The sequence below is a fragment of the Anolis carolinensis genome, chromosome 6 (assembly GCF_035594765.1).
Source record: "Anolis carolinensis isolate JA03-04 chromosome 6, rAnoCar3.1.pri, whole genome shotgun sequence".
Taxonomy (NCBI): Eukaryota; Metazoa; Chordata; class Lepidosauria; order Squamata; family Dactyloidae; genus Anolis; species Anolis carolinensis.
Window position 1 is genome coordinate 10483948 of NC_085846.1, and position 140300 is coordinate 10624247.

The 140300-nt window shown below is 41.6% G+C and overlaps 6 protein-coding genes and 1 long non-coding RNA gene across 9 annotated transcripts; 4 read left to right on the forward strand and 3 right to left on the reverse strand.

Annotated features, from left to right (window-relative positions):
- Positions 1-2422: 2422 nt before the first annotated feature.
- On the reverse strand, positions 2423-6438 carry LOC103279575 (vomeronasal type-2 receptor 26-like). The gene is made up of 3 exons (XM_062957087.1): positions 6298-6438; positions 5217-5412; positions 2423-3431 (listed from the first exon to the last, which is right to left on the reverse strand). The coding sequence occupies exons 1-3, from the start codon at positions 6436-6438 to the stop codon at positions 2500-2502; spliced, it is 1269 nt and encodes a 422-aa protein (XP_062813157.1). The 3' UTR covers positions 2423-2499.
- A 5637-nt stretch (positions 6439-12075) lies between these two features.
- On the reverse strand, positions 12076-28197 carry LOC100561967 (vomeronasal type-2 receptor 26). Of its 2 annotated transcripts, XM_062984651.1 has the most exons (5): positions 28057-28197; positions 18586-18703; positions 16417-17265; positions 14372-14498; positions 12076-14286 (listed from the first exon to the last, which is right to left on the reverse strand). In XM_062984651.1, the coding sequence occupies exons 1-5, from the start codon at positions 28095-28097 to the stop codon at positions 13382-13384; spliced, it is 2040 nt and encodes a 679-aa protein (XP_062840721.1). In that variant the 5' UTR covers positions 28098-28197; the 3' UTR covers positions 12076-13381. The 2 variants fall into 2 exon arrangements, with proteins under 2 accessions (XP_062840721.1, XP_016850865.2); XM_016995376.2 differs by lacking the exon at positions 28057-28197 and having other exon boundaries at positions 18586-22638.
- LOC134300029 (uncharacterized) lies at positions 23046-29609 on the forward strand. Its single transcript, XR_010007293.1, has 3 exons — positions 23046-23357; positions 27642-27721; positions 29295-29609. It is a non-coding gene; the product is annotated as an uncharacterized LOC134300029 (long non-coding RNA).
- Positions 29610-29687: 78 nt separating this feature from the next.
- On the forward strand, positions 29688-46542 carry LOC100562370 (vomeronasal type-2 receptor 26). 2 transcript variants are annotated; one of them, XM_062957004.1, is made up of 8 exons: positions 29696-32095; positions 32225-32452; positions 32836-32965; positions 38516-38554; positions 39321-39614; positions 41378-41662; positions 44360-44455; positions 45335-46542. In XM_062957004.1, the coding sequence occupies exons 1-7, from the start codon at positions 31271-31273 to the stop codon at positions 44446-44448; spliced, it is 1890 nt and encodes a 629-aa protein (XP_062813074.1). In that variant the 5' UTR covers positions 29696-31270; the 3' UTR covers positions 44449-44455; positions 45335-46542. The 2 variants fall into 2 exon arrangements, with proteins under 2 accessions (XP_062813073.1, XP_062813074.1); XM_062957003.1 differs by lacking the exons at positions 38516-38554; positions 39321-39614; positions 41378-41662; positions 44360-44455; positions 45335-46542 and adding an exon at positions 33861-36306 and having other exon boundaries at positions 29688-32095.
- Positions 46543-49162: 2620 nt separating this feature from the next.
- On the forward strand, positions 49163-54011 carry LOC103277547 (leukotriene B4 receptor 2). Its single transcript, XM_008115354.3, has 2 exons — positions 49163-49511; positions 51232-54011. Coding segments are annotated over exons 1-2 (1140 nt in total). The 5' UTR covers positions 49163-49509; the 3' UTR covers positions 52370-54011.
- Positions 54012-57024: 3013 nt separating this feature from the next.
- Positions 57025-65981, forward strand: ltb4r (leukotriene B4 receptor). The gene is made up of 2 exons (XM_008115355.3): positions 57025-58346; positions 63352-65981. The coding sequence occupies exon 2, from the start codon at positions 63385-63387 to the stop codon at positions 64516-64518; it is 1134 nt and encodes a 377-aa protein (XP_008113562.2). The 5' UTR covers positions 57025-58346; positions 63352-63384; the 3' UTR covers positions 64519-65981.
- A 1459-nt stretch (positions 65982-67440) lies between these two features.
- On the reverse strand, positions 67441-121257 carry adcy4 (adenylate cyclase 4). The gene is given in 27 exon segments (XM_003223847.4): positions 67441-68695; positions 69851-69975; positions 71566-71680; positions 75466-75573; positions 76093-76239; positions 76982-77140; positions 80954-81038; positions 82429-82613; positions 83385-83492; positions 84644-84781; positions 88404-88488; positions 88909-89006; positions 90676-90745; positions 91339-91425; positions 92798-92841; positions 101905-102087; positions 105296-105428; positions 107175-107333; positions 108067-108194; positions 109117-109228; positions 109914-109991; positions 109993-110063; positions 110665-110814; positions 111868-112029; positions 113334-113531; positions 117019-117509; positions 121127-121257. Coding segments are annotated over 26 exon segments (3249 nt in total). The 5' UTR covers positions 117187-117509; positions 121127-121257; the 3' UTR covers positions 67441-68542.
- Between the last annotated feature and the right edge of the window lie 19043 nt (positions 121258-140300).

Below are 140300 nucleotides of genomic sequence, written 5' to 3' on the forward strand. Positions count from 1 at the left end.
GGCAAGTGAGGAATTTGTTGGACTTTGTACTCTTGTTTTCCAGCAGATATCGGGATAATTGAAATCGCCCATGACTACTATATCTCTTCTTTGTGCCTGTTTGGTCAGCTGTTGACAGAAGGCTTCATCAAGTCCTTCATCCTGACTCGGAGGTCTGTAGTAGACACCCACGACAAGGTCTTTTTGAGTCCCGGTTCCCTTGATTCTTATCCAGATGCTTTCAAGCTGGTTTCCTGGATTACAGTCTTGCATTTCTTCTGCAACGTAACTGTTTTTGACATATAAAGCTACTCCCCCTCCTCTCCCCTTTGTTCTATTTCTGTGAAAGAGGTTATAGCCCTCAATGGTTAAATTCCAGTGATGGGAGTCATCCCACCAGGTTTCAGTGATGCCTATGACATCGTATGTGTGGTGCTGTGCTAGGAGTTGGAGTTCGTCTTGCTTATTTCCCATGCTGTGAGCATTAGTGTAAAGACATGTGACCTCTCCTTGAGCTGTTTATTTGGGATTATTGTGCTCTCTGTACTTGGTCCTTGCTCTGGCGGTTCCCTGTGGTCGTGGGTAATATAGTGTTCGCCAGGCTGTTGTTCCCCTCCCCCAGTGGATCTAGTTTAAAGTGCGCCTGATGAGGTTTGTGAGTCTGTGTGCAAAAAGATGTTTTCCTACTTGTGTGAGATGCACCCCATCGCTTGCCAGTAGTCCATCCTCTTGGAAGAGTAGACCATGGTCAAGGACCTTTCAACCTTAAGGCGTGGATGTTGTATTGTGTGGTGAAATTGCTAGGTTGTGGCATGTTTAGTTTTGTTGTTTTGCTCGGTGCCAGGATTCCATTACCATAATATATATATATATATATATATATATATATATATATATATATATTATATATGAAAAATTAATGTTATGATATTTTGTCTGGAAAAGACACATAAGAAAACAGTACCATGAAAAGGTGGACAGAAGAAGTTTGTACATTGAAACCTCCTCAACCCCTCTGGGTTTCCAATCAAACATCACCCCAGGATTTTCATGCATAGTTAAGGTCTGCTTTACAGACTCTGGGTTTTATTATTTACTTATTATTTTATCCCACCTTTCACCCCATAGGAACTCAAGGTTGCTAAAAATGGCATGACACAAGAAAACTGAATTTAAAAACAAAACAAATACATATACATATGAGTACAAAAATCAAAACACAATTAAATATTTGAGTTAATAAAATACAATGAAAATTACATTTAAAAATTAAACACCTCCCTCCAAAGCAGGGGTCCTCAAACTTTTGAAGCAGAGGGCCGGTCCACAATCCTTCAGACTGTTGAGGGGCCGAATTATCATTTGAAAAAAAATACGATCAAATTCCTATGCACACTGCACATGTCTTATTTTTTGTAGTGCAAAACAGCAACAACAACAATGAAAGAACAATACGATATTTTAAAATGAAAACAATTTTAACCAACATAAACCTATCAGGATTTCAATGGAAAGTGTGGATGAGATAGTCAAGTTAATTAGGGCTGTTGTTGTTGTGTGCCTTCAAGTCATTGCAGACTTTGGCCGAGCCTAAGTCTAAAATGAATTATTTATTTACTGCATTTATTTACTACATTTATATCCCACCCTTCTCACCACAAAGGGGACTCAGAGCAGCTGTATGTACATACAATATATTATATTATTAACATAGCACAATATTAGCATTATATATTACTATATTGAACTATACCACTATACTGTAATATTATATCTATATATATAAAAGAGTGATGGCATCACGGCGACCCACAAAACAACAAAACTACAGGCCCCCCAACCTCGAAATTTGACAACACAACCCATCATCCACGCCTCTAGGTTGATACAACAAAAAGAAAAGAAAAATAAAGTCCTAATTAGAGAGAGAGGAGTAATTGCTTTTATCCAATTCCTGCCTTAGAAGGCTAAGCTCCTCCAACTTGGTCTCCTAGCAACCCAATAAAAAATAATAAAAAACACTTAAAAAATAATACAATAAAATACTATAATAACAGAAAATAACTAAAAATAATACAAGAAAATAATAAAATATAATAAATAAAAATATAACTTACAATAAAATTAATAAAAAAATGCAAATAACGTCAAATAAAAATTACACAACAATTTTTAACCAATACCACCACCACTTTGCCACAGCAACGCGTGGCCGGGCACAGCTAGTGTAATATATAACATATAATTAATATTATTATATGGTATTATTATTAGTATTATATTGTATAACATAATATTATTATCAATATTATATGTATATACAATATATTATATTATTAAAACTGAGGGTGGGGGCCAGGTAAATGACCTTGGAGGGCCGCATCCGGCCCCCAGGCCTTAGTTTGGGGACCCCTGCTCCAAAGAAATCCCACCCACCCACAGTTTTATTAAGAAAGTCTCAGGTACCCCTTTTTGAATTGCATTTAAAGTCCTACTCAGTGGGATGGATGGCAGGTCACATTAGCTGCATTTGAAAGGTAGGTGAGTTCCTTTATTCCTTCTCTTTATTAGTTGCTCCTTGCTGTTCAGCTCAGGCTTCAGCAAAATAATGTAGCATTTTGGTGAAAAGATACAGCCCAATAAACCAAAACTGGAAGCCAAGATAGAGAAAATCTCCACAGCCACCATACTTTTGCCCCTCGTGCTCAAATATGTTGGAATGAAGCACAGCCAAACACTGCAAAAGACCAACATGCTGAAGGTGATAAACTTGGCTTCATTAAAACTGTCAGGTAACTTCCTGGCTAAGAAAGCCAAAGTGAGGCTGACAAGAGCTAGGAAACACAGGAAACCCAAGAGAGCATAAAGCATACTGCCTGAGCCTTCGTTGCATTTGAGTACAATTTTTTTGCTCACTGAGTACATGTCAAGGTCTGGGAATGGAGGAGAGATTGCCAACCATGCAATGCTAACAGCTGCTTGGGTAAGAGAGCAAGAAAGAACTATGGAATATGCCAATCTCTTCCCCATCCACTGCCTTACCCTGGACCCTGGCTTGGTGGCTACGAAAGCCAGAATGACAGTGATGGTTTTGGCCAAAATGGAGGAAAGTGCCACTGAGAAAATCACACCAAAAGCAGTTTGTTGAAGGAGGCATGTCGCCTTTCTAGGTTGGTCAATGAATAGCAAAGCACAAAGGAAGGAAAGCAGGAGGGAGGCCAGGAGAATGTAGGTGAGGTTCTTATTGTTTGCTTTGACAATGGGAGTGTCCCTGTACTTCATGAAGATGCCCAGAATGAAGACTGTGATGAGAGAAAACTTGAGAGCAAACACAGTCAAAATGATCCCTAGGGGCTCTCCAAAGGACAAGAAGGTGATTTCTTTGGGAAGACATCCATCTTTGTCATTGTTTGGATACTGATTTCGAGGGCATTCAAAGCATTCATCAGTGTCTGAAAAACAATGAGTTGCAAGTTGAAAACCAGCACATTCATAAGGTTAAACAAATTGAGTATTAGCTAAAAATTCCTCAAAATTGGAAGTTAACCAGCCTCTTCAGAGGATATTTTGGCTATGAGCTGGGCCCGAGCTGTGGCGCAGGCAGGAGAGCAAGCCAGCTGCAACCAGCTGCAATTAATCACTCTGACCAGGAGGTCATGAGTTCGAGGCCCGCTCGGAACCTATGTTTGTCTTGTCTTTGTTCTATGTTAAAAGGCATTGAATGTTTGCCTATACCCTGTTTCCCCTAAAATAAGACATCCCCAGAAAATAAGACCTAGTAGAGGTTTTGCTGAAATGCTAAATATAAGGCCTTCCCCGAAAGTAAGACCTAGCAAAAATTTTGTTTGGAAGCATGTCCAACGAACAGAACACCAGAGCATGCAGGATCAGTAAATGTACGTACCGTAGAGTGTTGTACATGGAAATATTGGTAGTAACAAGAAATTCTTGATAGGATTCACAGTTTGTCTGGTTATGCTGGTTTGTGATGACAACTAATGTACAGTATATAATAAATGTTCATTTTTTTGTTCAACAATTAATGTCACTTCTTCTTCATGGAAAAATAAGACATCCCCTGAAAATAAGACCTAGAGCATCTTTGGGAGCAAAAATTAATATAAGACACTGTCTTATTTTCGGGGAAACACGGTATGTGTAATGTCCTGAGTCCCCTTCGGGGTGAGAAGGGCGGAATATAAATGCTGTAAATAAATAAATAAATATGAGAAACAATCAGGTTTGCATCTTTTTTCTTTCTTTTTTTGCCAGGGTTAGTTCTACTGTACAACTGAAGCAATCTCAGTCAATGCTGATGTTGCACTGAGGACATACATGGACACAGATGACAGAAGCTACCTTCTCATGTTTCCACATCCACATACTTTTAAATGTACCAAATGAGCAAAACTTGAAAAATCAGAGAATCTGCTGAGGTTTAACCTCCTGCCTACTCACACAGTCCAGAGATCAATTGGTAATCACTCCAGACATAGCTAACTAGTAGTAACTGGAGGGCTTTTTCATATCAGACACCTTTTAACAAATGCAAACATCAGGTTTCAGGAATAAATATATAAGACTTGATTCAACTGATAGATAGAGAATCCTATGTTTCCTACCTGTGTGGTTTGAAATCTTGCCTTCTGGACATGGAATGCAATCATAGCAACAAAATGGCTTTCCTTCCTTTTTTCTTTTATTAAAGCCCAACCAGCATTTATCATTACATCTAGAGAGGGGTAGTGCCTGTCCATTAAAAAAAAGAAAGAAAAGAAAACCCCTGAAAGTCTTGTGAAAATCAGAATCCCAGTGTCTCATCTAAAGAAATATACAATTCTACACAGCTTGATTCTGGAATTGAATAATAGTCTTAAGAGCAAGTGTATGACTGGCTTTGAATGGGATGCAAACTCCCTGCACCCCATTCAAAATCTCCCTACTGTAGAACCACAATCCTTGGGCGGATGCTAAACTACGTATCTGGCTGTATGAAAGAGGTATAAGGAGGTATAAGGCTGTGTGGAGTGATGGGGAAAAGGCAAAAATTAAAAAAAAAAACACTATTACAAATGGCTGCCTCAGATATTCTGCAAAGAGGCTTAAGCAGTGAGCCCTTATTAAAAATGGCTGCTATTCTTGGATAAACACCCCAAATGATGAGTGTGCCATATTATTTACACCTACATATCCTAAAATGTGAGCAGCAAATACCTGGTTGGGCCAGGTGATGTCACCTGCAGAAATTGTTAACAGTATATCTCGAGGAGCCTTGGGGTCTAGTTTGCCGACTTTGACATGAAGAAATGACTGGTTCGGGAATGTGACCCAGTGGATAATGTCAAAACTAGCTTCTATTTGTCCATTCTGATCAAAGGATATCTTTTCACCAGCACTGTTGTTAAATGAGACGGTCCTCAGAATGTGGTGGAGCTAAACAGAAGTGGAAAAAGGCAATTAATATTATTATTATTAAAGTTATTTCCAACTTACAGAGATTCTAAAGCAAGTCATCAAAACCCACTGAACCCTTGAAGCAGGGATGCTATTTAAAACCACTTCTTTCCATCAGAGGGAGTAATAATGCATTTATATAAACAGCTCTCTGCGAAGTACAATATTATAATTGGAACAATATGTTTTAAAGAAATTTGTGAGGGGAAGGAGTTATTATGACCTTCTGTAAAGAGGGATGACAGGTCGCTTCTAAGGACCACCCATTGAAGCACCTCTTTTCACCATGGCAAGCTCTGAAATCAAACGGAGACTGTCACAGACCCCATCACTTGTTTTGAGCCAAAATAATGGGTCCTTAGCACTATTTTGGCTAAATTCATGATTTCCCCCCCGTGATTACAGGTCTGCCCAATTTCACAATTGCTTTGTAGTTCTGTGATGGGGAGCAGGAGCAACAACTAGAAGTCATCTGATGGCAGTAAATTTACTGTGGCTGCCTGTAAAATGAGGGGATGGACTATAAGTGTGATGAGGTGGTAAGACTTGATGGCTGAACAGGGATTCAAATCTTGGTCTCCTGAGCCAAAGTCCAATGTTCAAACCACTACTGCATACTCACTTTTAGCATGACCACAAACATGTATTTACCTTCCTTACTCCTTAGCAACTAGTTGGCCACTGTGGAACTGGGATACAAAAACAGGTAGGATATGAGTTGAATCCTTTATGGCTTTTCTCATGACAAAAAGGAGTGAAAACTCTATATTTACATGGAAATGTTGTAGCAGATAGCATTTATATAACTCTAATTGTACATACAGTTGTAATGCATTATCCTGCATTCATGCACTCAGGGCTTACCTGCCACAACTGTAAATCAAGAAGCATTCTTTTCCCTCCATCTGCCATTCCTCTGTGTTTCAATTTGGATGAAAGCATGGCTTGCAATGCATGTGCCACGGCATAGACAGCATTGTAGACACTGTAGCTCTGGCCTGTCATGCTCATTTCAAAAACAGACCCAGGAAGGGTTTCCAGTCTCTCCTCCCCACTGCAGGTCGTCCCACCATCCTCATCTAAAATAGATTTGGGGAATGAACATTCAAACGCATGTTCCCAAAAGACTCTTATAAAGCCATCTTCTTTTTCTGAAACAGGATTTCGCATCTGGATAAATTTCTGGAATCCTAACACTTCCTTTGAGGGAACTGCTAAGGATATTGCACCATGGAGGAAGTCTATGTTCCAAGTTCTTTGAAAGGGAAGGGATGTGAATTCCATCTGGGCTGTCATAATCCAAATTGTCCCATTTCTCAGTCTTGAAATGTCCTCAAATTCTGAAATCAAAGGCAACGTCCTCAAAAATATCATGATCTGGTTTTCTCCATGTAAGAGGATAACACTGGCAGTGCTCTCCATTATAATCCTATATGTTTTAAACCAATCCGCTACCATTTCAGTGAGATCAGTAGAATATTTTTCTTTGGGTAGCCCTTCTATGAAATCAAAACAGATACCTTCACGAGTAAACATGGGTAATATGTTCTGTGCAAACATCTCTCCGCTCTCACTACTTATGTAAAATAGCCCAATCCAGGTCCAGTTGAAATATAATAGTAACTGGAGAATGCCCAAAGTTTCCTTATCCTCATTTGGAAACATGTGGTGAAAAAAAGCAGCTTGGATGTTGCCGTTCAACACAGGAGCAGAACCATATAAGAACTATGGAAATAAAGAAATGAAGCAAATTAATATATTCCTAAAATACTGTTTTGTATCTCATTTTCATTGTGTGTGGATGGGCATTGGTGCCAAATTTCAACTTTGAGACTGTGTGTTGACTCATCCATAAGCATTCTTGGATTCTAATCCAGTGCATAAGAGCTTAAACTAGGCTAATCCATTAGTATAAAAAAATGCTTCTGGATTCCTTTATGCATTTTAAATTAAATAGATTAACAAAGTCCTCTCTTTACATAAAGGTACAAAATTCTACCATAAGTATTCATGTATTCCAGTGGTTCCCAACCTGTGGTCTGTGGACAACCAGTGGTCCTCAGGAATGAAAATATGGTCCACAGCCTCACCATTACTACACTGTTGCCTTGAAACCATGCGGCAATGAGAGCAACTGGTCTCGCGAAACCTTCTCATAGTGCCAAAGCAATGGGGATATTGAGAAAGGATAGGCAACTACCCACAAAATATTATTACTAGCACATCAGCTTTAGATTGGGTGAGCAGATGGCAACCTCCTGGATGGCATATGTTCTGCATCAGAAATGAGAACTGATGTGGTCTATCCAATGCTATTTTCTGAATCAGCACCCCAAATAACCAAACTGAATCTAAAGTTGACCAAAAACTGATTCGTAACCCTTTTGGTACTAATGTTGGAGAGTGGTCCCTGGTCAAGTGGTCCTTGGTCAAAAAAGGTTGGGAACCACTGCTGTATCCCAGCCCACTTCATGAGACCAGACTGTGAAATCTTAAATAAACTATTTAGTTTCTAACGATACTACTGGTTTAGTTTCTAATGATACCCTAACACAGCTATCTCTTTCAGCATTTGTCCCCAAACATCTGAGATTCCTGACTCACATTCATATCAAGTATCAAATATTAGTATTGATAAGCTAATAATGTGTTTTCTCTTAGAAAAGGAAAAAAGGAGGTAGACAAATGTAATAACATTAGCTTTCTTTGCATCTCGTGAGCCCATCTTGCCTGTGGAATCTTGTAAATGGAAAGAACTGCTGCCATGAAATAACAAGGATTAGGTCCTGCGATAACAGATACTGCCTTGTTCTGGACATCACATTTGTAATTAGGAATGAGTTTATCATGTGTAGAAAGAAGCGCCATTGAAGCAAGATAGATCCATCTTGCCAAGAAATAGCTGCTAGAGATATAGATGCCCAGGCTGGTATTCGGTAAAAGTCCTGGATTTCTATTTATCTCATGGATAGCAAATGCCATGGCCAGGGTGTGCTGGTAATGATGCGTAAAAACTCTGCAAGAAAAGTTGGAAAACTATGTCACAATGCTTCTATTTTAGTAACCGATGCCTGCTACAGTTATTTTCAGAGCATATGTAATTGCAACAATAAAAGAAAACTGCTAAAATTACATGTTCCCTTCTTCAAGAATTCCACTACTACTGTTGCTACTACTCATAATATGGCCAAGAAGAGGTTGCTTGACTTCCTTTTGGTCATTCCCAGACCCAATAAGATAGTAGCCCATCAGCATTCTTATTTTTATTCATCTGTCTAGTCCTGAATATGGTTTACATAAGAGCATCTACTCACATGAAATCATCAACCAGTTCTTCAGAGGGACGTCTTTTGAACATTATCAGGTTAGGGAGCATGTAGAGCTGAGAAATAATCGCACCAATAAGGAGATCTCCAGAATGATAGTACTTGTGCTTGATAGGAAATGGATTACCAATGGCACATTTGGCAATAGGAGTATAGCACACCACTTCTGGCAGTACCACTGACACCAGTGCGATGAAAGATAGCATCTTGAGTCAAAATACACAAAATATGAATACACACTTTCAACACTGTTCCTAAGGACAGCATAGCAAGTATGACCATACATGCATTTGTCTGGAAGCCAGTAAGCAGCGTAGAATGTGCAGAACTAAGCTGAGGGATGTCTGCCAATCTCTAACTCCACAACAAAGAGAATATTAATAGTATTTCTTTCCCCATAGTTTATTGTTTTGTCATGTTCATTGGAACCTCTTAGGGATTTGTGAGTGCATAGAATTATTCATGGTTATTATGATAATTGCAGGGCAGACAAGCATGGAGTTATAACTTCTCCATTACATTTTTAAAATAATGTATATGGCATTTGGATCCATATTTAGTGATACTTTGGGTTCCCTCTCTGAAATGAATGAGAATTCTGTTCACAATAATTAATTGGTATACCATTCCTTTCTAATTGAATTATTTGCTTCTAGACCTATCTCTTTAATTGCACTGAAATAAAGCCATGATACATGTTGCTTACTAATGACTCTGTCAATGATTTTGTGGTATGAATGTAGGTAGGACTAAAATTGACTTTACACTGAAACAATCCACATTAAGTGCCTTCAACACATTGACCTCAACTAAGTCATGAGTTCCCCCTGCAAAGGATCGTTACCTTGACATGGTGCTGGGGCTTGAGCGCCTCGATGATGCCATGAGCTATACCGTGCAGGGCCACCCAAGACGGGAAGGTCATGGCAGAGAGGTCAGACTAAATATGATCCCTGGGGAAGGTAATGGCAACCCACCCCATGAAAACTACATGGATCATTACAACCAGAGAAATGTCAGTATACCATTGGAAGATAGGACTCCCAGGTCAGAAGATAGTCAAAATGCTACTGGGGAGGAGCAGAGGTCCAACTAGCCCCAGATGTGATGACGCAGTTAGGTCAAAGCTGAAAGGAAGGCTAACGGCTGATGGTGCTGAAGGTGAACGACAAATCCAATGTTCTCAACACACTATAGGAACCTGGAATGTAAGATCTATGAGCCAGGGCAAACTGGACATGGTTATTGGTGAGATGTCAAGATTAAAGATAGACATTCTGGGAGTCAGTGAACTGAAATGGACTGGAATGGGCCACTTCACAAAAGATGACCATCAGATCTACTGCGGACAAGAGGAACACCAAAGAAATGGAGTAGCCTTCATAGTTAATAATAAAGTTGCGAAAGCAGTGATTGGATACAACCCAAAAAATGAAGATAGAAGCTTTTAAACTTTGGTGTTGAAGGAAAATCTATGATTCTATGATTCTATGATTCTATCCTAAGAGTGCCTTGGACCGCAAGAAGATCCAACCAGTCCATCATCCAGGAAATAATGCCCGGCTGCTCACTGGAGGGAAGGATATTAGAGACAAAGTTGAAGTATTTTGGCCACATCATGAGAAGACAGGAAAGCTTGGAAAAGATAATGATGCTGGGGAAAATGGAAGGAAAAAGGAAGAGAGGCCAACCAAGGCGAGATGGATGGATGGTATCCTTGAAGTGACTGGCTTGACCTTGAACTAGGGGCAGCGAAGGCCAACAAGAAGCTCTGGTGTGGACTGATCCATGAAGACACGAAGAATCGGAAACGACTATGTGACTGAGCAGCAGCAGCAAGTCATGAGTTGTTGTTGCTGCTGCTGCTTATTCATTGTCGCTTCCAACTCTTCATGACCTCATTTTACAAAGAGTAAAGGTAAAGGTAAAGGTTTTCCCCTGACGTTAAGTCCAGTCGTGACCAACTCTGGGGGTTGGTGCTCATCAATTTCTAAGCCAAAGAGCCGGCGTTGTTCATAGACACCTCCAAGGTCATGTGGCCGGCATGACTGCATGGTGCGCCATTACCTTCCCGCTGGAGCGGTACCTATTGATCTACTCACATTGGCATGTTTTCGAACTGCTAGGTTGGCAGGAGCTGGGGCTAACAGCGGGCGCTCATTCCGCTCCCGGAATTTGAACCTGGAACCTTTTGGTCTGCAACTTCAGGAGTTCAGCGCTTTAACACACTGTGCCACCATTGGCCCCCATTACAAAGAGTATCTGTAATATAATAAACTGTTTAATTGCTAGCTCATCCTACGGACTGATACAAATGAGCTGATCATACAGGCTGCCAGAATTTCCACAGATGGTGGCAACTCCAGCAGCTCCCATCAGTGGGCATGGGGAATCCATCATCCCATGCCACACATCGCCCAACTCACAAATATCCCCATCCCATGGAGGGAAGGGTCAGCCGCTCAGCTTCCCCCAATGTTGTTGGTGCTACCCGTGCTGCTGCGGGGGTAACATACACCAGTTCCACTATAGTTTAGCCACAAATCCCCACTGAAAGTAGTATTACATTGTGGGATGGGAGCCATCAGGTTATTTAGCTAAACTGTAACAGAACCGGCATATGCCACCAAAACAAGCCCCATCCAATGAAGCCATTAAGCACAAAGTAGAAAGCAGAGACCTGAAAACCTAGTGGTTTCAACAGGCCTTTGAAAGTGATTAATCTCAGACCCTAGACTCTATCCTGGCCACCAGATAGGTCCCCGTCTTGCACTTTACCCACTTCCACAGCTCTTCAATATGTCATTGCACTAGCCTTAGCCGGGCTTTGGCACAGCTGGCTAGTAAACAGCTGCAATAAATCACTATGACCAAGAGGCCATGAGTTCGAAGCCCAGGTCGGGTTAAGCCCCCGACCATTAAATAGCCCAGCTTGCGTTTTACCTAAGCAGCCCGAAAGATAGTTGCATCTGTCAACTAGGAAATTTAGGTATGCTTTATGCAGGAGGCTAATTTAACTAATTTACAACACCATAAAACTGCCAGCAGCATGCATAAAGGAATGAGAAAGTACAGTACTCGGTGTAACTAATGTCCCCCTGTTATTGCACTTACAGGACAGAATTTAGTTGGGGACATTTGCATATGTAGGTGGATTGGTTGATTGATTGATATTGTGGAGTTGATATTCCTTTCCTTCCTTAGCAGCATCCCTGTCCTCCCAAAGCTACTGCAAAACCACAAAGCTGTCTTGCATGGCTATTTCATACTCCAAGTTTGAAGGAAATTTGAAAAAAAAGATGCCACAGTGCTTCCATTTTAGAATCTGAAACCTGATACATTTATTTTCTCTTTATATGTCATAAACTTGTTTATTTCTGATTGAAACTTTCCCTTCAATATAATCATTCCCAAATAAAAGCAATATAATACTAGAAGAAAGAAAATAAATTCAGTATATTCTTGTTAGTAACATTGCACAAAATAGATTACATGACTCAGGGAAATATGAAGTATCATTTGCATTCTCTCTTGAACTTTACATTTCACAGAAAACAGCATGTTGCGTGTAGTACATACATATTATTCCTTGCTTGGAAAATGCCTTGTTCTGAGTAAAACAACCATGTGTGAATTTTGTACTATTTCTGTGATGCTTTCCCCTCGGTCTACAGAGGAGGAAATTTCAGGCGGTCACATGGCCGGAAAAGCAGGCAAGGAAACAGCACCTTTATTTTGTTTCAAGCTTCTTTTCATTTTGGGGAAGGGGTTCCCGTTAACGTGCTCCCAACCAAAATGAAAGGAACAAAAGAACGGGTGAAACAGGACAAATGGGTACTGCTCACACACATCTCTAGTTTACATTGCACAATTTCAACACTATGATTCCATTTTTAATTTCCAGAGTTGCATCCTACAGAATACTGAGCTTCGTTGTTTGGTGGGATGATATAACTGTCTGGTTGCAAATTCAAAAGTACTCCTTCATAAACAGCAAAACCAAGGTTTCCCTAAGATGTAAGTATGACAATTAAACTGGAACCATGCAACTATATCTGGACACAAAATGGAGAACACATTTCAAAATGCCCTAATGTGAAAGAATCCAATCTCTCTCAAATCTTGGAAAGCCATTCATTGCAGATAAAGTTGTCATTACTCATTTTTGGTATTTCTAGGATGTATTTAGGGATAACGCATTCACGTGATAGTTGAACATGTCAGATTTTAAAATGATAAAACATAGCAAAATTAATTACAGCAATAGCAAAGAATATTGAAAACAACAGTAGTAAAACTCCATAATACAGTAAATCAAATCTTGAGAGTACTTGATCCAACAGGACCAACCAGAACTGATTCTATTTAGGTTCAAAGATAAGGAAAGGATCCCATGTGTTTGGGGTATTATTTATCCTATATGAACATAACTACTTATTCCACATTTCTTAAAACTTAACAGCAGCAAATTTGGTCAATTTTTGTGTAAACATGCTGTAAAAATATTATCTCAACTGGTGTTCGTTTTTAGACTAAAACAACTCTTTATTGCCTATTAACTACATCAAGCAGTCAGTAACCCAAGTCATGTCTTTAGAATGGGACATGACTTGGATTGAACCTCACTTTTTTTTCTGTATTACCAGCTGTCCTTGCTTGTTTAATGTGGGGTGCACCAATATAATGAAACATTTTGGAGAAAAAATGCAACCCAGTAAACCAACACTTGAGGCTAAGATGGAGAAGATCTCCATAGCCACTGTGTATTTTCCCTTGGTGCTCAAATAGGCTGGAACAAAGCATAACCAAACACTACAGAAGAGCAGCATGCTGAAGGTGATACATTTAGCTTCATTAAAACTGTCTGGCAATTTTCTGGCTAAGAAGGCCACGGTGAAGCTGATGAAGGCTAGCATCCCCATGAAGCCCAGGACACAGTAGAACAGAACGGTGGACCCTTCGTTACATTCCAGCACAATTTCTGTAGCCATGGAGCGTGTGTCCAAATCTGGGAATGGGGGAGAGATTGCCAGCCACACCAGGCAAATAATGGTTTGAATAAAGGAAGAGAAAATGACAATGGAGCTGGCCAGTCTTCTCCCTATCCATTTCCTCATCCTAGACCCTGGTTTGGTGGCCAGGAAAGCTAGAACCACAATGGTGGTTTTGGCCAAAATGCAAGAAACAGCCACCGAGAAGATGACCCCAAAAACAGTCTGTCGAAGGAGACAGGTCACCTTCTGAGGTTCACCAATGAAAAGGAAAGTGGAAAGGAAGGAGAGCAGGAGGGCAAGGAGGAGAGTGTAGCTGAGACTGCGATTGTTGGCTTTGACGATGGGGGTATCTGAGTATTTAAGGAAGACCGCAAGCACCAAGATGGTAATGAAAGAAAAGGAGACTGCAAGAGTGGTCAAAGCAATTCCCAAAGGCTCTTCATAACTCAAGAAGCTTCTGCTTTTCTGAATGCAAAAGTCCCTGACATCGTTTGAATATTGATCTTCTTGGCATTCAATACAGTCATCCATATCTGGAAAAGAAACCAAAGTGTATTTACAAGAGGAAATCCTATCCGTGACAGATAACATAAAATGTTTTTATATTGTACATCTCACCTTTCTGATTTGAAATCTTTCCTTCTGGACATGGAAGGCAGCTATAGCAACAAAATGGCATCCCTTCCACCTTAATCTTACTATAGCCTTCTTGACACTTTTCATTACACACGGAAATGGGCTGCACCTATGAATAAATGGAAGTAACATATTTTGTCTAAAAATAATATTTGATTATTATTATTATTATTATTATTATTATTATTATTATTATTATTATTAAAGTGAAGGATAGCAGCAGAGAAACGTGAAATGTGGTTTTTTGACCCCACCCCCTTTTTCTGTTTTGGAGTATTTTTGATGTACAGAACTTTTGAAAAGGCCTTCAAATCTGAGAGTTATAAAACTTATTTTATTTAATGCAGTGGTTCCCAACCTTTGGGCCTCCAGGTGTTTTGGACTTCATTTCCCATAGTTCCTAATAGCTGGTAAGATGGCTGGGATTTCTGGGATTTGAAGTCCAAAACATCTGGAGGTCCAAAGGTTGGGAACCACTGATTTAATGTCTACGGTCTTTAAAGAAATTTGACATTCTTATTTCAAAAATGATTTAGTGTATCATGTACTTTTTCACAACTTGATTTGCCATTTCTATTTTGTAATAAGTGACTCACAAAAGAATAAAGAAGTAAGGGCTTAAGTTCCTCTAAGGACTTTCAAAATACTTTAATTCATGGATACAAAACACAAAAATGTGTTCAAAACATTAAAAGAAATCACACTGGGACATCAGCATCTGTGCCTAATCAAAATGGAGTAACAATTGAATTTTGTTAAAAATAATGAAAAAAAACTACACATGGTATGACATTTTAAATGTGTGTTTTTAGCTTCAGTAATCGAAAATACATTAAAGATAGCTTCAATATTGAAAAAAATGCTTTTTTTAATTACAGGCCTGTGTATTAAAAATTTCAGGACCATGAGAAGTAAGATATGGTTTGAAAAGCAAAGATATTCTCAATTCATCCCAAAATATGTACAAGACCTACCTGGTTGAACATGCTGGGCCAGGTAATATCACTGGAAGTAATGCTTAACCTTTTCTCGACTGGAGCATAAGGATCAATCTTTCCAATTTTTACTTTGACAATGGACAGATTTAGGACTACGACCCAGTTGATAATATCAAAACCAGCTTCTATTTCTCCATTTTGATTAAAGGAAACTTTCCCCCCAGAACTATTGTTAAATGAAACACTTCTCAAATAGTGGTGGAGCTATACAGGGTGACAGAATGACAATAAGGTAGATGATAAAGATAGCAAAACGTGCAAAGATCTAAAATAAAGAAGATCCATCTGAAGATCTGGAGAGATTCTTCACTAGTCACAAAATCAAGGGCTTCAGATATGTTCCAGAAGCAGCTAGTCACATATGGCCAAACTTGCTATGGTATTGTCTACACAATCCTGCTGGGCTGAGACCACATTGACCAAATTGGATCTTTACCTTCATGTTACTGCATTTACTCACAGAAAACCAAAGCTCTAGGTCATTGTGGGTACCCTGTTCCGAATCTACTGATCTGCATGCCTAGCAAGAAGGTCAAGGGCAATGTCTACTCTTTCTTGCTGGTTGCAAGGGTACCCTAGCCCGACATCACAACCCTTGAAAGGCTATGGTTAGACTATGGCAAGGTGCTCAGATAGAACACTGTAACCGTCTAATAGCAATGACATTGCTGCCAACATAAACAAAAGTGCCTACCCTTTATTTGCATTGATCGAGGGTGGCAACCAGGGAATTGGGTTGAATGGGAGCTGATCCAGGTGTCTAGACTGCCCCAAAGTTCCAGGATACCCCAGAATTTGAACTCTGGAATCTCCTCCATCTTTGCAACACTCAGCAATGATACTGTGAAGGTGACAGTCCAGCAGGTTGGATGTGGTCTTTGGCTATCTGCACAACAGTCCTGGATCTGCCATGTAAACCTCCTGGTATACGAGTCCCTAGTTGAACATCCAGATAACTCATCAGACCCTTTGAACAAAGTACAAGATGGGGGAAACCTAAATACCACACACAAATGCACAGGACCCTACCTGCCACAGCTGCTGCTGCATCTGTCTCCTCCCATCATGCATTCCACCGTGTTTAACTTTGTATGAGTGCATAGCTTGCAAAGCATGGGCCACCACATAGACAGCATTGTAGACACTGTAGCTGTGAGCAGTCATAGTCATTTCAAACAAAGACCCAGGAAGGGTTTCTAATTTCTCCTCTCCAGTGCAGATGTTTCCTATGTCCTCATTTGAGGCAGTGCTTGGGAAAGAACACTGAAACGTCAGTTCCCAAAATACCCTCATCAAGCTCTCCTGATTTTCCAAAGCAGGGTTCATGTTCTGAAGGAATTGCTGGAATCCTGAGACCTCATTTGCTGAAACTGCAAAAGATATTGTACCGTGGAAGGAGCGTAGGCTAAAATATCTTTGAAAAGGAATTGATGTAAATTCCATCTGGGCTGTCATGATCCAGACTTTGCTCTTGGGTGGTCTCTCCTCAAATTCTGCATCATGGAAGACCATTCTCAAAACCACTGTGCATTGATTCTCACAATATAAGATGACAACGTTGGCGGTGCTTCTTGCAATAACCTCATACATTTCATAATACTTCAACACGAGATTCTCAATGTTGGTAGAAAAAGTTTCTCGAGGCAAGTTTCTTACAAAATCAAAGCAGATACCTTTCTGATGGAACATGGGAAGTATGTCATATACAAAATTTTCACCGCTTTCATGACTTATATAAAGCACCCCAACCCATGTCCACTTGAAATTCAAGAGCAAACGGAGAATGCCTTCATTCTGATGGTACTCATTTGGGAACATCCAGTGGAGTGAAGCAGCTTGGGCATTGATATTCATCACAGGGGCAGATCCATATATGAGCTTAGGAAAGAAAACAGAAATCGAATAATTAAAAATATATAAATGTTCACATCTTTATTTCCCAGTTTACATGCATTATTACATAGACAAGCAGCAACATTTCCACCCAGTCATCATAAGATGTCCCATGGTCAGCCAAACAGATTTCCCTTCAAAATTGTAGAAGAAAAATGCCACATTCCCCCATTATAATATGAGACAAAGGTAAAACGTTTTCCTCTGACATTAAGTCCAGTTATATCTGACTCCAAGTTGGTGCTCATCTCCACTTTTAAGCCAAAGAGCCGGCGTTGTCAGTAGACATCTCCAAAGTCATGTGGCCAGCATGACTGCATGGAGCGCCGTTACCTTCCCACTGGAGCAGTACCTATTGATCTACCCACATTTGCATGTTTTCGAACTGCTAGGTTGTTAGACGCTGATGCTCCTTTTTTGTCAGCAAGTTCAGCAGCTCAGTGGTTTAATCTGCTGCACCACCGGAGGCTCCGATTATAATACAATCTGACTCTTAATCAAATATTTTGTTTTTCAGTATTGGCTAGGGGATAAGATCCCTCTTTTCATATATCCAGATCCTTCTAGAACCCTCTCCGAACCCTTGAGAACAAAATACAGCTTGAACATTCCTTATCTAGAATTCTGAAATCCAAAATATTCCAAAATTCTAAATTGTCCTTATGGATGACTGAGCTAGTGACACCTTTGATTTCTGATCATTCAATGTTTCATGCACAAAATTATTCAAAATATTGTATAACATTATCTTCGGGTAATATAAGTTGTAGATGAAACATAAATAAATTTAATGCTTAGACTTGGGTCGCATCTACAAGATATCTCATTATACATTTATATGCAAATATACATATTCAAAATCCAAAATCCCAAACACTTCTGATCCCAAATATTTGAAATAATGAATACTCAATCTATAATTGGTTAAAGCTGAAGAGCACACGGTTTTCTTCATAAGAAACATACTGCTGCCTCTCAACATATTTAACTGTAAAATATCGTTATTCTGAGACAGATATATTATTTTTCTCTTTTTTTCATTTCTCACCATACATTACTGGAGGCAAATGCTTCATTCTGCATAATGATAGGACTGACCCTGGTAAAACCCAACAGATTGCATTTGAGTTTGCTACCATTTCCATTTTTACAAAACAGCAGGAATGAATAAAGGAGCTGCACATTTAAAATCCTAAACATAGCCCAATGCTTTACTGATAAGCAGCCCAACTGGTTGCCTGATCTAAACCACAAAGATGGAGTGAATGATTTCTTGGAGTTCAAAGTTTCATGAGTATGTCTTACCTGTGGGACCTTGTAGAGGTTCAAAATGTTGGCAACATATCGACAGAACTGGGAGTTAGGGCCCACAATAAAAGAAACTGTATTGTCCTTGTCATCACATCTGTAGTTTGCGATGAATCTGTCATGGGTGGAGAGAAGTGCCATTGAAGCAAGATAGGTCCACCCTGCCATGAAATAGTTGTTGAAAACATGGATCCCCAGTGTGATATTAGCTAAGATATTGGGATTTTCATTGATCTCCTGTACAGCAAACTCCAAAGCCAGGATGTGCTGGTAATTTTGACTAAAGAACCTATAAAGAGAGTTAAATCCTTTTTCATGGTTTGCATATTTGTTTATTTTAAATTGTGTAATACTTTTAATGTAAGCTGCTTTGAGTGTTCTTCAGGAGAGAAAAAGCAGGGTATAAAAAAACATAAGAATAAGAACAATAGTGCATCTCCTTCGGAATATGATCTCTGATACCATTTCAATGTGATGTGATTGATATTGCATAAAAATTAGAGTTGTGCGTGGAACCCGTTTTCCTTTATTACATTCATTCTTTCACTAATTTCATTTCTTCAGGAGCATTAACAGGAAGCCCCCTCCCTGCACAAAAGCAATCAAGAGCTGATCCCGGCTCCTCGCCTGCTTTTCGTGAGCAGCCTCCTTGCCTTGGAGAGTGCATGTGTGGCATGCAGCCTGCCTGCAGCTGAGCGCCTCCTCTAGAGTAAGAAACAGAACTTACCTCCTTGCCTTGGAAAGTGCATGTATGGCGTGCAGCCTGCCTGCAGCTGAGCGCCTCCTCTAGAGTAAGAAACAGAACTTACCTCCTTGCCTTGCAGAGTGCATGTATGGCGTGCAGCCTGCCTGTAGCTGAGTGCCTCCTCTAGAGTAAGAAACAGAACTTGCCTTAGAGAGTACGTGTGTGGTATGGAGTGAGCACTTCCCCTCTAGAGTAGAGAAACAGGTAAAAGGCCTCCTTAAAGTGCACACCAGTGCCTGCAGCTGAATGTCTGAGTCGAAACAGTTTAAATGCCTATGGTGGGAAGGGGAGTCTGGTTAGCCTCCTCTCCATGGGCCGATAGAAAACAGGGAAAACAGATATCTGCCCTCCTGATTTCAGGAGGCTCCCAAAAACATGAATGAGAGCCCCCAACAAAATCGAAGGCACAAAACGGGTCAGGGTTTACCCTGAAAGTATAACCCTAATAAAAATACTGAACATAGTAAAGAGAATCAGGTAATGGATGCTGGAACCAGGACTTCTGTGAATATAGCAGACAGATTTGGGGGCCATAAACACAGACATGGCATCACGTTAAATTAGAACACATACTGCTTTATTTGACATTTTAATGTCTATGTAATCTCTCTTTTGTCTGATGGATTTCTGAACTGGACAAATTATTAAATGAGGGACTAACAGTCATATTTCAACATGAGTATGTACAAAGATAAAGCCAGAAATTGCATTATTGCAAGGAAGTAATGGAAATACAACATTGATGAAAGCCAGCAGAAAATACAAGGAGATATGGGTGCCAGGGAGGGTAAAAAATAGCAACAACAATAACAGTGAGATTGCATGAAAAGCAACATTTGCTGAAATTCTTTTAACTTTCATTAAAGGGCAAGATCCTTATCCCTTATTTACTTGGAAAACCCTAGACTATATAAAGAAGGTCTGCTTTCCTCACACAAAAATGAACTTCATTAGACTAGTAACAAGAATATACTTTAAGGTACCAATTCTGTAGCTTGAGAGAATTAATGTTCAAAAGAGGTGGAAGTTTAGATGGAGGGTCTTTTCAGGTACTCCTATGCACACCCAAAGAATATCCTGCAAAATTGGCTTTGGTATAACTGTATCAGTGTTATGATTATATATACAATAGCCCCCTACTCACAATAAGCCTCAAAATGATCCCTTTCCATACTTGCCATTCTAATATAGGAATTTATAAAGCAATCATTGTTCCAGCTTCAGGAAAAAGAGTTGGGGTATATCTACACTGTTGAATGAATGCAGTTTGAGACCATAGCTCACTGCTATGGAATCGTTGTAGCTATAGTTTTACAAGGTCTTCAACTTCCTCTGCCAAAGGGTTCTGGTGCCTCACGAAACTACAACTCCCAGTACTCCATAGCACTGAGCCATGGCAGCTAGTGGTGTCAAACTGCATTAATTTTACCCTTGAATAGCAAATATAAAGTCAACAACTGTAATAGTAATAAAAAGCATCAGCAGTTTAAATGACAACAACCATACAATCCCAAAGCAGAATATATATAGAATGCATTTCCCCCCTCTAATTACTCACACACATAAACTAAAATTATACCAGTCCAGCTTGCTTAAAGCTTTTTTTTATGATCTTAAGGGGTGGATACAAATAGCTACCCCATACATGAGCTCATCAAGTGGTTCTGCAGAAGGGTGTCTTCTAAATGTCATCAGCTCAGAGAACGAGTACATCTGAGAAATAATGCCAGCAATGAGCAGATCTCCTGAACGGTATTGCTGATGCTTTATAGAGAGAGGATTACCAGCACCACATTTAGCCACAGGCTTATTGCACAAGACGTATGACAGGACTATGGATACAGATACTGTGAGGAGGAACATCTTTTATGCAAATACACCTCCTACTCATGAATTTATTCCTCTGACATTGTCAGTGGGTTCTATATGCCTGATCACAAGAACTGCAAAGAATCCAGCAAACTGAACTGTGTCTGTCTCTACTCTGAATATTAATACTAGGAGTATTAATACCAACCGTCAGTCTGAGCACATTGTTTTCCATTTTTCTCTGATCTTTCTAGAGCCCTGAAAGGTAGTTATTTTCATAATTATAGGGTAGTAATCATTTTTTTTCCTTTGCGTGCAATGGTGAAGGAGAAATCATGTTGGTCCCTATCTCAGAAGAAGTCAGCAGGGGTTAACTAAGAAATAGCAAGAGAAACAAATGGGTTTCCAGTGAAAAACAAGACAGGGTCAAGAAGATGAATGGCCTATCAAGAAGAAGAGGAAAAAGTTCCCTGTGTTTGCAACTGTTGAGATCATGCACATTTTGTTCAAGTTGTGAACTAGGGCAGATTTGCAAGATGAGAAAGCTTAAGTTGCGATTATCAGAGATGTGGTTGCTTCCATAGCATTTTTTCACACCTTCGTAATGAAGCTGCCTCTCTTTCCTCCCCCTCCTCTTCCTCCACTACTATCAACAGCAACACCATTCATCCAAGCTTCAGTTATAGACAGGCCTGTCTGGCACAAGAGGAAGAAGGGTTCCTCTATTTGTTTAATATACCACCATATTTCTCTCAGAGTGGTATCCAAGTTGGCTTCCAGAAAAAGTAAATTCAAAACTGTTTAGAATGAAATGTAAAAACAATTAGAATTGCACTCATGAAACATTTTGAAATAAATTGAAAACATACAAAAGTTTAAAAGATCAATTAAACATCCAAATGACAGCCTTAGTTATAAATTAAAAGCTTGTTTGAACAAAAACATCTTTGCCTACTAATGAAAGAAAAGCAGGGAGGGGAGAGCTTAGAATAGAAAACTCCTAAGCACAGGGATAACGCTGACACACTAAAAAAACAAACAAACAAAAAAAAACAGCTGGCCAGAAGGAAAACTAGTATCTCACCCCAAGAGGAAACTACATTGTTCTGCATCCGTGTCCTATGCCCTGCCATGGCCTAGCACTGATATCGAACAGCCATGGCAATGTACTCACTATATCCTGGCAGAATGGGTAGCGGAAAAAAAAGTTCCTATCAGCACCCGGTGCATACTGTAGCCACCATCCCAGCCTTGAACTGGTTCTTGGGAGAATTGTGTAGTAGAGGTGTGCACGAAATTTGTCTCATATGTTTCAGTCATGCTTGTGTTTCATATCATCCATTAGGATAGCGCAAAACAGAAAGACCCCCAATGAAATAAAAACCGCCTTGAAACAAAAGGCAGGCAGGACGAATATCGGTTCCAAGCCTGCCTTTCGGATCAATCAGCTGTAGGCTCTGTGGGGCCTGGGTCTATAGGCCCAAAACCTGCACCCATAGGCCCGGACGCTCGGGTCTACGGGTGCAGGCTTTGGACCGGGCCTAGCCGGGCCTCGCAAGACTTACAGTCAAGTGCTGAGTAAGGATCGCGCCTTATTCAGCACTCGACTGTAAGTACTGCAAGGCACAGGTGCCTAGCCCCAAAGCCTGCACCTGTAGGCCTGGGAGCTTTGGGCCTACAGGAGCAGGCTTTGGGCCTACGCGCTCGGGTCTCGCAGGACTGGGTGCTTAGGCCCAAAGCCTGCACCTGTAGGCCCAAAACTCCCAGGCCTAAAGGTGCAGGCTCTGGGCCTAGGCGCCCGGGCCTCGGAGGACTTACAGCTGAATGCCGAATAAGGAATGATCCTTACTCAGCACTTGACTGTAGGTCCTGCAAGACCTGGCTAGGCCCAGTCCAAAGCCTGCACCCGTAGGCCCAGACGTCTGGGTCTATGGGTGCAGGCTTTGGGCCTAGTCGCACAGGCCTGGCTGGGGGGAGGAGATTGGGGGTGGCTGAGTTATCCTGCGCCTCCCCTCCTCCCTTGGCCTGCTCCTTACCGGGCATTTGAGCGGTGATGGCTGTTGCTGTGGCCTTGTCCGGCACCTTCCCCCCCTCAGACAAACAAAAAAAGAGAAACAAAACAAAAACATAACTAATGTCTGACCTCCCAGTTTTGTGGGGTCGGATGAAAACAGATCAGGGCCTCGACGAAAGCCGGGACATGAAACAGAACAAGGTAAGTCCCGAAAGCCCATCTCTATTGTGTAGGCACTCCACAGTGGAACTGGTTCCTTTAAATCTACTTCTTAAATCAGTTTAAGTAACTGTTCAAAACCACCCTTAGGCCCCTTCTACACTGCCATATAAAATCTAGATTATCTGCTTTGAACTGGATTATATGGCAGTGTAAACTCATATAATCCAGTTCAAAGCAGATAATGTGGATTATCTGCTTTGATAATCTGAATTACATGGCAGTGTCAAAGGGGTTTATATCTCCTGCAGAGAGGCATTCCAGAAGGTAGGAGAAGTCATTGAGTAAGCTCTCTCCTATGTCCTCACTAAGAGTCCCTGTGATGAGGGTGGGACTGAGAGAAAGGCTTTACCTGTAGATCTTAAAACACCAGCAGATTTGTATTTAGAGATATAACTTTCTGATCATTCAGACCAAAGCATAAAGGGTTTAGGACATGACCAAAATTTTGAATTGTGCCCAGAAATGAACTGTAGCCAATCACTGCCAGTTGGGGTATGCAGGAAATGCTTCAGGTGCTCAAGCCTAGTCTCTATCCCATTTGTCTGCCCACTTTATGGAAACCCACTATCTGGACTGAAGAGCTTCCAGTTGGGCTACCTGTCAAAACTGGATCTTGCCCAATATATGGCCCCCACATCTTGAAATGGGCCTTCAGGTCAGAATCTTTAATGTAGCCCTTTACCAACCACTAAAGTTAAGGACAGAGAAGTGTTCTACAGGTTTTAGAATAAAATAAGTCAGTGGTTGTGGTCCACAAAAACTAAAATATGTCCCACCGTTACTTCACTGTTGCAACAAGAGCAACTGGTTTCACAAAACCCTCTTATAGTGCCAAGGCATTGGGGATGTAGGGAGGGGAGAGACTGACTACCCATGAAAAGCATGACAACAAGCCTCCTGGCTGCTGCTTCTCCTTTTCCTCCCTCCCCTGAGTGGAGCCCTTCCATGTGGTGCCTGGAAGCGGGGGCACCTTGGTGTCTTCATTTTTAGGCCTGTTCCTGGGGTTATCTGGAGTGGTGATTCAGAAAATTGCATTTGATAGACCACATCAGCTCTAGATTGATAAATATGGTTTTCTATAAGAAAGCAGATGTGACTAATGGATGGCATATGTTCTGTATCAGAAACTAGAGCTGATGTGGTCTATCCAATACAATTTTCTGAATCAGCACTCCAGATAACCAAACCGAATCTAAAATTGACCAAAAACTGATTTGTAACCCTTTTGGTACTTATGTTGTAGAGTGGTCCCTGGTCAAAGTGGTCCCTGGTCAAAAAAAGATTGTGAACCACTGGTTTAAATGATGACATGATTTTTTTTATTTATTAATGTAATATATTTATAATGTTTACATTTATTATGTTACACACACACATGGTTTACTCAACTTTAACTCACCACAATAAACCAACTCAGGTCTTATAGAATAAGTCTATTCTATATATTCAACCATGGCAATGAAATGTACTTTCAAGAGAAGATGCTAGATAGTAGATACCTGTGTCACAGTCTAAATAAACTGTGTGCCCAGCATAGAGTTCAATTTGCCTTGTCCACCTATCATGAGGCTGCCTTGTTCATGCTCAAACAGAGATTCAATATCCAAGCCCAAAAGTCATACACAGAAAGTTCTGAAATCAAAGCCTAAACCCACAGTCTGAATGCCAGTAGTCAGTGTCCAGGTTTCGAGGTCAAACAAGTTGGTGAGTAAAAGCATAACAAAGTGCAAGATAAAATCCTATGTACTTAAGTCCAAGTCCAGTCCAGGGTTCACAAAGCCAGTCACAAAACGGGTTCATGATAACACCATCCAGCATGACGTTGCTTCCAGCAACAAGAATGCAACTTTGAAAGTCTTTTACGCTAAGGCCACCAGTGTTGATGTTGGTAGCCTGTAGCTCAGCTAACCTGGCAGGCCTGAGTAATTGGGCTTGCTCTCTGTGAAATTCCACATGAGAAGGATCACTTGACCCTTCAGTAGCCTGCCCTGAAGTGTTGTGTCTGCATTCTCCTCCTGCTGAGACTTGGTGGCTCCTTCTGCAGGCGGCTGAAAGCTGTTGGTCTGCAGCTCCAACCACTCATCCTTGCTGTCAGAGCTAACCAGAGGACACTGCCTTTGCAAGCCTGTGCCCACAAAGCTCAAAGATTTCAACCAGTAATCACTTTCCTATGCATACCAAAATTTTAATTGTGCTTGCAAATTTGTGTTTTATATATAAAAAACTGATAGATTTTTTTAAAAAAATGTAGCAGAACAGGAACATGTTGTCTATTGGCATCAATAAAGCTATGAATGGTAGTAAATCTTAAAGGCAAATGAAAAAGTTGGTATGATGAGAAAATAATGTAACAGTTGATTATTAAATGGTGCGGCTAACATAGACACAAGCACACACATTAAGTGTAACTCTTGGTTTACAGACCGGTTTGATGTAGATTAATTTGGGTGTGTTTTCTTCCCTTGTATCTATTTGTCTAGATACTGTGTGCACAAACACAAGCATCCAAGTCTTCATGCACAAGGACCACATATACATCACTGATATTAACCCAGTGGGAGGAAAACATAATTTCAAAGAGATTTTTTTTTTGGGCCTAACTAGCCAGTCACAGCATCTGGTACTCACTCCTCAGAAAGACTTATTCTGGTTAATACATGGAAAACTTATTCCAATATGACAAAGTTTATCCACCATCCAAGTACTGTTGGATCGTTTCAATTTTCCATGGAAGATTATGGACAATGTGAATACTCAAATTTCAGTTTGTATTCAGAAAAAAGTGCAACAATTCCAAATCATTGCTTCAAAACCCAATTCAAATTGATTGTAAATTCAGCTTCACCACTTCCATAAATATACAGTAGAGTCTCACTTATCCAACACCCGATTATCCAATGTTCTGGATTATCCAACGCATTTTTGAAGTCAATGTTTTCAATACATCGTGATATTTTGGTGCTAAATTCGTAAATACAGTAATTACTACATAGAATTATTGCGTATTGAACTACTCTTCCTGTCAAATTTGTTGATGTTTTGGTGCTTAATTTGTAAAATCATAACCTAATTTGATGTTTAATAGGCTTTTCCTTAATCCCTCCTTATTATCCAACATATTCGCTTATCCAACATTCTGCCGGCCCGTTTATGTTGGATAAGTGAGATTCTAATGTACTATAGTAACATGTTTATTCTTAGATTAAGCCCACTGAGTGGATAGATATTAGATAGACAGACAGCTAGGTGATAGATGATAGATAGATAGATAGATAGATAGATAGATAGATAGATAGATAGATAGATAGATATTCTACCTTCCCCTTCTTATTAGCTGTGCTGGCTTATTTAATTCAGGGTATACCAAAATAATGAAATATTTTGGGAGAAAAATTAAGTTCAGTAAACCAGCACCTGAAGCTCCACAGCCACGGTGTATTTCCCCTTGATGCTCAAATAGGCTGGAACCAAGGTCACCCAAAACACTGCAGAAGACCAACATGCTGAAGGTAATAAATTTAGCTTCATTAAAATGACTAGGCAAGTTTCTAGCTAGGAAAGCCATGGTGAAGTTGACAATAGCTAGTAGACTTGTGAAGCTCAAGACACAGTAGAAGAGGACAACTGAACCTTCATTACATTCCAGTACAATTTCTTCCCTCATTGAGTACATGTCAACATCTGGGAAAGGCGGAAATGTTGTCAGTCACACAATGCAAAGAGTGGTTTGAGATAGAGAGCATGAAAGAACAATGGAACTGGCCAGTCTATTCCCCACCCATTTCCTTATTCTAGACCCTGGTTTGGTGGCCAGGAAAGCTAAAACAACAATGGTAGTCTTGGCCAATATGCAAGAAACAGCCACTGAGAAGACAATCCCGAAAACAATTTGTTGAAGGAGACAGGTGACCTTCTGAGGTTCACCAATGAATAGGAAAGTGGAAAGGAATGAAAGTAGGAGAGCAATGAGTAACGTATAGCTGAGGTTGCAGTTGTTGGCTTTGACTATGGGAGTGTCTGAATACTTAGCAAAGATCCAAAGCACGAAAGCTGTAATGAAAGAAAAGACAATTGCAAGGGTGGTCAGACTGATCCCCAAAGGTTCTTCATAGCTCAAGAAGCTTATTTCTTTGAGGATGCATCCATTAATGCCACTGTTGGGAAATGCATCCTCCTGACACTGAAGGCAGTTGATCATATCTAGGGGGAAAACACAAATATATGCTCATAAAATGCCTATCTAGAGTTGTTTTATACCTTCAGGTTAACTCTTGATGTTACATGGATAGATGAAGGACAAGCCAGGAGAAGATAATGAAAAGTTATAACCACACAATGCTCAGGTAACTTCTCCAAACAACCTCCCAATTTCAGGTATAAGAAGGGGGGAGAAGCAAGGAGTCATTGAAACCTGTTTAAAAATGCATTTTCAACTATTCTATAGCTGGAAAGAAAATGGATTAAATGGTTTGTTTGGACTTTTGACATATTTAACACGATATCCCAACCACACCCCCAATCCTTCAAAACATAGGAAAAAATAAGCCTATATATTTTGTTATAAATCATGTGCAGTTTAGTTAGATATTTTTGTACAACGAATAACAAGTGTGTACCTGCTGCTTATGTACATATTGTACAGCACAGCTAAGGTGTTCTCTTTGGCATATCATCTTACCTACTCGATCTGAAATCTTTCCATCCTGACATGGAAGGCATCTGTAGCAACAAAATGGCTTCCCTTCAATCTTCACTTTGCTATAGCCTGCTTTACACTTGTTGCACCTGGAAATAGGTCGTGTCTGTCAAGAAATTGAAGAATATTTTAACATAAGTAATTACATCAGGATGACACTGTTGTTTTGTTTCTTTCTTTCTGTGCCTTCTGAATGGACAGTACGAAACAGATACACAAATGAAACAAATTGAACAAATACCGCTCACAACACTACCTCTCAAGTGTTACTCATGCTTGCCTAAAGCTGGAGTAGAGCCAGACAATTTTAGCCTTTTCTTTTGGGCCTTCTTCATAATTCTTTTGCGTGTTCAACTCAAGCTTCAGCACAATGATAACGCATTCAAAGAAGAGGATATGGTAGGGATACAGGGAGGGGTAGAAGTGTTAAGATTATTGTCAGTAAATTAATAAATCTTAACAAATATCTAATAAATCATCAAGAGAGGAGAGTGATATGGAAGGTAAGGGAAAAACATTGTATGATGTTCCATCTATTTTTTAATCCTCCCACTTTGGGAGGAATGTGAACGGGGCCTGCCGTGCATGTGTGATGGCTCACAACAGGCCCTGTCCTTGCCGAGATTAAAAGCAGCAAAATAGGGCAAAAGTGCCCCGTGTGAAGAGATCCTGAGTACTTCATTCTTAAATGCCCAGAAGTTTCCCAAGCTGAAGCCAGCTAAAAATTGACTGACACAAATACGAATTTTTATTTCAATGTGATTTTTTTCTTGGGAACTTTGTCCCATTATTGGAAAATTCTTGGTATTCTGGATGATGACAAAATGGAGGGAAATGTGGTAGAACAAAGTTCAACTGACATAATGTTCTATCCCTTGTGGTACTACATTGTATGCGTGTTTGCTTCAGTGCTCCAAAACTTCAGGATTATCTCTCCCTTATAATTATGATAATTGCTGTCATCATAAATTCATTACCCCAGAGCATTATTGGCTCCAAAGAAAAAAGAGTAGCAACCACAAATATGGTTATGCTGTTTTATGAAACTCAGTTTCATCAGATCAAGCTCATGGACTAAAGATGACAGGGAATCTGTCCTTCCTGGGCTCTTACACTTTCCCCTTTAGGATAAGTTTTTACTCAGTATCATTGCTTTAAGATCAGTATCTGATGCACAACCTTCTGATGCTAAAAAGAAACTGAATATTTATCCTTTTTAGATTGTCTTTGGCAGCTTGTTTCAACCAGACCTGTGCTGGCAAGACTGGAGAAACTAGATCTCAAAGGAACACATTGCCATCAGGAAACAAAGAGTTTTTCAGTCATGTTATTGCTGCTCCTGCTGTTCCTTCTCTCTTGTACAGTATGTCAAGGATATTCTGCAAAATGCTGTGGGAATGATCCCATTCTTATCCCACAGGAATGGTACCAACCAGGTGAAATTCTTATAGGAGGGATTATGTCTCACATCCATTTTATGGTGTTAGGAATTTCCTTCAAGAAGCATCCTTCTCAAGACTGGGTTATTGTTCCAATGTAAGGTATTCTTTATTATTATTATTATTATTATTATTATTATTATTATTATTATTATTATTATTATTATTCCCACTCTGTGGAACAAATTACGTCCAGTGAGGCAGATCCATCAATCAGACTGAGTTTGATTGTGTTGGAGCAGTCAGGAAACATCACAGAAGATATGAAGCTTCCAAAAGTGACATTAAAACCAATACAACCAGATTCCATGTATCCTGACATTCCTCCCATCCAACTTTTGCTTTCTCTTATCACTTTTTCAGGTCTCCAGGGACTTATGAACATTCATAAATCTTCCAGACTCACTTTCTCTCACAATCAGATTTTGTGAATTTTTGGTGAATTCAGATTAAACCTAAACTGAAATGAGATTTTTAGTGTGGACTATGGACTTCATCCCACTACTGGGGGAGAGCGGAGAAAATACATGTTGAGAAACGCTTGGAAAAACACAGCGGGATGAAGTCCTATGATTACATCCCAAATCATTACACAGAATTATTATATCTGTCAGTATATGGTAATAATAATATTACAGATGTTTATTACTTTGTCAACATATTCTACTCATCTATAGATTACCACACTATATTGTTAGTGCTGCTTTCCCACTTTAAATCCTATGGATGTCTCCTGTGGCATTTTGGAGTTTGTAGTTTAGTGTGAGACACAATACGTCTCTGGCTGAGATTTTTTAAGGGTCCAATTTAAAACACAAATCCCAGGATTCCACAGGAAGTAGACATAGGATTTAAATATAATGTGTAGTGTGATGATCTCCTATGGAAACAATTAGTCAGAAGGCAGTTCTTGAACGTCTTCCTGGATGGTGTCTTTTTGTTCATTAATGTATGAATAAACCATGACACAATTATTTTCTATGTATTAGATGGCATCCACCTTCATACAATCCGCTGCTTTTCCCCCCAGAGTGACAACAAAGTTCTACCAGCATGTCCTGGCCTTGGTGTTTGCCATCAATGAGATCAATGACAATCCAAAGATCTTGCCCAATGTCACTCTTGGATTCCACATCTACGACAGCTACTCCAATGCAAAGATGACTTATCGTACCACTTTGGATTTAATCTATAAATCACAACAGTTTCTTCCCAACTACCAATGTGGCATCCAGAAAAATCTAGTAGCTGCTATTGGAGGACTTGATTCTGATACCTCCTTATATATGGCAGAAGTATTGGTCCCTTACAAGATACCTCAGGTAGAATCTGTAGATGTGATTTAATTGCACTTATAGAATTTGCTCTTCCTGATTCTCTTTGGAAGCAAGTTCATAGATACATTTATTTGCAAATAGCCATAAAAGCAAAGGTGGGATGGAATAAAGAAAGGGAAAATGAGGGTAAAACAGATCTTGCAGCAGACGTTACTCTATATGGGGGTCCAGAGTATGGTACAAATGCATGAGATGTTTCTTGACTGTAGTGTCACAATTGAGTGAAATTTGCAGCTCTAATGCTTCTTTAAGCATTATATATGATGCAGGGTTTCTGATAACTCCTACTAATGTCTCAAAAGGTGTTCAGATATTAATTGTATTTCTGCTTTGAAATGGTTGCCTTTCTCCTTCTAGATTTCCTATGGCTCTTTTGAACCATCAGGGAGGTATGAGACCGATTTGCCGCCCTTTTATCGCATGGTTCCCAATGAAGGCCTTCAGTATCAAGGAATTGTCCAGCTCCTTCTGCATTTCAATTGGAAATGGATTGGGCTCATAGTTATTGAGTATGAGAGTGGAGAACACTCCTTGATGACTCTGGAATCCATGCTTTCCCAAAATCAAATCTGCTTAGCTTTCACCGAAAGATATCCTCAAAATCCCCGGGTTTACCTTGGAATAAATGATATGATCAATGACATTCTCAATTATAGTCCACTTTTCATGGGCAGCACAGCCAATGCAGTGGTTATCGATGGGGACAGTGTGACCATAAGGACCCTGGCATATATCATATGGGGTAGAGCAGTGCTTTATTATCTTCTAGATCCTTGGAACAAGATGAAGACATCCTCTGGGAAGGTGTGGATTACAACAGCCCAGATTGATTTCACATTTAATACCTTGCAAAAAGGCCTCAATATGCAAATGTTCCATGGTGCTATTTCCTTCGTAATTCACAGAAAAGAGGTTCAAGACTTCCAAGAATTTCTTCGGACTCTTGACCCAAACATGGCAAATGGAGATGGCTTCATCAGTGATTTCTGGGAACAAGCATTCAATTGTTTGGTTTCTGGCACTACTGATCCTACAGGTTCAGATGATACATGTACTGGAGATGAGATGCTGGAGGACCTCACTGAACCATTCTTTGAAATGAGCATGACTGGCCACAGCTATAGCATCTATAACGCGGTCTATGCGGTGGCACATGCCTTGCACATCATATACTCATCTAGATCAATTCATAGAGTGATGGGTGATGGAGATAGGGGGAGACCTCTAAAAGTGGAGCCCTGGCAGGTAATGTCTTCTCGAAAACCATATGCTGATGTGGTGTGAAGTGGTCAAGCCATCGGTATGCCATTTCCCAAACCTATTTGAATTATCTCAGTTGGAGTTTATAAACCTCTTTCTCTTTTTTCTACCAAGCTCCACTCTTGGCTTCAGAGGGTTTCATTCAATAACAGTGTGGGAGATGAAATTACACTCAATGAAAAAAGAGAATTAGCAGCAGGATTTGATGTCACAAACTTGGTCACCTTCCAAAACGATTCCTACCAGAGAGTCACAGTTGGAAAGTTGGATCCCAAGGCTCCTCCAGGGAACGAGCTCATCATTGACGAAAAGAAGATCCATTGGCATAGAGACCTGACGCAGGTAGGGAAATGGCCATGCTTTGTTTTATAAACTATGGCCACCCCCTAAAGTGGCAAGAAACTGCATTAATTCTACAGTGTAGATGCCTTTAAAAATGTGCACACACACGCTTTGGTCAAGTTGAATCATTGTGGGATTTTTTTTGGTTATGTGTCTTCACGTTGTTTCTGAGCTATGGCACGATTTCATCGAAGGGGGCTGGAAGAGTATGACTTGTTCAAGGTCATCCAGTGTGTTTCAATGGCTGAGTGAGGATTTGAACTCTGGTCTCTAGCATCATAATTCAAATACTAAAAGCAATAAACCACACTGGTCATAATCATTGCTCCTGTATCTATCAATCCTAAAACCCTAAATGTAAAGTATTTTTTGTTTATGGATAGGTGCCCCCCATTTCTCTGTGTAATGACTTCTGCCGACCTGGTTATCAAAAGATCAAGAAGGAGAATGAACAACACTTTTGCTGCTATGATTGTATTCCATGTGAGGAAGGGAAGATCTCAAATCTGAATGGTAAGTGAAATAATATATGGTCAACAACTTTAGAAAGGCAAGGAAAATGTACCTAGGAAACTGAGTTGAGCTTTGAAAGGATGGGTGCATCTACACTATAGAATTGACACCACTTTAACTGGCACTGCTCAAAGCTATGCAATACTTGCAGTTATGCTTTATCCTTCTCTGTTGCATTATGGGATTTGTAGTTTGATGAAATCATGCTATTTGTAGCTTGGTGAGGCTCTTCTTTGGCATAGAAAGCTAAAAACCTTGCAAAACTACAACTTCCAGGAATCCAAAGCATTGAGCCATAGCAACTAAAGTGGTGACAGACCTGCATTCATTCTACAGTGTAGATTCACTCGATATCAAACACCAGCTCTACATTAGTGATATGAATTTCAAAACTATTATTTTGAGATCAATACTATACGGTACATGACCCTATACAAATTACCTTAGCATGTCATGACATTTTTATTGTTTTCTGGGTAACTGTCATTATTGTTTACACTGGAAGTTTTAGAATCATTACCAAAAAGCTCTGTTTTTAAATCTGTCTGCAGCTGGCTGACAAAAGGAGATTTCCTTTCTCCTTTCCGCTAACCCCAAAATAATACTAATAATATATGAGATTTTTCCAAAATTGAAAAGCACGTCTCAGCCTGAAAAAAATAATCCCCTCAGTCCATAACACTAGTCTGTGATGTCAGTATTAACATCTAATATTACTAATATGGGTGTCAAAATATCTACCATTAGCTTGCCACAGTTCCTTGTCCCCACGCCACCTTGCATCTCAAAGTTAAGGTAAAGCCTCTACTTCCTATTTGACACCAGGAACAATAGCCTCCAATTGAGCAAGAGCAACAAAAATTGCACTGAGACACTTAAGTTCTTCATTCCACAGATATGGATGCTTGTATTAAATGTGCAGAAGATCAGTACCCAAACCTGGATCAGAATGGATGCATTGCCAAGGGAGTAAGCTTTCTGTCTTATGAAGATCCTCTGGGGATCACTATCACTTTGTGTGCCCTCTTGTTTTCCTTTATCACCTCTTTGGTACTTGGAACTTTTATTAAGCACAAAGATACTCCCATCGTCAAAGCCAACAACCGAAGTCTCAGCTACACGCTCCTCATCTGCCTACTCCTCTGTTTCCTCTGTCCATTGCTCTTCCTTGGCCAACCTGGGAAAGTGACCTGCCTTCTGAGACAAGTATCCTTTGGTATCACCTTCTCCGTGGCACTTTCTTGCATCTTGGCTAAAACTATCCTAGTGGTTCTGGCATTTTTAGTCACCAAGCCAGGATCCAGGAAGAGCAAATGGGTAGGGAAAAGGCTGGCAGCGATCATTGTCCTTTCCTGCTCCTTTATTCAAACAGGTATTTCTGCAGTTTGGTTGGGATTCTCGCCTCCTTTCCCAGAGGTGGACATGAGATCCTTCAAAGAGGCGATCATATTGGAATGCAACGAAGGATCTGTTCTTATGTTTTATTGTGTCTTGGGTTTGATGGGCTGTTTATCGGCGGTCAGCTTCACTGTAGCCTTCCTGTCTAGAAAGTTACCTGACAGTTTCAACGAAGCCAAGTTCATCGCCTTCAGCATGTTGGTTTTCTGCAGTGTTTGGGTGTCCTTTATTCCAACCTACTTGAGCACCAAGGGCAAATACATGGTGGCTGTGGAGATCTTCTCCATCCTAGCCTCCAGCGCTGGGTTGCTAGCTTGCATCTTTTTCCCCAAATGCTACATCATATTGTTGAAACCTGAGATGAATCACAAGGAGTATCTAATTAAGGGGAAGAAACGAAGAAGCTATAAGTCCACTTGATACTCCTCTTGTAAACATTTTTATCATTGTTTAACTATCATTTCAACGTCAATCTCTCTGAGTCGCCAAGACATTTGTTACCAAACTTTTTTGGCCATGAAACTCTTCAGAAGACATTTATTCTCCACAAACCCTAATTCTCTTCCTGAATCGTTTAATCAAAAATATATTCTAGATTATTTTACACTAATGTAAATGTGTCTCCCATTTTCTTAAATAATGTCTAGTCTTTGAATAAATCTTCTTCTGGTATTTTACAAATAATTCCAAATATGTTTTATCCCAAAAAAACTATACAAGAAAATAAATTTTAAAAAGAAACATGAATGTGAAAGACTCACTGCATATGAATAACATTTGTCCAAATTGCAAATAAAATGTTGAAAATGCATAGCAGGCAACTACATACCTGATAGTGATAGTTGTAGTGCAAAAGAGCAGTTATGAAGACTGTAAATCAAATAGTTGGACTTGTGTGGTTTTATTTTAAAATCCATTTCAAATTTAAGATTTTGTGCAGAACCCCTATAATGCTTTAACACAATTTGGGAACCTCTGAAATTGGGAGATCTCTCCTTCATAGTGTCACCATGAGGTGGAGTCGACATGACATTAGTTCACAAAAGCAACAACAATACTGAATAAAATTCTCATAAATCCATTGCTGTTGCCACTCTTGATTTACAAACCTCATAAATTCATTAATAATTGGGGATGCTTGTAAACCTGATCAGAACAGGTTTTATGGTTTTCCTGGGAATAAAAGGAAATCCACTTCCAGGACAGAGGGTGGGTTAGAAATAAAGATTATTATTATTATTATTATTATTATTATTATTATTATTATTATTATTGACACCACGACACAGTATGACACAGCAAACAAGATAGATATGCTGGATTTCATATCACAAAATCACAAGTCGAACACTTCCCAAGCGTTTAGGACTGTGTAATGTATTTTCGGATGATGCGTGCAGATCCCAGTAAGGTGGCCTTTTGCAGTTGACAGATCGTAATTTTGTCAATGTTTATTGTTTCCAAATGCCAGCTGAGATCTTTTGGCTCGACACCCAGTGTGCCAATCACCACTGGGACCACCTGTACTGGTTTATGCCAGAGCCTTTGCAGTTCGATCTTGAGGTCCCGATAATGGCTGAGTTTTTCCTGTTGTTTTTCATCAATCCAACTGTCACCTGGGATGGTGACATCAATAATCCAAACTTTTTTCTTTTCCACAACCGTGATGTCTGGTGTGTTGTGTTCCAGAACTTTGTCAGTCTGGATTCGGAAGTCCCACAGTATCTTTGCATGTTCATTTTCCAATACTTTTGCAGGTTTGTGATCCCACCAGTTCTTTGCTGCTGGAAGGTGGTACTTGAGGCATAAGTTCTAATGAATCATTTGGGCCACGTAGTTGTGCCTCTGTTTGTAGTCTGTCTGTGCAATTATTATTATTATTATTATTATTATTATTATTATTATTATTATTATTATTATTCAAGGAGAGAAAATAAAACCAATTCTGGGGAAAACCGTGTGAGCATTCCTTTCTGATTCTATGCATTTATAGTAAAATTAATGTACCCATAAAATAAGATGTAGCAGGATTTCTAAGCATTTGTGCACTATATGCCATACCCTGAAAATAAGTGATAGGCATGGCTATGCAGCATACAATGACCTGTCAAGTCCCTGTCATTCTGTGTGTGCTGCAAGCTGAGGCATAGAGGGAGACATAGAAAATAAAAGTCTCCGTGAAGTGAAGAGCAGGACGCTTTACTTATTGTGTGTCCTCAGGGGGGAGAAGTAAAGCTGTGGCTACCATTTTACTCTGCACTGTGGCTCTCTCTCCCCCAGCACCAACCAGCAAAAGTCTGAGGGTCTCTCTCATCTCCCACAAACACCAATAAAGCTGCTGCTCCCCAGCACTGACCAACAACAGTGGGTCTCTCTCACCCCACACAAACACCAGGGGATAGGGGGAAAACTTCAGCAAGCAGTCTGCTACTGAACCCAGAGAGATCATTTCATAAATGCATATTGTTGTACCATACTTAATAAAAATAAGACATCCCCTGAAAATATGCCATAGTGTGTCTTCTTGAGGAAAAATAAATAAGTCAGTGTCTTATTTGGGGGGAAACGCGATAGTTCAACACCACTTTGATTACCATCACTCAATGCTGTGGGATCCTGGGAGTTGTAGTTTGGTGGGGCATTAGATCTATTTAGCAGAGAAGCTGAATACCTTTTAAAACAACAACTGCTGTGATTCCATAGCATTGAGTCATGGTAGTGAAAGTGGTGTCAAACTGCATTCATTCTTCACTGTAGATGCACCCCTGATAATTCCAGTCTATATCCAGCATTATTATCTTCTTTTTTGGTTATATCACAGCAACACTCCATGGGGACAAAACACCACTCCTGGCTTGATTACTTGATCTCACAATTTATTCCTACCTTCCTATGTATTAACATCCATATTTTACAATATTCATATACCCTGTATCTCTAGCTGAAATGAAAACTCCTGTCATCAGCAAACTTTTTTCTTGCTAACCAGAAGCAGGCTGGAGGCTGATGTAAGGAACATAGCAACAAAAGAGGAATTGCTGATGTGATCTACATCTGTTGATGCTTCCAGTCAGCTGTCCCCAAATACTTTCTTTTTCAAGCACTGGGGTCCATCAGATCCGTGGCTGGCTTCCCTTTCAGACAGGCCTTTCCCAGCAGTGTGATTTTGTAAATCTGTACTTCGTGACTAGTCTCAGAAGTCATTTAATAGCAGTGTGATCTGTTTTGGAAAGGATACACTGAAGGGCAGCCTCTGAGAAATCGTAGCCGGAGAGAAACTTCAAATCTTACAATGGACATTAGTCTTGTGCTTTCCATCCTAGGTATGTTGATGTTTGTTTGAAATTGTCCCTTTCGTTTCTTCTTACTAACTTCTTACTAATCTTTTTCTATCATCTCTGTATTATGAAAACAGGTTTAAAAAAAACACCATAAAGACATAAAAATGTCCTTAGATGTAGCAAGTAGCATAGAAATTAATGAAAATATGGTGGTGGAGGAGATGAAGGTGGTAATGGAGAAGGGGTTAAAAATAATAATCAAAACTTCATCTTGTCCATTTTTTAATATTTAGCATATAAAGTATTTATATGCATAGGCAGATACTTTAGGTTAATCGTTCTCTCTGCTTTCTTGTTAGTACCTGGAAACCTGCTGATTGCTTATTCTGTCATAAGGGTCACCTTTGAGCTATTCAACAGTGGAACTCAGTGATCCTTCCTTGGAGGTTTTTAAACAGAGACTGGATAGCCATCTGTTTGGGGTGCTTTGATTGTGCTTTTCCTGCATGGCTGAAGGTTGGACTAGATCGCCCATGTAGTCTCTTCCAACTCTAGGATTCTATGATCCTATGATTCTATGTAGGCGTGAATCACTTACATAGAGTGTCGAGGCTAGTCCAGCCCCCTGCCATGTAAGAAAATCACATTCAAAGTACTCCTGAGAGATGGCTATCCAGCCTCTGTTTAAAAGCCTCCAAAGAAGGAGCCCATACAATTAATGATAAAAAGTGTTATCAACTGAACTGTGCTAGGAGCTGGCCCTTTGAAAACAAAATACCCCGTCTGGAACATCTGGAAAGTTATCTTTGCAGCTTAAGCTTTTAGTCTTTGCAAATAAACTCTTCTTCTCCAGTTTCTTTCTATCTTCCAGCTGTGATGCACATTGTGGTCCTGCAAGGAGCATCTTCAGGTAACCAGATGTCTTCTCATTATTCTTTTTGCCATTTCTGGTTAAATTTAGAGAAGTGATGCCCTCTTTGACGAGGAACTTTGTTGGGTTTGGTTCAGCCATGGGCTTAGAAACTCAGACCTGCCCATGCCTGGACGACCATAAGAAGCCACATTGTATTAGATCACCCTATTTGTCACCGGATCTCTTCCTATTTTCTACTTTGACTGGCAGTAGTTTTTAGGTTCTCAGGCAGAGAGTCTTTTGTCTTCAGCGGCTATTTGAACCTTCCAGGGACTAAATTGTCCAAGAGTTGAAACTGTGATCTTCTATATACCAGACATTTTTTCTTTCACTGACTTCCAGTCCCTTCTCATATACAGAACTCTGTATAGAAGTTACATCTTAATAAGTGAACTTCAGTATTCAGGGATTAGAATTGAGTAGATTCATAATGTTCATATCCAGTAGATGTCTGCTGTCACATGTTTCAAAGCCAACAAAGTGACAGTTACACAGCAAAACACATGGGACTATTGTGTATTGGGCACCAGTGCTTATCAAAGCTCACAGGCACTTTTGCAAATATCCTAATGCATGTTTTTGCAATTAATTAACAGGATTTCTTAGCACATGGTAGTAAAAGTTACCGGGCTCCCATGTATACCAAAATACACATATGCTTGAGCCATGGAAGTTGGGGTGCTGTCAGAAAGGGATTTCCAGAATGTAGAACATGTACTGAAGCTGGATGTGAAACCTAACTTTGTTGCCTTCCTTTCTGAAGCTCTGCACCCCCCAAAAATCACTGTCAAGCCCCAATATCCTGAATATTTTGAAGGCGAGAAGGTTAAGTTCAGGTGCTCAGGATTGAAAAATAGGACTGTTGAAGAGTATAGGTTCTTCCATAATGATGGGCAACAAATCCACAGAATGCCCCCTGATCCTTATCGAGAGGGCAGCATGGCTTTCAACGTTCAATTGACCAGCACTGGAAATTACACCTGTGACTACTGGATGAAGAAAGATGGTACAAGGGTCATATCAGCATCAAGTGACACCATCTCCCTACATGTAACAGGTAGGTTTCTCTTTCTAAGGTTATTGATGGCCCATGCCATCATACAGTAATGTAAGCAAATTCCTGTTTTAACCCCCCCCCCCTCCCTTTATCACAGCTTATTGAAGGCCAAAGGTGGGACTATCTATGACTTCATTTGTTGTTGGACTACACCTCTTATCACTATTGGTTATTGGTAATTCTGGTGGAGTCAGAGCCCCAAAATGTGAGGGAGGATCCTGGTTTTCTAATTGTCATCCTTGTGGTCTACTCATTAGGTATGTGAAGAATAGTCACACATTTTCAACTCCTCAACTAAAAATCATCCCTCAATATGTTGGGACACTGACCAGTGCAGGAAACCTTTAGTGTAGCACACATATGTGGACCTATGGTATGCTAAGCCATATAGCTCCCACCGTACTGTAAGACTCACACAGCCATGCCATGTTTCAGTAGGAGGTGAGAAGCACTTCTCCATCATAAAATGAACAAAAGAATGTTGAGATCCCTAGATGACCCAGAGAGATCTCAGCACTGATATTATCAATGTGCACCTGGCTGTAGGAATGAAACCAGACATTCTCCGCTCTTGCTTTCTCACCACAAAGCAAGTCATGGTCATGTGGGAGTTAGTAATTCATTGCCAACCTATGGTGACCCGAAGGTGAACCTATCATAGTTTTCTGGGGCTAAGATTTTATGATTTACCCAAAGTCAATCAGCTGAGCAGAATTCATAGTCCAATGCTCAACAAATATGCAATACGGGGCGCAGAAATAACAGGCACAGGTTTAACTCCACTATAGCAAAAATCACATTTTAACCAAGATATTGCAACATGATAAATACATTTATTAGGGAAAAATTCAGGAAAAACCCATACCGTTTTCAGTGCTGATTTTCAGACAGCCTCCATTCCATTTTTTTGGGACCTTCCAATAATTTGGAGGGGGAAAATACTGTTTCTCATTCAGCATGTGCTCCATTTCATCCAAGTCAATTCAAGCCCCGTCGCCCGTCCCATTTCCCGAGGTTCAGATTTAGGAACTGCTGGTATTCCCAGATCCCATTTTGAAAAATGGTACCGTGCACACCCCTAACGTGGAGGCTGCACCTCCACATTTATGTCAACCAATGCTACCCAAAAAAAAAAAAACCTTGTAAGTAGCAACATGCAATGTCCAACATGGTCATTTATGTGTTTTTTGGAGAATGGAGAGATGAATCTTTACAATGAACATCTGTGCCCTTTTAACACTTTTGTTATGTTGAGGGACAACCCAAAATGCTAAATGTCCCCTTTTCTCTCACGCTCCCCTTTTCCCAATGTTATATTGCACATTCTTGCAAAAGATTAGCTCATGATGCATTTTGTCAAAGTAAAATTCCCCAGCAACCCAAAATGAAAAATTAGCTGACCTGTGCTTTCATTTTTAACAATCCAGAAACAGCAACAAGTCGTTTCCTTTTAAAACCACAACAAAGTAAACATGTTACTGGGAACTAATAAAAATAATGCAAGAATGTAGCAGCACAGGCTGACCACTAGATGACGAGCGAAACAGCATAGGGGAAAATTATGGAGCCCTTCTGGCTTTTCTGGCAGTTTTCCTCGCCAAAGCTAGCAATTTAAATTCCAATCAATGTGAATGCACACAACAATAACAACAACAACAACAATGTGGCCACTGTTGCACACATATTTAGAATAGAAAAGTGAAGCCTCTTGGTGTCTCTGGAAATGTCAGTTTGAGGCTTTTATCTTCCCTGTTTAACTCCAGCGGCCCCTGTATTTCCATCTCTCTCTCTGAAACCCTTGGGAGACTGGGTCAACCTAGAATGTACCGTTCCACCTGAAGCAAAGGATGTCAAAGAATTCCAGTACTGTGGTGGAAGGACATGCATCTTATCCATGATGGTGAATGGAAGCAGCCACACGCATGGCATAAACATCACAGAACCAAAAGATATGGGGGAATGCCGCTGCCGTTATGTCCTACAACTTGCTGGGAGGAGAGTAGCTTCTAAGTGGAGTAATCCTGTCTCCATTGATGTTGCAGAACTACGTAAGTTTTGGGTTGTTTCAAACAACCTCCTTCCTGTATATTAGAGATTTTCCAGAGTGGAATAGCCTGACTTGGAGGATGGTGGGGTCTCTTTCTTTGGAGGCCTTTGAACAAAGGTTGGATGTCCATATTTCAGGAGTGCTGTAGGATATGACTACATGGAGCAAGTTAATCCAAACAGTACCCACTGAATCCGGAGCCATGTCTACAAATTGCCCCCTTACTGGACTTTCCCTTTGTCCCAGTGCTGCTGCCACTGCTCCCCACTGGCCGTGGAGCTCCCTACAAGCAGCTGGCCATCATCTGGTCTAGTGCCTTGAAACCATGTATTAGGATACTGCTTTCTAAACATCAGAGATGTCCAAGAATGAGATAGGCTGACTTGGAAGACGGTGGAGTCTCTTTCTTTGAAGATCTTTAAATGAGATTGGATGTAAGTGCTTTAGGGAACATCTATGTGTGATGCACCCAAATCCAGGAAATTTGGGGCCTGAAGCTTCACCATATCCAGAGCATATCTCTTGAATCTGGCCATGTGTCTAAGTGGTCCAGACGATTCCTTTGTTGGCCCATCCCTATGTTGCTGCTGCCATTCCCAGTGGGCATGGAGCTCTCTGCAATCACCTGACCACCATTTCACCATGTGCCTTGAGCCCCTATATCAGGAGGAAATTAAGTAAATAATAAATCAACCGTCTTTTGTCAGATCTGCTGAGATCATAATGAGACACCTGTGTGATCAGCAAACAGAGGATAGAGTGACCCCCTTCCTTCTTGCTGGTAACATGGGTACCCCATTCTGACAACATCAGGCATGACCGCAATGGCCAAGTGCTCACAAGGAGCCTTATGGCCCACAGACATTGGCAGTGGCAACACAGGGACAATCTGCCTTCTTTTCCTATACTGATCAGCACAAAGAAAGGGTGATGGCTGCAATATCCATCTGGATGGTAGACCTGTCAAAACAAACCCAATATTGCTATCCAGACAGCTGGATCCTCCAACTTTCCCAGAAGCAGAGCAGAAAATCCAAGATACACTCCAGTAGTAGCTGGGCATTGTATAGTCTGCCAGTGCTGTATTTGAGGTGAGTTCAGGGGTTTTTATTTGTGCAGATAAGCCTTTAGTTTGTATTCTTGCATAGCAGGGGGTTGGACCTGGTATGCTTTTCAGTCCAACTCTAAGATTCTATGATTCATTTAAAACGGTTAATAGCTTTCTAAAGTATGGTTGCAAAAAAAAAGAAACCACCCAAATGAAGGCCCAAACAAGGGGGAAATACATGATCATATACAGTAATACAAGCTGACTGTATTACCAAAAATGCATTTTTTTAAAAAAAATGGCATCTATAAAAATGCACATTCATATGCAGTGAAAGCCATTGAATAATACATGGAGTATGTTTATCTTTCCAACCTTGCAGTCAGTGTTTTTGCAGAAGGAAAAGGAGGTTTTTTTAAAAAAAAAAATTGTACATCAACAAATGCCAAAAATAATTATGATCAAAATTAGTATGTAGTAATACATTCACCATGGTGTAGTGGTTTGAGCATGAGACAACAACTCTGGAAATCATATACCTTGGACAAGTCATACCCTCTCAGCCTGGAGGAAGACAAGGGTAAACCCTTTCTGGACAGATTTTGCCAAGAAAACCCCATAATGGGGTTATTTTAGGGTTGCCGTAAACCAAAAAGACCAAAAGGATATTGGCAAGAATGACAAGAAACAATATGTCCAATCCAAAAGGAGTAACCACTGATGTGCTAACAATCTTTCTCATGCCAAGTCAATATGGAATCATATAGACTACCAAAAAGGAGTAACTGGTGAACCCATCTAAATCATATGTTACCAAAAGCATTATCAGTATTACATTCCCAACGTTTAGATGAAGGCAATTTATTTCAATTAAAAACTCATAATGGTATACAATGCACTTGAAACATCACCTGGATCCAACATAGCTTTAGGTGGATAGAGACTTTGGTACGCAAAGGTATCTTACAGCACCTTTGAGATTATTTAAGGGCACATCTATACAGACTACTTATTTCAAAATGTGGGAGAATAATGCTGGAATTTGTAGTTTGGTGAAGCATCAGCAATTTGGTGAAGATTAAAGTGACACTTTCATGATTCCATAACATCGAATCATGGCAGTTAAATTGGTGTCAAACTGTATTAATTCTGCAGTGTAGGTGCATCTTCAATCTATGAAAGCTTATACTGTACTTTCATAGGTGCTGTAAGATCCCTTTGCATACTGATATTACCAATGAATATACATAGTCATTTATTTGAATTCACCTCCTGTAGAGACTTTAGATATTGCAGCTAGAGAGGCTTTTGTTTCATTGTCAGCACAGTTTGCTTGAAAATCAGTGTCCTTCCACCACCACCAGTGTGCCAATTCTTGCTTTGCCAATTTTTCAAGTAGTCTTGGATGTGATCTGAATGAAAGCCTCTCTCTCAAATAATTTATCTTAGAGGTGACTGAAAATATGGATGTGATAGACTAGCTAATCTTGCCAAAGGAGCCTGAAAAATCAAGATGACAAACAAACATTGGGTTGACCAAACCAGAATCGATAAGTCTTATATGATTCCGAGCAGGAATGTTCTGACTTCCTCATGGATGTGCGAACTATTCATTACACTATATAACTGAGAAACTCTCTTTCTGTTTAGATATTGGATGGGAACGGATGTTGGCTGTCGGAGGCTCCTTCTTCGCCATCAATGGTCTTATCTTTTCGATCTCCCATTTCTTTTTTTAAGATTCAGGTAAATGTCATTTCCTGTACAAGTCAAATGCCTAAGGGATTTGGGGATTTCCTTCATTGTGTACCTTATGGAGAGTACAATGTTTTACTTAGGAATGGCCTGAGGACATTTATGTGGTTGAAGGATCATTTGGAGTGGTGTTGTCATCAGTATCACTCCAACACACACCTACACTTGGCAGCTATCCCTTATGCCTTAGTCACATCTAGATTAGATTCCTATCAAGTGTACAATATTCTCTGGAAAAGTGCACTGAGTTTCCAAGTGTGTGGAAATGCAGTGGTAGCATTACTATCTGATATGGGTTATATGACTTGGGCTGAATCTATGCTGCCATTTGAAACTGCATTATATGGTCAAGTTCGATTCATATAATGTACTTCAATGCAGTTAAATTATATGGGTCTACACCAACTGAATTATATGGGTCTATGGCAGGGGCAAACTTCGACTCTCCGGGTGTTTTGGACTTCAATTCCCACAATTTCTAACAGTTTACCAGCAGTTAGGAATTCTGGGAGTTGAAGTCCAGAACACCTAGAGGGCTGAAGTTTGCCCATGTGGTCTACAATGATCACATAATGCAGTTCCAAACTGCATTATATGTCTGTGTGGATCCAGTCTTATGGGCAGGGGGTATAAAATGATAGCATCGCTCCTCTCAAATAAGAATGCTGTCCCCACCCCCATGTACTTGCCTTTCAATCCCCAAATGTATAGCATTGCAATGACTTAAAAATGGAGTTGAGCATTTGGGAATATAGTTTTGGTATTTAAAAAAAGCGAATTCAACCATGCCGCAGCAGTAGAGAGGTAGAGATTCCATCCAAAATGAGCTTTAATTTTTTTTTCTGTTGCTATTTTTAACTTCATTTTCAGATCTCCTCTTCAGATAAGCCAAATAACACATGATGGTCTAGCCTGGCTGCTTTTTTGTCATCTGGAGCGTCAACCTTTCGAATCCATTCACTGGAAGAACCAGTCTTTATCTGAAACCACTAGTGAAAACAAATAACAACTTAATAAAATCAATCAAACATCTCTAGGGAAACAATGACCAAATATAGAGTTTGGAAAAATGTCCACTTTGGATTACAGCTCCCAGAATCCCCAATATGGCAAGAGTCACTCATTGGCCATGCTTGCTGAAAGATTCCTAGCTGCCTTCTTTTTTTTTAAAAAAAGTAAAATACTCTGAATTAAAATCTCAGCTAAGTTTCCACTGATTCTCACAATCTCTGAAGGGGTGGATGTATTAAACTGAATGTTTTCCCTTTCAACATCATCCTGTTTCTCTTACTACTAGTATGTTTCACCAATCCACTTCTCCACGCCCAAAACAACATGGTTGCATAAATATATTACATCAATCCAGCATGCAAAATCATTTCAATCAGGTAATTTATTAATACTAGGGCTAAGTTGAAATTTTGCATGTTTCCCTTTGCAAGAATAATAGAAAATAATAAAACTTTATTTATATCCTGCCCCATCTCTCTGAGGAGACTTGGAGACTTAGATGAGAAACTGTTTTTTCTATATTTTTTTCCCTGTTCCCTCAACCCACCTATAGTCATAGGTGACTATGAGTGTATCTATACTGTAGTAAAGGCATGGGCAAACTTTGGCCCTCCAGGTTTTTTGGACTTCAACTCCCACAATTCCTAACAGCCAGTAGGCTGTTAAAAACTGTGGGAGTTGAAGTCCAAAACAGCTGGAGAGCCAAAGTTTGCCCATGCCTTCTGTAGTAGAATGTATGCAGTTTGACACTACTTTAACAGCCATGGCTTACTGCTAGAGAATCCTGGGAGTTATAGTTTTGCAAGGCCTTTGACCTTTGCCAAAGAGTGCCATAATTTCTATGCCTGCAAATAGCGTGAAGAAATATATGTGGACAGCTTTAAATACCACTATGGTTTTGAATCAGATTTGCTTCAAGCTTCAGTGCAAAGCAACATTAGAACACTCTGTACAAACATCACTCTCACATCTTTTGATCTGAAATTGATTATTTATATGTTCTACTTTGTATGCTTTTAAGTATGATGTACTTTTATGTACTAATAAATTCATTTTGTATTCTGAAACCACACACGTCTTTATACCTAACTCTACATTCCTGCCTCTCAATATGTGATAAGAGCATTCCTGAAAATGTGCTTTTTGGCTGGGCTTCATACTTGTGTTCTACATATGCAATAGAGTTGTGCGCACAACCCATTTTCCTTTGTTACATTCGTTCTTTTGTTACTTTTGTTCCTTTGGGAGCACATAACGAGAAGCCCCCTCCCTGCACGAAAATCAGCTCAACACGAAAGCAAGCGGGACCGGATTCCCAGCTCCTTGCCTGCTTTTCATGGGCAGCCTCCTTGCCTTAGAGAGTGCGTGTGAGGCGTTCAGCCTGCCTGCAGCTGAGCACCTCCTTTGGAGTAAGAAACAGATCTTGGATACTTGCCTTGGAGAAGGTGTGTCTGGTACGTCTGTGTGTGTGTGTGTGTGGCATCTTAGTATCTACTCTAGAGGAGTGCCTCTCCTCTAGAGTAGAGAAACGGGTAAGAAGCCTCCTTAATGTGTGTGCCAGTGCCTGCAGCTGAGCACCTCTCCTCTAGAGTAGAAACATGCCTATGACGAGAAGGGGAGCCTAGGAAGCCCTCTGCCCTGATAGAAAACAGATCTTTCGGCACCCATAGTGAAAACAGATATCTGCCCTCCCAATTTCAGGAGGCTCCCAAAAAAACAGATCAGGGACCCCCCACTGACAGCCAGGACAAGAAATGGGTCAAGGTTTACCCCAAAAGCACAACCCTAATATCCACTGAAAAATATTTAGCCTTGTACAGCCTTTTAAAGAATACTGTATTTCTTCAATCCACCAAAGATTCTGGAATGAAACAGCAGATACCAAAGGCCCATTACAATTTAAAACAGTTAGAAACATATTCAAAGCACAGTTAAAAAACAAAACAAACAAAGTCCACAACACACTAAAAATACTTTAGGGAATGAGAAGCATTTCCCTTGACAGAATGAGAGAGAATGGTCTCTGAGTGGTTTTAGTAGGACACTTTATCCCAGGGATAAAATATTTTTAAAAAATACTAAAATAAACTATAATAAACAATTCCCACCCTACCCTGAATGGCAAGACCTTAGTGGTAAACAGAAGAACCCTTTCCCTATATTATACAAAGAGGCATTTTAACTATTACCACCCAGAATATAGCCCCCGACTCCCCTAAGTTGGCAGGAACGGTCCCAGTGAAAAATTTGCTATCCCACTTTCTCAGCTATTTCTAAAATGTCCAACATACTCCATCTTCACCCCACTTCTCCCCTTTGTCCTCAGATTCCTTCAAGTAAACAAAGCAATTTACATTCCATTAGGTCGGCATTAGGAGAGAAAACAAGGGGGAAGCATATATCCTTGATTGCCAACTTAGGCAAAAGCAAACTGCTGCAGCATCTTCTAGTTTTGTCTGCCCTTCCTTGTTAATAGCCTTTGTCATTTTTGCTACACTGTGGTGTTGCCTGGCCACATGTGTTGGTTTTCATCTGTAAAATATTGGAGATTATGAGAAAATCTAGCTTCAAGGGTTAGTTGTTTGGGCTGTAACCCACAGCATCCTACATCCAGACAGGAACTGTTTCTAGCTTGCTTTGGCGATTCTGGACATTGGGACTAGATCTTTCTATGCTTGTGCCCTGTCCTTCTCACCTCAAAGGAGATTCGGCCTTGCAAAGGCAATGATTAGATGCCACACATATACATAAACAACACATTAAAAACCAAACAATTAAAAACATCAGCATTAAAACCTCCATTAAAACATCAGTTAAAATCACGCAATCCAAGTCATAATCCAGGGCCATTCCATTCGTCATTGTGCTATTTCATAATTTCTTTTTGCACTGTTAAGGAGCCCCCAGTGGTGCAATGGGTTAAACCCTTGTGCCGGCAGGACTGTTGACCAAAAGGTCGGCAGTTCGAATCCGGGGAGCAAGGGGAGCTCCCATCTGTCAGCTCCAACTTCCCATGTGGGAACATGAGAGAAGCCTCCCACAGGATGGCAAAATATCCGGGCATCCCCTGGGCAAAGTCCATGCAGATGGCCAATTCTCTCACATCAGAAGCGACCTGCAGTTTCTCAAATCACTCCTAACTATATATAGTTAAATTTACTGACCAAAGGCTTGGTCCCAAAGCCACATTTTTAGCTTTTTCCTGAAGGTCAGGAGGGAGGAGGCTGATCTAATCTCACTGGGGAGGGAGTTCCATCTATCTATCTATCTATCTATCTATCTATCTATCTATCTATCTATCTATCTATCTATCTATCTATCTATCCAACCACCCATCCCATTTCCTTTACATGGGTCTGTCTGTCTATCTAGCTGTCTATGTATATATCTATCTACCTTCCTATTCACATATCCCTTTTCCTTGTCTTTGGAAACTTGTAACTTTCTCAGCTTCTGACAAAAGTTGGAAAAACTACCCATTGCCTAATGATCAAGGCTCAGTTTTCTTCTTCAAAGGACGCATCGGGTGACTTTTTGTCCAGTAGGCTTGGGGAGGTCTCCTATCAGCCCTTTGCAGGCATCCTCCTGTGGTCTTGCCTCTTCCCTTTTTGTATCAGCACAGACGCTTTTTGTGAATGAAAGGATGAGACAAGAATCAAAGGATGACTATTGCAGCCCAAGCAAGAACAAGGGAACAGGGAAGGAACAGGCTCTCCTAAACTGCCATCCTCCAGTCTTGGAGATGGCTGGGTGTGTCCTTCCTTTCCGAGCAAGTCCCAACTTGGAGATCATGAGGAGAAACCCAAGGAAGAGCGTGCTGAGAGCCAGCCCAGCAGCCACTCCCTGCCTCTTCCATTACTCAACCTCATTCCAGCTTCCAGTCTCGGCGTGCATCAGAGCAGTTAATTGTCGTAGCAATCCACAGTCTCTGCAAAGAGATCGAGAGCATTCGTTTCCCAAAGGAGGATATGAAGGGACAGAGACAGCAGAATCAGGAGACAGTTTCCCTGGCCTGAGCTGCACACAACTCTCCCATGTAAGTGATTCTGGATCATGGAAACTATAGGGGTGTCTACATTGGCTTGACCCCACTTTAACTGCTGTGGTTCAGTGCTATGGGATCCTTGGAATTTACTGCGTCTTTCACCTTCTCTGTCCAGAGTGCTGGTGCCTCACCAAACGCTTACTCCAAGGATTCCACATCATTGAGCCATGGCTGTTAAAGTAGTGTCAAACTGCATTAATGCTACAGTATAGATGTAGTCCAAGCCAAACTGGAAGACCAAGTGGCAATGGTCCAGGTTGGAAGTGGTGGTGGTATTGGGGGGATAAAAGGAGATATACTAGAAGCGTCCTAGCTTTGGGTTGGACTGGAACCAGCTTGAAGATTTTGAAATAAGAGGTTCAGAAGAACAGAGAGGACTCAAGAAACGTGCTTGATCCCCTACTCCCTCCTTCCTTCCTTCATTGGTATTCTGCTTCTACATTTGTCTTTTTTCTTCCATCGCTAACTTCTCTTGCTTAGCTACTTCCCTGTCTATCCATCTATTATATGAACTTCACAAAACAAATGCACTGGCACTACTTTGCTGGCATCTTCCTCCTCCTCCTCCTTTTCCTCCTCCTTATTCTTTACCTTTATCACCACTGCAATAATTTCTCACTGTTTCTGCAAAATGCACTATTGTCTGATTCAAGTCCACATAGTAACCATGCCTATTCGATGCAATGCTTACACCAGGTATCCAAATATACTGGATAGTCATCATTGACTCCAAGGTAACAAAAAGACCAGACTATGTTTTTCTTATGGACTTCTATGCACCCCTTGCAGAAATTTTAAAAAATGTGAATGTTCAAGTCCCTATGAAAATGCTGTGGGGCAGCACACCTGCTTTTATATTATGAAGGATCCCCACTGCCTCAAAGGCAAAAGCAGGCAGGTGGTGTGCTCCCCACTGGAGATTCAGATATACATTTGGATTCACAGTGGGTTAAATCCATTGATCAAGAGCCTGTGGATACAGCAGGCTCACCGTAACAATAAAAACCACAAATAGCATTTTATGGACTCACATGGTTAGTTTCACCTTTTTTAGCCTCTGCCCAGAAAACTAGCAACATACATTTCAGCTGTGAGTGAGGGATCGAGCGAGGGAGAATGGGAAGAAATGCAAAGTCTTGAACTAGTCAGCTAGATCAATATTTCAGATCATTTGAAACCAAGAAGTGAGTCATTAAGGCCTATTGCTCTTGATGTACTCTAGACATGACTAAGTCTTGACTGGGATATATTCTACTTAAAACACTGTGTCGACTCAGGGATTTGGCCAGATTTTGATACAATTGGCCCTCCACATTTCCAGGTTTGACTTTTGTGGGTTTGATTATTTATGGATTCGACTGGAATGCTATCTCAAGGTATCTCTAGATCCCCCAATGTGACTCTGTGGTCAGCCTCCACTGGAAGTCAACCATCAAGTCATGTTGGAGGAACTAGAGATTCTTAGAGAGAAACCCTGTCTAGGAATCTCCAGGTTCTCCAGTGCAATTCTGTGTTCAATTTCTAGTGGAATATGACTACAGAGTTGTTTTGGGGGACCTACAGATTCCTAGGCAGGTGTTCTCTCAGATTTAAAAAAGGCATTTCCCACAGTTTTTCACTTTTGTAAGGGTGCTATACCTCTAAACCAGTGAATATAGAGGGTTGATTATAGTATTGATCTCATGGTCCTCTTCTTCCTTCCCCCTGGCAGGGCATCCTCATCATCTCTGGTCAACACAACCACCAATGATTGCACCCGAACTTCAGGAAACAGCACTCTCCTTAGCTCCTCGACCTCCAGCGGTACTGGTGTTGTCTTTCTTCTCCTGGCTGCTGCCATAGGACTTCCTGGGAACCTTTTTGTTATCTGGAGCATCCTATGGAAAATGAAGCCAAGTCAACGTTCAGTCACCTGCCTTCTGGTGGTTAATTTGGCCATGGCTGATGCGGCAGTGCTGCTCCTCACTCCTTTCTTTGTTATCTTCCTCATTTTCAGGGATTGGATATTTGGGCTGGCCATTTGCAAAGTGGTGTACTACTTGTGTTGCATCAACATGTTTGCCAGTATCTTCATCATCACCCTCATGAGTGTGGATCGGTGCCTTGCAGTCAACCAGCCCTACTTCTCCCAAGCCATTCGCAAGAAGCACTTGGTGGTCAAGCTCCTATCTGGGATTTGGCTGGGAGCTATCTTGCTGTCTATCCCGGCCTTCTTATTCCGACAGGTTGTGACGGACCCTTCAAAAATGCGTCATATCTGTGAACCTTGCCACTCTAGGCCAAACCTAGCCATTTTCCACTTCACCTTAGAAACAGTGGTGGCCTTTGTCATACCATTCACTATCATCGTTGGGTGTTATTCTGCCATTTTGATACGGCTCAGGGGAGTGAGGATGAGGCAAGGGGCTCGGACTGAGAAGCTCATTGTCTCCATTGTGATCTGCTTTGCTGTCCTCTGGGTGCCCTACCACATTGTCAACATGCTCCAGGTGGCTTCGAACGTGGCATCAGGAAGGACTGCAGAAAAGCTTGGTCAGGCTTGGAAGAGTGGGCGGGCAGGGGCCACCGCGCTGGCATTCATCAGCAGTAGCATCAACCCGGTGCTTTACGTCTTTGCAGCTGGGAACCTCATCAAGACTTCGGGGACCAACTTCATTGCCCAGTTCTTTGAAGGAGCTTCTGATGGGCTTGGACGGAGGAGCCAGTCTCAGAAAAACCTGGCAAAAGACTTGATCGCTGTGGCAGGAGTTCCTGTGGCCGAAGAACAGCAACCCCTGGAAACCTATCACAGGGTCAACCAGGACATTGAGTGTAGGCTGGGTGATGGCACAAAAGAGCAGCTCTCATAATCTGAATATTAACACTCCTAGATTGAATCACGGCAAATTTCAACATGAGACAGTTTCTGAGAAAATGAGGCTGCATTTGGTTGAGTCAGTCTGTCTAGCTCTGCCTTGTCTACCTTGACTGACAGAGAGTCTCCAGCATCAAAAAGAGATGATGCTAAGATCTGAGACCTCCAACACACAAAATGTATACTCTATCACTGAGTTATGGTCTGCCGTCCACTCAGCAGTATTATGTACTCTGCTGTTGAGCTATGATCTTCCTGCCTTATATTATTTCACTTGGAAACTTAACTTCCATTAGAAAGCACTAAGGAACAATTCTACACTACAGCACTACTGAATTACTTCCATTGTTGCTCCCACCCACTAAAAACTTGAGATGAAAGACATTGTACTGAACTTAATCTATTCCAAATCTGCTTTTAAGGCAAACCTTCAGATTTGAGATAGCTCCTGGTGGCGCAGTGGGTTAAACCCTTGTGCCGGCAGGACTGATGACTTGAAGTTTGCGTTTCTGACCTGAAGGTTATCAGTTCAAATCCAACCCAGAGGGAGCACAGATTAGCTCCGTCTATCAGCACCAGCTCCATGTGGAGACGTGAGAGAAGCCTCCCACAAGGATGGTAAAAACATCAAAACGTCCGGGCATCCTCTTGGCAATGTCCTTGCAGACGGCAAATTCTCTCACATCAGAAGCGACTTGCAGTTTCTCAAGTTGCTCCTGACATGACAAAAAAAAAGATTTGAAATTTCTGAGTGTAATATAAATGGATTGACTTTGGAGATTGACTATGGTTTCCCCATATCTCAGCACAGAATGCTTAAAGATGGGGGGCTTCTGTCTCTCACACATTTTTATGGGCATGTGCATATTTGCCTTTTGAGGAACCCTGGATGTTTCAGTATTAAAATGAGGAAGCTGCCTAAAAAATTCCTAGACATCTGAAAAGGAAAGAAATGAAATCCTTTGGAACTGTTGGAAGAGGTCACAATGAGTGGGAATGGTTCAGTGTGTAATGCAGGACAACCAAAGTTAGGAACAATAAGGGATGACTAAGGATGACTGTTTGATTTGATGTTTTTAAATCTCCAGAGTAATTAATATTTATATTATGTGGACTTCTTTTCCATTTCTCCATATGCAAAAAGTGTAACACACTGTGGAGTGTTTCAAATCTTGTTTTTTCATATAGAAACGTATTTATAAGCTAAAATGGCCTGAGGATGTGTCCAGCTTCAATGGGTGTTTTTCCATATCAGTGGAGCAGAGGGGGAGGAAAGGGGTTTGGTATCTTGGATAACTTAAATTGTTGATTAAAATTCAGGGTGGGTGTGCCTATGTAGAAAAGCTTTGCAAAATTCTTGATGGATTCCTTCATTATCTGCCTGCAGCAATAATCCCTACAACTGCCTGGCATTTTGGGGAAGAGATTTAGAGCAACAAATCTAGTCTTGCCCAATGAGAAGAAAAGATTCCTGCATTCCACGCTGCAAGCATGGGGAAAAAACAATATTCTTCCCTACTTTTTCCCATGCAAAAGAGGATTAGTAGATTGGAGTCGTGATATCTGGAAGTTGATAGCATGTAAATAAAGAACGTATGTTTTTTGTTCTTTTTGATATAAAATAATAAGATGTATCATTTCACTGTTGGTTTTATTGTTTTCGTGAGAAATCAATGATGATTTCAGCAGTCTTTGCCCAAAGGCTAGCAAAATGCTGGAGTTTGGAGATGTGTGGTTTCTCCATCAGATGTGCTCAGGATATAAGGGAATTCTTATTAAAAGGGACTTGGGTAAGTCAGCCTTTTCAAAACAGATGATGGGTTTGCCTTTGGGTTGTCATAAGTCAGAAATGACATGAAGGCAGACAACAAGATGAATACATCAATCAGTGACTATTTACCTCGCGGTGGCACAATGGGTTAAACCCTTGTGCCGGCTGAACTGCTGACTTGGAGGTTGGCAGTTCAAATCTGCGACATGGGGTGAGCTCCTGTCTGTCAGCTCTAGCTTCTCATGTGGGGACATGAGAAAAGCCCTACGCAAGATGATAACATATCTGGGGATCCCCTGTCCAATGTCTCTGAAGATGGTTGACTCTCTCACACCGGAAACTACTTGCAATATATTCTCAATTCACTTCTGACACTATTAAAAAAAAACCTGTCTCACAGTGATATAAATCACCAATATTCTTCAACACCAAAATTTAAACCATTTTACAATCATGATTAAAATCTACAACAGAATGGCTAACTCAAACCTCTGGGAACAGAAGCACTCTGTTATTCTGTGCTGAAGACAATGAGAAAGCAGGACAGACAATCTTGGGTGTTAGGAGATTACACCGTAAACTAGAAGAGGTTGGAAGGTTACAACTCCTGGTTTTAGGGGTGGAACTTTTGTAGAATTAATGCAGTTTGACACCGCTTTAACTGCCATGGCTCAATGCTGCAAAATCCTTAGAGTTGTAATTTTACAAGGTCTTTAGCCTTCTCAGTGAAAGAGTACCGGTGCCTCCCCAAACTACAGATCCCAAGATTCCATAGCATTGAGCCATGGCAGTTAAAGCAGTGTCCAATTCCATTAATTCAACAGATTTTTCTTTAGAAAACCATATTCCAGACAAATACCTCATATTGAAAGAAGCCCCAGGGCAAAGCATGCTTTTCTCTTTGCTTATCTAAGAGACTTTTTTTCCAAGGAATCATTCTTTCTTATCTATGATTACAGCAGTGACTCACTTAAGAATCTGCCATTAGACTAGGGCTGCCAAAAACAGTGCCTCTGAAGTCTGAAGCCCTATGAGTTTTTATCATGTCTGGAACATACACATAATCCTCGAATATTTTTAAAACCTTGAGAGGGTTATTCCGATGCCTTCGTGCTATTATAACATCCTGTCCCAGTACTTTACCCCAATACATACCATGCACTTGTTTGCCTTCCTTCTTTCCAAGTGCACATTCTTTATTTTTCCATCTGCACAGCTTTACTGTGCAAATGGAATGTGTCCAGAGGAGGGCAACTAAAATGATCAAGGGTCAATATCCACCAAACCCTTCTAGTGTTTTCTGTTGGTCATGGAAGTTTTGTGTGCCAAGTTTGGTTCAATTCCTTCATTGAGGGAGTTCAGAATGCTCTTTGATAGTAGGTGAATTATAAATCTCGGCAACTACAACTTCCAAGTGACAAAATCAATCCCACAAACCCACCAGTATTCAAATTTCGGCATATCAGGTATTCGTGCCAAATGTGGTCCAGATCCATAGTCGTTTGTGTTCACAGTGCTCTCTGGATGTAGGTGAACTACAACTCCAAAACACAATGTCAATACCCACCAAATCCTTCTAGTATTTTCTGTTGGTCATGAAAATTCTGAGTGCCAAGTTTGGTTCAATTCTATCATTGGTGGAGTTCAGAATGCTCTTTGATTGTAGGTGAACTATACATCCTAGCAACTACAACTCCCAAATGGCAAATCAATCCCCCCCCCCAACCCCACCAGTATTCAAATTTGGGTGTATCGGGTATTTGTGCCAAATTTGGTCCAGTGAATGAAAATACATCAGCATATCAGATATTTACATTAAGATTCATAACAGTAGCAAAATTACAGTTATGAAGTAGCAATTAAAATAATTGTATGGTTGGGGTCACCACAACATAAGGAACTGCATCAAGGGGTCACAGCATTAGGAAGGTTGAGAACCACTGCTCTATGGGATTGCAGTTTAACTCATGGGGATTGCAGTTTAACAAGGTCTTTAGCTTTCTCTGCCAAAGAGTGCTAGTGTGTCACCAAACTACAACTCTGTGATTCTATTACACTGGATTATGGCAGTTAAAGTGGCGTCAAACCACATTAATTCTAACGTATAGATATGCCCTAGGTTATGAGTCTATAAACTGCCAGCCACAATGCTGAAAATAACTCACTACTTTTGAGATAGCTCAGAGCTATAGCTTGAAGCAATTTTAAAACAATGCTCCGGATTCTGAATTCTGCTATATGAATGCCGGGGAATTTTCTCTAGCAATTAACAAGCCTAATGTATTTGTCTCTAAGATAGCAAACTGTTCTTTTATTATGGTTTCTGTAACCCAGACTGACTCAGCTATCCCTCTTGAAAGAGGAAATGAACCAGCCTTACTCTGGCTGTTTCTCTGGTCAGAGCTCTGATGCAACATCAAGGGATGCTGCAAAACCGTTGTGAGGCAAATGTATGTACACAATAACAATGGAGGGATTTCAAGGTTGGGTCACTCTAGGGACAACGTTTCATAATTTGTATTGCCTGAAGACCCGTGTAATGAAAAGAGGAATTAAATTCACACCGTTGAATAACTTGGGTGGCCTGAACAAGCAAAAATCTTTCACAGGTAGCATAAATAAGAGAAAGGAATCCTAGTACTAACAAGTACTAACAGTGACAATTAAATTATTGTCATGGGCCACTTCTCTGTAGGAGATAACACCAATAATTTGGATATCAACATAAGCAATTAATACATTATGCTATTGTAAACCTTAGCCAGAATTCTTTTGGACAGTTATGAACCTTGGGCACATCTACACTCTAGAATTAATTCAGTTTTACACCACTTTAACTGCTTCAGAATTATGGAATGGTAGTTTCTGACTTGTGACAACCCAGAAGCAAGCCTTATCACAAGGTTCTTTGGAGCAGATTGTGTGACTCTCCCATACACTCCATGGCTACATGGGGAATCAAACCTTTGCCTCCAGTGTCATAGTCCAAATAAAACATCACACTACATTATTTTATACTACACATGCAAATGTGAGGAGATCAATAGGTACTGCTTCAATGGGAAGGTAATGGCACTTTTTGTTCCTTGTGTGCATTGCAATTGTCTTCTGACCATGCAATGACCAAAAGTTCCCTTCAGAGCCCACTTTGAAAGCCCTATATTATGGCCATTTTGAGTTATTGTTGAGTGAAGGGATCAGTAATATCACATCCTACTATTTTTCCTTTGGCAGGATATGCCACATAGACATTGCCTGTATGGACACCTCAAGGAGGTGTCTGCTTATGCCCACCATGGTGTCTCCAGGTATAGGAAAATAGCAGGATGCATCAACTCATGGCTTACAAGGTGGGTTAGAGTGGGCAACCTCGACAAAAGTATCTACAGAGACTTAGCAATGTACGACACATACATCACAAGCCTGGGGGCCGGGCTGTGGCGCAGGCTGGTGAGCAGCCTGCTGCAATAAATCACTCTGACCATGAGGTCATGAGTTTGAGGCCAGCCTGTGGCGAGGTGAGCACCCGTCAATTAAAAAATAAAAAAATAGCCCCTGCTTGTTGCTGACCTAGCAATCCGAAAGATAGTTGCATCTATCAAGTAGGAAATAAGGTACCACTTATAAAGTGGGGAGGCAAATTTAACTAATTTACGACGTTGCAATGAGGAAATGCTGTCACAGTTGATGATGAAGCAGCTGCTCCTCCCTGTGACCAGAATCGAACATCCCCTCAGGAGAAGGTTAAATTACCTCTGTGTCTGTCTCTGTCTCGGTTCTATGCGTATATGGGCATTGAATGTTTGCCCTATGTGTATATAATGTGATCCGCTCTGAGTCCCCTTTGGGGTGAGAAGGAGGGAATATAAATACTGTAAATGATTAAATAAATAAATATATTTGCATCCCAACTACTTGCTAATACCATTTCTGTTAGTGCATTACTACTTTCTTACCACTGTTTACTCAATGCCTTACAAAGTTACAGTCACTTCCTCTTGGAGCTCAATGGAAGAGAGCAAAAGAGGGGGTGTTTCCTAATGCTGTTGTGAGAGTGCGAGAAGCAGCAGCCCACAAACCAAACCACTTCCACTCAACCAACTCCTCAAGGGGTGGTGCAAAACTAGGAACGGGATAAGTCTCAGGGTGCAGAAGGTTGGAGAACTAAGCACCAGGCAGACTATTTTGGAAGACCAGAAAGGTAAGCAAGTGAGTGGATATCTCCACAGTTTCAAGATGATATTTGGGGTGGCAAGTTGAGTTTCTGACAGATGGGACCACAAAGAGAGTGGAAAGGAGAAGTGAAACCAAAGAGAGCTTAGCAAAGAACCTAGCAAAGATTCCCTGTGCCAAGAGTCCAGTCTAGAAGATGTGATGGGATAACAAAGGAGAAATAGTCTTCTGAGCACATTATCATTTTGTTGCTGCTGCCCAAGTTAACCTTATGAATGAGAGATGCCCAACATCCCTGCTCTGGTCTTGCAAATTCAGGCATGTGGATTCCATGGTTAAGTTCATATCCTGGAATGGGGTCTTCATCTTTTCCTAATGCATTCACATTATCATCTTATCTAGGGAGTCATGTCTTCTCATGATATGGCTAAAGTATGCAGTCTGAGTTTAGTCATCTTGGCTTCCAGGATGAGTTCTGGTTCAGTTTCCTTTAGGACCCATTCATTTGTCTTTTTAACAGTCCATGGTTTCTGCAGAATTCTTCTCCAGCACCACAGGTCAAATGAGTTGACTCTCTTCCTATCTATTTTAGTTTTTGTTTTGTTTTTTCGTGTCAGGAGCAACCGGGGTTGCTTCTGGAGTGAGAGAATTGGCCGTCTGCAAGGACGTTGCCCAGGGGACGCCCGGATGTTTTGATGTTTTTACCATCCTTGTGGGAGGCTTCTCTCATGTCCCCGCATGGAGCTGGAGCTGATAGAGGGAGCTCATCCACACTCTCCCCAGGTGGGATTCGAATCTGGCAGCTTTCAGGTCAGCAACCCAACCTTCAAGTCACTTAGTCCACTATGCCATCTGGGGACTCCATCTATTTTAGTCACTGTCCTACTTTCATAAACATATGAAGATACGGGGAAGACAATGGCATGGGCAATCCTAACTTGAGTATTCAATTATAGATCTTTGCATGTCAGGATCTTGATCCATCATAGTTTTTCCTTCAAAGTTCTTGTCTTCCAATTTCTTGACTCTCATCTCCATCTGATTAATGACTGAGCCAGAGAAACAAAAATCTATTTCAATGCCTTCATCGTCAGCTTTAGAGTCATTGTTTTCTTACTGTTCAGCTGTAAACATGCCTTTGCATTTTCTGTTTGTAGCCACTTCTATCTATCTTTCCAGGTCTGTCATTAGTCTACTAGTTCCCCTTGAGGTGAGATAGAGCGCGATAAAATATAGTTAATAAAGTAAATATTAATTATACAAGTGAATCATTTGGAAAAGGAATTTGTCTTTTTTCTCCAGCTTGTCCATGTCTTACAATCATAAAAGAAGTCTTGATTCCAATTAACCATGATGCATTATGTAAGAATAACCTGTGCTATGCCATTCTGACAACTTCGGCAGTGGAAGCATGATCAATGCAAACCTTATATTCTTTTCTGGCTTCATCTTCTGAATCTGTTCTGATTTGTATGCAACTTGGGTACCAGGTCTTTAAGTCTGTAGTGACAGAAGGAGATAATCTATCCCTTAGTAAGCCTAAGGTTTCAATTATCTAGCTATCTAGAAGAGATGTCCAAGTACCTTGTTATGTGTCTTCAAGTTATTTCCAACATGGCAGCCCTAAAGCAAACCTATTATTGCAGTTTATGAGTCTGAGGGTATGTGGCTCATCAAACTTTTCAATGGATGAGTGGGAAATCAAACCTTGCTCTCCAGAGTCATAGTCCAATGCTCAAACCCAAACTACAAATCCCAGGATCACTGCCAAAGGGGCTATGACTTTTAAAGATGTGTAATCACTGACTAGGGCAGATACATTCAATATAATCATTATCTCTATAAGTTCAAACATAGTAGTTTTTTTATTCTGCAGTGGCAATAACACTGCATATGTCATTGCTACTGCAGAATCACTTTTGAAAAAGTCTTACTAACTTATATTGGAACATGGAGCCAATAAATATGTAGACTGGATGTAACAGTATTATTCACAGCTGAGCAGTTAGTCTTATCTTCCAATGTCTTAATTTCAAACTTAATGGAAAGTCTTCTGGGACCTGAGGGCAGGTCCCAAAACTCAACTTGCTTCAATTTCAGTTTGAATAACTAAGCTTGGTGGTTAATGTGGGCAGAAGCTGCTTTGAAGGTCTGGTTACATGGGGAAACACAGGAAATGCATCCATTTGCCCACACTTTCTTTAGAGGGCCACAGATGTACTAAGAACTTTAGAACATGATGCACCCTTAACATCAAAAAATCTGGGTGACCCAAATAATGCCCCTTCTCCGCAAGTCGTGCAAAGCATTTGACTAATGAAGCTGAGAAGATAGAATTTAGAAGCAGGAGAAAAGGCTGAAATCACAGGCACCAGCATGTCCCCTTTGACAACCTTCCTCAGCTGGTGTCCTTAACTTTTCCTGTGGCCAACTTCAGCCTTATCTGGTGAATTTTATGGATGTTGTAGAAAAGTTGAATTCTAGGCATTACCCAAAAGTCAAACTAGATGTGCCACAGTAATGCTACGTGATGTTTCCTCTAGGATGTGCCTCCAACCATTTGTGGAAAAGGAAAGGGCTGCATAAACCTTTCCTTGTAGGATATCCAAGCAATACCAGTGCTTCTCCAGCAACTTTTCCCATGTAAGAAATAAGGTTGTGTGCCTTCAAACCATTTTTGATTTATGGTGACTCTAAACCAGATCTGTCACAAAACATTCTTGGCAAAATCTCTTCAGAGGAGGTTTGCCTTTGCCTTCCTTTGAGGCTGAGAAAGTATGACTTCTATGAGGAAGGCTTTGACTGTGGATTCCTGCATTTCAGGGGGTTGACTGGATGGCCCTTCCCACTCTGTGACTTGTCCGAGGTCACTTGCATGCTTCCTGAAGAAGAATTTGAACCCCAGAAATCCTAGTCCAACTGTCAACCAATGACACCATGTTGGTCCTATTGGTTGAAAAAGTAAGGAAAGATCCTGACCTCATCTCTGAACAGACACAGTTCATCTCAAATAGATATGTGCATGTCCTTATGCAGAACTCACATCTCTAGGCACTGCCCTTGTTTCCCCATCATTAAACAATTGCCCCACCATTTCTCTGAGAGCTGAAAGGAAATTGCTTCATATGCTTAAAGAACTAGAAGTCTTTGTGCCTTTAGACCAAGTCAGCATCAAGCATCACTTCTGTTTCAATGGGACAACCTCTGTTGCAATTTGACTGGCAGTGACAGGGAAATTCTTTACCCTTTTTGACAGGCCTCCTGATTTTTAGGACTACAACTCCCATCAGTCCAACCAGCATGGTCAAGGATGATCGTATTGTAGTACAAAGCATCTGGATAGTGCCAGGTTGTGATTGGGTGGAGGTTAGGTTTGCAATAGGCATTCACATTTTCTTGAATTTGAAATCTAATACAGTAGAGTCTCACTTATCCAACACTCGCTTATCCAACGTTCTGGATTATCCAACGCATTTTTGTAGTCAATGTTTTCAATACATCGTGATATTTTGGTGCTAAATTCGTATAGTAATTAATACATAGCATTACTGCATATTGAACTACTTTTTCTTTCAAATTTGTTGTATAACATGATGTTTTGGTGCTTAATTTGTAAAATCATAACCTAATTTGATGTTTAATAGGCTTTTCCTTAATCCCTCCTTATTATCCAACGTATTCGCTTATCCAACATTCTGCTGGCCCGTTTATGTTGGATAAGTGAGACTCTACTGTATCACATCTGAGAATGAATCTGATATTCTTAAAGCTTGTCCTCTAATGGCAAGTCTCCATGAGCAAGAAAAGCCCGACTTACCCCAAATACACTCCTGGCTGTTCTCATGACATTTGACTACTTTGTGTGGCTGTCACAGATTTTCCAGAGTTAAAACAGCTTTTCCTCTTCAGGCATAAAAGGATGAGGTCTTGATCCAGCTGGACAATGTAGACATCAACGTGGCACCACAGAGTGTTTAGTCTGGAACATTTATGCTCTGAACTGGCTGCAAACGTATTGGTTTGTGTAAGCTCAACCCTAAGTTAAATGCATTATACACACATACACACCCCTTAGTGATTTGTTTTGTAAACTTTATGCTACCTATTCATCTAGAATTATTTTGAGAGCGTTATCACGATGTACTTTATATTACACTAGCTGTGCCCAGCGTTGCTGTGGCAAAGTGGTGGTGGTATTGGTTAAAAATTGTTGTGTAATTTTTATTTGATGTTATTTGTATTTTTAAATTAATTTTATTGTAAGTTATATTTTTATTTATTATATTTTATTTTTTTCTTGTATTATTTTTAGTTATTTTCTGTTATTATAGTATTTTATTGTATTAATCTTTTAGTGTTTTTAATTATTTTTAGTGTTTTTATTATTTTTTATTGGGTTGCTAGGAGACCAAATTGGAGGAGCTTAGCCTTCTAACTGGCAGCAATTGGATAAAAGCAATTATTCCTCTCCCTCTAATTAGGACTTTATTTTTCTATTCTTTTTGTTGTATTAACCTAGAGGCGTGGATGATGGGTTGTGTTGTCAAATTTCAAGATTGGGGGGCCTGTAGTTTTGTTGTTTTGTGGGTCGCCGTGATGCCATCACTCTTTTATATATATAGATTGAGGTTGCCTTTGTAAAGGGCTGATGTTCATTACACTGTTCCCAAACTGTAACCAAGTGGAAAGGGAAGAACGTAGGTCAGAATCTGGTTGGTGTCTTACACAACTGGGTCTTTTTTTTGTCCAATAGTTGTGTTCTGCGATCTAGTTCAGGATCACAGAAGCCGAGTTGTACATCTGATTCTGTTTTGCATATGGCTCCACATTCAGATGTCTATTTAATTGCACATTTGATGCAGTATGGGGTTGTATAGTCAACTGTGTCGCTGAATTCACTTGCACATTTGCTTTTACACAACGTTGCCTTCAACGCAAGGGTCTCAGAGCACAATTACACTATGCAAATACACGTAGGGTCCTAGTCATGACATTCTATTGACATCTCTCTCGCTTTTCTCTTCCCCACACAGTTCCTCTGTCACCAAGCAACATTCAATTGGACCATGAATATTTCTAATAATACAGCCCAGAATAAAACCAGTTTGATGGGTCCTCTCCCAGGAGCAACCGTCGGCCAGGTTGTCCTCTCACTCGCCTTCATCCTGGGTCTCCCTGGCAACACCTTCGTTGTGTGGAGTGCAGGTTGCCTTGTCCACAAGCGCACCGTCACCTGCCTTCTCATCCTCCACTTGGCCATAGCTGACTTGATTGTACTCCTCACGGCACCTATCTTCCTGCGTTTTCTAAGTGTTGGCCAATGGGAAATGGGTGAAGTCATCTGCCAGGCTTGCTATTACATCTGCGGAGTTAGCATGTACGCCAGTGTTTCCCTCATTGCTCTCATGAGCCTTGACCGCTGCTTGGCTATCTCCTGGCCATTTGTCTCCCAGAAGATCCGCACAAGAAGTACCATACGCATTTTGGTTTTTGCTATCTGGGTGGCTGGCTTTTTCTTGGCCATCCCTGTGCTCATCTACCGAAGGGAGAAAATTATAGGTGGACGGCTCTACTGTCAACTCAGCTACCCTCCACCTGGATCCAAGCGCTTGGTTTTCCACAATCTCTTTGAAACCATCACTGGGTTTGTTCTGCCTTTCATTGCCATAATCTACAGCTACGGGACCATAAGCCGACGGCTGAAGGAGACACGGTTCCGCCGGAAGCGACGGACAAACCACCTCATCAGTCTCATTGTGATAGCTTTTGCTCTTTTTTGGCTCCCGTACCATGTGGTTAACCTTTTGGATGTGGTGGGTATATGGAGCAATTCCGAGGTGGTGAAAAAAGCAGGAATGATAGGTAGACCTACATTGATTGCCTTAGCCTTCTTTAGCAGTAGCGTCAACCCCATCCTTTATGCTTTCAGCGGTGGCTCCTTTATCCGGTCAGCTGGCTTTGGCTTCATGGCCAAGCTCTTTGAAGGGACAGCCTCAGAAATGTCCAGCAGCAGGCATGGCACCATGCAAGGAAATCAACACATTGGAAATTCTAAGATCAAACACTTAAATCAGGAGAATCCTGAATTTCTGACTATGTCTACTAACCCAACAACTGGTGGATCATGTCAAGAAGGTGGGGATGCTTCCAAGCCCCTCCAGTCACCTTACAAACCCACTGAAGAGCAATGTGAGCTTTGAACTCTCACAATGGTTTCTGTATGGTGAAATGCTAGCTCTCTCTCGCCATATATCCTCTTTACATCAATATTATGTGAGAAAGGCCAGTTCCGTTTTCTCAACAAGCCCTGAAGTACCATTTCATTCAAAAGAAAGGGTTCCTTCCAATAAAGAAGAGTTCGCTGAGCATGAACAGTAGCTTCCACTGCCAAGTGTTCAAATCTTAGAGCAGCAATTCTGTGTCATATTTTCTAAACCAAAGCTTGCAAACTAGTCCATGAACATTGGTGGTTCAGTCCTAGAATTCTAGCCTGAGACATGAGAGGCTTGGATTCAATTCCTCATCAATGCAACCGTGTGTGTGTGTGTGTGTGTGTGTGTGTGTGTATTGTGTGCATATGGGAGAGTTGGACTGGACTGGGCCTTATGGTATCTTCCAACTCTATGATTCTATGATTTTAAATTGATCTTTTGGAACTACAGTTGCAGGATCAGGTTACCATGCTTTTTGAGGATTTTGAAGTGATAGTCACCCGTTCTATTATTTCCCTTCATTCCTTTCTAAAATTCACCCACAAGCTCTGACTTAACTGGAGTGTTTAGATATCTTTTGCTGTTTCATTTTAGTTTTTAAACACCACTTTGGGCCCCAATCCTGGGAGAAAAGTGTTAAAAAGAAATAATAATCTCTTATTCTAGAAGAAAACAAACTGTATTTTTGGATAAGGCAAAGAGAAGATAAGAGCATCCACCTACCATCCACCCTCACACACCTTCATTTCCTTTCAGCTCTTTCCTTTTTATTCATTTTTTGGATCTGTTTTATTCTCCAGAAGTTTTTAATATTAATGGCTATTGATAACATACACAGTTATAAAAAGAAGCCTGGAAGGTTATCTGGAGGAGAGAAGTTAGTGAGCATTTGTGGGAGACAGTAAAGACTGACAAAGAAAAAATGTGTTATCTCCATTCTCTTCCATCCCTTCTCATTTCAACGTACTTTGCTCAAAAGATACATATAGAGATGACTTCACCACTAGGTAATGTGAGATAGTCACTTTAGGCTGCAGGTATTTGAAGGTGGAATCAAGGTATTTGGGAAGAAAGTTGTGTGAAGGTTTCGCTGTTGGTACAGTTGGCTTCAGAAAGAGGATATCATTTTGTTCCTTAGCCAACAAAGTGCCTTGGGTTTGCCCAAAGTGTTTAGCAATGGGAAAAGGATAATTGGAACCTTAGATCCAAATTCAGCTATTGGCCTTACCTGAGTAAAACTTACTGATTCAATGCTGATGTAAATTTCATTGCTTTGGTGGGTCTGCTCCAGTTGAGAGCAACCATTGGAATCTTCAGAAATCCATTCTATCAAACTTAGATGATAAAAATAATCTAGAGTGCTTTTTATCAATGTTATTTACTTTGTATTTTAATAGAAAAATAAATACATTATTTACATGTCACCAATAATAAAAACATGCATGTTACAAGAGACACTGAAAATGTGTGTTGATTATAGTGTGTGTAAGAGACTCTGGATGTATCCTGACCATTGGAATTTGGTGACTTCATAGACAGCAGAGTAATGAAACTGCTCTGAGTTTTGGTCTGAATTTTAAATATGCTGGGCCTATTTGGAGAATTGGGCTCTGTATCCTTGGATAATTCCGGTCCCTTCCACACAACTACAGTATATAAAATCCACATCGAAGTGGACTGTATGACAGTGTGGATTCAGATAATCCAGTTCAAAGACGATGTTGTGGATTATCTGCCTTGATATTCTGGGTTATATGGCTGTGTGGAAGGGCCCTCCTTTAACATTCAGACTAAAACTCATAGTGGATTTGCCATCGTACTGATATGGAAATGGTAACTATTCCTGAAGGACTTTACTGTATGGTCCCACTGTGGAATTCACTGCATTTGGAGACATCTTCTCACTTGAACTGAGATTGGAGAAATTTTTCAGTATATATTACCTGTGTTCTTGGTTCTTTGAGTAGCTGAACAGAAGCAACCATAAACAAGAAACAAGTTTCAATAAGTTTTGAGGAACCTCAAGAACTGTATTGGCTATATTGTTGTGTGCCTTCAAGTTGTTTCTAAACCCATCCCAGGTCTTCTGAGTGTCCTACTCACAATACACAAACCATTACACCACACTGGATCTTTAGCCTGCCTTGTACCCTCTACTCAATTATTTATTTATGATATCTGCAACCTGTTTCACAATTCGAACTTTTCTGGATAATAGGTGCTACCTTCAGTGGATAATGAAAGACATTGTCTTCTTAGCTGTGTTGAAGTAAAATTCATAAATTACTGGTACCCATTCACGCTGCACCGTTATAGCATTATGATCCATTTTAAGTACCACCTTTCCATCCTAGTGAATAATGGGATTGCCAGTCCAGGGAGAAGTATTTAGGATCCTCAGCCACTGAACTCCAAACTACAGCTTCCAGGTCCGAGAGGATGCAAGCAAGGCAGTGCCTCTCTCAGCCTCAGAAGACAGCTAGGACAATCCCTCTCTGAACAAATCAAAGAACTGAGACCACAACTAACGTACATAGGTTAGGTTTCTCTGAGCAAATCTTGCCTACGAAAACTTATGATAAGTTCATCTTTGGTTTGCCATAGGTTGGAAACCACTTAAAGGTACACAACAACAAGAGCAACAAATTGATTCATAACTCTCTGGTTTCTCTGTTGCCTACCACTGAGGAAATAAGCACCGACTTAATGGGATCTCCAGGTTTTTACTGAGCTGCACAATTCCTACCATTCTTTTCTGCACTAAATGGGCAATAGAAACGATAGGAAGGATGAAATATTCACATCGCAAGCATCGCTGTGTCTGAAAAGCAAATGCTGGCAGTTTCCCAAGTATCGATGAAGTCAGAGCAAAGTCAAACCAAAACCACCAGAATAAACACATGCAACATATTATTATCTACAAATAAAATAGGTAAAACCATTTAATCCTTCACAAAATTATATACACCAGCTGTAGTTTCTGTAGATCCAGCTTGGCTCCTTTTCTTTCTCCTCCTGTCAAGCAAAGGCGGGGGGAGATCTCAATTCGATGACTGATTTTGGTAATGAATCCCATCTTTTGCCTCCTCACATAGAAATATTTGGTCCTGGGTATGTTGTGCTAGAATCAGTAAAGTATATCCAGCTGTTTCAGCATTACAGAAAATGTGTTGTCGAAGGCTTTCATGCCTGCAATCACTGGGTTGCTGTGAGTTTTCCGGGCTGTATGGCCACGTCCCAGAAGCATTCTCTCCTGACATTTCACCTGCATCTATGGCAGGCATCCTCAGAGATTGTGAGGCATCCTTTGAGGATGCCTGCCATAGATGTGGGTGGAACATCAGGAGAGAATGCTTCTGGAACATGGCCATACAGCCCGGAAAACTCACAGCAATACATTACAGAAAACGTAATTGGGAATTTATTCTGCATAAAATTCATACATAATTGATTTGCACAGAAAATAGCTTTTTGTGCAGGAATAAATATTTTTGTGTTCAAGTATTATTTTCCATGAAGAAAATGCTTTATCCTGCACAGAAAATGCTGCTTTCTGTTCAGAATAAAATCTGAAGACACCTTTCAGTCTAGGATTCTTCTCGTTTGTTTCTCCTCACTCGGAAAAAAGTTTTTCAGGCATTTTTTTATATTTACAAATATTATTTTCAAACCTATTCTTGTAACAGGGAAAAAAAACATGGAGGCACACTGGCCAAGGCTTCCACTGGTGGTAAGGTTGTCCTCAGAAGAGGCAATTTCTTCTTTAGTTCCACTGTCACTTATGTTAGGTATGAAATGCATCTTGACATGTCTTCATTGCCTCCTTGCATTTCATAATGATAGTGACCGCAAACCAAGTATGGAATACAAAGGCTTTCATGAAATCGCAGGCGAGAGAGGTCATTCAAGTCCTGTGCTGCCCTCAAGTGCCATGAGGAAGGGCTGCAGTCATTCACAAGACATTTCTAGCCCACAAGAGTTTGGTGCAGGCCACAGTTTCACTCAATGGGAGTCAGCTCAGCATTGGCCCTTGAGATCCAGGTCGAGCCATGTCTGTATTCACAAAGTATGTCCGCAGTTGACCTTTGCCCTTCACCTTGATAACGCCACGCAAACAGCAAGCGTATCCCAGGGTCTCCAAAGATTTGGCTGTTTCTTCTGTGACCTATGAGAACAAAAAGGGAGACCATAGAAGTGAATGGGATGCTAGAGAAAGACAGAGTAATCCAGCCAAATCTTGGTTCCTCTTAGAAACTTGACACAGAAGAGCCCTTTTGGATCCAGCTTAAAACAATCTAGAGTAGTCCATTTTATCCAGCTGTTGTCAGTCCTATAACTTTGGGAATTATGCATGCGAGTCAGTCAATGGTTAGGCCTCATCTACACTTCCATATAAAATCAAGATTATCTGATTTGAACTGGATTATATTAATCTAAGGTAAAAGTAAAGGTTTCCCCTGGCGTTAAGTCCAGTCGTGTCCGACTCTAGGGGTTGGTGCTCATCTCCATTTCTAAGCCAAAGAGCCGGCGTTGTCCGTAGACCCCTCCAAGATCATGTGGCCGGCGTGACTGCATGGAGCATGGAGCGGTACCTATTGATCTACTCACATTGGCATGTTTTCGAACTGCTAGGTTGGCAGGAGCTGGAGCTAAAAGCAGCCGCTCACGCCGCTCCCGGGGTTTGAACCTGGGACCTTTCGGTCTCCAGCTCAGTGCTTTAATGCACTTCGCCACCAGGGCTCCTATTATATTAATCTACATTGCTTTATAATCCAGTTTAAAGCAGATGATCTGAATTTTGTATGGCCGTGTAGATGGGGCGTTAGTTTGCCCCTTCCAGTGGTTCTGACTATTATTTATTTACAGCATTTATATTCCGCCCTTCTCACCCCGAAGAGGACTCAGGGAGGATCACATTGCACACATAAAGGCAAACATTCAATGCCATGACATAGAACAGAGACAGAGACAAGACGCAGGCACCGGGCTGGCCTCGAACTCATGACCTCTTGGTCACAGTGATTTGTTGATTTGTTGCAGCTGGCTTGTTTTCCAGCCTGTGCCACAGCCCGGTCCTACATTTTGCTATCACCCTTTGAAATGAAAGTATCAGATGATTAAGTTATGTGACATCGCAAAGATGTAAAAATTAAAGGGAAATCTAATTAAAGAGTTTTAATGAAAATTGGGAAGTTGCAATAGTTTTCTCAAGGGAATATTGGTGAAGAATATTGGGGCTTGCCGTACAGGAAAAGTACAATCAAAGCACCAACAGTAACTAAGCCACTCAGTTCCCAAATGCTTGTTTTAAAGACCTTACCTGAATCTTCCCCAGCACACCTGTGCTCTCCATCCGGCTGGCCACGTTCACCGTATTCCCCCAAATATCATACTGGGGTTTCTGAGCTCCAATCACTCCAGCTACAACTGGCCCATGATTCATGCCTGGGGGAAAATACCATAGAGATAGAGCACAGCTGTGTGTTATACAGCTATATGGTCAAAATATATTTATTTTTAATGGGCTACTATTCAAACCAAACAAATGGTAAGTCAAATAAATAAAACTTCAATAAAGATTATATATTTTTAAAAAGTTCTACCCAAAAATACCAATCTGTTTCACCTTCTCCTCCACTGATAAGTTCACAGATGAACTCACAGAGACCTACACCGATGAATCAGACAAAGCTATCAGTTTGAGTCCTACAACCATGCTTCAGGAGGCCTAAAGACTAGCATATTATTAGACCTCAAGATTGCTGAGTGAACGGTACATGGAAAGATAACTGTGAAAAGTCAAAAGAAACAATTGCTTGGTTTCTGACCATACATTAAGGCTACCAGATTGACTATGGGGCTGCTTAATCAGGTGGAACTAGAGCAGGCTTTCACAATCATCCAACCAAACCCACCTCTGAGCTCCTGAACTCCTACTCTCCTCTCTCCCATGGATTCTGGTGTCTGGAGGAGAGCCCAACTGTGTTCCTCTAGCACAGTGCTTCTCAACCTGTGGGTCTCCAGATGTTTTGGCCTTCAACTCCCAGAAATCTAAACAGCTGGTAAATTGGCTGGGATTTCTGGAAGCTGTAGGCCAAAACACCTGGGGAACCACAGATTGGGAACCACTGCTCTAGCAGAATACCGTGCAGGAGATTTTAGAGCAGTGGCTCCCAACCTTTGGTCCTCCAGGCGTTTTGGACTTCAACTCTCAGAAATCTCAGCCAGTTTACCAGCTGTTAGGAATTGTGGGAGCTGAAGTCCAAAACATCTGGAAAACCAAAGGTTGGGAACCACTGCTTTAGAGGCTCCAAGAAGCTGGAACCTTCAGGATCACTGCTTGAAGGTGATGGGGCTTAAGTACATTTATCAACCTTCTGGATTCAGTGATGGCTCTTCTCAGTCTAATTTGTGATCTTCATGAAGGAGTGACCTATGGTCCGCATCCAGCTACAGGAACAGAGCTGGACCTTTCTCTGCAAAGCCCTTTCATTTATTTATTGGAGCATTCATACCCCCATCCTCCAGCCAAAAATAAGTTCCAGTGTGGTTTTGAGGGAGTGTTTTCCATTTAATTGGGGAAAGGCCATTGCTGGATAGTTCCAGGAGCAGAAAATGGTTTATTTAAAGGGACATTAAGGGGGTCTATATGGCTACTGTATGTGTGTACCTTCATGTAGCTCGTGTATTGCCCTTTGCGTACTCAACATTAGATGTCGATTAATCATATCTTATTTTTTTTAAAAAAAACTGCTTGAAATACATGTGAAGCCAAGAACCAGGGAAATACCATACATGGTTAACTTCTATTACAAATGTAAAAGGTCAGCATTTTTTCAGAGCTCAGTATCAGCCTAAAATATGTTTGGACTGATGCCAGTAACACCCCAAAAGTGCTCCATTTCCTCCTGCTTCCCTCCCTCAAAAATAGAATCTTATCTATTTGCATTGCATTGTGAGGAAGGATGCAAAGACCCACATGAAAGATGAGATTTGTATCTTTTCATGGCTCACTTTCGGTTCACCCACACTCACCCACACGAAGCTTGAAACTGTTGAAAGAGTGCTTGTTGATGATGTCCAGCTTAGCCACCAAAGCCATGGCAAACTCCACCATAGTTCCCAGGTGGGTGTAGCTCCGATCCACATTCTGCAAAGACCACCCACAAATACATGAATTAGTTATTTTCCTATCAACAGATCACAAAAATAAGCTACACAGAGATACTGGGAGATCTCTAGAAAAAAAAAATATGATGACATGAGTGCTGATATAGAAAAATGTGTGGGTAACAATAATTAGAATAATGACCAAATAATGTCATGAATTAATACTGCTGCAAAGATCAGATCTAAGCCCACACATGTAGATCCCAACTATCTAGATATGAATATGGTCATAATTAGTCATGACTTTTTGAAGATTCAGAACTCCTAAGAGCTGCAAAAAGTTAGTTCTTTCCAAAATGTTAACTATTGTTGGAAATCAAATGCATCTGAGGCCTTCTGAGCCATTTTCGATGGTAATCCATTCTTTCCATATTACATAAACAGAAAACTGCAGCTTACATTATTAGATGCCTATCTGTATTTTATGTGTTTTTAGGAATGCCTGATGTAATTTAATAACTTTTTAATTGATTCACAATGTATTGTACAATTTTATATATGTGTTTTATTGTAAGCCGCCCTGAGTCCCCTATTGGGTGAGAAGGGCGAGATATAAATATTGTAATAATAAATAAATAAATAAAATAAGATATACATTCCTATGGGGTGAATCTTCAGTGCAGAATTAGTGCAGCTTGATATCAGTTTAATGATATGGATTCATGGGATTTGTAGCTTGGTGAGGTACCAGCAATCTGAGGCAACTCCAAGGAATTCACAGCATTGACTCATGGCAGTTAACGTTGTATCAAACTGTATTAATTCTATAGTGTACTCCAATTAATGGATATCAGTCTAAACCATCAGATAAGACAGGTGTGGGGGACTATAATTCACTGCTTGTGGTGATATGAAAATAATCAAACAAACTCAATATATATCCAAAAATCTAAATATATATCCAAAAAACAGGACTGTCCCAATCGTATATGAGTAGAAATAAGCGGTTCTTCTCTTGAAGTATAAGGACAAGTTTTTCATGTGAGTAAATGTCTGGTTTGCAAGTATATATTTATGATGTGTATTATTTGTAGACCCAACCGCCGGATGAAGACTCCTGTGAGTCGAAACCGGTTGCAGGTTTGAGTCAAGTTATATGGAAACTGGAGTCTACTCATATAATAAAGAACAGGACATTTACTCACATGAAAAACTTGTCCTTATACTTCAAGAGAAGAACCGCTTATTTCTACTCATATATGATTGGGACAGTCCTGTTTTTTGGATATATATTGAGATTTTTGGATATATATTGAGTTTGTTTGATTATTTTCATATCACCACAAGCAGTGGATTTTGGTCTTCATAGTTTAGAGAAACCCATTGTACTTTTGGGGACTATAATTCCCCAGTTTTTGCTGAATTCCAGCTCCCATGGCTCTAACCAAGACAGCCTACAGTCTGTGATGATGGGACTTGTCATTCTGGAAGGACCACAAGGATCCCTCCCCCAAACTAAAGGTTAGCGTACAACTGAGCTGCTTGGGAAATGACTGTGAAATTGCTGATAAGCAACTCACAGGAAATATAAGCATTCATAGCAAAGAAGAAACATTTTCTTGGTAACAAGAACAAATGATGCATCACCACCGTGCTATGTACAAAAACCACTGATGACATTGTGTGCAAATGCTGAAACAGACAAAGATGCAATCAGTGCTTCAAGGTCTGAAGCCCTCATTTCGCATTAGAGAGAAATTTGTAGAATGAAGAAGCAGCCACATGTATGGCCACGTGAGAAACAAAATACGAGAAGTAAGAATGTAGCCACAAATTAACATGCATCTGTCATATGAAAATACCATGAACGGCTATGGCGTTATTGTTTCAGAGCTGGTTAAAAATGTGTATATCAGAAAATATCAGGGCTCAAATGGAAGCTTTGAAGTTTGAATGGGAACTACCATGGGAGATGAACTGAACTATATGTTGCATGTCCACCTATTCCAGAACCATTGGTGAACATGATAGTTCACCATCAGCCAAGTCATTGATTTGGGTTGATGGGAATAAGGTTTCAAAATATCTGGAGAAACAACAGTTCCCCACCGATGACCTAGACCAGAGATGCAGAAAAGTGTGGTCCTCATGGGTCATTTTATAAAAAAGGAAAATCCACAGAAATAATTTCTGGAGGTTGTGTAAGGAAATTGACTTGTTTTAGTCTTTATCGGGCATTTGAGGTCTCTGGGATGCTATTTTTCTTGTAGGAAGTAACCCAAAAGCCAATCTTTGGGTCGTTCTTGTTGGGAAAAGGGTGTCTCATTGGGCTGAAATGACCAAGAGAAGGTCAAGAACATGGACACGTGCCACAACATCACAGGGGACATGGAAAGGGTAAAAAATGGCATTTAAGGGATGTTAGGATCAAAGACCTCCAAGGTCCCCTGAGGAGGCAATGCAACCTCTTGAACCCTGCCTGTTGGCCAGCCATGCCCTAGCTTTATATTATCAAGATCTGGATCTATTCTACTGTCTGGGCTGGCTAAGTGTTTCCTCTTGGACAGGAAGAAGTGTAATAAGGTTTCCTGTTCCAGCTCATGATTTCTACAAGTTCACGTTTAATGATGTAATTCTTACTTAATTTTACTCTTCAAGGAAATGGCATGTAATTTTGGCATTTTCTTTCCTGAATAACTTCACAGTTTGGGATTTATTCTGTGCAAAACTTCATGGGTATAGGAAAAAAGCACAGTCAATTTGAACAAATTGGTGAGTAGTTTTCACTTTTAAAGATGTATGGATGGAAATCCATCCCTTTAAAAACGTACTCAGTGTCAAGAATGCTATTACAGTAGAGTCTCACTTATCCAAACTTTGCTTATCCAAGCTTCTGGATTATCCAAGCCATTTTGGAAGTCAATGTTTTCAATATATCACAATATTTTGGTGCTAAATTCATAAATACAGTAATTACAACATAACATTACTGTGTATTGAACTACTTTTTCTGTCAAATTTGTTGTATAACATGATGTTTGGTGCTTAATTTGTAAAATCATAACCTAATTTGATGTTTAATAGGCTTTTCCTTAATCCCTCCTTATTATCCAAGATATTTGCTTATCCAAGCATCTGCCGGCCCGTTTAGCTTGGATAAGTGCGACTCTACTGTATTTTCAAAGTGATGCAGTTTCTACAACAAAGGCAAGAAATAAAAATTATCTTTCAGCGAAATGTATTGCATCTTGAGACTTTCTATGACGATATCCTCAGAAACTGCTACATACTCGTAACGCAAGGGAAAAGTTGTAATGCTTATTGGTATGCTTTTTACAAGACCACAGAAGTGAACACACTTCTTTCCCATGAAGGGTTTGATATTGTGATGAACCCCAATTTATAATCTGAAAACATTAAGACAACACCCCTAGCCTCATGCCCACCCCTGCCATTAGTCCACTTTTAAACATTCTTTAATTCCTCTGGACATTCCTTTTTGTTAAAGCTGTGTGTGATGAATGTGAAAGACTTTTCTGGACTTCATATCAATATGCCAAACCACAGGTAACACTGAACCATATTGAAATCAAGGACATCTGTTTCGGGAGTACCCTAGAATTGAACTGGAAAACCTAGAAAATACCTAGAGAGGCCATGTTTTGTTGGAAGTGGCTAACTGGGGGTCGTACCAAATATGAAGAAATTTTAATTGATGGTATAATTGGTCCTGCTGAAGCTAATGTGGGCAGCCACCAGAGGAGAGCAGTTTTAGCAATCCTGAATCCTACAACACTAGGACCTTGAAAGAGGAAAGATTATTACCTGTTGGTTATCCTGGCCAGCTGCCATATTCAAGCCAGTAGCTGCCATGTATGTGCTTCCAATGGTCTTGATCTTCTCAACTCCACTGAACTTGGGCTTCAGGAGAAGCTGTTTAAACAAAATATAGTCCATTGGTTATCCACTTTAGAATATTCTTGATGGACCCTGAGTAACAGTGCAATTTTTCTTCAAAGGTGGCTCATCCAAAAAGCTATGATATACATTAGATCTTCACAAGGTAGATATTATATTGGTAACCATTTTCTGGATAATTAGGTAATTTGGTAAGTAGTATTGGTGTACCCAATGACTGCTGGTGCCTGACATACCCTGGCCTGTATCCCATTGTTAATGCCAATGAAGAGAATGACATCAGAGTGAAAGGGGGGGGGGGAATCACAAACATTATACCTTCTACCACCATTTAGGTTCAGATCATCACCCTCTCCCATTGTACTGGAGTTAACCATTGCAAAGACCGAGAATACCCTCCTTTTAAATGGCCATTAGCTAGTAATGGCCTGCTCCAAATGCCTAGATACCAGGTGGATATCTGTAACAAACCAGGGGTTTTAATTTGAAGGGCATTTTTTAAAAAAAATCAAGAAATAATTGAACTCCCAGTACCTCATCAAAGTCAGCAATGATCTCATTAAGCAGACGAAGGCACTCAAGTCCTTCGTGGTTGACATTGGATTCCGAGTAGAATTCTTTGAAATCCGGTATGGAAGCGAAGAGAACGCAGACACAATCGTAAGACTGGTGATACAGATCCTGCTGGCAGAGAAAGGGCAAGAGAGGCAAGTTCAGACCTCTGCATGGGCAAAGTCCATCAAAAGTACTGTAGTTCCTCAGAGGATTCCACATCCAAAATTAGAGAGTAGAAAAAATTATTTAAACCTCTAGCCAACTACTTCTATGAGGAAGAATCATTGAGTGTTATGGGGAGATGCTGTGACCTGCAGCCCAGGGGTAACTGCAGTAGGTCAGGGGTCCAATTTTGTGGGGACCAAAAACACTCCCTAGGTGAGCTTGGGCTATTCCCTCTCTTAGTCTCAGAGCAAGATAGAGTAAGGCAATGTCAACCCCCTCTGAACAAATCTTGCCAAGAAGATTCCATGTTAGCGTCATCGTAGGGTCATAATAAGTCAGAATTTATTTATTTATTTATTTATTTATTTATTTATTTATTTATTTATTTGCAGTATTTATATTACGCCCTTCTCACCCCGAAGGGGACTCAGGGCGGATCACATTGCACACATATAAGGCAAACATTCAATGCCATAACATAGAACAGAGACAGAGACAGACGCAGGCACGGGCTGGTCTCGAACTCATGACTTCTTGGTCAGGGTGATTTGTTGCAGCTGACTGCTAACCAGCCTGCGCCACAGCACCATAGAAACAACTGAAAGGCACCCAACAGCAGAACCAGACTAAATGAAGGAGATACATCCCATGTGGTGCCAAGCCTCCACCACCAGGCTTTAGCGACCAAAGCTCCAAGGCTCACCTCATTGCGCCGGTTTTGGCGGATGAACTGCTGTGCAACATCAGCTGGCAGCACATTCTCCAGCAAGACACGGTTGAGGTTCTCCATGGTTTCAATCTCCTCACGTTCTTTCTTGAACTTCTTTTTCCAAAGGAAATCTAAGCGGCAATAATACTCATTCTGAGATAGAGAAAGAGGGAGAGAATGTTAAACTGTGAATTCTTACAGACCGGGATATTTCCTTTCATAAAGCACTGAATAAATAATAAATATGGCTTTTGTATATAGGTATTTCTTCTGCATTGTTTGCTGCTTTACCTTTTAAGGCTTCTCCCTATGGAATTCTGAGATTTGTAGTTCAATGAGATTTGCAATGGCCCCTATCTACTGGGAAATGATTCTAGAACCCCAGTGGATATCAGAATGGTCCAGAAATCAGCTCCATAGCTATGCCAATTGGTTACCACAATCTCTTTCGTTCCTGGAAGCTCTCCTTCAATGAGCAGCAGATGACTCGGGAACTGATTCTACCAGCATCACCACCAGATTCGACCATGGTGGAACATGCCTTGGGGCTGCCTTTGGAGAGTGTTCAGAAACATCAGCTGAGACAAAGAGCTGCAGCCAGATTGTCAACTGGGACTGGACAAAAGGAACAGGCAACTCCCTGGGGCTGCTGGGGTGCAAATATTGGGCCAGAAAGTGACCCCCAGCTTCTCCACAGTTGCTTACCATGAGATTTCCCTATCTAGTTTTCCTGGTCTCTAGCAGAAGATGTCTCTCAAGACCTGATCCTTTCTTAAACAGAGATACAAGAGCTGGGGTGACAACTTTTTGCATTGTTCCTTCTGCTGAGATGTTCCTTTCCCCGAAACCAGCAATAACCAAGATAACAATCCACACCACAAAGAAGAAGAAAAAAGAGAACTCGTATCTCCTTAACCACTCAGGTACATCAATCTCAATAAATTTGCTGGGCTAATGCTTGCCAGAATGTCAACTGTTCAAAACCACAGTCAAAAGGGTGGGGGGAGGAGAGGAGATCTGTCCTAGAAAGAGGGCAGGAAACTATGTTTTATTGCATTGCATGCAAAAGCAAATAGACATCCCACCCACACAGGCAATAGTATTCAAAGACACAGCTGCATAATTCTGGAATAGACCTGGTCAGTCTGTAGCACTCCAGGTGTTTGGGCCTCCAACTCCCAGAAATCTCAGGCAGTTTACCGGCTGTTAGGAATTGTGGAAGTTGAGGTCCAAAACACCTGGAGTGCCACAGATTGGCCAGACCTGGTGTGGAATATCAATACTGGAAGCACCTTTGAGAAAAAGAGTTCATCTACACCGGGCAGTTTGCCGAGAGTAAATATGCCCAGGAGTGTATTTTTTCAGACAGCCCAAGAGTGCATCTGTTCCATTGGCACAGCCTGAATGTCACTACCATTACCAGAAACCTCTCATCTTTCTTGCTCTATTGATGTCAGAATGGAGTACCCACATAACCAGGAAGAAGGGGGGAGATGATCATCCCTTTCCTTCTTGCCAGTTGTGAACCTGCCCCATTCCAATCTTAGCAGAGGAGCCCACAACAGCCAGGGGCTCAAGACAACCCAGTCACTCTAACCATCACACTACACTAGCTCCCATCACTACCAGGGCTGTGCAATTCGGCTAAATCCCGTACCATTTTTAATGTCCAAATTTCGGTCCCCACACCCTGATCCATTTTTTGGGAGCCTTCCAAGTCCTGGTGGGCAAAATTCCATTTTTTGATCCAGCAGCTGAATGATCCACAAAGATCTAGCCAATTGGCGGCAATGGGGGAACTTCCCAGGCTCCCCTTTCTGTCATTTTTTCCTTTAACTAGACCTGGGTTAAACTACCTCTTCACAGGGGGCTAAAATTGGTGGCATGCATCAGTTTAGCCCAGGTGACCCATGCAGGCCCAGCCAAACACGGGAAGCTGACCACGAGACCTGGCCCCGCCTCCTGCACCCTGGCCCTGCCTCCCACGCAGCATGAGAGGCGGGGTCAGGGTGCGGAGCGCAGGAGGTGGGGGCAGGGCATGCCGCGCACCCTGGCCTGGCTGGCCTGGCCCAGCCAAACTGGCCCAGCCAGGCTGCAGCGGGAGTCTTTCCAGGCCGAAGCGAAGGCCCAGCCAGCCTGGCTGGGCCTTCGCCATGGCCTGGAAGGACTTTCCCGCTGTGCCCTGGCCCCACCTCCTGTGCAGCACAAGAGGCGTGGCGATAGGCATGGAAGGCTGGGCTGGGCCTTCGTCGCAGCCTGGAAGGACCCCGCCGCTGCGGGAGGTGTGGCCACATGACACGGGAGGCGGGGTCAGGGCACGTGGCATGGGAGGCGGGGCCAGGTCTGGCCCCACCTCCTGCATTGCACGGCCCCGCCTCCCACAGTGCAGGGGATGTGCAAAAAAAATTTTTTTGCATACCCTTTTTAATATCCTCGGGACGGTTCTGCACCCATGGATCCCTTTCTGGGATCTTTTCTCTGTATATCCTTCAATAAGACCTGGGTTTAAGGCATCAGACTTAAGGAACCATCCTTTCTGGGATCCTTTCTTCTTATATCCTTCAATAAGATCTGGGTTTAAGACTAAGACTTAAGAAACCACCCTTTCTGGAATCCTTTCTTCTCATATCCTTCAATAAGGCCTGGATTTAAGTCATCAGGCTTAAGAAACCACCCTTTCTGGGATCCTTTCACCTTATATCCTTCAATGAGACCTGGATTTAATGCATTGGACCTAAGAAACCACCTTTTCTGGCATCATTTCTCCTCAACGCCCTTTCAATCAAGCTGAGTTAAGACACCCTTTAAAAAGACTAATTTCAGTGGGGGGCACACCACCTGAAAGAGCATTAGCTAGCCATTCTTTTAAAAAATATAAATTATGTCTTCATTTTATGGCGGCTTTAGAAATGGCAAGATACCTCTACCCCACATTTGAAGCTTGTGAAGGACACCATCAGTGGCAGGTTATTAAATGTGTAGAAAATAAATGTTTATTCATTGCTATTTGAGTCAAAAAGCAAGGCAAGCGATGCAGAGCTGAGAATTTAGATCACCAGCGGACTGGAGCACGATCTGTCTCTCCCAGAAGCCTGCTCACAACAGAAAAATGGAGACCCAGCTTGGCTAAAGGACATGTAATTGCTTTCCTCTGTTCTGACTGGTTTAACAGGGTTCACAGGGAAGCCCCGTGCAGGCATGCGGCTGCCTCTCTGCACTCTGAAACCAAAAGTAGCTGTGGTTGGCAGCTGCATGGACTGTTGCGGCTGAAACAAAGATGGTAGCAGAGCCTCTGCTATTACGGCTGTCCGAAACAAATGAAATAGCCAGAGACAATTTTTTAAAAAAGATCCATACACAGCCCAAATCACTACCACATAACCATGGGGATAATGATCACTTTGGATGCACTTTTCTGCACCATGTGATCCACCAAAATGGGAGTCAATTTAGTTCAGTGATCGGAAAACATTAATGGAGGCAATGGCAGCAATACGGGCATGATCAAGCCACTTTGGCTGCACTGGTGAGCGCAGGGACAGGGCGATGGCACAATTGTCCAGTCTGGACAAGAGATCGGGCCAAATTAAGCCCAGTCCTGATGTCCAGGTTGCCCTGAAGTTCCAGGATACTCCGGAGTTTACATGAAACTCCAGCTCATCCCTCTACTTTGCCCTAGAATGCAATGGAGGCCATTGCGCACCATGGGAGCAGCCAGCCTTGCATTTGAGTTGAGTTTGTTTGTGTTTTTGATATAATTGAAAGAAAGAGGATAGGATCATGATATTTTCTAGACTTAATGTGCAGAAAACTTGTTTTCTGCAGAGAAACGTTTTCTACACAAAAAATAGGGCTTTTCATACAGATGTTGTATTCTGCCCCCCCCCCCCAATGCTTTTTTGTACACACACACACACGAATTTTTATGCAGAATATGTCCCAAATTGGGAGAGGAAATGAATTTACCTGCCTCGCCAAAGCCAAGAGTGTGAAGAAGAAGACAAAGAACGAGAATGCTCCCATCACCTTGGGTTCCTTCAGCACGCCGGGCCTGAATGTGGAGGATTAAAGAGAGGAGAACATCACACCTGGGGTCTCACACCTGGACCATCATACATCATTCAGATCTCTCCAGAGAGAAACACACAACAACACAAAGCCTGTGGTCATCATTATCGCTTTGTGTGGCAGTGTGTTCCATAAATTCTCTCATTTTGAAATGAGCTCAGTAATTTCCTGAGAGAATGATATGTTTCAAAACAAATAAGATATGATCTTGTTTGGTTTTGATCTGTCCTGGTTAGCAATAAAGAAACAGTGCCTCAAAGTTCTCAAGTCCTAGATAATTTTTGCTGCACAACCCAAATCTAGAGATGCTACATGGAAACGCTTAGGTAAAGCATCAAAACATTAACCACATGTGTTTTCTCAGACCTCTGCATAACCATCAGATTTCATAGCCATGGGTTTCCCTTGCCTTGCCTCCTCCATGAATGTATCAAACTTTATAAAACCATCAAAGCTAACAGTCATCATCACAACAGCAAAAAGTGTATATATTTGTAAACATTCGTCATATTCTGACCTTTCATAATTTTTAAACTTACATTTATAACATTTATATCCCTGTTTTCACGCAGGTAATACACATGTACCTTCACTACTTGATTTTCTTCTTGTAACAACAACTTTTTAAAGGTAGGTCAGGCTGACCCAATTGTCATGTCAAGACTATCGCAGGACCTAGGATTTTAGAGTCAAACTCTAATGCTATAAAAGGCAGTATTCTGGTTCAACAGTTGTATCCCCACATCAACCATTCATGGCTTGGAAATATATATTATTAATAATCCAAAAAGCAAACCTTGATTTTACCTTTTTACATCAGGGATGCTTCATTGTATATAATGGGACTTGAGAATCTACAGATTTTATATCTACAAGGAGGTCTTGGGATCAAACCCAGTGGATACCAGTATACCATAGCATGGTAACCAAGCACTTATTGCACAGATTTTGCCATGTAAATAAAGATGACCAAGCCTAGCAACTCTCACTGTGAGATTCCTTTTTCCTGAGGACTGGGGAAGAGTATTTCCAGCCCTAAAATCTATCACACAATGTGTTTAATGATTTGGTGGTGACTTGAACTAGAATCTGATAAGTTCCAGTTCAGGACTTTAACCACCACCCTACATTAGCTTTCATCTCTACAAATATAACCACAAGGATGATGATGCTTTGCTTTTCTTTGTAAGGTCAAGCCCCTGGATCATCTTTTGGCTGCTCTTTTCTGCACCATGCTTACTGTGGTCCATCAAAATGAGAGTCAATAAGGTTCAGTGACTGAAAACCCTTAAGGCAATAGACCTTTGGCAGCCTGAACTTCATTTCTCTCCTTCCACAGGGAGTAGGCTATAGGCTTCAGGAGAAGTCCTTACCTGAGACCGGTCTGATTGGGATACAGGAAGGAAACATAGCAGTCAGAGAGCCACGAGTGAGTCTGAAGGAACAACACATTGTAGATGATGAGGCAGAGCACCAACATGGTCAGCTTGAGCTCAAAGTTCATGTGCAGGAAGAGGGAACATGAGAGGAACCCCAAGATACAACAGTAGATGTAGTACTAGGGGGAAAAGAGAACAGTACAGGTAGGAAAAAATACAGTTGGTCATTAGAAGTATTGTCCATCAGCAATACCAATTTGCCAATATAGTTACCTCTTTATAATTATGGAATCAACATTTGTGGATGTGGTTATTCACAGATTTTATTAAGATGCTTGCTCTAAAGACATCTAGATCCTCCAGGCTAACTCTATGCTCAACTTCCACTAAAAAATAAGAACTCTCCAGGAATCTCTAAGGCCCCTTCTACACTGCCATATAATCTAGTACAAAACAGATAATCTGGATCTATATGGCAGTGTAGAAGGGGTTTATGTATTCCATTGCAATTCTCTGGACAACGTTTGGCAAAGTTGACTATAAGGTGGCCCTGGAGGGTCTAGAGCAGGATTAGAGAGCCAGTTCACAGTCCCTCAGACTGTTGGGGGGGGAAGGCACACTATAGTTTGAAAAAATGAATTACTATGCACACCAACTTACCAGAATTCTGGTAAACTTACCAGAATTTCAGTGGGAATTGTGGGCCTGCTTTTGGCTGATAAGATAGGATAGTTGTTGTTGTTGTTGTGTGCCTTCAAGTCATTTCATACTTAAGTCTAAAGTTTAGGGCATGTGCCAGGTAAATTACCTTGGAGGACAGCGTCCGACCTGCAACCATAGTTTGGGCACCCCTGACCTAGAGAGGTGTTTCCTCAGGGGGTAGGAGGATAACTTTTATTCCAAAGTTTTTGCACTGTTGCTGCTGTATTTCCAGAAGGACACATACTTACTGGAACACAGAAGAGGTTGTCAACGGGAATAAACTCTTGGGTGATGTTCACACCAACCATGGTGGAATTTTGAGGTCTTGAATGACACAAGGCCTCTGGCATAAAGAACTAAGAAAAAGTGTTAGAAAAAAAAGTATCAGAAGAGATGCTACAAGGCACACAAGTGAGCAGAAGAGTATACTGTGGCTTAGATCCATACTGGGATGGTACCTACACTACATAAGCCCTTTGTTAGGTCTACAAAATCCTGGGATTTGTACTTTGTGAGATTGTTAAATCTCTCTTCTGAGGAACTTGAGTGAAATAGCTCATTATAAGGGCTTAGGACAGTGGTGCTCAACCTGTGGGTCCCCAGGTGTTTTGGTCTACAACTCCTGGAAACCCCAGTTTACCAGTTGTTAGGATTTCTGGGAGTTGAAGGCCAAAACACCTGGGGACCCACAGTCTAGAACCTTCCAGTAGGGAATTCTAAGTAATCACTGACATTTACAGGTATCACTTTTGCAGATTTGATTATTCACCCATTTGATTAACATTTTCTCTATAGGAACATCTAATCCTACAGAGTGATTTTATGGTCAATATCTGCTGGAGGTTGAGCAACCAGTCACTATGAAGAACCTGGGCATATCTAGAGGGAATGCTTCTCTAGCAATTTCTAGATCCTCCAGGTCAATTCTGTGGTCAACTTCTGGCAAAAGACCAAAGTCCCATCTATGCTGCCATATAATGCTGGTTCAAACTGCATTATATGGTCAATTTACCTGCATTGAACTGCATTCTATGGCAGCGAGTGATTCCTAAAGAGGTATTATTCACCCAGGTTTTTTAAAAGGTATGTTTTTATCCACATTTCCATCCTTTTATGGGGTTCTTGTGCTTCAGCCTCCATTAAAGTGGAGGGGTTAGTGTACTCTTTGAAGTTTTCCGACTTGTCTTCTCCTATTCTAAATTTTCACATGTAAGCTAGTTATTACTTCTGTGGCCCAAAAAAGCTGTTACTAATGCTTTTTAAAAGTATTGACTCAGTTCCCACACAGTGAAATTATTGGTTTTGGAATCCAAAGTGCAAATTAACTTTCATGCTTCCAAGTTACAGTCTGCTTCCAGAAAGAGCCAATAAATTCATTTTATACTTGTCCCTGAAATGAAAAATGTCATAAAATTTAGTTTTCTTCCCATGTATTCCCTCACAGTTCAGCCATCCCCCAGATTTCCACTGTCCTGTCTTTCACAATCTCCCTATCTCGACCACGTACCAGATTCAGAACAGCCATGGTGAGGACCACAAGGATGGTGACGATGCCCAGAGAGACCCGCAGCCACGGCTGAGTGCAGACACTGGCCGAAATGGATGGAACCCAGTAGAAGATCTTCGGGCCTTTCAATAAACACTTCTGGCCCAAAAAAGGAGACATAAAAAAGAAGAAGATCCAGAATCCTGTTTTAATTCTAAGTTCCTCTTATTGCTCCCTCAATTCTAACATTTTTCAGATCACATTTTCTATTTCAGGACATAACTCTCTTTGATTATAAAGAACTAGCTGTGCCCGGCCACGCGTTGCTGTGGCGAAGTCTGGTGGTATGGGAAATAAAGTATTGAGGAATTGGTGGTAGTTAAGGTAAAGGGTAAAGGTTTTCCCCTGACATTAAGTCCAGTCATGTCTGACTCTGGGGGTTGGTGCTCATCTCCATTTCTAAGCTGAAGAGCCGGCGTTGTCCGTAGACTCCTCCAAGGTCATGTGGGATGACTGCATGGAGCGGCGTTACCTTCCCACTGGAGCAGTACCTATTGATGCACTCACATTTGTATGTTTTTGAACTTCTGGGTTGGCAGAAGCTGGGGCTAACAGTGGGGGCTCTCTCCGCTCCCCCAATTCAAACCTGTGGCCTTTCGGTCCAGAAGTTCAGCAGCTCAGCGCTTTAACACATTGCGCCATCAGGGGATATTATTTCCTAAAGGTTGTGAATATACAGTATTTCTGAATGTTTTTTTTTTCCTGTTGGACACAAGTATGAATGCTGCAATTAGGAAGATGATTAGGATGTAATGGCCTTGCAGCTTTAAAGCCTGGCTGTTTCCTCCCTGAGTGAATTTTTTGTTGGGAGGTGTTAGCTGGCCCTGATTGTTTCCTGTCTGGAATTCCCTTGTTTTCAGAGTGGTGTTGTTTGCGATATTTTATGTGCTTCTACTGTCTGTGGCCCTGAGAAAACAGAGGATTTGCCAGACTTTGATGATGGGAATAGTTTGTTGTGAGGTGTTAGCTGGCCCTGATTGTTTCCTGTGTGGAATTCCCCTGTTTATTTACTGTCCTGGTTTTAGAGATTATATTGTTCTGCATTATTCTATCCCAGTAATTATTTCATATTAAAGTAGAATCTCACTTATCCAACATTCGCTTATACAATGTTCTGGATTATCCAACGCAGTCTGCCTTTTCATAATCAATGTTTTTGTAGTCAGTGTTTTAAATTCATTGTGATAATTTAGTGGTAAATTTGTAAATACAGTACAGTAGAGTCCCACTTATCCAACATAAACGGGCTGGCAGAATATTGGATAAGTGAATATGTTGGATAATAAGGACATTAAGGAAAAGCCTATTAAACATCAAATTAGGTTATGATTTTACAAATGAAGCACCAAAATATCATGTTAGACAACAAATTTGGCAGAAAAAGTAGTTCAATACACAGTAATGCTATGTAGTAATTACTGTATTTATGAATTTAGCACCAAAATATCACGATATATTGAAAACATTGACTACAAAAATGCATTGGATAATCCAGAACATTGGATAAGCGAGTGCTGGATAAGTGAGACTCTACTGTAATTACTACATAGCATTACTGCGCATGGAATTACATTTTCTGTCAAATTTGTTGTATAATATGATGTTTTGGTGCTTAATTTGTATAACGATTACCTAATTTGATGTTTAATAGGCTTTTCCTTAATCCCTTCTTATTATCCAACATATTCACTTATTCTGCCGGCCTGTTTATGTTGGATAAGTGAGAGTCTACTGTTTATTGATAATCTTATATTATCTGCTTAGAACTGGATTATATGAGGACCCTTCTTCACAGCTGTATAAAATGCCCACTGAAGTGGATTATATGGCAGTGTGGAGTCAACATAATCCAGTGCAAAGCAGATAATATAAGATTATAAATGGGTTATATAGCTGTGTTGAAGGGCCTTGAGTCTACACTGCTATATAATCCAAATTAGATAGCCTAAGTCTGCCTGTCCCCTAACTGAACCCTGGCTGTCTCTTGGCTTGCTAGGAGTTGGTTGCTAGGAGACGAAGTGGGCAGAGATTAGCCCTCTAAACTGGCAGCAATTGGATAAAAAAAATATTGCTCTCCCTCTAATTAGGACATTGTTTTTCTTTTCTTTTTGTTGTATCAACCTGGAGGCATGGATGATGGGTTGTGTTGTCAAATTTCGAGGTTGCGGGGCCTGTACTTTTGTTGTTTTGTGAGTCGCCGTGATGCCATCACTCTTTTATATAGATAGATAGGATATAAAGATTCATCTATTTCATTCTGACATGCAGAAATGAAACATTTCAAACATTTCTTCACACTGGTCAGCTTTATGAGAGCTTTACAATAATTCTGAGTGATCTTTCACATACAGGAATTTTTACTAAAATTTTGCAAAAGTTTTCTTGCACGACAAACATGTCTTTTTCAGGAAAAAAGCTTAGTGCAAAATACTTGTTTTTGGTACAAAATGCATATTTTAACAATATTGCTGGCTGCTTCTAATAGAGAAAAGTGCTGGTCTTTTAGACAAGGAGGAAATAATATGCGGCGATGGAGATGTGGTGGAGGCTCCTTCTTTGGAGGCTTTTAAGCAAAGGCTGGATGGCCATCTGTCGGGGGTGCTTTGAATGCGATTTCCTGCTTCTTAGCGGGGGGTTGGACTAGAGGCCCATGAGGTCTCTTCCAACTCTACTATTCTATGATTCTATGATTCTATGTCCTTCAGTTGCCTGTTGCAAGGCATCCCTTTCTGTTCAAGAATGAAAATATTTGTGCAGATTCTTTACATCCTTAATAGCAGTGGTTTGTGCCAAATTGGACTGTGACTACGCAATTTCAATATATTCCACCACATTTTGCACTTTTATTCACTGCCCCCTTTCTCTTTCTAGTGGTGGTCCCAATTAAATATCTGACACCTTACATTTAGAGCTGCTTTTAAAATGTCCCAGTTTCTTTCTCCTCCTCCTCCTCCTACCTTTTCCTTTGGCCTTTAATTCAATTGCTGCAAACTGAATTAAAAATCCAAAAGTAATTTGCATTGAATTTAGTCCGTAGCAATGAACAAGAAGGTAACAAGCCATGCCATATTTTCCCCTTCTGGAGAAGGACCCCTTCCCTTGTGCCTCTCAAGAAAAAGCAAGCCATTTTATTTCCTTTCGCCATCTGCTTTGCAGAGCATATATATGCCTTTGATCATCAGCCACATAAAAATAGGCAGCTGGGACTTTCAATATTATTATTAGTTCCCTATAAATGTAGGACACAGAGAACTTCCTCTAGTAAACCCCTGGCCACAGATTTTCACAAGAAAACTACATAAGGAGAAATGCCCTTAATGCCCTCTAGGTTCTTGAATAGCAATAGGTAAAGGTAAAAGTTTTCCCCTGACATTGTCTAGTCATATTCAACTTTGGGGGTTGGTGCTCATCTCAATTTCTAAGCCGAAGAGCCGGCATTGTCCATAAACACCTCCAAAGTCATGTGGCCGGCATGACTGCATGGAGCACTGTAACCTTCCCGCTGGAGCGGTACCTATTGATCCACTCACATTTGCATTTTTTCGAACTACTAGGTTGGCAGAAACTGCGGCTAACAGCGGGAGCTCACCTGCTCCCCGGATTTGAACCGCCGACCTTTCAGTCAGCAAATTCAGCAACTCAGCGGTTTAACCTGCTGCACCATCGGAGGCTCCAGAATAGAAATATCTAGCAGTAAAATGACAAAAACAAGATGACTTACTGCCAAGTGTCCAGAAAAGCAGGTAAGGAGAAGGAGGAGAAAGATGAAGAAGGAAATTCCATAGGAGATCCCCAAGGCTTCTGTCCTGGATGAGGAGAAAGCAGACAAAACATCAGAAGTTTAATTCTGCAAATGGGATCCTGTATAATATTCAAGTACATTGTCCTAGAAGGAAAACACTAGACAGACTTGTACTGCTCACTCCATTGGGGTGTGAGACCAATTTCTCAGTAAATCTGAATTGTTATTTTTAATGGTGCCGGACCTTGGGAGTCAATAAGATGAATAAATAAGGAACAGTTCCTTGGAACAAGGAAGACGTTGACTAGCAGAATTCAGGAATAATGAGTCCATTCTACCTGCTGTTTTTATGAATGAGGCCTTGTGAATGAGGCATTGTAAAAAAAATTAAGGGTTAGGGAACAGGACTATACACTGTTGTTTTTATGCAAAACGTATTTTCCATGCACCCTTTGAGAACCCCCAGGCCCACATTTCTCCTTACTTATAAACCACGAGGATCTGGATGACAAAGTTGGAGATGAAAACCAGGAAGGTGCAAACGGTGTAGTAATTGAAAGACGGGAGTGCCGAGAACCGGTACTAGAGCAGAGGAAGAAGAGAAATGAAGGAAGGATTATCATGAGCAGACAGGAATATAGGATCAACAAAAAGAACATATCTTTTCTTTACAAGCCTTCTGTCTCATTTTATTCCATTCTGATTTGCACCAGGGTAGTTTCCACCATGTAACCTGTGCCATTTCATCACCCAAGATGGGAGGAAGTCAACTGTTGCTCTCAACTTCCTGGGATACTACAGCTTCCATCACTCCTGAATCTGAGCCATGTTGTCTGGGGTTGATGCAAATTCTAGTCCAACACATTTGGAGGCTTATAGATTGTCTTCCCCTAGCCAAAAGATCTTCTGCAGCTAACAAAACCAAGAATTGCTAGGTCAATCTAAGCTGTGCTTTTTCTCTCCAATTAAATAAATTATTAAATGAAATACATTTTAGTATTAAATTTTAGCCTGGAAGACTCCTGAATTGCAAACGAAATAGGAAGACAATGAGTTTTGTCCCCTAGTTTGCCTCTGCCACCTGATATTCAGAAGTATAACTAGGGGAAGATGCATCTCAATGGCAGAGCATGGGCTGCATCTAACAAAGCTCAGAAAAATGACATTGGGAGAGACTGTGGCTTTCAAAAGTCCTTTTTTATTAAACAGCTAAAAACACAGTTTTTCAAATGTGCATTCAAACAATCAATGACATGCTAGACCCCTCTCATTGACATACTGCTTCCTCGCACTTTATTTTCCTCCTACCTATCCTAACCCAAATTATCTCAGGATATGCTTTGACATTTGTCCAGGCACTTTATTAATGGTCTTGAAATCATGCACTTTTTGACCTGATTGCCCCCATTTTATCCATTGATGGTGATGTTCGTTTTTATTACCGTCCCCATCTGGCCACTACGGTGTTTTTGTATTTTGTGTTTTTAATTTGTTTATTATAGCTGAATGTTATGTTGATGTTGTTTTTACTTACTTATATTGGTTTTAATTGTCATATTTTGTTTTGTTTTGGGCTTGGCCCCATGTTAGCAACCCCGAGTCCCTTCGGGGAGATGGTGGCAGGATAGAAAAATAATGTATTATTATTATTATTATTATTATTATTATTATTATTATTATTATTATTATTATTATTACTCAGCCAGATCAGCGAACATATTGGTCCCAAGAGAGGGATTATTGGCATGATGGACAACAGAAGTATCTTTTCTGATGCAGAACCTGTTACCAGCATCTCTATATAAACATAGTATAAACTTCTTGGAGATTTGATGGGGTGAACAACAGGGGTTTATACCCATGGATCACACATGACATACTATAGCCCAGGCATGGGCCTACTGGCTGTTAGGAATTGTGGGAGTTGAAGTCCAAAACACCTGGAGGGCCAAAGTTTGCCCATGCCTGGGCTACAGCCTCTCACAAATTATGGTGATGCTATTACCAAAAACATCACATTTTACTCCTGCTAAATATGGCAATGTCACAATGGTAATATCACTGGTATCACCTTGTATGCTAACTTATGGTGTCATCCTCATTAACCTCTTGTGGACAATTCTGAGATCCTTCCGATTTTGGAATTCTGCATCAGGGATGCTCAAACTGTATATGGATGTGTGTGTATCCACACTTACATGGACTTGATTATTATTACCAAGGATCTTCAGATGGGGCTTAACCAAGTTACCTCCTTCTCAAGAGACTGCTCCTTGAAGTACAGCGTGATACGGTTCAAATCTTCCGACCTCTTCCATTGCCTAAGGAGAGCAGCACAGAAAAGGAAGATTTCACTCTGGATAAAGTCTCTACCTGCTTTCAATCATTTCCTTACCCATGAAATGTAGACATAGCCAAGGATTCATTTGCAATGGCCAAATGTGCAGACAAAACAGAAACTTTAACTTTGTTTTGCAGAAAAAGTTACAGTTTAATAAGCATTGTTCCTTTCTAGGCTGCTCCTTCTTTGTTGTTCCCCAGTGGTGCAATGGATTAAACCCTTGTGCCAGCAGGACTGCTGACTTGAAGGTTGGGTTGCTGACCTGAAGGTTGACAGTTCAAATCCAACCCAGGGAGAGCGCAGATGAGCACTCTCTGTCAGCTCCAGCTCCCCATGCAGGGACATGAGAGAAGCCTCCCACAAGGATGGTAAAAACATCAAAATATCCGGATATCCCCTGGGCAATGTCCTTGCAATTCTCTCACACCAGAAGCAACTTGCAGTTTCTCAAGTCGCTCCTAACATGAAAAAATTAAAACCAGAAATAGGTTGCTGTTGGTCTTTCTACTTTTTAAATTCCATCGTCAATCTCAGCTCTTTCCACCACACTTTCTCTTTGACCACACAACTTACTTCTGTGAGTTCAGCTGTTCAATGAGTTGGAAGAACTTTTCATCCACCCCTTCCAGCTCTTCATCTGGGCTTCTGGGGGCACGGACCCTGAAATAATATTCCAATCGGAAGAAGAAAGGCCCATTAGAAAAATAAGGAGCAGAACAATAATCCAACCATTACAATGTCCAATACAAAAAAATTAAAATATTAAATATCTTCCATTCTAAGACATACTTTTTTCTCATATAAACATCTCTAAAAATGGGGTGCACGTTAGAATCACAGGCACTTTTACATGTATATAAAGAGAAAGAGACCGAGGGTTGTTGTGTGTTTTCCGGGCTGTATGGCCATGTTCCAGAAGCATTCTCTCCTGATGTTTCGCCCACATCTATGGCAGGCATCCTCAGAGGTTGTGAGAGAGCAAGCTTTTTTCTGTTTGGGGTACTGAAAGTTCTGTGCATCTTACAATCTATGGCATCTTAGAATAGAAGAAATACTGTATCTGGGTTGCTGTGAATTTTCCGGACTGTATGGCCATGTTCCAGAAGCATTCTCTACTGACATTTCGCCTACATCTATGACCGGCATCCTAAGAGGTTTATTCAGAAGTCTGTCTAATATATTTAGCAGAGTTCTTTCTCCCATCTTGAACATTCCACAGGTATATAAACCCCACTTGCCTAGTTTCTAGCAGACCTCACAACCTCTGAGGATGCCTGCCATAGATGTGGGCAAAACATCAGGAGAGAATGCTTCTGGAACATGGCCATACAGCCTGAAAAACTCACAGCAACCCAGTGATTCCAGCCATGAAAACTTTTGACAATACTATATCTGTTATGTGCCAAATGGCCAGCAGAGGGCATATCAAAACAACACACATCTTTCTTGTTGGCTTGCTGTGAGTTATTCTGTCTGTATGGTCATGTTCCAGTAGCATTCTCTCCTGATGTTTCACCTGCATCTATGGCAGGCATTCTCAGAAGTTTGTTCTGTTGGAAATGCAGTAAGTGGAGTAAATATATATATCTGTAGAATGTCCAGGGTGTGAGAAAGAACTCTTGTCTGACGCAAGTGTGAATGTTGCATTGAATAGCCTTGCTGCTGCAAAGCCTGGCTGTTGCTGCCTTGGGGCATCCTTTGTTTGGGAGGTGTTAACTGGCACTTAATTGTTTGCTATCTGGAATTCCTCTGTTTCTGAGTGGTATTTTTAATTTACTGTCCTGATTCTGGTGTTTTTAAATATTGGCAACCAGATTTTGCTCATTTTTCTTGTTGTATTCAGTTTTGTGGTACAAACAAGAACAAACTTTTTTGCACTTATACAGAGGTAGTGGGGTACCTGATAGTGGGGTACCTGGGAGTATACGACAGGGCTGATATTCCAGTCCAACCCAACAATCTCTGGTGCAAAATAACTCAACAACCAAGTATTTATTATTTCTTCCCTCTCAATATAGATCTCAGTTCTTACCTTTCCATAGTCCTCTGCTGGTTCAAGGACCCCAAAGAAATCTCCTTAAAAAAAAGGGGGGGGGAGAGAGCATGAAATACAATTTGCAAATTTAACTTCTGTCATAAATTGACCATAGAGTCACCCTAGATGACCTAAATATTCTGAAAGAAGTATTTTCCCTGCTTTTTCATTCATTCACAGTTTTTACACTTCCACGAGTGTCGTGTGCCCCTAACCCTGCAAAAGTGAAGACCGTGCTATATATTCTTGATGTTATTCCATAATATTGATGCAAGAATTTGGCTTTCCGGATGAATAAATTGCCGTTCTTATCTTGCAGTCTCAAGATCTTTTCTCTTGTCCTTCTACTTTCCAAATATTTACAAAATTTTCTTATTCAAACCCAAAATCACAATAAGGTAAAGGTTTTCCCCTGACATTAGGTCTAGTAGTGTCCGACTCTGGGCGTTGGTGCTCATCTCCATTTCTAAGAAAAATAGCCGGTGTTGTCTGTAGATGTCTCCAAGGTCATGTAGCTAGCATGAATGCATGGAGCACCATTACCTTCCCGCTGGAGCGGTACCTATTTATCTACTCACATTTGCATCTTTTCAAACTGCTAGGTTGGCAGAAGCTGGGGGTAACAGCAGGAGCTCACCCCAATCCCTGGATTCGAATCACCAACCTATTGGTCAACAAGTTCATCAGCTCAGTGGTTTAACCCACGGTGCCACTGGAGGCCTGAAAAATCACAATATAGCTTGTCTAATTATATTCTTTGTCAGCTGTTTAATGCTTGTGTGTGTTTAATTAAAATGTATCTTGCCTTCCAATTAAAAAATGTAAATTAATTCCAAGAACTATTTCACAACATTTGTTTTTCTCAGAATAGGGGAGAGATGCAACTGGAGTTTCTTGTGTGTATGTTATGATTGAGCCTCATGGCTCTGTTACTGACAGACGTGGGCGTAAGACTCCTCGAGAGTCAGATACTCTCGAGGAGCGAGAAAGAAAAAGACTGCGAGACATTTTTGCAGCACCATCTGACGAAGAGTCTTTTGAGGGGTTTACGGAGAGAATGGAGGAGGGGCTGGTTAGCTCGGAGGAGGATGAGATGGATTGGACTCGGGTGAGGGAGGAATTGGGTGCCACTGGCCATGATGGGATAGAAGATGAATGGGGACCTTCAGGATTAGACCCATGGTATAGCTGGAGGGATGGGACGGGATCCACAGCTGGAGATGCTGTGGGGCGTAGTCAGAGGTGTTCCAGCTCTGATGAGGAAAGTGATGAGGAAACGCCCGGGTTAAGGAGGACAGCTGACAGTGATGAGGATTTGTAACTGGCATAAAATGGGGCTTGGGAGCAATTGCAAATTGCGTTGGGCAAGGTAATCTGGACGAACGCTTGGGATCTGTGTGGGACGCTTTCCTGAAGACTGGTGTGTTTTCGTGTGCTGATACGTAAGTTGTTTTGGAATTCAGGGTCAGACGGCGGGAGGAATTGTGTGGGCATTTGTTTGTGCAAACCTGTGCTTACTCTTATTAGCTTGACCTTCCGTCGTCTTCTTGACGGACGCCATCTCCTGCTTTGAAAACTCGGACTGAACTGACCACGGCTTGTCTTCCCCCTTCTTGGATTTGGAAACTACAAACGTCTGCTTCTGGCTTTGATCTACGGAAAGGAACTGGGTCTACTCTACTGCTACAATCCTTGGCTGATCTGTTCGTGTTGGAAATCCTGTCTGCTGTGTGTGTGGGAGCGACGCAAGTTACTCTAAGCACAGTGTTGGCAGCAGAGAGGAATCTGCTGCCAATTGGTTGCATTCTTTTGTATCTTTTGTTCCTCGGCTTTTGTTTTGTTTATCCCCAGGCTGAAGCAAGCAGTTTGTTTTTACCCGGATTAAACTCCGGTTTAATCCGGTTTATCTTTTGAACGTTTTTCCTTGTCCCTTTTTGCTCCTAAAGGCTAATACTGCCTGGCCCTTGTATTTTACGGGCATTTTGAGTTCTGTAATCCAATAAACTCTGTTATCTTGAACCTTGTGGCGTTCTGTCCTTGACAGATTGCCCAACGCCCATAAAAAGTTTATTGCAGTAATAAACCCGTCAGGAAGACGATGGAGGAGTTAAGGGCCAAATTTGACCAATTACAAACGGCTTTTACCGTCAGCCAAGCAGCTCATGCTGTGAAAGGACATGTTTTGACTCCTGAACGCTTTGACGGAACCAGGTGCAAGTTGCCAACCTTTTTGGCACAAGTGGAGCTTTATTTTTCCCAGCTCAGTGCTCATGCTTTTCCTACAGACACTAGCAAGGTGGCATTTATTTTGAGTTTGTTGACCAGTCCCGCAGGACAATGGGCCACTAATTTAATTTTGGGAAATGACCCAGTCAAGGACAATTTGAATGATTTCAAAAAGTTATTAACTGACACTTTTGGGGATCCTCTCCGCACGGAGAATGCTGGGTGGGCTCTGTATCGTTTGAAACAGGGAAAGGGGACTGTTTTGGATTATTTAAATAAGTTTAACTTGTATCGCCACCAGCTGGATTGGGGGGAAAATGCATTCATGCTTTTATTTACTGCTGGGTTAAGTGATATGCTCCAGGATGAATTAGCACGCTTGGAGCCGGCTGAAAATTGGGACGCCTTAGTAGCTAAGGTGCTGCGTTTGGACGCAAGGTTAGAGGCTCGTAAACACTCGAAAGCAATGTGTGCGCCACCCATGCATGTTACCAGGGCACCTGTGGTGATGGGGGAAGAGCCTATGGAGCTTGGGGTCTTTAAAAAGCTGTCTACAGAGGAAAAGAGCCGTAGGAGGCAGCTGGGGTTGTGTTTGTACTGTGGGAATGCTGGGCATTTTGCCAAAAACTGTAATGTGAAACCTTCTCAGCTTTCGGGAAAAGGCCAGCCCTAGTGCGACGTGAGTCCAACGCACTAGGGCTCCTCAAGCAGTCGACTGAGGGGAGGAAGCATGTTTTCGTACCCATTACATTATCTGTTGGGGGAAGGGAACTTGTTTCTACTTTGGCACTGCTGGACTCAGGGGCTACGGTCTCTTATGTAGATATTGAGTTTGCTAAGAAGCATGGCATTCCTAGAGTGCGCAAGGCATGCGACGTGTGGGTGGAAGGAGCAGATGGGAGACTGCTGGAGACTGGGGTGGTTAACCATGAAACCTCAGCAGTAATGTGGGAAGTGCAGGGAGTAACGGGAACGTTTGTGTGGGATATTACGAGCTTGCCTAGATATGATGTGATCCTGGGGATGGATTGGCTAGCTGTAGTAAACCCACAAGTAGATTGGGCGACACGTAAATTGACCTTAAAGAGGCAGGATTGTTGCACTCTGAATGTTACTCAATCTGATATGGAGGGAGTGCCTGCTGAGTATGGGGAGTTCTCTGATGTATTTTGTAAAAGAGAAGCGGACAAATTACCACCGCACAGGCCATATGATTGCGCCATTAAGCTAGCAGAAGGTGCGAAATTGCCAGCAGGAAGGCTGTATGCCTTGACTGTACCGGAAAGGCAAGCTTTGCGGGAGTTTCTAGATGAAAATTTAGCCAAGGGGTTTATTCGCCCATCTAGCTCTCCAACTGCGGCACCAGTATTCTTTGTAGCCAAAAAGACTGGGGAACTTAGGCTGGTCTGCGACTATCGGATCCTAAACAAATATACCATTCGGGATAGGTACCCGCTACCTTTAATATCGGAACTGTTATCAAGGGTGCAAGGGGCCAAGGTCTTTACCAAGCTTGACCTGCGGGGGGCATACAACTTAATCCGTATACGGGAAGGGGATGAATGGAAGACGGCATTTAACACGTGTTTCGGATGCCACGAGTTCCGAGTCATGCCTTTCGGACTTTGCAATGCTCCTGCGGTCTTCCAGAGGTTCATGAACGATGTGTTCAGGGACCTAATTGACCAATTTTTAGTGATTTATTTGGATGATATCTTGATTTTTTCTAAGGACGAGAAAGAACATCGTCAACATGTCAAGCAGGTTCTGCACCGTCTGCGGGCTAATGGGCTTTTCGCCAAGGCTTCCAAGTGCGTCTTTCATGTGCCTGAAGTGGAGTTCCTAGGTCATGTAGTGTCAGGTAGGGAACTTAAAATGGACCCACATAAGGTTGACGCCGTCAACTCATGGCAGGAGCTTAAGACTAAGAAGGATGTACAAAGGTTCTTAGGTTTCGCTAATTACTACCGGGAGTTTATTCCGAATTTTGCAAAGCTCACGGTACCTCTGACGCAGCTCCTGCGTAAGAAACAGCCATTTGTGTGGGGGCGGGAAGCTCACGATGCGTTTCTACAACTTAAGTCTAGTTTTCAATCGGACAACATACTAACACATCCTGATGTTGACAAACCGTTCGTGGTAGAAGCGGACGCTTCTAGCTACGCGTTGGGGGCTGTATTGTCTCAGAAGGATTCCTCAGGGACCTTGCGTCCCTGTGGATTTTACTCGCGGCAACTAACACCCTTTGAGCAGAACTATACCATATGGGAGAAGGAGTTGTTGGCGATTAAGGTGGCGTTTGAGGTGTGGCGGCACTGGCTTGAAGGGGCGCGGCACCAGATCGTGGTCAGATCTGATCACAAGAATTTAGAACACTTGCAAACAGCAAAGAAGTTAAACCAGCGTCAAATCCGATGGGCTTTGTTTTTCTCCAGGTTTAACTTCAAGGTGCAGTTCGTGGAGGGGAAGGCAAACTTGCGGGCCGATGCTTTATCCCGTAAGCCGGAGTTTAAGACCAATGAGCAGGTAGTATGTCAGACCATCTTGCCTACTGCCTCTCTATGTGTTGTAGATAATGAGCTCGGGTTACATGACCAGATCCTTGAGGCTCAGAGGGATGATGTGTGGACTCAGGAGCAACTGATGCTGCTATCAGCAGGTAACCGTACAATACTGCCGCATCTACAAGATCAAGACGGAGTATTGGTACGCAGGGGGCAGGTCTACGTACCAGTGGGGGCCCTCAGGTTGGAGGTGATTAGAGCCCACCATGACGAACCCATGGCTGGGCACTTTGGCAGGTTCAAGACCGTACAGCTTATCACCAGGAGCTACTGGTGGCCAAAGATGCGGCAAGACATTCTGCGCTTTTGTGACAGCTGCGCTGTTTGCCAGCAGAGTAAGACGCCTGTTGGGCGCCCTAGAGGGTTGTTGTCGTCTCTACCTGTTCCTGAGAGGCCATGGCAAATCATTTCCATGGATTTTATTTCGGATTTGCCTAAGTCTGGGGGTTATACTTGTATTTGGGTGGTGGTGGATTTATTTAGCAAACTGGCTCATTTTATTCCTTGTTCAACCATTCCGGCGGCCCCTACGTTGGCCTTACTATTTACCAAGCACATCTATCGTTTGCACGGAGCACCCGAGGTGATTATTTCAGATAGGGCTCCGCAATTCGTGTCACGCTTTTGGAAACACTTCCATGAGTGCTTAGGGACTAAGTTAAACGTTTCTTCAGCCTTTCATCCGCAAACGGATGGACAGTCGGAACGGGTTAATGGGCTCTTAGAGCAGTATTTGCGTTGTTTTTGTTTAGATCAACCCACGGCTTGGGTGAAGTGGTTACCGGTGGCGGAGTTCGCTTACAACAATGCGGTGCACACGTCTAGTCAGCATACGCCATTTGAGCTAACTTATGGTTTTCACCCACGGGGAGGTGTGGCGCCGTCGACCAATGTGGTCTCTTCGGACCCTGTGTACCGCTCTTCGGAAATGGCTGCATTGCATGATGTTGCCCGTCGCTTACTGTTGGAAGCTAAGGCAACGCAAGAGACTCAGGCTGACCGCCACAGGCAGGCAGGGGAGGAGTTGGAAGAAGGGGATTTGGTGTGGTTATCTTCCAAACATATTAAACAGGCTGGGGGAAAGTTTGCGCCTCGGTATTTGGGTCCCTTTCCTATCGTTAAAAAGATTTCTTCCGTTGCGTTTCGTTTGCATTTACCGTCTAGTTTAAAGGTCCATCCAGTCTTTCATCGTTCGCTGTTGAAACTCGATACCTCCAGTCGTCGTGGTGCTATAGCGGAGGGTATCACTGCCACTTCTCCGCCATCGGGGGAGGAGGCCTTTGTGAGAGGGGATAGTGTTATGATTGAGCCTCATGGCTCTGTTACTGACAGACGTGGGCGTAAGACTCCTCGAGAGTCAGATACTCTCGAGGAGCGAGAAAGAAAAAGACTGCGAGACATTTTTGCAGCACCATCTGACGAAGAGTCTTTTGAGGGGTTTACGGAGAGAATGGAGGAGGGGCTGGTTAGCTCGGAGGAGGATGAGATGGATTGGACTCGGGTGAGGGAGGAATTGGGTGCCACTGGCCATGATGGGATAGAAGATGAATGGGGACCTTCAGGATTAGACCCATGGTATAGCTGGAGGGATGGGACGGGATCCACAGCTGGAGATGCTGTGGGGCGTAGTCAGAGGTGTTCCAGCTCTGATGAGGAAAGTGATGAGGAAACGCCCGGGTTAAGGAGGACAGCTGACAGTGATGAGGATTTGTAACTGGCATAAAATGGGGCTTGGGAGCAATTGCAAATTGCGTTGGGCAAGGTAATCTGGACGAACGCTTGGGATCTGTGTGGGACGCTTTCCTGAAGACTGGTGTGTTTTCGTGTGCTGATACGTAAGTTGTTTTGGAATTCAGGGTCAGACGGCGGGAGGAATTGTGTGGGCATTTGTTTGTGCAAACCTGTGCTTACTCTTATTAGCTTGACCTTCCGTCGTCTTCTTGACGGACGCCATCTCCTGCTTTGAAAACTCGGACTGAACTGACCACGGCTTGTCTTCCCCCTTCTTGGACTTGGAAACTACAAACGTCTGCTTCTGGCTTTGATCTACGGAAAGGAACTGGGTCTACTCTACTGCTACAATCCTTGGCTGATCTGTTCGTGTTGGAAATCCTGTCTGCTGTGTGTGTGGGAGCGACGCAAGTTACTCTAAGCACAGTGTTGGCAGCAGAGAGGAATCTGCTGCCAATTAGTTGCATTCTTTTGTATCTTTTGTTCCTCGGCTTTTGTTTTGTTTATCCCCAGGCTGAAGCAAGCAGTTTGTTTTTACCCGGATTAAACTCCGGTTTAATCCGGTTTATCTTTTGAACGTTTTTCCTTGTCCCTTTTTGCTCCTAAAGGCTAATACTGCCTGGCCCTTGTATTTTACGGGCATTTTGAGTTCTGTAATCCAATAAACTCTGTTATCTTGAACCTTGTGGCGTTCTGTCCTTGACAGTGTATGTCTTCAAGGCATCCATCTACAAATTTCATAGGGATTTTTAACTGAGAGGTGTTATTCCAGTGTCTTCCTCTGAAATATAGCTTACAGAACCTGGGATTTGTTGGTGGCCTCCCATCCGAGTATGAAGCAGGGCTGGCGCTGCTTAGTTTCCAAGATCGGATGGAATCTAGTGCCTTTCGTGTATTTAGGTCATATCATACCTGGAGCATCATTGTTTCTTAAACATGTACTGTATATACTCGAGTATAAGCCTAGTTTTTCAGACCTTTTTTAGGGCTGAAAAAGCTCCCCTCGGCTTATACTCGAGTGAGGGTCCTGGCCGGTTTCTATTCAGGTCAGCTTATACTTGAGTATATAGGTATTCAGAGTTGGACAGTCTTATCTTATTAAAGTCTTATTATTATCTTATATAAATATTCAAAAACATTTAACCTACTGATGCCTCAAATAATGTAATTTTATTAATATCCATTTTATTTTTGAAATTGACCCATAGCTGCTGCATTTCCCACCCTCGTCTTATACTCAATAAGTATTCCCAGTTTTTGTGGTTAAATTAGGGGCCTCAGCTTACCATATATACTCGAATATAAACCGACCCGAATATAAGCCGAGGCATCTAATTTTACCACAAAAAAACTGGGAAATCATTGACTCAGGTACAGGCTGAGGGTGGTAAATTTCAGAAATAAAAATAGATACCAAAAAATTACATTAATTGAGGCATCAGTAGGTTAAATGTTTTTGAATATTTACATCAAGCTCTAATTTGAGATAAGACTGTCTCTCTGATTAAATCATTATTCTCATCTTCTTCAATGTAAATATGTTTATAATAAAATAATAATAAAACTTTATTTATACCCCGCCACCATCTCCCCAACGGGGACTCGGGGCGGCTTACATGGGGCCATGCCCAGAACAGTACAATATAGCAAAATATAAAACAACATATCATAATACAATTAAACAATACAATAAATAATCATATACAATGCAACACAATATATATATATATATATATATATATATATATATATACATACATACATACATACATACATATCAGGGCGGGCCGCATGAGACACTTAATGAAAACTTGGGGTAAGAAAAGGATAAGAATACAATCACGGAGACCAGGGACATAAGATAAAAACAATCTAGAGGGTAGATGATGGGGGAGTAACAAAAGAAGTGTATAATAGTTACTCTCCGAAAGCACATCGGAAAAGCCAGGTTTTTAAATCTTTCCTGAAGGCTAAAAGAGTGGGGGCTTGCCTAATTTCGATGGGCAGTGAGTTCCATAAACGGGGGGCCACAGCAGAGAAGGCCCTCTCCCTTGTTCCCACCAGGCGGGTCTGGGATCAGGCAGTGGCGACAGTAAAATAATACATGTAATAATAATAATAATAAATAGAGTAAAATAATACATATAATAATAAATAGAGTAGAATAATAAATGTAATAATAATAATAATAATAGAGTAAAATAAATGTAATAGTAGCAACAACAGAGTACATTAATAAATGTAATAATAATAGAGTAAAATAATAAATGTAATAATACCAATAAAAATAGAGAAAATAATAAATGTACCATATATTCTCGAGTATAAGCTGACCCAAATATAAGCCAACCAGGATCTTCACCCGAGTATAAGCCGAGGGGGGCTTTTTTAGTCCTAAAAAAAGGACTGTAAAATTAGGCTTATACTTGAGTATATACAGTATATTCGGGTCGGCTTATACTCGAGTATATATGGTAATTTTGGCAAATGAATAACATGAAGCCACAGGGAGCAGAGTCAAACTGGGTCTAGATTGGATGGCTAATGAATGACGATGGCAAGGGCTCCCCCTGCTGGACATACCGAGTGGTTGTTCCGAACGAATCCTGTTGACTCTGGTGGAAGGTTGTCCCTCTGCTTGAGGTTGGCAAAGGGCTTGGCTGCACCCCAGGACTCCAGGTAGCGGGTCATCCGGACCGAGGCCCTCATCTTGTAGCACTCACCTGGGCCAGGTGAAAGTGTTCCAGAGCAGCTTACTTCTTCAGCCTAAAGGGAAGAGGAACCAGAGTATGAGGAAGATTTGTGAGTCCGAAACCAAAACCAACAAATCTAGGCCACCCCATCCCTTGTTCCAGAATTGCATCTCAAAATCACACCATGCGCAGATACAGACTTCCATACTGTTCTTTCCTGATGGCAGTAGTGTTAGAGTGTGTGTTCAACTATCAGAGATCTTGATTTAAGGAGCAATCAATCTAACGGCTTGGAGAAAGGAAACTAAGCTACCAGTATTTTAAAAACTCTAAAATCAGGACCGTAAATAAAAGAACAACACTCAGAAAAACAGGAGAATTCCAGAAATGAAACAATCAGGGCCAGTTAACACCATCCAACAAAGGATTCCCTCAGGGTGAAAGCAGGTAGGCTTTGAAGCTGCAATACCATTCAACGCTAATCAAGGTGGCTAATTGCAATATTCACATCTGCCTTCAACAGACAATTCTTTCTCTCATCCTGGACATTATTCCACAGATATATAAACCTCACTTGCCTAGTTTCCAACAGACTTCCCAACCTCTGAGGATGCCTGCCATAGATGTGGGCAAAACGTCAGGAAAGAATACTTCTGGAACATGGCCATACTGCAACCCAGAAACTAAGCTTTATTGTAGGAATTCCATTCTAAGACAGGAAAGTTACTCAGGATGCTAATATAACCTAGCTGCATCTTGGAAGGTTGAAAACTCATAGGAGAAGGTGGAGAAACATCTCTAAGAGTATCAGTTTCCATCACAGAGAGGTCAGGATAGGTAGATATACAAGGATGATGTGTTAGGTCCCTCAAACTAGCTATAGCTAAAGCTCTCCTGAAGCGCTCTCCAGTGTTTCACGTTGTTGCATTTCCAACAAGTAGCATGCTCAAAGAATTGTTCCTCCAGCGTTTTTCAAATATGAAAATTCTTTTCATCCCTATGGAAAATCCATCTATTCTCATTCCATCCCTACCTCTGAGCTTCAGCTGTTTTGGATTACAACTTCCATAGTCTTTCACAATTATCCTTGGTTAGTGAGGCTAATTGGAGTTATAAGTTCAATTTCTCAATTTAAAGGCAGCCTTGGGGCATCATGCAATCCCATGACTGGCTTTGTGACACTTCACCCCACCAAATTCCCCTGTCTTCTGCCTTCCCACACAGTTAATTGCTTTCTCTGAAAGCCAGTAGAAGAACGATATGAAATTGTCTTCCATTGAGTCACAAACCATGGTTCAACCTAGGCAAAATGCACCCCATTGCTACATGCAGTATTTGGAGGCCCTCCCAGAATCCCAGAATGGCTTCCGCCCCTCCAGAGGAACAGTGGACATGATCTTCACTGCTCGACAGCTCCAAGAAAAATGCAGAGAACAAAACCAACCTCTGTACATGGCATTCATTGACCTTGCAAAGGCATTCGACACAGTGAATCGCACGCTCTCTGGACCATCCTCCGAAAAATCAAGTGCCCTGACAAATTTGTGAACATCCTGCGGCTCCTCCATGATGACATGATGGCAACAGTCTTGGACAGCAACGGCTCCCAAAGTGACCCATTTAAGGTGGAATCAGGTGTCAAGCAGGGATGTGTTATTGCCCCCACCTTATTTTCCATCTTCATCGCTATGATACTTCACCTTGTTGATGGGAAGCTTCCCACCGGAGTGGAAATCATCTATCGGACAGATGGCAAGCTATTTAACCTCAGCAGACTGAAAGCTAAAACCAAGGTCACCACAACATCTGTTAAAGAACTCCAATATGCCGACGACAACGTAGTCTGTGCACATTCAGACGAACACCTACAAGCCACTCTAAACACCTTCGCAGAAGCATACGAGAAGCTCGGCCTCTCACTGAACATCGAGAAAACCAAAGTGCTCTTCCAACAGGCACCAGCGAATCCCTCTGCAAATCCAGGAATAAAGCTTAACGGTGTAACATTAAAAAATGTCGACCATTTCTGCTACCTTGGCAGCCACCTCTCCACAAAAGTCAACATCGACACTGAAATACAACACTGCCTGAGCTCTGCGAGTGCAGCATTTTTCAGAATGAAGCAGAGAGTGTTTGATGACCGGGACATCCATAGAGATACCAAGGTGCTTGTTTATAAAGCCATTGTCCTCCCAACCCTGCTCTACACCTGCGAAACGTGGACTGTCTACAGACATCACACCAAACTCCTGGAGCGTTTCCATCAGCGTTGCCTCAGAAAAATCCTGCAAATCTCTTGGGAAGACAGGCGGACAAATGTCAGCGTGCTGGAAGAAGCAAAGACCACCAGCATTGAAGCAATGCTCCGCTGGACTGGCCACGTTGTCCGAATGCCTGATCACCGGCTCCCAAAGCAGTTGCTCTACTCCGAACTCAAGAATGGGAAACGGAATGTTGGTGGGCAGGAAAAGAGATTTAAAGATGGGCTCAAAGCCAACCTTAAAAACTGTGGCATAGACACTGAGAACTGGGAAGCCCTGGCTCTTGAGCGCTCTAATTGGAGGTCAGCTGTGACCAGCAGTGCTGTGAAGTTCGAAGAGACACGAATGGAGGGAGAAAGGGAGAAACGTGCCAAGAGGAAGGAGCGTCAAGCCTACTCTGACCAGGACCACCTTCCACCTGGAAACCGATGTCCTCACTGCGGGAGAACATGCAGATCAAGAATAGGTCTCTTCAGCCATCTACGGACACACCCCCAAGATGGAAGACAATCATCCTCAAACTACGAGGGATCGCCTAAGTAAGTAAGTATTTGGAGCCCACCTTTGCGCCATCATCTCAAATTCCCCCAACCACCCCATTAAAAAGGTGTGATTTGGAGGAATTTTCTTGCCCCAGTACCACACAGAAACCAACCAAATACATGAAAACACTTGGAAAAATTCCATCCTGCTCCCACAATCACTCCAGAACTGCCTAATATTCCCAAATGCATCTGTTTTCCTCTACAGTCCTTCTCAAAAGGATAATAAAAAGCAGCATCACTTTCTAAGAAATGGATGTTGCTGTGTGGAAGTGTCCCACCCACTGGGAGGAGAGGATCTGGGAGAAAAGTTGCCCCTCCATCCAAGTCCAGCAAGTGTACGACCGGCATGGAAGTCCTTCCACCATCTCTATTCCCAAAGATCATCTGCATACAAAGAGGGCTCTTCAATGGACTTCCAGAGAACCGTCAGAGATAACAATTCTGCAGATCTCAGCCATTGTGGAGAATTCCTCACCCTGGGATCAATGACCAAAAAAGTTCTGATCTTGTTCTCCCTTAGGTACGAATCCCGTTGCCAGCAACACACTTTCTCCACGGCATACACACCACCCAGGTGTGACAAAGTGGCCTCTGTGATGTGGACCCTCCTAGAAAGAAAAGACACTGGTGTGAAGTTCTTGCATGCAGTCAGTCATCACAAGACACAGGGCCTTTCCAGGCAGCCATATAAGCCAGAATATCAAGGCAGATAATCCACAATATCTGCTTTGAACTGGGTTATCTGAGTCCACACTGCCATATAATCTAGTTCAATGTAGATTTTATATAGCTGTGTGGAAGGGACCTTAGAATGCATCAAGTAGAATTATCTACATCAAATAATGCATTTAAAAACAAATTAATCATGACTTGTTTAATTTGTTTTTAAATGCATTCTTTGATGTTTCAACTGTTGATTTTATGATATTATATTATTGTACTAGCTGTGGCTGGCCATATGTTGCTGTGGCGAAGTATGGTGGTATGGGAAATAGTCAAGATAATCCAGTTCAAAGCAGATAAAATAAGATTATAAATGGGTTATATAGCTGTGTGGAAGGGCCTTGAGTCTACATTGCCATATAATCCAGTTAAAATCAGATAATCTGTATCTTATAGGCAGTGTGGAAGAGGCCTAAGTGAGGCCTAACTCTGCCTGTCCCCTGGGCTGAGTGGGTTGCTAGGAGACCAAGTGGGCGGAGCTTAACCTTCTAACTGGCAGCAACTGGATAAAAACAATTATTCCTCTCCCTCTAATTAGGACTTTATTTTTCTTTTCTTTTTGTTATATGAACGTAGAGGCATGGATGAGGGGTTGTGCTGCCAAGTTTAGTGTTTCTGGGATGTGTAGTTTTTTTGTTTTGTCCTAGGCCGAAATTTCATTACCCTTTTATATATATAGATTGGGCTTGCCCCCATGTGAGCCGCTCCGAGTCCCTATTGGGGAGATAGAGGCAGCATACAAAAAATAAAATTATTATTATTATTATTATTATTATTATTATTATTATTATTATTATTATTATTATTACATGACCCTGTCATTGTTTTGTTAAGGTATATATTGGATAAATCTAAAGATGGAGCCCCCGGTGGAGCAGTGGATTAAAGCCTTGTGACTTGAAGGTTGGGTTACTGACCTGAAGGTTGCCAGGTTCGAATCCCACCCGGGGAGAGCACGGATGAGCTCCCTCTATCAGCTCCAGCTCCATGCGGGGATATGAAAGAAGCCTCCCATAAGGATGGTAAAAACATCAAAACATCAGGGCGTCCCCTGGGCAACGTCCTTGCAGACGGCCAATTCTCTCACTCCAGAAGCAACTCAAGTTGCTCCTGACACGGAAAAAAAAATCTAAAGATACAGACAGTTGGTGGAGAAAACGGGAAACTGATAGCTGATTTAAATAAGCAGCAATTAAAGCTATAACTAGCACCAACTGTGAGCTAATTAAAAGTGGCATCCCAGTCAGCAATAGATGTGCAACCATAACATCTGATTTAGACCTCATTAAATCTCAACAGCAGCTAATCTACTTTGGATATGAGGCCACACTTATAGAAAACAACCCAGGGATCTCTTTTGGGATCAGGATTCAACACCTTCGATACCTCTTGCAAATTTTGGATTGACGTATGGAACCGAAGACATATCAGCCACAAGTCACAAATAATAATGACAGCAATGCAATAAAGGCAGAGCCATCTTTTTCTTCCCGTGTAGTCTGAAGAGCTGTCTCAAAATATTTCCATTGCAATTTGTTCTGCAGCCACTAGATGGCAGTTTTATAAGCCTAAAGATAAGCCTTTTCTGTGCCATGCAGGAGCATCCTGGCTCACCATCATGTTTTTCTCACCCTGGCACACCTCCGGCTTCCATGTGATTGGCTAACGTCACATCATCAGACCAGACATCGTACTGCCATTTCTGGAGACCGATCACCCCACACAGCACATTTCCCGAATGGACTCCAACTCTCATGTTGATATCCACCCCAGTGGCATCACGCAGCTTTCTGGGAGAAAGCATAATAATTTTGCTTTATTATCCTCCAGATTAGTAAAGTAACTTTAAACCTATGCCTACCTGTCTTGATAGAAATACAGTTAAAAACAAATACATGGCAATGGTACATTTCCCTACTGGATATAACTGTGGCTATTTGGGCACATTCAGCTAAGCCACAATTTACGCTTGCTTGCTTGTTGCTTTAGCTGAGAATCGTCCAACAAACCACCCAAAAGACCCACAAGTTTTTTTCTCCCATTTCTAGTTGATTTTTCCTTCATTCCTGTTTCAGCATAAGCAGTTATAGAAATAAACTAGAGACAAGCCATAGTTCCAAGCTTCATGACAAGACATGGTTTTGGCAAGCCAGAGTTCACATGCCAATAACAGCCAACCATGATTTATAATCATGGCTTGTGGCTGGTCATAAGCCAAATTTAACAAAGTGTCTTACACATGATTGGGATCGATTTGTAATACTGCTAAACTGATTTGAAGAAACTCAGCTATGAAGATACAGGAGTATTTTAAATGAAGATATGGGGACAAATGCCTCCCAATCATTAGATGTCCATGATCTCCAACACTGACCAATATTTTACTCCATCTAATAATAGGGCTGGTGGTCATTAATACATGCAAAGCAAAATACCTGGATGCCAATACCCTTTTTACTTAAATATTGTAGTTTTCCCCCATAAACATCTTGCAAACACCCCCCAGGAACTCGCTCCACTCACTTGATGGCCTGGCACATATCAAGGCCCATCTTGACACAGTTTCGGGCATGGTTAGGAAGTGACACGGGCAGCCCAGAGACACAGTAGTAGCAGTCACCCAAGATCTTGATCCTCATGCATTCATTATCCTGGAGAGAAAGTAATTGGAACTAGCCATTGCCTCATTGAGTCTTTATTTCAATGGTAATGGAGTAGCAACAAGATAACCAGTTGTGGCTGCATGGATTGGGTACCATGTCCTTCAGCAGGGAAGAGTAGATGTTTCTAAAAGTAGAACATGGTTTGTTGTTGTTATTGTTGAGTACCTTAAAGGCATTCCCAACCCTAAGGCGAAACTGCTGTGGGGCTTTCTTGACAAGATTTGTTCAGGGTGGGTTGTCCTCTTCGGAGGTTAAGAGAATATGACCTGTTCAAGGTCCCCCAGTGGGTTTCCAGAGCCGGGTGGGGATTTCATACCCATTCTCCAGAGTCTTTGATGCATCTACACTGTATAATTAATGCAGTTGACACCACTTTAATTGTCATGCCTCCGTGCCATGAAATCATGGGAGTTACATGAGGAGGAGGATTAGTACATCTTAATTGTATACTGTCGTTTAGATACTGGATATCTACCTCCACCCTATTGGTCGCAGTAACCTACTCCATATTTTTAGTGCATTTTAGCTGTTCCGTTTTTTATTATGTTAGCAAATGTGTGCAATGTGATATATTATGTTTATTTAAGTTCTTACTTTTTTGTTATTATTGGTTAGTTATTATAAATTTATATTGATGCTGTTTTATTTATTGTGTTGATTGATTTGTTGTTTGTCTGTTTTATTATGCCATTGAATGTTTGCCACTTTTGATGGAAACTGCCCTGCATCCCCTTGGGGAGATAGAGCAGGTTACAAATAAAGTATTATTATTACTACTACTACTACTACTACCACCACCACCACTACTACTGTTTGGTGGGGCACCAGCATTCTTTGGCAGAGAAAGCTAAAGACATTGTAAAACTGCAACATAAAGGTTTTCTGATTGAGCAAAGGAACTGTTACTCACCTTAGCGATCTGATCAAACTTGCCAAACAGTTCATTGAGCATAAGGACTAGCTCTTTGGGGGAGCATTCACTGGCCAAAAGAGTGAAGCCAACAATGTCAGCGTAAAGAATACTGTAGAAGGGAGAGAACGAGAAAGTGAGTAGTAGTAAGTAGACTTATTGTTTATAACACAAACACATTTTCACATTCCCATCTTGCCTCTGGTTCAGCCACAAACGTAGAGTTGGGTAACCTCAAGCAGTATATCCTTAGAATTGATGTCACCCAATGAAGTAAATCCCTTTAACTTCCTCCCCTACCACACTATACAGGATATTGTATCCACAATATTGGATCTAAAATAACAGAGAATTTGACAAAATTGGTAACTATAAAAGAAGTAGGCAACAATGCATGCCTGTAGAATGTGCAGACAGTGCTGTGTGATACAAAGCATAATTATAATTGAGTATTAATGACAGCTCTGACCAGCGAATAGATGCATTATAAAGTTTTAAAAATAAATTATTGGTAATTTTTGCCTTGTAAGTATGTTGATATAGTACAGGTGAGCTTACTAAAATATTTTTGAAGTTATATCTATCAAAGTATAGGAACATTTTTATAATAACTGATAAATCTCTGCTAAAACGCCACACGAAACTTTTACAACCATTTTGATATCACCCCTTTGATGGCATCACCTGGTTGCTGGCACCCCTCAAACTAACCTCAGGCCCTTATATAGTGGAGTATGTGGAAATCCAATGTTCTGCAGTTACAAATGGCCAAACCATATGGCCTTACAAGCAAATACCTGACATTCTGGTGGCGCTTCACATAGAGGTTATGGAAGTTATTAGTGCTCTCGTGTTGGCGCTGAGCCTGGCCCCCGCAGCCTCTCAATGATCTCAGCCTTCATCTCCAAGGCAATGTAGGCAGGAAGTATGGAGAGGAGAAGGTGTTCCTGGAATTATCAGCAGGGTAAAGAGAGAAAGGAACTGAGTGAGTTTACACAAGATCCTTCCAATCATGGATTAAGTAATATCATTGCAACTCCAATTATTATTATTTATTATTTACAGCATTTATATTCCGCCCTTCTCACCCCGAAGGGGACTCAGGGCAGATCACATTACACATATAAGGCAAACATTCAATGCCTTTAACATAGAACAAAGACAAGACAAACATAGGCTCCGAGCTGGCCTCGAACTCATGACCTCTTGGTCAGAGTAATTTGTTACAGCTGGCTGCAGCTGGCTGGCTGCTCACCAATCTGTGCCACAGCCCGGGCCCAACTTTTGCTGTTGTTCCTGTTTATATGCTACCTGATCCTGTGAGCTTCCCGTGGTATGAATCTGAAGTTTAAGTTTTGGTGGCTACATGGAAAGGCTACATGGAATGGACAGGCATCAGAAGGATCAATTTGGTTCTTTGAATATATGTGGAAACACTTATACTTGTCTGATTTCTGGTCAGTATTGTCTAAACTGAGTGGTAGGGTTTCATATTCTCAAAGATCTGGGAAATCCGTAGGAAAAGTTTCTTATCTATTCCATACTAACCTGATGCTGTTTCTCTGATTCCAGCTTGACTCGGGATTGGATGAGATTGAAGGTCTCATGAAACGTCTCTCCCAAGGCCACTTCCATTAAATGCTTGTGGTACGCACCCACTAAATTGCCACAGACAAAAATGACTAGATTGGCCAGGAGCTGGAAACATACAAAAATGAAAACAAACAATTAAGTCAGATGAGAAGGAAAAGAGGTTGTGATAAAGCAGAAGAAAGTTGGAAAGAGAGATGTGCTGGCTGGTGACATCAACTAAAGACAATTCCGTGAAACTACTCTCCCTGTTCTCTGATATCCTGGAGGACAGACCTAATTGGTTTAAGTTACAGGAAAACAGATGGACCTGGAAACTTCTCCAGATGCTAGGAACAACCCAACAATGTAACTAAATAACTACAGGATGATTGTCTCTTACATGGCGATCTTCTAGGCATAGTGATTTTCTATCTTAAGGATACTCTAGATCAGTGGTTCTCAACCTATGGGTCCTCAGATGTTTTGGCCTTCAACTCCCAGAAATCCTACCAGCTGGTAAACTGGCTGGGATTTGTGAGTTGTAGGCCAAAATACCTGGGGACCCACAGGTTGAGGACCACTGCTCTACATTACCTGCATTCAGAAAGGGCTAGACCAGGTAGTCTACAAGGCTCTGCCCAACTCTATGTCTGGTCCAGTCCAAAAGCAGATAATAAAAAATGGGAGCAAGATGTGTCAATGGATGGAGAGATTGAGGGGTGGAGATAGTTGTGAAAGAATGGAAAGATGGACCACGAGAAACAGACAGGATAAAAGAGAGGTGGCAAATGCAGAGAGAGTTGTTGAAAAATAATTATATAAATCCCAAGGTTTGGATCAGAAAAGGTACGGAGATAAAATGAAAATGGATCTTGAGCTCAGATCAACTAAGAGGTGGTCACAGCTAGGTGAGGTTGTGCCAAATGGTATCATTCAATTGACCATGTGTTTCCATTCTTTTTGATTACAAGTTTCCTTAAAGAGACAAGGAAGCATTTGCTCCCAAGGATGACACCTATGGATCATGATACCAATTGAAAAGAAGTTATCACAAAGAAGCAGGAAATAGCATAACGACTGAAAATGAAACATAGCAATTGGCTTCGTGACACAATAAGAGAAATATATATGGCAGCACACCAAAAGATATTCTGGTTGAGAAGGGTAAATAGAACTTACTTGCAGTGCCAAGTCCAACTGTGAGCCAGGCTCCATTGAGAGATAGACAGTCAGGACTATGATGTGGGAGAGAGAAGAGACCATCCCAGCAGCCACGGCATCCTCCATGCCCACAGGCAACATGGTATAAACAATGAAGATGATAAACAAGAAGAAGGAAACCTTGAAGGAAAGGAATTTGCACCAGAAATAAAATACAAAAATTTCAGGGGGGGGGGTCACCTCAAGTCACGGGAATTTACTCAAGGTATTTCCCATAGCATTAATTCAAGCTTTGGAACAAACATCTCAGGCTCCATCAGACAGGCCAAAGAGACTGTCCAAATCCCAGGACTTCATCACACTATAGTATCTATCCACTTTAAATCCAGTTGCTGCCTCCTGCAGAATTCTGGGGTTTGTAGTTTGCTGAGGCCCAGGACCTCCTCCCTAAACTACAAACCCCATAACTCTGCAAGAGGAAGCAACTGGATTTAAAGTTGATAGATGCTCGAGTATGATGAGAACTCTAGTTCTTCTGTACACATGGTGTCCAGTTCAAGAATATCCCGTACCCTGAGGTTTCTGGGCCAAAACTTAAAACCCATGGATGGCCCTTGGACATGCCATTAAACTGTGGCTGGTCCTTAATGCACCAGCCCCAGTGACTTTTAAGATGTTTTGTATTACAACTACCACAAACCCCTTATCTGTGGCCATGATAGCCAGGCTCCTAGGAACTAAAATTGTTTCCTACTTCTGACCCAGAGCCAACCATGTTAACTAGCAGTAATTCTACAGTATCCCTGGGATAATAATAATAATAATAATAATAATAATAATAATAATAATAATAATAATAGGCCCTCCACTTTCATGGGAGTTAGGAAGTGCAAATCCCTTGTGAAAGTGGGGAAACCGTGAATATTAAAAAATGTTTTTTTAAAACCTGAGAAAACATCTCTCTAGGAATATCTAGGTCCTCCAGCTCAACTTCTGCTGGAAATTGTCCATAGAAGCATTCTCTCTAGGAAGTCTAGGTCCTCCAAGGGACAGGATAGAGCAATCAAATTTGAAAAGAATCAAATCCACAAAATATACTGACTCTAAGAAATAATTAGCCACTGCTTTGCCCTGAGGAGGATGACTCCATGTGCCTAACAATATGGCCGTCCTCTTTGATCTTTCTCAACCCTCAGGAGATTCCCATTCTACATTTCCATATGCAGATACACCATGAAAGTCCAGCTATCCCTCCACATTTATGGGTTTGATTTTGTGGACTTGATTAATGACAGATTTTATTAAAACCTTTTTCTCTAGGAATTTCTAGGTCCTGCAGTGTGGCTCTATGGCAGGCCAGAGAGCAAGCATCCTCAAACTCTGGCTCTCCCGCTGTTTGAGCTTCTGATTCCCAGAAGCCTTCGCCAGCTTGTTCAATAGTCAGGAATTCTGGACAGTCACCCTCCACAGCTCCATCATCCTACCTGGTCCCAGGCTCTAACTACCCCGCCTGTAAAGACAAAGACGTAGCCCATGGTGATCAGGCAGGTCCAAATGATGGCCGAGAAGATCCTGGTACATCGCTGGAAGATGTTTTCAATGCACACAAGGACCAGGATGAGAATGAAGACCACGAGAGCGACAAATAAGGTCACCAGGAAGTCCAGGTTGGAGGAGAATTCCTGGGGAGGTGGAAGGAAAAGGGAAGAGCATCATTCCTCTCATCTGCAGCACTTCCTGAATGAATGAATTGGTTTATTTTGTTAAAATCAGCATCATTTAAATAATGGACACACAACATAAAATTTACAGTCAGCCCATCACATACATTGTGGTGAGGAACCCCATGAAAGCAGGGAAACGTCAAAGAGAACACCTGTCTACAAATCTCTAGGTCATCTTACCTAGACTATGCTTCTTGTTCCAGAACATTCCAATTGACATCAAGGAAAAAGAATTTACGAATTGGAATGCTGAACTTACGAAATTTATTTGGAGAGGGAAGAAACCGAGAATAAAGATGAAACATTTACAAGACACTAAACAAAGAGGAGGACTGGCTCTTCCAAATCTAAAATTATACAGGGAAGCAGCTATATTGATTTGGTTAAGAGAATGGATCCATCTTGATAATCAGAGTCTCATAACTCTGGAAGGAGATAGTTTAAAATTTGGCTTACATGCATACTTAATTTATGGGAAAGTGGCAGAAGACTCTAACTTTAATAAACACCCAATTAGGAAAACTCTGATGAATACTTGGAACAAATATAAAAAATTCTTTTACAGAAAATTACCACAATGGACCTCGATCCAAGAAGCTTTCAAACAAAGTGGAAATTCAAAGGGCAATAAAAGATGGCCAACATATGCGGAAATACTCAAGAAAACACAAGATAACCTCCAACTGAAATCATTGATAGAAATAAACCAGCAGGGCTATAACATGAACTGGTTTGAATATGCACAAATACACCAACAATATCAAAAAGATGTGCATACAGGATTTGAAGAAGAAAAGACAGACCTTGATAAGATACTTCAATCAAGAAATAAACAACTATCTAAGCTTTACAGTCTCCTGTTAAAATTGCACACAGGAGATGAATATATCAAGGAGTGTATGGTAAAATGGGCTAAAAACATTGGTCGCTCGATTAGCATAGATGAATGGGAATACCTCTGGAGAGTAAAAATAAAAATTTTCAGAAGTTATTCCCTTCTAGAAAATTTCTACAAAATGTTTTATCAAGCTTATATGACACCTGTTAAATTAGCCAAAATACAGCCACAATTAAAAAACACTTGCTGGAAATGTAAACAAGCAACAGGATCATTTTTCCACATGTGGTGGACTTGTAAGAAGGCAAAAAACTTTTGGATTAAGATTCATAAAACCACTGAAAAAATACTAAAGTTAAAAATACCCATGCACCCAGAAATATTCCTACTAGGAATAACAGATACATCACTGCTGAAGCCACATGATAAACTCTTCACTTTGATGACAACGGCTGCGAGAATAGTTTATGCACGAGCCTGGAAATTGGAGGAAACACCAGAAATGGAGGAATGGATCGTGAAAGTGACGGAGGTGGCTGAGATGGACATTCTGACAGGGTATCTCCAGTCAAAAGACCCTTCTGAGTTTAGGAAAGTCTGGGATCCCTTCAAAAGGTTTTTAGAAGGAAAGACCATTTCAACGTGGGGGTTTCAAATTTGACTATTATAAATTTTAATTTTCACCACTCGTTTAACTTCCTTCTGTGAAAAAAAAAGGTCATGATGAAGAAGAAAAAAAGAACTACAGTTCACAATTGCTGGTGGCTTGTGAACAGGTTGTGAAACTGAGCTTTTTGCTTTTGCTTTTTGGTGTATTTCTTTGCCAAGTACTTTGCATTTTTATATCGCCATTTGTTCAGATTTTTTTTCTTTTTTATATAAATATGGACATTTTAGCTTTGTTTTTGGTTTTTGGTTTTCTCTCTCTCCCTTTTTGATCCTTTTTAAATCTCAGTTTTCCCACTTTCTATACAATCAAATGTTCTCACTCTTTCAATGTTAATTTACTCTATCTTATAAGGTAAAACTTCAATAAAAATATATATTAAAAAAAAAATCTCTAGGTCATCCAGCATAACTCTATGGACAATTTTTGCCAGAAGTTGACCACAGGGTTGTGCTGGAGGGCCTACAGGTGCCCCTCACCTGACTACAAATCCAAGGATTTCAGAGTGAAGCCACTGCGGTTAAGGTGGTTGCAGATTGCTATAATTATGCAATGTGGACACAACTGAGCTAAAACATCACTTGCAGTCATTGTCAGACCCAATCAGTGGGATCTGTCAAAGGTTGAGAGATGACCAAATCTGCACTCAATTTGTTTCCATCCCTGGTGTTGAGTAACCACTTTCAACATGTATTTCAAAGAGCATTTATCAAAGCATTCCAAGATGAATTTTTCAAACTTTATACCCTCTAAGTATAGAATCATAGATTTAGAAGAGATCATATGGCCATCTAGTCCAACCCCCTGCCATGCAGGAAAAGCACAATCAAAGCACCCCCAACAGATGGCCATCCAGTTTCCACTACATTTCAACTGCGGTGCCCAGAACTGGACACAGTATTCCAGGTGTGGTCTGACCAAGGCAGAATAGAGGGCTAGCATGACTTCCCTGGATCTAGACACTAGATTCCTATTGATGCAGGCCAAAATCCCATTGGCTTTTTTAGCTGCCGCATCACATTGTCGGTCCATGTTTAGCTTGTTGTCCACGAGTAGTAAGTAAGTAAGTAAGTAAGTACCGGTAACTTTATTTTTCTATCCCGCCACCATCTCCCGGCTGGGACTCGGGGCGGCTAACACAGGACAAAGGCCCGAAAACAATAACCAAAGTACAACAATTAAAACATTACAAAGAGTAAAAACACAATAAAACGACATTATGCAGAACAATATATCAATCTATAAGAGCTCATTTAAAACATAAAATGAGTAACAATATAATAAAATAAGATGGACCACCAAGGTCTTTTTCACACGTACTGCTGTCGAGCCAGAATCTCCTTTTCTGTATCTTTGCATTCCATTTTTTCTGCCGAATCAGGACAGAAAATAAAGAACAACATTCAGAAAACAGGGGAATTCCACACAAGAACTAATCATGGCTAGCTAACACCTCCCAACAAAGATTTTCCTCAGGAAAAAAGCAACCAGGCTTTGGATCTGCAAGGCCACTAAATGCTAATCAAGATGGCAAAAGTTATTTCTCCCAAACTGAACTTTCCACCTATATATAAACTCCACTTGCCTAGTTTCCAACAGACCTCACAACCTCTGAGAATGCCTGCCATAGATGCAGATGAAACGTCAGGAGAGAATTCTTCTGGAACATGGCCATACAGCCTGGAAAATTCACAACAACCTATACTTTGTTTCCCTTAATTTTCTCTTAACTCAGCCTGAAAGAGGTGTTTGTGTTTGTTTTTTAATTCAAACGCCTCAATTGTTTTAAGCAGTATAATGAAGGGTATGTGTGCCAAGTCTGGTCCAGATCCATCAAGTCATGAAGGAGCCTTTGTGATACAAGCCAATAAACCAACTAACATTTGTACATATATGCGTAGCTTGAGACCCAAAGTAGCTTCCCAACCTCTGATACTTACCCTCCCACTGGCAAAAGAAGTGGCGATAAGAGCCACACAGATGCCCAAGACGATAACTAGGAGGAGGAGGATCAGGGGGTATTGTTGGCTCAGGCTATAATACGTTTGATAGAAGAGGTCCTCTCTCGGCGTGTCGCTGGTTGACCACGGCCGCCGTTGGCAGGGCATGGCTCCCCTACTCCTGGGGAAACCACTTTGGGTTGGAAATCATTCACTCCTCATGGTCCACAGCAGACAAAAATAGCATATCAGCACCCTTTGCAGAAGCTTCAGGGGCGACCCCATTGCAAAGACAGCATTCCCTTGAGGTTGCAGAGTGGCCCCTTGTTGGCAATTAGATTACATCCAAACCAAATGGAAAATTAATCCAGCTGCAGAAAGCTTCAACCCTGGGCTCCAGCGAACTGTCTTCCAAGCAGCGTTTCCATCAAAATCATCCAAAGTCAAGTGAATTTGGTCCTGTTGGCGCTGGATGTTGGAAGCAAAAGGACCTGGAGAAAGAAATATGTATTTCACTCATGAATGTATTGATCCAAGAGCATTTGTCTTATTATTATCAAGCCTAGTCACCATAATAAAACGGATCTGTTTACATTACAGCTTGACCTATCATTGCCTTGTTCTGTACTTTTCACATCCTTGCAATTTTTCAACTGCTTATTACACAACTGGCTTAGCATAGCACTTCATGCATCTCAGGAAGTAGATGCAAATTTCACAAAGCAAAGCTCTTTTGTTTCTAAAGCATCCCCAGACCGACTCCTAATTTTTTACAAAGTCAGACTGATGCAGCTTATTATTATTATTATTATTATTATTATTATTATTATTATTATTATTATTATTTTATTATGACACAGCAAACAAGATAGATATGCTGGATTTCGTATCACAAAATCACAAGTCGAACACTTCCCAAGTGTCTAGGACTGTGTGATGTATTTTCGGATGATGCGTGCAGATCCCAGTAGGGTGGCCTTTTGCAGATGGCAGATTGTGATTTGTCAATGTCTATTGTTTCCAAATGCCGGCTGAGATCTTTTGGCACGGCACCCAATGTGCCCATCACCACCGGGACCACCTGCACTGGTTTCTGCCAGAGTCTTTGAAGTTCAATCTTTGAGGTCCTGATAGCGGCTGAATTTTTCCTGTTGTTTTTCGTCACTGCGACTGTCACCTAGGATGGCGACATCAATGATCCAAACCTTGTTCTTTTCCACAACTGTGATGTCTGGTGTCTTGTGTTCCAGAACTTTGTCAGTCTGGATTCGGAAGTCCCACAGTATCTTTGCGTGCTCATTTTCCAATATTTTTGCAGGTTTGTGATCCCACCAGTTCTTTGCTGCTGGAAGGTGGTACTTGAGGCATAAGTTCCAATGAATTATTTGGGCCACATAGTTGTGCCTCTGTTTGTTTGTATTATTAGCTGCATAATAATAATAATAATAATAATAATAATAATAATAATAATAATAACAACAACTCTGGCAGAAACCAGTGCAGGTGGTCCCGGAGGTGATCGGCACATTGGGTGCCGTGCCAAAAGATCTCAGCTGGCATTTGGAAACAATAAGCATTGACAAAATTACGATCTGCCAACTGCAAAAGGCCACCCTACTGGGATCTGCACGCATCATCCGAAAATACATCAAACAGTCCTAGACACTTGGGAAGTGTTCGACTTGTGATTTTGTGATACGAAATCCAGCATATCTATCTTGTTTGCTGTGTCATAATAATAAAATAATAATAATAATAATAATAATAATAATAATAATTTTATTTATATTCTGCCCTATCTCCTCAAGGGGACTCAGAGCGGATTACAACACACACAAAAACACATAGAGACAAACATTCAACGCCTCACCCCAAAAGCAGACAAGGATACAATGAACAACCCATCTAATCCCAACACCAATCAACATCAAACAACCAGTTACTTTGCTGGAATTTGTCCTTATCCACACTAGTTTGCTTCCAAATATAAGGGAATATTATATATAATATAATATTATATATAAAATATATATAATATATTGTATATACATATAATATTGATTATAATATTATGATGGAATACAATATTATACTAATAATGCAATATAATAATATTAATTATATATTATATATTAAATGTAATATTACTAATAATATTACCATATAATGATATAGTACAATATAGTAATTTAATGCTTATATTGTACTGTTCTAATAATATATTGTATGTTCATTTGATTTGTAAGCCGCTCTGAGTCCCCTTCGGGGTGAGAAGAGCGGGATATAAATGTAGTAAATAAATATATAAAATAATATTACATTTTCCCCCATGTAGACACCATGAGAAATAAGAGAGCAACCCATTAGCTGAATTCCTCATCTTATGCAAGGGATTATTATTATTATTATTATTATTATTATTATTATTTCATTTCTATCCCGCTTTTCTCCCATGGGTGGGATTCAAAGCGGCGTACAACATATAAAATTCATACAAAAACATCAGACAGCAATACGTAATCAATTAAAACATCATATTCCGATATAAAAACCCAATTAACATATCAAATAAAACAATTTTAAAAACTTACAGTAAGGAGCATTTAAAGATATCCATAACCTCCAGACACTGAAGTTATTTGTCAAGTATTATTAAAAAAAATCATACTGGCAATGCCTATTTTCATTGGTCTGGGAAGGCGAATAGATGGATTAGATGACCTCAAGATACTTCATAGTTTATGAATATTGAGTTTGGTCTGATTTAAGGAAATTCTGACTTATACCTTTGCCAATTGTATTCTCCTTTTTCAAAGGGTTGCTTTGGAATATGTGGTGAACATAGGTGATGAGATGGGTGAGGAAAAACGTACAGTGAAATGACAAATTAATGAGTAATGAATAAGGAAACAAAGAAAAATGCCTTCTCGTTACCTAAGCGATGAATTCATCCTGTTATTAATACAAACAATTACTGGGCATAAATTCAAAGTAAGATGACATTCAGAAAGAATAGATGGGTCTGAATGGTTGGGATAAATTTGGGGAAAATACAGTTAATACAGGTTGAGCATCCCTTAGTAAGAGTTCTGAAATATTCTGCAACACAGGTTTGTCTGTCTCAGGATACATCTACACTGCGGAATTAATCCAGTTTGACAACACTTGGACTGCTGTCACTCAATGCTATGGAATTGTGAGATACCTAGTTTTACAAGACCCGTAGTTTTCCCTACCAAGGAGTCTGGGTGCTCCCAGTATTTCCATAGCATTGAGCCATGGCAGCTAAAGTGGTGTCAAACTGCAGTAACTGTACAGTTTAGATGTACCCCGAGACAGACTAATCAGTGTTGAAGAATGCATGATCGTGAAGTAATGGGATTGACAGACCAAAGGTCAATCACTTCCACAATGCACACACACAAACACAAATATACAAACAACATTTTGCCTCCCTGATAGCTATGTGACTCATTTACCTGAAACATCAAATACTCTTCCAGCAAAGCTGCCAAAGTGATTCGGCAAGTCATTCATGCTCAGCGTAGGCCCATTTTGTTTTGGTTCCATTGCACTATATATCTCTGTGCGTACAGACACACACACAACGATAGATAGATGATAGATAGATTGATTGATCTCAAAGGGATCAAATCAAAATACACTATGCTGAGCTGATCACCTGTTGCCAATTTAGGGCAACCCCATTAATTTCATAGGCAAGGTATGCTCAGAGGTGGTGTTGCCAGTGCCTCCCTCTGAAATTGAGCCTCCAGCACTTGGTATTCCTCGGTGGTCTCCCATCCAAGTACTAACCAGGGCTGACCCTGCTTAGCTTCCAAGATCAGACAAGATCTGCTGTATTTACATGCTTATTTTGTCCACATCACCTCTATGCATATTATGAACCTTTTGTGTGTCATACCACAAAATCACACACTGCCCACTAACAAACCATAGAAGCATCACTTTTGATGGACTGCTAAGACCCCTCTGCAACTCTGTTTCTGTCTCAGCCCATGCTGCTGTCTCTCCACTGCATGCCCCCAGCCTTGGAAATGCAAATGCTCCCACTTTGCAAAGTCCCCAAATCAAGGTGCCTTCTTACCTGGTCCACCAGCTCCATGAAGGATCCGAACAGGCTCCTCGCTTGGATTTGTCTCCCTTAATCTTCCTTTCTCTGCCTTTCTGGCAGCCGCAGGAAGCCGCCTTCCCCATAGCCCAGCCCTTTCTCTTAACTTGAGATTGAAACTCCGGCCAGATTAACACATTCATCTCCAAAGCAAGAGTTGTGGTGGGAGATGGAGAAGTGGATTCAAAGCCTCAAGCAAAAGCTGTGTTGGATTCCCTTGGGTTGCATCCACATTGTCGAATTAATACAGTTTGACACATCTTCAGCTTCCATGCAATGGAACCATCGGAGTTGTCATTTCATAAGGTGATCTCAAAGCACCGATGCTTCACCAAACTACAAATCCCAATATTCCACAGCACTGGCAGTTACACTGATGTCAAACTGCATGAATCGTACAGTATAGATGCACCCGTGGACTCTTCTAGATGGCAAAATTTTAAACATTTGTCACAGTTAGACCAAGTTTTCACCCAGGAGAAGGAAAGAGAGATGGAAGATGAAAAATAGGTTTGCTGGCCCAAGATCATCTGAGATTTGTGGGCAAAAGCATAAACAGCCCCCCAGGGATGTTCAAGCATTGTGAATTACATACCAACCACAAGTGCTCAGAGCTTGTAATTCAAACACATGTAATTCAAACAAAGAAACCTGAGCTAAAGGAGCTGTTCCCAAATCAAGATGAAATGAGGAAATTATTTCTTCTCATTTACTTAGTTGGGTGGGATGAGTAATATGTAACCTAGCCCAGCTATTTCTACCCTAAAGTCAGAAGATCCTGTCTGATCTTGGAAGGTAAGCAGTGTCAATCCTGGTTCATACTTAGATAGGAGGCTGCCAATGAATACCAGGGGTGTTGACTCTATTTCAGAGGAAGGGACTGGCAAAACCACCTCTGAATATTCATTGCCTAAGAAAACCATATGAAATCCACAGAATTGCCAGAAACTGACAAGCAACTTGAGGGCATGCGCATACACACATTTGGTGTGCAGTAGAATTGAGGGTGAGTCCTGGCACTGCAATAACTTGAAGTAATTAGGAATAAAACAATGTAAATCTATAGACAATACTGCACCCTCCCCAGCCATATGATTACTTTGATTGACTTTTTGGTCATATCACTTCTGTACAAACTTTGTGCCATTTATTTCCCAGGAGTTAGGAGAGGTTAAGGAGCTGTCTTGGATGGGAGAAGTAAATCACCACTTTTACAGCTGCCTCTGTGTGTGTGTGTGTGTGTGTGTGTTTCATGTCAGGAGCGACTTGAGAAACTGCAAGTCACTTCTGGTGTGAGAAAATTGGCCATCTGCAAGGATGTTGCCCAGGGTGCTTTTGATGTTTTACCATCCTTGTGGAAGGCTTCTCTCAGGTCCCCGCATGGAGCTGGGGTTGACAGAGGGAGCTCATCCACGCTCTTCCAGGTTGGATTCTAAATGGAAACCTTCAGGTCAGCAACCCAACCTTTAGGTTAGCAGTCCTGATGGCACAAGGGTTTAACCAGGGTCTTTGTGTTGGGTTGGCCACTTTGGGGACACACAAATGGTGGGAAATGTAAGGATTTGAGGTTTTGGGGTCACAAGGCACTTTCAGAGACCACCAAAGTAGCAATTTAGGAAGCATTTTGGCTCAACTCTGCATGTCCAGATCTTGTTGGAATGCCATATCTTCTCTCACAATTTAGCAGGAAAGGTCTTGATTAATCCTCTGCCATCCCACTTTTCCAACTTCTTTTAAAATGTCCCGGTTCCTCTCTCCTCTGCCCACCTTCCCCACTTTGTCTCCAGTGTACTTCAACTGCTGCAAAGTGAGTTCAATGTGCAAAGGCATTCAATACATCCAGGGCGAGAGAATGAGAAAAAACCCTGCACTTTCTGGTAGACTCAAGCAAAAGCAAGATATTGCAGCCCCTCCTAACCTGATCTTTGATTCCTTAATAACCTTTGCCATCTTGTGATGTTGCCTGGCTTTTAAAAAGTCCAAGTTTTCATCCGCAAAAGTCTGGAGAGCATGGAACACCATTTCTTTCATCCTTCACCTTTTACCATGTCTTTTTGTCCCAAGGAAAGAAAGAAAAGATGCCCTTTGTGCTTTGTTTCAGAAGAGAGCGCACAGCAAATTCACTGTTGTTGAACTCAGTGCCTCCTATTCTAAGTTGCAGGATGCCCATTTTCCCTGGAAGAGCAGCCAGTTCCAAAAAAAGCTTCAAGGAAAAGCAATCTACGATGATTCACATCATTGTTGTCCACCTGTTCTCAGACTCTTTTTTATTGTTTCCAAAAGGGCAGACTTAAAAGGGAAGAAAACAGCCAGCGCCAAAATCGCGGCTCTTTCTCCCAAAAGAAATGCCCACTGCAGCAGCAAATAGGCAATTCCCATTGTTTGTTCCTTGGCTCAGTGGTCTGGCTCTGTTGATCCATTTGGAAACAAGCCTTTTAAAAACCCTGTTCCTTCTATTCATCGAAACCTGGACAGGATCCCCAACTGTCAAACGGTGTTTTTTACCTTTTGGGTGCCTTTGATGGGCGCTGCGTGTGTCTGTACTAAAAGGAGGCAACGCACAGAGAAAAAAGACAGCTGCATCTATATGCGCAGGTATAGCAAGAGAAAAAGAGAGAAAAGGGAAAACTTTGAATGCATCAGGCACTTTAATGAGACCGGAGGGAGCCGAGTGGCTTCCTGACAGATTTAGAGCCACTAATGAGCTGGACAGTTAATGTCCTTTCACGCTTCCCTTCGTCCTCCCCCTCGACCAGCATGGATTCAGTTCATTTTAAGTGGCCATCAATTTGCCCCAAGATAGGGAGGGGGACAGCATCTCGCACGACTTCAAGCAAGCCACAGACTCAAAAGGACAATTCGGAAAATTCTTCAATAGTACTGTCCCTTCTTTTCTCATTTGTCATTCTGGGTGCATCTACATTGCCGTATAATGTAGTTCGGCATCACTCTAAGTCCTAGGATTCCATAGCATTGAGCCATTAGTGCCAAAGTGGCGTCAAATTGTATTAATTCCAGGGTCACTGGAAAACAAAGCAGAAGGCGCTTCTGAAACACAGAGAACCCTCTCCAGTGGCAAATCCATTTCACTCATCTCTGGCTAGTACTTTTCCTTATCTCTCAGCCAGCCTGCAGCCCCCCCTTAAATTCTGCCTTAGAGAAGAGAGGAAGTTGTGATATTTCCTGCCCCTCCCTTTCCTTGCTGAATCAGAACAGAAGAAAAAAGCCCAGCATCCCACCCTAGGCGTACTCTGGCCAGTCCTTCTCCGGAGTTTCCTTTCCGAAAGAGGATGGGCGCCAAAGAAACAGCAACCTGCCAAGAAAGCGGTCAAGGCGTCCAACCTTTGAGCCTGCCCGCTTTTGTGGAATTCCAACCAAGATGTAGCATGAAAGGAAAGGCACTCTGCATATGCTCAGAGCTGAACTTGAACATTGTTGTTTGTTTATTTATTTATTTATTTATTTATTTGCTGCATTTTTATACTGCTTTTCAAACATAAGGTAAAGATAAAGGTAAAGGTAAAGGTTTTCCCCTGACATTAAGTCTAGTTGTGTCCGACTGGTGGTTGGTGCTCATCTCCATTTCTAAGCTGAAGAGCAGGCGTTCTCCATAGACACCTCCAAGGTCATGTGGCCGACATGACTATATGGAGTGCCGTTACCTTCCCGCTGGAGAAGTACCTATTGATCTACTCACAATTGCATGTTTTCGAACTGCTACATTGGCAGCCCCCGGTGGCGTAGCAGGTTAAACTGCTGAGCTGCAGAACTTGCTGACTGAAAGGTCGATGGTTCAAATCTGGGGTGAGCTCTCGCTGTTAGCCCCATCTTCTGCCTACCTAGCAGTTTGAAAACATGCAGATGTGAGTAGATCAATAGGTACGGCTCTGGCAGGAAAGTAACGGCGCTCTATGCAGTCATGCTGGCCACATGACCTTGGAGGAGTCTACGGACAATGCCAGTTCTTTGGCTTGGAAATAGAAATGAGCACCAGCCTCAGAGTCGGAAATGACTAGACGTAATGTCAGGGGGAAACCTTTAACTTCACCTTTACTAGGTGAGCAGAAGCTGCAGCTATTAGCAGGTGCTCATCCCGCTCCCCGGATTTGAACCACTGACCTTTCGGTCAGCAAGTTCAGTAGCTCAGCGGTTTAATAATGGCAAAATATAATGCCAAACATACATGTGAAAACCAAAACACAATATCTAAACAACAACCTATCACTATGAACTAGAAACCATGAACCATATTAAAACACGAGACATAAGTAAACATTTAAACATTAAGACGTAGAATTGAAACTTAGCATAAGTTTCTCCAGAAGATCTTAACCTCCATGGTTCGGACAGGTAAACTGGGCCGGAACCGTTAAAGGCTTCTGTATAGGCAAAAGCCAGCACCATGAATTGTGCTCGGTAGCAGACTGGCAGCCAGTGGAGCTGATGTAACAGGGAGTTGTATGTTCCCTGTATGCCGCTCTGGTAAGGAATCTTAAATAGAAACACATGCCCTTTGCGGTGTTTGAAATGTAACCCATTTTGCCATTGAAGCATTGAAGACATAAGAACATTCTACGTCACTTGTTCCACTTGCTCACAGCTTTTTCTATTTCCATTATCCTTTTTGAAAGGAAAAGGCTTAGGACAGATAAGAGATCAGAATCAAACCTGAGAAAGCCCTCTCATAATGGCTCTAAAAATACCTTTTGAAAGTAATTTTTCAAAAGTGACTAGATTCTTGATTTCCCTTTTGTGCATTTCCTGGTCTCAGGTTTTGGATTTTTTTTTTTTTTTAGACATTGGAATACTTGTATTTGTACGCATGTACATAATGAGATTTCTTGGAGATTGTACCCAAATTGAAACAAAAAATCCATGTAGGTGTACACTTTTTTTTCCATGTCAGGAGCGACTTGAAAAACTGCAAGTCGCTTCTGGTGTGAGAGAATTGACCATCTGCAAGAATGTTTCCCAGGGGATGCCTGGATGTTTTGATGTTTTACCATCCTTTTTGGGAGTTTTCTCTCCTGTCCCTGCATGGGGAGCTGGAGCTGACAGAAAGAGCTCACCCACTCTCCCTGGATTCAAACTGCCAACCTGTCAGTCAGCAGTCCTGCCAGCACAAGGGTTTAACCCGTTGCGCTACCAAGGTGTCCAGCATGTACACCTTATACATATAGTCTAGAGGTAATTTTATACAATATTCATAATAATTTTGTACATAAAATGAAGTGTGTGTACACTGGACCATCAGGGCTTTGATTGTGCTCCTTTTTTGATGGTTGATGGTTGGAGTTCACCAATTCACCATGGAAAAAGAAAAGGAAGGAAAACTGCCATTTCTAGATGTTCTGGTCATCCGCAAACCCAATCAACAATTGGGCCACACAGTTTACAGAAAACCTACGCACACAGATAGATACCTTCATAAAAACTCCAACCGTCACCCAAGTCAAAAAAGGAGCACAATCAAAGCCCTGACAGACCATGCACAAAGAATCTGCGAACCTCACCTCCTCCAAGGTGAACTAAACCACCTAAACTGGGCTCTACAGGCCAATGGATACTCCACCACAGACATCAGAAGAACTGCAAGGCCAAGAACAAGCCATGAGAGTCAAGACAAAGATCCACCCAGAGGAAAGGTGTTCTTACCAAACATCAAGGGAACCACTGACCGCATAGGCAAACTGATGAAGAAGCACAACCTACAAACTATCTACAGACCCACAAAGAAAATCCAACAAATGCTCTCTCCTCTGCAAGAGTCTACCGGATACCATGCAGCTGTGGACAAGTCTACAGAGGGATCACCAAACGCAGCGCCCAAACACGAGTCAAAGAACATGAAAGGCACTGCAGACTAATTCAACCAGAGAAATCAGCCATATCAGAGCACTAGATGAACCAGCCTGGACACAGTATATTATTTGAGAACACAGAAGTGCTTGACCACTCCAACAACTATCATGTCAGACTACACAGAGAAGCCATTGAAATCCACAAGCATGTGGACAACTTCAACAGAAAGGAAGAAACCATGAAAATGAACAAAATCTGGCTACCAGTATTAAAAAAAATCTAAAATCAAAACAGTAGGTTGGAACCAACACTCTGAGGGCAGAGGGTAGCTAATGACTGAACAAAGGATGCTCCCAGGCAAGAGACAAAACCTTTCCAATGCTAATTAGGGTGATTAACTGAAACATTAATGCTGGCTTCCCAGTGACAAAGGACTCTTGCTACACCCTGGACTCTCCACAGATATATATTTTTTCCTTTCCTTGCCTAAGTTTATCCATACCTCACAACCTCTGAGGATGTCTGCCATAGATGTGGGTGAAACGTCAGGAGAGAATACTTCTGGAACATGGCCACACAGCCCAAAAGACATATAACAACCCAGCAATGAAAATAATTTTATGTTTGGGGGGTCACCCCAGCATGAGGAACTGTATGAAGGGGTCGCAGAATTAGGAAGGTTGAGAACCACTGTCTTAATTGGTGCCATTCCCATTATTTAAGGGATGGGTGAAGGGGTGGGAGAGATCCTTTGTGGCTGAAATCTCTTAGAGACTGAGTGGCTTCACAGCATAAACTGACCTAGGAAAGAAGTCATCATGGTCTTTATTCCCAGCACGTAATCTTTTACCACTTCCCCTGTATTTTAGCCTCTTCTTTCTGTTTCAAGACTCGCGTACTGCTCAGTGCTTTCCCCACCCTCAGTGCCATTCCAATAGACATAGAAATATACATATACATATACAGACTCCTCATAGTCAATCAACACAGGTGACTGTGCAAATGCCATTAGGAGCTTGGCGGAGACCCAGAAAACTCATTATGCTCTTAGCTCCGAGAGAAATGTACAGAAGCAACTCAGGCTGCCAAAGCAATATGATTTTGGCTGGAGACCTCTAGAGAAGTTGGCCTGGCTGGATGGAAGTGAAAGAGGGGGGAACCGCAAGACAACTATAAAAAAGCGCTTGATGGGAAAGGTGCTTCCTTGGGAAATGCGGTTACGGCACAAAATGTTGCTTTTCCTATACAGGCAGTCCCCAAGTTACGAACAAGATAGGTTCTATGTGTTGTCAAAGGCTTTTGTGGCCGGAATCACTGGGTTGCTGTGAGTTTTCTATGCTGTATGGCCATGTTCCAGAAGCATTCTCTCCCGACGTTTCGCCCATATCTATGGCAGGCATCCTCAGAGGTTGTGGGGTGTTGGAAACTAGGCAAGTGGGGTTTATATATTTGTGGAAAGTTCAGGATGGGAGAAAGAACTCTTGTCTGCTTGGCCAGCTTGATTAGCACTGAATAACTCGCAGCTGCTTCCTGCCTGGGGGAATCCTTTGTTGGGATGTGTCAGCTGGCCCTGATTGCTTCTTGTCTGGAATTCCCCTGTTTTTAGAGTGTTGTTCTTTATTTCCTGTCCTGATTTTAGAGTTTTTTTCAATATTGGTAGTCAGATTTTGTTCATTTTCATGGTTTCTTCCTTTCTGTTAAAAAAAAAAAAACTTACAGGATCCCATAGTATTGAGCCATGGATTAGTGCTCAAACTGCATTCATTATAGATGCACCCTTAATTTACAGCATGCACTATCATTCCTAATTTTGCTAGGATAACTTCTTATTAAGGTAATTCTTTGTTGTTCCAGTTTTTCAGCTGCCTTTAAAATGTTCCACTTTTTCCTAATTTCTCCCTTTGCGCTCAGCTTATTTCAGTTGCTACAAACCTAGTTCATAATGCAATAATACTTTGCATTCAATTAATTGAGCACAAGGAGATAATCTCACTTGGCCAAGGAAAAGGAAACTGCTGCAGCATTTCCTAGTTTAGGTGTTCTTCCATATTACCAAATGGGTTTTCATGGCCGGGAAGGGATTTGAAACTTGGTCATCCTTCAAACCACAACACACATGGTATTACAGTAGAGTCTCACTTATCCAACATAAACGGGCCGGCAGAATGTTGGATAAGTGAATATGTTGGATAATAAGGAGGGATTAAGGAAAAGCCTATTACACATCAAATTAGGTTATAATTTTACAAATTAAACACCAAAACATCATGTTACACAACAAATTTGACAGAAAAAGTAGTTCAATACGCAGTAATGCTATGTAGTAATTACTGTATTTACGAATTTAGCACCAAAATATCACGATGTATTGAAAACATTGACTACAAAAATGTGTTGGATAATCCAGAACGTTGGATAAGCGAATGTTGGATAAGTGAGACTCTACTGTAGTTGCCTTTAAGAATCAAACAGATATTGTGTCAAAGAACTTGATAGCCTGCATTCAGCTCCTAACTCTCCCTGGGGTGCATCTACACTGTAGAATGAATGCAGTTTGGCAACACTTTGACTGCGATGGCTCAATGCTGTGGATTCATCGGAACTACAGTTTTACAAGATCTTGAGCCTTCTTTGCTAAAGGCTGCTGGTGCCTCACCAAACTACAACTCTTAGGATTCCACAGCATTGAGCCATGGCAGTTAAGAGTGGTATCAAACTGCATCTATCCTACAGTGTAGATGCGCCTCCTGCTTCTCCTGCTCTTCTCTTTACTGCTGTCTCAGTTCTGGATAGTTTCCCCCTAAATTTGTATTTGGCCTCTGGGGCCACTTATCTCTTCCTATCTACTACCCTAATTCCTTGTCCCTATATTTAGTTCCATGTGCATCTCCCTCGGGGCCCATTGTTCATTCCTCAAGAGAGAAATATGGGAACTAGAATTACAACACTGCGAGTTCTTTGTAGGCATGAGCCTCAGGCAAGTGATGAAGAGTAAAAATATGTTGTCTAGGTTTGTACCGAGAACTGGCTTGGCATAGTGGCTGGAGCGTAGGATGACTTTGTAATGGGCCATACACTCTCAGCCCCAGAAACCCCTGTGATAGCATCACTTTAGGATCACCACACATTTGAAACAACTTGAAGGCACAACCACTTGGTCTGTACTAGTCTGGTTCCTTCGAGACCTGGTGTCTATTTACATACTTCACAGTTATAGCTATTTTATACCATTTCATGGATGTATCTATGGAATTCTAGGAGTTGTAGTTTTTCAAGGTCCTGGGCATTCTCTGCAAGGGAGCACTAGTGCTGTAGTTCATTCTTCAAATGCATCACTAGTTCTAGAACGCATAACCAAATGTGGGAAGAATGATTAAAAAAAGAGATCGGAAAAAAGCTCCATCATTTGCCATCTTCTCCCTCCTCCTTCACCTGATGATTGTAAAGAGGCCCAAGTTTCTAGTCCTCAAGTTTTCAAAAAAATGTTTGCAGCTGATTAACAAATTGCTACTCTCTTGTTGATGGCAAATGCTGCCTCATCCCAAATGTTGAAATAAGATTTAACTATCAGTTCAGTTTGCATCTATATGAGCAATTGATGGATGAATAGGAGGATTCACATTCATATTTGCCTTGGGATGGTCCTTGCTGAAAGGGTTTTGTTAACTCTTGGATGCTGTTTCAACCTGCCCTGGTTACAGCCAGCTCAAAATACATCCTTTTGAGCGGTTGGCAGTGTTAGTTTTTTTTTTGGATTAGAATTCCCAGAATTGGCAATGGATTTCAGGAATTATGGTCCAAATATGTAAAAAAGCTCGAACTTGAGATAATGACTTTTGAAGCTGCTAATCTCAGAATCTGTCAGTCCGAAAAATAACTTTCCCAGGCTCTGTAAACAGTCATTGAGACCACAGCAGAGACAAATGCCACAGAGTAGAATATTGCCCTTAGCATAGACGAAATATCTATGCCATATAAAATATGCTATATATGCCATGCATGCCATATGCAGAGGTGCACAGTGGCAGCACAATGCTGTCTCCCTGCCAAATTGCATTGTTACTCAACCCAGGTAATTGACTAGAGGCCCTCATGCAATAAATACAAAATAGTGATTCATAAGCTCAAAACGCAACACAGTTGTATGGGCAGTTTAGCTTCTGCCACTGTTAGAGAAAGATCCATTGCACCGTGGTGGATAATTTATCCTCCACAGATAGGGCAACTTGCCCATATGTATGTCACCAGCAGGATGACGGCCACAGGCTTTTTCACACTCTAATCTCTTTGTCTTGGCTGGCGTTCTCAGACCAGCCATTCTCCAGGGCAACATTATTGGCACAGCCAGAAAAGGGGAATCGCTGCCAACATCTTTTCCGTCTCTCCAGGGCTCATATTTTCCCTCGCCCATTCAGGCGCTCACACGAAACCAGCAAAGCCCACCCTGATAAGACACCTTCCCTTACTCTAAAACAACACATTCCCTGAATCCTGATGGAAATAGGGTCCAGGAGGATTGAATGTTGGGGTGCATATACACTGCAGGATTAATTTTAACTGTTTTGGCTCAGTGCTATGGAATCGGGAGATGTATACTTTGGAGAGATGCCATATCTTTTGGGCTGAGAAGACTAAAGAACTTGTAAAACTACTAATTCCAGGATCCCACAGCATTGAGCCACAGCAGTTAAAGTCATGTCAAACTGCATTAATTCTACAGCCTAGATGCATCCTCAAACATTAGCAAACATCTTCTCCAATTTTGTATGTTTGTCCTTAATAAATTTTGCCAACTTATCCATGCTCTGACATTACTCAGTCCCTTCGACGAGCGAGGACAGGTTAAAAATAAGCTATTATTATTTTATTTTATGACACAGCAAACAAGATAGATATGCTGGATTTCGTATCACAAAATCACAAGTCGAACACTTCCCAAGTGTCTAGGACTGTGTGATGTATTTTCGGATGATGTGCGCAGATCCCAGTAGGGTGGCCTTTTGCAGTTGGCAGATCGTGATTTTGTCAATGTCTATTGTTTCCAAATGCCGGCTGAGATCCTTTGGCATGGCACCCATTGTGCCAATCACCACCGGGACCACCTGTACTGGTTTCTGCTTTCAGTGGTGAATTGTTGGAGGTCAAGAGAAAAGCTAATATGTACGTCACCTAGATAAGATAATCTTGTGCGGTAACCATATCTCCCAAGAAAGTGACTTTCCCATCAATTGCTCTCTTAGATGTGACCTATAGTTCCACAATACCATAGTAGTGAGCCATGGCAGTATAACTGGTGCCCAATAGCATCAATTATATGCACTCTCTGCCCACCACCGATAGTTGACCCATGGAAACGTGACACTTTGGGTCAGACATTGGCAACCCTTCTCCCACCCCATTTCAGTAGAAGCACCACATCCCCAAGACTCTTATTCTGCCTTCTTACCTCTTCCAGTCTGGTGTGAAATGTTATTCCTCTGGGAATGCAGGAAAACTCCCAGTGGTATCGCCCCACTTGCCTCGAGCCCCCTTCTCCACCTTCTCCCACAACAGCATTCCTTCTCTTTTAGTCTTGCTGTGACTGTCCTTGATTCATCTTCGCTAGACAACACAAAACGCATGTTCCAGCAAGCCAGGACTAGGAAACAGGGGCAAGGTTTTTGCATATCTATCTCTATCCTCTCCCCCAGCCTGCCTTTGCCCCTAAACGTAGGAAGAGGCTGTAGGACAAAGGAGGCCAGAAGATCTGCCAAGCCTGTTTGACCAGTTACAACCATGATGGACATGGCTGTAACTGGATGGTTCCTACGCAGAGGACAACCTCCCCTCCCCAAAGTCACAAAATGAGTCATTAATGAAGAAGAATACACAATGGAAATGCTTTTTCCCAAACCTAATGGGAAGAGAAAAGATGTTTAATTCTATTTAATACTAGCTTGGGTACCTGGCGTTGTCCGGGTTATTTGAAAAAGTCATTTTAATTGTACAAAATGGCTAAGGTTGTGGGTGAACTACAACTTACATCACGCCAGGTTAACTTCCTGACACTCCATCAGTACTTAAGTATGTCATGTTGGGCAGGTTTGCTCTCTAGATGCATCATCGGTGGGATCAGACCCCTCCAGTATGTTCAGTTGGTCATGGGGGTTCTGTGTGCCAAGTTTGGTTCCGGTCTATTGTCGGTGGTAGTCACAGTGTCTCCAGATGTAGGTGAACTACAACTCGCAGAAAGAAATATCAGTTCCACCAGTATGTTCAGTTGGTCATGGGGGTTCTTTCTGCCAGGTTTGGTCCTGGTCTATTATCAGTGGAGGTCACAGTATCTGTAAGTGAACTACAACTCCCAGAAATGAAGGTCAGCCCCCTCCCCCCCAAAAAAAACAACCCTTCCAGTATGTTTGGTTGTTCATGGAGATGCTGTGTGCCAAGTTTGGTCCCGGTCTATTGTTGGTGGGGGTCACAGTGTTGTGTCATGATGCAGGGTAAACTACAACTTCCATCTTGTTGAGTTAGTCCCCCAAACCCCTCCAGGATGTTCAGCTGCTGATCAATTCCTCTCTGTTTGCTGCGCGCCATAAGAAAGGGTAGAAAAGGGTTAAGGGAGAGGCAGTGGGCGGGGTCATGCAAATTCCACACCAATGGAGAGAGAAAGAAACACTGGGGTGTGGTGCTCGCTGTAACCTGCAATGTCATGGGAGGGAGGGTTTTTGGTGGCTCCTCAGCACTGTTTGTGGAGGTGGAAGCCTGTCTGTGAAAGTGGGCACCCCATTCACATACACACATATAGATTTTCATTTTTATTATGTGTATAGATAGGCGTGTGTAGATTTTACAGGTTTTCAACTATATTGTCTTTAAGATTTTGGGCCACTTTGGGAAACAAATCAATAGGAGGAGGAGGAGGAGAGGAGCAGTTAGAAGAGGAGGAGAATTCTGCTCCTTCCTCTCTTCCACCCCAAATTGTGTTGCAAACTAATAGGTGAGACTGGAGTGGTTTGCTTTTGCCTGAGCCTACAAGCTTCTCTCCTCCTTTTGAGAACAAACCCTTGGAAACTCCTTTCAAGTTCAGATTAAAACCCGGTGCATAGTCACCATCCCAGACTCAAAAGTCCATTGTCCCCATTGAATCCCTTCCTTTGAATTGCTTTCACTATCAGCTTTCACTGCCAACCCCTTTATTCAGCTCTAGATAAGGAAACTTGATATCATTAGGGTGGGAGGGAATAGCAGTGGAAATTCCTGTTGACTTTGCTGCATCAATAGGAGTATAGATCAAGGAAATTCATATCTTAGTCTATTCTGCTTCAGTCAGATTTCAGCTGGAATAATTCTGAGCATTACTATTTAAGATGGAAATGGGAATGGGAATGAGTCCAGAGAAGGGCCACCCTATTAGTGAAAGGTTTGGAAGCCGAGCCCTATGAGGAGTGCCTTAGGGGAGCCGGGGATGTAGTGTTGGAGAAGGGAAGGCTAAGTGAGGACATAATAGTAAAGGTAAAGGTTTTCCCCTGACATTAAGTCTAGTCGTATCCAACTCTGGGGGCAGGTGCTCATCTCCATTTCTAATCCAAAGAGCTGGCGTTATCCGTAGACACCTCCAAGGTCACGTGGCCAGTATGACTGCATGGAGCGCCGTTACCTTCCTGCTGGAGTGGTACCTATCGATCTACTCACATTTGCTTGTTTTCGAACTGCTAGGCTGGCCGAAGCTGGGGCTAACAGTGGGAACTCACCCCACTCAACCCGCTCACCTTGGAATCGAACCACCGTCCGTCCACCTCCAGGGGACATGATAGTCATGTTTAAATATTGGAAAAGCATGACATACTGAAGTTAGAATAAATGTGCTTCTAGGTGTTCTGGTTTTCGCCTGTGAAACATTAGGAGGTTGGCAACAATTAGACGATTAAGGCTCCCTGGCAGTGATTGGTGATAGATGCCAGCCAGCAAAAGGCAGTTCATTAGCAAGGCTCATTAGCCCATGGAAGGGCAAAGAAGAGGAACTCTCTGGGGTCCCTGTGTGGGCAGAGAGGAAGCCAATTAGCAAGGCAGGAAGACCAGAGATTGATGGGGAGCCAGGCGTGTGGGTGGACAGAAGGGACGAAGGAGGCAAGGGTGCCCAGCACAGCAACTTCATGCTCTTCTCAGCCCACCCTTCCTCATTAAGCATGACTTATTTACATTTATTCATCAGAGAAGATTTGTCAGTTCCTAATCAGTGTCTGATATATTAGCAGGCAAGTGCAAAGTTGGATTAAGGGTGCATCTACACCAGCATTTTTCACCCTGGGGGGGGGGTCGCAAGGGGGCTTCCAAAGACTATTAGAAAGCACATATTTCTGATGGTCTTAGGAAACTCCTTTGGCAGAGAAGACTGAAGATCTCTCCACCTGTCCTTTGGCCCAATTCTATCATTGGTGGCGTTCACCTCTTTGATTGTAGATGAACTGTAAATCCCAGCAACTACAACTCTCAAATGTCAAAGTCTATTTTCCCCAAATTCCACAAGTGTTTACATTTGGGCCTATTGAATCTTCATGCCAAGTTTGGTCCAGATCCATCATTGTTTGAGTCCACAGTTCTCTCTGGATGTAGGTGAACTACAACTCCAAAACTCAAGGTCAATGCCCACCAAACCCTTCCAGTATTTTCTTTTGGTCATGGGAGTTCTGTGTGTCAAGTTTGCTTCAATTCCATCGTTGGTGGAGTTCAGAATGCTCTTTGGTTGTAGGTGAACTATAAATCCTAGCAACTACAACTCCCAAATGGCAAAATCAATCTCCTCCCCCCAACCCCACCAGTATTCAAATTTGTGTGTATTTGGTATTTCTGCCAAACTTAGTCCAGTGAATGAAAATACGTCCTGCATATCAGATATTTACATTATGATTCATAACAGTAGCAAAATCACAGTTAGGAAGTAGCAACGAAAATAATTTTATGGTCGGGGGTCACCACAACATGAGGAACTGTGTTAAGGGGTCATGGCATTAGGAAGGTTGAGAACCACTGATCTACACTGTCATCCAGAGGGTTTCCTTGGCAATGCGGGGACTCTTTAGACTCTTTGGTACTCAAACCACCATCTCAGAATTCTGTGAGAGATAAGAAACAGTAAAAGTGGAATCAAAGTGCTATAATTGTGCAGTGCGGATGGTTTCAGACTTCCAGGGTGAGAGTTGGATTTTATTCTTTGGGTTATCTTGGAATGTATCTGCGCTCTTGAGATAATGCAGTTTGACACCACTTAAACTGCCATGGTTCAATGCTATGGGATTATAAGAGTTAGGTCTTTAGCCTTTTCTGCCAAAGAGCGCTAGAACCTTACCAAACTACAACTCCTGGGACTCCATGGCATTCAGTTGCACTAAAACCCTGTGATAGGTTGCCATCAGAGGCGGTTCTACCACCAGGCAAACTAGGCATTTGCCTGTGGCGCCATGTTGTTGGGGGCGCCATCGAGGCAACTCCTGTCTCTTGCGGCAAAAAGGAGCCTAGGAAGACAATATGGTTTTTGGGAAGCCTGTGAAGTAAGTATTGTTTATCTTACCTAACTTGGGTGAATTAATTTAATGCATACACACTTATTTAATTGAATGTTCATTCTCTACTGTTACTTTTTAATTTATGGAGTTTGTTTTAATTCATAGGTGAGCCACTTTTGGCCCCATTTATGAGAAAGGAGGGAAATTGTTAAATAAGTCCTAGTACCTTCATGTCAGGACCCAGGCTGCAGAGCACCAATAACCATGCGCAGAGACCAGAATCTAACTAATATCTTTATTGAGGAAATATGTAAAGTTAATAAAAACAAGTGTAGAATATAGTTCAGAAGTAGACCTTTCAGGAAAGGTCAAAAATAGTCCAGGAAAACAATGTCCAATATGAAATATTAAGGTCCAAAGTTGTAATCCAATAACCGAAACACACACTTTGCCAAGCAAAGTGAGGGGAAATGACAAGGTCCTTTAGTCCATGAAGCTTAATGCAAGGCTAGGAAGCAAACTAGATTCTTGGCAAACAAGGCTTGATTCAAGGCAACAAGAAGCGAGGAGCAAGAACAGGGTCCGTGGCGAAATCCGTGGCGAGGTCCGGGGAACAAGGCAGGGCTGGAACGAGAGCAAGGTCCTGGAAACTGGAGTAGCGTAGTCCACACACAATCTACTCCCGAAGCTGACGAATTGACTCTGCAAGGATTCCTTTGTGTCCAAACACCTATATAGGATCTTGTTTTCCCGCCAAAGAACACCTTCTCTGGGGAACAAGAACCGAAACCTATGCTGTGTCCAGATGCATGACTCCTTAAACTTTCCCAAGGGAAACAGACTTAATCATCTAATTGTCTGGCAGCTATCCTAGCGCTCCGGCGAGTCGCCTCCCGAGCGCTTCTATCTTGATTATAATAAAGACGGCGAGAAAATGGGGGAGATTTTTGCTCAAGGCTTGTTTGGCTGAGTTCTTGTGGGCAAACATCCTGCAGCTGCAAGGGCTCCAAATCCGGCAGAAACGGTGGGAAACCCAAGTTTTCCTCTTCATCTGACACAACAGTACTAGGAACAGGACTACATGGCCCATGAGTCATCACACTTCATTTATAAGTAGATTTTCCCAAGGATTAAAGTTTTAACAACTGTATGCAACTATTTAGTTTAGCAGAGATATAGAATCTACACTTTCTAATGGATGTGCAAGGCAGAGATGGCAGTAATGAATGTCCAGCACTTCTGGAAAATGTCAGTTTGAGAAAATCTGACATACATTGTCAGAAATAGTTGTACTGATTCAGACTACTGGGTCATCCAACTCAGCCTCCTCCTCTGTAGGAAGTCTAGGAAGCAAGGCAAGTGGGGCTTCCTCCCTGGGGGCATCCTTGGTTGGGGGGTGTTAGTTGGCCCTGATTGCTTCCTGTCTGGATTTCCCATTTTCAGAGTGTTGTTTATTTATTATCCTTATTATCAAACATTTTTGCTTATCCTACACTTTTATTTTTCAGTGATTGGGGTTTTTTTTTGGGGGGGGGGCAAAATTTCTGTTTGCCTACACTTGAAAATTACCTTGGACCGGCTCTGGTTGCCATAAGTCTGAAATGACTTCAAGTCACAAAATGAGATTTGTGCAGATGCTGGAATGGAAATGCAGGGGAGGGAGAAAGCTTCTTGTCAGTTTCGCTCAGCTTCAGAACGACTCCGTAAAAGGAGATGAAATTGACACGCGGCTTAATAAATCTTGATAAATCTAATCTTCATGAAAGCCATCCATCCGGAACCTGAGTCTTGACTGCCTCATTCTAATCACTCGAGGATTATTTCCCTGTGCATAAGGTCACTCTTTCACATTACGCTTGTAAATTAATGAGTAGAGTATGCAATGCTTACTAAACTGAATTCCCCGAACAGAAAATAGAGTTGGAAGAGACCCCAGGGCTCGTTCAGTCCAACTCCATTCCACCATGCAGGAAGACACAATCCAAGCCCTCCTGACAGATGGCCATCCACACTCAGACCACTCTGCCACACTGGTGCTATTTGGTGCAAGTGCTTTCATTGCGTTGAGATTCACAGTTACGGCAAACCTATGTGCATTCTTCCACATCACATCCTGAACTTGCATCACAGGAAAAAGCCCAGCCGGGTGATAAGGCTGCTCTCTCCTTTTTATGCTGGCTGGGGCGGTGCAGACCGGAGGCTCCAGATTTCCTTCCTGCGGCCCAGCCCCACACAAGCTGCAGCCTGACCCTGACCCGGCCTCAAGGAGCTGAGACAATAAATGCTTTCCGGTCCAAAGAGCCAAAGTCTTGATGAAGCAGCCAAGAAGTCCCTGAGTCAAGAAGAGAGCCATTCCCAAAGACAACAAGTGTAATTCCCCCATCCTCTCAGTCCTTACTAGGCATCGGGTTATCTCTACATTGCAATCCTAAACTTTATTTATCGTGGAAGAAGTTAACTGAGAATACAGTTATAATGTATAGAAAAACCAAAAACTTGGTGTTATATTAAATGTCCTTTGACCAGAACCTGGCTACTTGGAGTGTCTCTGGTGTCGCTGTGAGAAGGTCCTCCATTGTGCATGTGGCAGGGCTCAGGCTGCATTGTTGTAAGTGGTCTGGAATTTGCTCTTCTCCACACTCACATGTCATGGACTCCACTTTGTAGTCCCATTTCTTAAGGTTAGCTCTGCATCTCGTGGTGCCAGAGCACAGTCTGTTCAGCACCTTCCAAGTCTCCCAGTCTTCTATGTGCCCAGGAGGGAGTTTCTCATATGGTATTGAGGTTCCAGGTTTTAGCCTGCCACTTTTGGACTCTCACTTGCTGAAGTGTTCCTGTGAGTATCTCTGTAGATCTTAGGAAGCTATTTCTTGATTTAAGGCATTGGTTTGCTGGCTGATGCTTGAACAGAGGATAGGCCGGAGATGTCAGTGCCTTGGTCCTTTCATTACAGGCTGCTACTTCCGTGGTGTCAGGTGGTGCAATACCGGCTAATTTCTCCAGTGGTGTTGGGCATATACATCCTGTGATAATGCACCATGTCTCATTAAGAGTCACATCCACTGTTTTAATGTGGTAAGATGTATTCTACACTGGGCGTGCGTATTCGGCAGCAAAGTAGCCAAGTACAAGGGTAGATGTCTTCACTGTATCCGGTTGTGATCCCCAGGTTGTGTCAGTCAGCTTTCATATGATATTATTTCTAGCACCCACTTTTTGCTTGATAGTCAAGCAGTGCTTCTTATAAGTCAGAGGAAACTCCCGGGTATTTTGGTGTGCAGCAATGCTCCAGTGGGATTCCTTCCCAGTTGATCCTCAGAACTCAAGATACAGTGCCTAACATCACAGTTGTTCCTTCAGCAGGTGCCAATTCATCTGTGAATTGGAAGTGGAACTCATTTCAACTGAGGAAGCAACCATAATCTATTTATCAACCTGTTTGGAAAAAATACGTAAAAACACCTGTATCTCTCTCCTCTAACTTCACATCTCTTTCTATTGAAAAGAGTCTCCAATTGTGAAGTTTTCCCCATATTTCAAATAGAAGGAGTGGGTCAGTCCTCTAAATTGGGAGATTTCTCTAGATCCTCCAGTGCAATGGAAGTTCACCACAGAATTGCACTGGAGGTGCTAGAGATTTCTAGAAAGGTGTTCTTGCTTGGAATCTCTAGCCCCTCCAGTGTGACTCAAAACCATAGGATCATGCTGCAGGATTATAGATTCCTAGAGAACATTATAATCAAATCTGTGATTAATCCACAAAAGTCAAACCTTAGGGCTTCAGAAAAGCCCTAAAAACATGGCTGTGTGCCCAGGCTTTTAATCAATAAATGGTGAAAATGACACGGACTGAACTATGGACA

Coding starts and splice junctions, on each gene's coding strand:
- ltb4r (XM_008115355.3), top strand. CDS start 63,385: ATGAATATTTCTAATAATACAGCCCAGAATAAAACCAGTTTGATGGGT.
- LOC100562370 (XM_062957003.1), top strand. CDS start 31,271: ATGGTTCCCAATGAAGGCCTTCAGTATCAAGGAATTGTCCAGCTCCTT. Junction 32,453..32,835: donor GGCATAGAGACCTGACGCAG/GTAGGGAAATGG, acceptor GTTTATGGATAG/GTGCCCCCCATTTCTCTGTG. Junction 32,966..33,860: donor GAAGATCTCAAATCTGAATG/GTAAGTGAAATA, acceptor TTCATTCCACAG/ATATGGATGCTTGTATTAAA.
- LOC100561967 (XM_016995376.2), bottom strand. CDS start 18,756: ATGGCAGGGTGGACCTATCTTGCTTCAATGGCACTTCTCTCCACCCAT. Junction 17,266..18,585: donor ACCTCTACAAGGTCCCACAG/GTAAGACATACT, acceptor TTCTTTCCTAAG/CTCATATATGGATCTGCCCC. Junction 14,287..14,371: donor AAAGATTTCAAATCAGAAAG/GTGAGATGTACA, acceptor TTTCTTTTCCAG/ATATGGATGACTGTATTGAA.
- LOC103279575 (XM_062957087.1), bottom strand. CDS start 6,438: ATGACAGGCCAGAGCTACAGTGTCTACAATGCTGTCTATGCCGTGGCA. Junction 5,413..6,297: donor TTGATTTACAGTTGTGGCAG/GTAAGCCCTGAG, acceptor ACTTCTGTTTAG/CTCCACCACATTCTGAGGAC. Junction 3,432..5,216: donor ACTGTTAACAATTTCTGCAG/GTGACATCACCT, acceptor ATTGTTTTTCAG/ACACTGATGAATGCTTTGAA.